Here is a 144179-nt window from a genome sequence, read left to right as displayed (position 1 = left end):
AGCAAAATAGAGAACCTACTAATAAATTTAATAAAAGACATGCAAGAAATTAAAGGAGACCTAAATAAATGCAGAGTTAGTCATGAGCCAGGTTCCTGGATAGAGAGATAGAATCTTTAAAAATATGCTTTAAGAGCATAAACTTGATGGTTGACAAGTTATTTATCTGACTTATCTGCAAAATGGAGGTAATAATAGCACTTACCTCACAGGGCTGTTATGAGTGTTACAAGACAATACATACAAGAGGGATTAGAACAATGCCTGCCATGTAGGAAAGTTGTCTGGCACCATGCAGTGATCTTGGAATCAGAAGCCACACACAGCAGGGCAAAAAAATCAAAGCCTGGTTCCCTGAACAATACTGCAGTGACCACGTCTCAGTTTTTATGTGAGAGTGAAATACACTTTTTTTTTTTTTTTTTAAAGACAGAGTCTTTCTCTGTTGCCCAGACTGGAGTGCAATGGTATGATCACTGCAGCCTCAAACTCCTTGGCTCAAGGGATCCTCCCACCCAAGCCTCCCAAGTAGCTGGGACTACATGCACGCATCATGCTGCCTGGCTAAATTTTGTATTTTCTCGTAGCGACCGAGTCTCTTTATGTTGCCTGGTCTTGAGCTCCTGGGCTCCAGTGATCTTCTTGCCTTGGCCTCACAAAATGCTGGGATTGTAGGCATGAGCCACCATGCCCGGTCCAAACGCTTTTTCTTTTTTTTGAGATGGAGTCTTGCTTTGTTGCCCAAGTTGGAGTGCAGTGGCACAATCTTGGACAGAGATTGCAACCTCCACCTCCCAGGTTCAAGCAATTCTCCCACCTCAGCCTCCCCAGTACCTGGGATTACAGGCGCCTGCCACCATGCCTGGCTAATTTTTGTATTTTTAGTAGAGACAGTGTTTCAACATGTTGGCCAGACTGGTCTCGAACTCCTGACCTCAAGTGATCTGCCTGCCTTGGCCTCCTAAAGTGCTGGAATTACAGGTGTGAGTCACCACACCTGGCCTCCAAATGCATTCTTTTTTTTTGAGACAGACTCTCACTGTGTCACTCAGGCTGGAGTGCAATGGTGTGGTATCAGCTCACTGCAACCTCCGCCTCCTGGGTTCAAGCTATTCTCCTGTCTCAGCCTCCTGAGTAGCTGGGACTATAGGTGTGTGCCACCACACCCGGCTAATTTTTGTATTTTTAGTAGAGATGGGGTTTCACTATGTTGGCCAGGCTGGTCTCAAACTCCTGACCTTGTGATCCTCATGCCTCAGACTCCCAAAGTGCTGGGATTACAGGCATGAGCCACTGTGCCTGGTCCCAAATGCATTCTTGAAGGTCATACTTCCTTTCTGTTGATGTTTCACACCTAGCTTAATCTCAGTGGAGGGTTTTGGAAGCCAAAGCTAGGAGATGCAATATTTCTGATTTTTGCTTGAATGGGAGAAAAAGGAGGGGAAGAAAAAGACAAAGGGGAAGGAAAAAAGAATATGAATTGATCCTTTAAAAAATTATCCTGCCACAGTGGTTCATTCCACCTCAAGCTTAGAGTTGGGAGGCCAGTTCCTGCCTCTAAATGAATTCAGCAGCCCCAGCTCTCACTTTGGTGTGTGGTCCTTCTCGACGAAGAGAGTCAAACTCTGTAAAATATTTTAAGAGATTTATTCTGAGCCAAATACGAATAACATGACCCATGACATAGCCCTCAAGAGGTCCTGAGAACATGTTCCCAACGTGGTTGGGCACAGCTTGGTTTTATACGTTTCAGGGAAGCATGAGACATCAATCAAATACTCAAGAAATACATTGGTTTTGTTCAGAAAGGTGGGACAACTCAAAGCTGGGGGCTTCCAGGCTATAGGTAAATTTAAACATTTTCTGGTTGACAATTGCTTGAGTTTGTTTAAAGACCTGGGATTGATAGAAAGGAATGTTCAGGTTAAGATATTGTGGAGACCAAGTTTTTTTGTGCAGAGGAAGCTCTCAGATAGCAGACTTCAAAGAGAGAGAGCAGGTTGTAAAATGTCTCTTTCTTTTTTTTCTGAGACAGAGTCTTGCTCTGTCACCCAGGCCAGAGTGCAGTGGTGCCATCTTGGCTCACTGAAACCTCCGCCTCCCAGGTTCAAGCGATTCTCCTGTCTCAGCCTCCTGAGTAGCTGGGATTACAGGCGCACACTGCCATGCCCGGGTAATTTTTTGTATTTTAGTAGAGATGGGCTTTCATCGTGTTGCCCAGGCTGGTCTCAAACTCCTGAGCTCAGGCAATCTGCCCGCCTCAGCCTCCCAAAGTGCTGAGATTACAGGTGGCACCCAGTCATAAAATGTTTCTTTGAATTGGACCTAAAAGGGTCCCTGGCTCTTAGTTGATTATCTCCTGGATCTGCGAAGGAAGAAAGGAAAACAAAGGGGAAAGAGGATTCTCTATAGAATGTGGATTTTTCCCACAAGAGACTTTGCAAGGCAATTTCAAGGTATGGCAAAGAAATATATTTTGGAGTTAAATATTTTCATTTTCTTCCTTGTCTCATAATGTTATGCCAGAGTCAGATTGGAAAGTAAGCCACGACATACAGGATTAAATAAAACCCAGCTGATGAGAACTTATGGTTTGTAGGGCATGACTCCCTAGACCCTTAGATAGGAATTTGGGCAAGATTAAAAAATCAGAGCTTAGGCCTCAGTCCCCGCGCTTGGCCAAAAAGCATTCCATAGAATGCATGTGCAGGCCAGCGAAACAGCAGCAGGTCCCACAGTGCTAGGAAGGCTCATTCCTAGCGTTGTCTGATTTGGCGATCTGGCAGGGACCCACGGTGCTATGAAGTCGTGTTCCTAGAGTTCTCTGATTTGATGGTAATAATTTTAAATATTAGTGATTTGGATCATGGTGGGAGGATATGGCCTAACCCGATGTAATAGCCAATTGTTTAAGGGGTGAGATGGAGTCAGGCTTGGGGTTTAGTCTAAAAAATTCTGGATCAGATCTATTTTCTGAGTGATCATGATCCGGGTCTTTAAATTTGCCTTTTCCTTCTGCGGTATCTGCCATAACATTTACAAGAAATGTCTAATGTTAATACAGTGACAAATATAAAGATAGTGAAGATTTGGACATTCAAGGTTATAGGTAGAATCAGAGGGCAGTAAACAATCGAATCAGCCAGAAGAAAACCCCTGTGCATCATCATATTCTTTGATCAGACTCACAGTGTGTTTACTGTCCTTATCAAGGGTTATTTGGACCTTGTGATAAATCTTACTTGAAAATTATGGGACCAAAATTAAATTACAATTTAATAAATTTAGTCTCTCTTCCGGCCCACTTATCTCCATAGGTATAGCATCCTGAAGAGGGTATAAATTAAATGCAAGAAATGCCTGGTCCTCAGTGTCTAAATTGTTAAAGACTTGTTAACAGTAGACAAATCTCTTTTTCCCACCACTTTATATTGCACCATATACTGGTATTTGGGAGAGAAAAGGTTTTGTCACAGGAGAAGTCATATAATTCCACAGTGTCAGTTTTTCCTCTGCAGGACTCCCTATGGCTGAGGGCTTTAAGAGTCAAAAGACTTATAGCCAATTAATTGTTCCAGGCCAGATAGGAATGAATGTGGACAGGCATTCATTACTTCCTAAAATTATTTTAAGTTAAAAAATCCCAGTACTTTGGGAGACCGAGGTGGGTGGATCATGAGGTCATGAGTTTGAGACCAGCCTGGCCAAGATGGTGAAACCCCATCTCTATTAAAAATACAAAAATTAGGCTGGGTGCGGTGGCTCACGCCTGTAATCCCAGCATTTTGGGAGGCTGAGGCAGGCAGATCACGAGGTCAGGAGATCAAGACCATCCTGGCTAACATGGTGAAACCCTGTCTCTACTAAAAATACAAAAAATTAGCTGGGCGTGGTGGTGGGCACCTGTAGTCCCAGCTATTCGGGAGGCTGAGGCAGGAGAATGGCGTGAACCTGGGTGAGCTTGCAGTGAGCCGAGATCGTGCCACTGCATTCCAGCCTGGGCGACAGAGCGAGACTCCGTCTCAAAAAAAAAAAAAAAAAAAAAAAAAGCCAGGCGCAGTAGCAGGCGCCTGTAATCCCAGCTACTCATGAGGACGAGGCAGGAGAATCACTTGAACCCAGGAGGCGGAGGTTGCAGTGAGCCAAGATTGCGCCATTGCACTCCAGCCTGGGTGACACAGCGAGACTCCATCCTCCCTCCCAAAGAGAGAGAAAAAAGCCAGCATTAAGCCAAAACGCAGTTACAAGACCAACTTATTTTTAACTTCTGTGTGTTGAGCTACTGTAAGCTTGGTTTATGTTACAGACGTATAGCAATTAGCAATACAAAACATAAGCACTGTTCTGAAAAATTATTAAAAATGTATATATGTGTATAGATATATTTATCTTCACAACTTATAATTGGGAGTATCATGCCCAGGAGGCTTTGTTACAAGGTATTTTACCCCATTAGTAAAGATATTTCTAAAATTTTATAGTAAGCAGAAAATTTTTGTGGTTGGGGTGTATGCAAAAGTGACACATAATAGTTTAGAAGGCAACTAAACTTGTTTTACCAGCTGTTTAGGAATTTTTTGTACCCCCTTCTTGATTTGGAAGTTTGATCTTCTCCTAATTTTATCCCTCAAACCTGGCTCTTGCAATCTTACGTGCCCACCTCTTTCCTCCGAGATAGTCCTGGGCCTAGAGGGAGGCAGCTTGTATAGTTTTTTTTTTTTTTTTTTGAGACAGAGTCTCACTCTGTCGCCCAGGCTGGAGTGCAGTGGCGTGATCTCGGCTCGCTGCAACCTCCACCTCCTGGGTTCAAACGATTCTCCTGCCTCAGCCTCTCGAGTAGCTGGAATTACACATGCATGCCACCACGCCTGGCTAATTTTTCGTATTTTTAGTAGAGACGGGGTTTCGCCATGTTAGCCAGGATGGTATCTATCTCCTCACCTTGTGATCCGCCCGCCTCAGCCTCCCAAAGTGCTGGGATTACAGGCGTGAGTCACCGTGCCTGGCTGTCTTCAGTTTTATAATACTAGAAAGGGGAACATCCCTTAGTTACATATAGCACCCACTTTCATAAGACATTTAGGTAAAAGGGGTTACAACTACCTTACATAAAGCTCGTTTAAACATCTTACATTTTATAATTCTATTAACCCGTATGTGTTTATGTTCTGGTCCCAGGAAGCCTTTTTTAATCTCCAGTCCATTTTACCTTTTCTGGTGAAAAGGGTTTGGTTTCCCAGCAGGGAGTCGCATCTGTAAGACCTATGAGGGACAGCAGATTTGATAAGGCAAACAGACCTATGATTCTGTGGGAGGGGCACCATGAAAAAAGGGCTTCCTTAACCTCCAAATTTACCATGACCTGGGTAACAGACATACTAAGTTGGAGGATATCCCAGTTATCATAAAGTTAGTCCAACAAAGCTTGCATAAGAAACATATTAGCTGCTTCATCTGCAGTACTTCACTTGGTATTTTATTAGGGAGAGTTAGGCAGTCCCCTTCTCAGGGCAAAACAGACTTTATAATGGCATTATCTGGCCCACTAGGCTGATTGCTTTTTCAGGAATAACTCCCTGTGCATTTGGATCACAGATACTCAGTGATTGTTCAGTAATGAGCTGTGGGTTCTGCATTAATCCAAACAAGCTCTTAAATTCTGCAGCATTTAAAATTAAGAATTCTGTGGCCTGGCGGGGTGGCTCACACCTGTAATCCCAGCACTTTGAGAGGCCGAGGCGGGCAGACCATGAGGTCAGGAGTTCCAAACCAGCCTGGCCAACATGGTGAAACCTCATCTCTACTAAAAATACAAAAATTAGCCGGGCATGGTGGCGCATGCCTGTAATCCCAGCTATTCCGGAGGCTGAGGCAGAAGAATTGCTTGAACCTGGGAGGCAGAGGTTGCAGTGAGCCAAGATCATGCCATTGCACTCTAGCCTGGGCGACAAGAGCAAGACTCCGTCTCGAAATAAATAACATAACATAAATAATTTTGTCCCTAAGTGGTTTTTGTTTTTGTTTTTGTTTTATTTACTTATTTATTTTTGAGACAGAGCCTTGCTCCGTTGCCCAGGCTGGAATGCAGTGGCTGGGTCTAGGCTCACTGCAAGCTCCGCCTCGCCGGGGTTCACGCCATTCTCCTGCCTCAGCCTCAGCCTCCCGTGTAGCTGGGACTACAGGCGCCCGCCACCACGCCCGGCTAATTTTTTGTATTTTTAGTAGAGAAGGGGTTTCACTGTTTTAGCCAGGGTGGTCTTGATCTCTTGACCTCGTGATCCGCCCACCTCAGCCTTCCAAAGTACTGGGATTACGGGTGTGAGCCACCGCGCCCGGTCCCTTAAAGTAGTTATTTTTACAATCCACTGTAGTAAAGATTTTTTTTTAAAGAAGCTGAGTGATACCAATCTACAAAATGGAACAATTCCTTTACATTACACCCTTTGGTTTTAAAGTTACTTGGTTTTGCCCTTTCCCCATATCGACTGTTTTCTTGGATAATCATAGGACTCAGAGTTTTGTTGCCTTGGCTTTTTAAAACGTTTATTTGAATTTATTTAGTTTATCTGCATAATTTCCTTCGTTAGAAATCAACTAAACAACTTTTTTTTCTTTTTTTTAAATCTAAGACGGAGTTTCCCTCTTGTTGCCCAGGATAGAGTGCAATGGCGCAATGTCGGCTCACTGCAACCTCCATCTCCCAGGATCAACTGGTTCTCCTGCCTCAGCCTCTCCAAGTAGCTGGAATTACAGGCATGCGCCACCACGCCTGGCTAATTTTTTGTATATTTAGCAGAGACAGGGTTTTGCTATGTTGGCTAGGCTGGTCTCAAATTCCTGACCTCAGGTGATCCGCCTGCCTTGGCTTCCCAAAGTACTGGGATTACAGATGTATAAAGCAACTCTTAAGTAGTTTTCTTAACCAAAAAGACACTTACTTTTTTTTTTTTTTTTTTTTTTTTTTGAGAATTGACATCTTTGTGTTTATAAAATGTTAACAAAAGCATATTTTATGCTCCATTCTTTTAACTTTTAGTAATCCAGATTTCCAGTAGGGAAACAAGTCTTAACATGACTTTAAGATGTTAAATTACTGGGGAGAGTTCTGAGATTAAGTTTATCAAATTTATTTTATCAATTATTACCAAGGTTATGTAAATTAAAAGGCATCTGAGCTAGCTTTTACCAATGTGATAAGCACTTAAATTTTTAAAATTACTTTATTAGAGCTCTTTCATGTAGCTGGGAAGTGAAATATCACTTCCACACGACACATAAAGATAGAGATAGGCACGCAGAATAAAAGGCATGTTCAAAAGATACTTTATTTGCCTGTTTTCAAAACAATTTTTCTCCCTTGCTTTAGGTAATTAGTAAAAGTTACAGGAGCCAACAAAAGGTGAAGAAGACAACCATCATTCAAGGCTTTTTCAAAAGTGAAAGAGTAGCACTTTTAAAATATCAATCTGAAGAATGTTAAAGAAACAGATTATAGACCCAGCGCGGTGGCTCCCAGCACTTTGGGAGTCAGGAGATCGAGACCATCCTGGCTAACATGGTAAAACCCCGTCTCTACTAAATATACAAAAAAATTAGCCGGGCGTGGTGGCGGGTGCCTGTAGTCCCCGCTACTCGGGAGGCTGAGGCAGGAGAATGGCGTAAACCCAGGAGGCGGAGCTTGCAGTGAGCCGAGATCCGGCCACTGCACTCCAGCCTAGGCGACAGAGTGAGACTCCATCTCAAAAAAAAAAAAAAAGAAAAAGAAAAAATAAAAACAGATTACAGAATTTAAAAATTTAAATACTTCTTGTATTAAAAATAAGTCAATATTTGTAATAAAAGCTTGTTTTAACCAGTTATTTAGTTTTGTGTTAGTGCATTTTTTAATATTAAAGACCTATTTCTAGAAAGATTATTATGGTTTCTTTTTAATTACATCCAACTGAATTATATAACCCCTTTAAAAAATTCATTTTACTAACCTTATTATGACTTACATAGTTCATTTACAACGTGTTTAGACTGTTTTGTCATATATAGCCCTCTTTCTTGTACAACCCCATCATTTTTATTTTAGGACAAAAATTTACCACGCAAGATTGTTTCTTATATAAAGTTACTTTCCTTTTTTTTTTTTAACCAAAAATACCTCTTTATATCTTTAACTTTCTTTATATCTCTTATTTGCTGATTCTTTTACCTTGTTTTACACATAACCCTTATATAAGCCTTGAATTAGACAAAGATATTTTGCCTTTAATAAATTCTTAAATTTATTTTAAGAATTCTTTAATTATTAATAAGTTATTTAATTCTTAAATTGGAATTGCCCAGATACTTAATATCAATTAATAACCTTAGATCCTAAATTATGACGAGTTTGTTCCATTACATTTTCCTGATTAATTTAGTAATTTAGCTAGATGATTTACAAAAAATTATGATAGCCAATATTTAAAGTTATTTTTCTATTAACCATTTTTATAGCTGTGAATTTCAGGTATTTACTTAAGTAATAAAACTTATGATTAGTTTTAAGGGTATTTGTAACAATATCTCAGTATTCAGCTGTTTTCATTTCAGTCAACAATCCTAAACATATACAAGCAAAGATCATTCTGTCTTGGGCTGAATTTTATAGTTTATAAACCTTATGGCAAATCTTATAGTATTCTGCAGGAATAAACATGAAACTACTTATCAATAAATGCAAACAAAATGCTAACAATTCTGAAGACATTGCTGATATTATTTTACCAATAATTTAAAAGCCGCCTTATTTAGTAAAGGTTTCACTTATGTCATGTGAACTTGCATTTGACTAGACTTCTTTTTTTGTGTGTCTGATTTAAGCACTTTTTGTTTGTTTGTTTGTTTTGAGACGGAGTCTTGCTCAGGTTGGAGTGCAATGGCGCGATCTCGGCTCACTGCATTAAGTGCTTTTTTAAAAAGCCAATTAATTAGAGCTCTTTATATATTTTTAGTAGTGAGAATATTGTGTACACACAAATATATAGATGTATTAGACATGCCAATAGAAGCACATCGTATAGACTCATAAAAACGTCCCTTTTTTCCCCGTTTTTAGAAATCTTACCCCAGGCAATTGTCAGCTAAGTAGCCTTAGATTTGCATATTAAGGGCAACTCAGGTGAAAACCAGATAGCAATATTTACATCATAAGGTACAAAGAGAAAGTCTGGAAAGTCTGGTGCTAGAGGGAAATTGAAACGGATTTAGACCGGGTGCGGTAGCTCAGGCCTGTAATCCCAACATTTTGGGAGGCCAAGGTGTGTGGATCACCTGAGGTCTGATGTTTGAGAGCAGCCTGGCCAATATGGTAAAACTCCATATCTTCTAAAATACAGAAATTAGCCGGGTGTGGTGGCAGGCACCTGTAATCCCGGCTACTAAGGAGGCTGAGGCACAAGAATCGCTTGAACCCAGGAGACAGAGGTTGCAGTGAGCCAAGATCACACAACTGCACACTCCAGCCTGGGCAACAGAGTGAGACTTGGTCTCAAAAAAATAAAAACAAAAAACACAACAGATTCAATTGTCAATTGAGCATAAAATTATGGAAGTCTATCATAAAGGTCTTTAAATATATACACACACATACACATACACAGTTTCCATAGCTATTACTTCAGTACTTTAGCCATGAGATAAATACAACTCAGCTTGCAAAAAACACTGTTAAATCCAAACAGTGGTTTTTATCTCAGTAGAAAAGTAATAGCAGATTAAAGCAGGAAGAAAAGAAAATAGAAGAGAACCTAAGCACTCTATAGTTTGCAGGTGGACCTTAGGACTCTTTTTCCTTAATGTAAATGTGCACAAAGACCATAGTACTTCCATTTTATATAAACTCTGGCAAGTAGTGGTGCCATAAAACCTACAGAGTGCCCAGAAGGGGGTCATTCTCCTTGTTTTCTCCTTATTCTTAGATATGTTTCCCGATTTTTGTTTTCCTTTTTTCTTAAAAGGAGGAACTGAGCAGTAGCCTAGGGTTTTTGTGTGGTGGATTGATGCATGCTGCTTGTGGGTAGGACTCCACAGTGTGTCACCACTGAGTCGTTTCCACCTTCTTACGGGTCTCGGTTTCTCTCTTCAGGAGTCTGTGACCTCTGAGAGGGCTCAAAATGCTGAGTCATCAGCCCTTATATGCGTTTCTGGATGCGCCATTTTAAAATTAATTTTTGGGGGGATTTCCCTGCAGGGTCACTGCATGTCACAGGGGATCAATCTCCCAGGCACTCCCATGAGGCCCCCAGTCACCCAGGGGTGTCTTGGCTGGGAGGAGCAAGTGCCCTTTCTCTTCGGAGCTGAAAAACTCAGTCTCTCATTTATCTATGAAAACAACAGTTCAGTTCCGCACAGAAATGCGCACAGGAAAACTGAATCAGGACAAATTTTAGGAGAAAAAGCAATAGAGAATTCCCTTGAGAGTGCATCTCCTAACTAGAATTAGGATCCTTAAACAACAACTTCCTAGGAGAAAACCAGCTCAGAATAAATCAAGAACCATCAACCAAAGGGAAGACTCCTGCCTGGGGCTCAGGAGGACTCACCAGTTCCACCGGAGGAGAAGCTTGAACTCAGGGGAGCGTCAGTGGACCTCTGCTGGTACCTCAGCTCCGGTTTCTGGCAAATCCTTTGGGGTCCTGAGTCTTCTCTGAGGCCCCATGTATTTAGACGCCAAAATATTGTCAACAAAAAGAGTCAAACTCTGTAAAATATTTTAAGAGATTTATTCTGAGCCAAATATGAGTGACCATGGCCCGTGACACAGCCCTCAGGAGGGCCTGAGTACATGTGCCCAAGGTGGTCAGGGCACAGCTTGGTTTTATATATTTCGGGGAGGCATGAGACATCAATCAAATACATTTAAGAAATATATTGGTTTTGTTCAGAAAGGTGGGACAACTCAAAGTTGGGGGCTTCCAGGCTATAGGTAAATTTAAACATTTTCTGATTGACAATTGGTTGAGTTTGTCTAAATACCTGGGATCAATAGAAAGGAATGTTCGGGAATATTGTGGAGATCAAGTTTTGTTGTGCAGAAGAAGTTCTCAGATAGCAGACTTCAGAGAGACAGCAGGTTGTAACATGTTTCTTATAAGACCTAAAAGGGTCCCTGGCTCTTAGTTGATTATCTCCTGGATATGAGAAGGAAGGAAGGAAAACAAAGGGGAAAGGGGATTCTCTATAGAATGTGGATTTTTCCCACAAGAGACTTTCCAGGACAATTTCAAGGTATGGCAAGGAAATGTATTTTGGGGTTAAGTATTTTGATTTTCTTTCTTGTCTCATAATGTTATGCCAGAGTCAGATTGGAAAGTAAGCCACGATATATAGGATTAAATAAAGCCCATTTAATGAGAATTTATGGTTTGTAGGGCATGACTCCCTAGACCCCTTAGATAGGAATTTGGGCAAGATAAAAAATCAGAGTGGCCGGGCATGGTGGCTCACACCTGTAATCCCAACACTTTGGGAGGCTGAGGCAGGTGGATCACTTGAGGTCAGGAATTCGAGACAAGCCTGACCAACATGGTGAAACCCCATTGTTTTGTTTAATTTAATTTAATTTAATTTAGGAGAGCTAAATAATTAAACATGAGGCCAAAGTACGTAAGAAAGTGGCAGTCTTTTATTGCAAATATGCACACACTCTCGGGCAAGGTTCTCTGGTCCTCAGGTGTGGGGGGCCAGGGAAGTCGCGCTGGCACTCTCGGGTGATGTTCACAAATGCGGGAGCCAAAGATGTCACGCTGGCTTCTGCCAGTGGCAGACTTTTATGCATTGGTACTGGAAGGGGGAGGGCAGTGGGCGGGATAAGGGTGTGATAGGGGCGTCTCCATAGGCGTGGCCGGGTAAGTTTCGATCTCTTCGGATTGACATCACCTGGCGCATGCTCGGTTGATCTGCATCTTCCCGGGGCAGGCTGCATTTTCCCGCGTGCAGGAAAGTTGGTGAGGAAGAACCCGGAAGCAACATGGATTATGCCTTCTTGTTCACCTTCCTCCATCTTGTCCCTTCTCCCTCACCCAAACACCCATCACTACTGAAAATACAGAAATTAGCCAGGTGTGGTGGCATGCGCCTATAATTCCCAGCTACTTGGGAGGCTGAAGCAGGAGAATCGCTTGGACCTGGGAGGCAGAGGTTGCAGTGAGCCGAGATCGCCCCACTGCACTCCAGCCTGGGTGACAAGAGTGAAACTCCGTCTCAAAAAAAAATTTAAAAAATCAGAGCTTAGTCCTCATCCTCTTGGCCCTTTCAGTTCTCCCTCTACCTCCCTGGTAGAGAACTGAGAACTCACCAGAACATCAAAACGCGCCTGAAAAAGCCTGAGAACAACTTAAGGATATAATTTTCTTCCCTGAGTACATGTGTTGGGTTTAAACTGCTGTGGAGAAAAACCTGACCAGATGTTGGAATATGGAAAGAGACACAAAGAGGGGCACAAGCAAAGAGTGACACTGGGGGAAACAACACAGTTGCCCACCTTTCCTTTCTTCCCTAGCCCACTGTCACTCCTGTGTTTCCAGGTCAGGATCAACCCCATGTTTACCCTGACTCAGTGCCCACTGCTCCTCCTCTTTCAACAGCTTCTCCTTCTCGAACTGGTAGAAATGAACCTCAGCCTTGAAAGAGTCTGTCACCTTGGTTCTTAGGGTTCTGTCTCACAATGCTATGTCCATGTGGCCACTGTGCTGGGCTGAGAACCAGCAACAGCAGAGCTGTGAGGTTGGAAGGGTTGTTACTTCCTTTTGCCCTCCAAATGCCATCTTCAGGAAATGGTTCTAGCTTGAACTTTTTTTTTTTTTCTGTTTCTGAAATGTATCACCTTTCCAGGATCTTAAGGGAAGGGGGATAACAATGTATCAGACTTTTAGCTAGATTTATTCATGTTATCCTCCCAACCATGCCCAAAAGAGGGTGTTGTTCTACACACTGTGAAATCATTAGTAGAAATATATTTGAGGTGTCCAGGAGGTAGTGAGAGAAGGAGGTGCCTCTGAAAGGTCATGTGATGGAAATGAAAGCTTCCCTGTGTCAGAGACCTGTGAACCAGAGCAACTCCATCTTAAACAGGAGCTAGGTAAAATGAGGCTGAAACCTACTGGGCTGCATTCCCAGACTGGTAAGGCATTCTAAGTTACAGGATGAGATAAAAGGTTGGCACAAAATACAGATCATAAAGGCCATGCTGATAAAACAGTTTGCAGTAAAGGAGCCAGTCAAAACCCACCAAAACCAAAATGACCATGAGAGTGACCTCTGGTGGTCCTCACTGCTACATTCCCAGCAGCACCGTGACAGTTTACAAGTGCCATGGCAGTGTCAGGAAGTTGTTACCCTACATGGTCTAAAAAGGGGAGGCATAAATAATCCACCCCTTGTTTAACTTATAATAAAAAAATAGCCAAAAAATGGGCAACCAGCAGCCCTTGGGGCTACTCTGTCTATAGAGCAGCCATTCTTTTATATTTCTTCACTTTCTTTTTTTTTTTTTTTTGAGACAGCGTCTCGCTCTGTCGCCAGGCTGGAGTGCAGTGGCACAATCTTGGCTCACTGCAACCTCTGCCTCCCGGGTTCAAGTGATTCTCCTGCCTCAGCCTCCCAAGTAGCTGCGACTACAGGCATTCACCACTATGCCTGGCTAAATTTTTTTGTACTTTTTTAGTAGAGACGGTGTTTCACCATGTTGGCCAGGATGGTCTCGATCTCTTGACCTTGTGATCCACCTGCCTTGGCCTCCCAAAGTGCTGGGATTACAGCCGTGAGCCACCACACCCAGCCTTTTTTTTTTTTTGAAATGAAGTCTCACTTTTTTACTGTGTCTATAGAATAGCCATTCTTTTATTTCTTTACTTTCTTCTTTTTTTATTGTTGTTGTTGAAATGAAGTCTCACTCTGTCACCCAAGCTGGAGTGCAGTGGTATGATCTCAGCTCACTGCAACTTCCGCCTCCTGGGTTCGAGCGATTCTCCTGTCTCAGCCCCCTGAGTAGCCGGGACTACAGGCATGCGACATTACACCTGGCTAATTTTTGTATTTTTAGTAGAGATGGAGTTTCACCACGTTGGCTAGGCTGGTCTGGAACTCCTGACCTCAAGTGATCCACCCGCCTCAGCCTCCCAAAGTGCCGGACTTATAGGTGTAAGCCACCACGCCCAGCTAAAAGCTAGTTTGTTGACTTTTTTTAAAGTCAAGATATTTCTTGCACATCTGAGTTTATAGAGTGACATTAACATGGGTTACTTATAAATAAATTAAAGCTCCGAGAAGTTAAATAACAAGTCCAAGACTACACAGCTAACAAGGAGCAGAGATGAAAATTGAATATACTTTTGCTTCTACCACCCAGGCTTTTCCCATTCTAACTTACTACCTCTTATGCATTATGAGAATAATCTTCTTCTCTGAAATTACTGCCAATTCACTATGAGCACCCGATAGAAATAAATAAATAAATAAATAAAATTACTGCCAAGTAAACCACTTACAGTTAACCACAACCATCATTTTGCCTTCTAAATACTTCTTAAAACTTTCAGTTCTTCATACTCAATGCCAACACCCTAAGCCAGTTATCATCATCTCTCACTCAAATATTTGTTATCGCTCTCTAGTCTCCTTGTATTAGTTCTTCTAAATCTTGTTCAAGGCTGAGCACAGTGGTTCAGTGCAATCCCAGCACTTTGGGAGGTTGAGGCTGGAGGATTGATTGAGCCCAGGAGTCAAGACCAGTCGGGGCAATATGGGGAGACCCTGTAACAACCACTCTTCTGAGTGATCTCAAAATGGAAATCTGATCACATTCCTGTTCTATCTAAAACTCCTTACTGACGTCATGATGTTTTAGGATTTAGTCCAAAATCCCTAACCTGGCTGTAAGTCTTTGTAAACATTTTTGCAGCTTCATCTTTTACAACTACCTTTGCAATTTGATCTCCAGTGGTCCTCCCGGGTGCTGTGCTTCAGCCACAGGGCCTCTGAACATGTGATTCTAAATGCCAAAAACATCAGATGTCAAGTCAAATCTCTTTTCTCAGTGAAACCTTTCCTGATTCCTCTAGATGAGGTCGGTTCTGTCAGTTTTTACTTTTATAACACTTAGTACTTTTTCTTCATAGCACTTAAAGCAGATTATACTTAATTATTTTTGTGGTTACTGGATTAAAATTCATCTTTCCTAATAGATTGTTAGCTTCATGAGGACAGGGATAATGTCTATTGAAAAAGCTGGCTTGTGGGCTGACACAAAATAGATGCTCAGTAAGTACCTGTTGAATGAATGAACAAACCTTAAGAAGATAAACATAAATGAAAGCAGGGGCTGAGATTATGATGGTCTATGGTTCTGGATTTACTTTTGTGAACCTCAGAAAATCTGAGATAGGTCTCAGTTAATTTAGAAAGTTTATTTTGCCAAGGTTGAGGATGTGCCTGTGACACAGCCGCAGGAGGTCCTGGCAACATGTGCCCGAGGTGGTTTGGGTGCAGCTTGGTTTTATACATTTTTGGGAGACATGAGTCATCAATCAAGTACATTTAAGAAATACATTGGTCTGCTCCAGAAAGGCGGGACAACTCAAAGTGGGGTGGGTGGGGGACTTCCAGGCTAAGGTAAATTTCAGCATTTTCTGGTTGACAATTAGTTGAGTTTGTCTAAAGACCTGGGATCAATAGAAAGAAATGTTTGGGTTACGATAAGAAGTTGTGGAGACAGATGAAGCTTTTAGCTAGCAGGCTTGAGAGAGAACAGGCTGTAAAATGCTTCTTATCAGACTGAAAGTCTGTGTTGATGTTAATGGCAGAGGTATAATGAGGCATGTCTGACCCCCACTTCCCTTCATGGCCTGAACCAGTCCATGTTACATTTTAACAGCCCTGGCTGAGGAGCAAGTTCGTTTAGATGGTTGGGAGGCCTTAGAATTTTATTTTTGGTTTATGCTTTGATGGCTTTTCTTACACAGAAATAATTGTGGAGAAAAAATAACAAGCCATTTCAATTATTGATTTAAAAACAAGTAGGTATGGATGCTTTAAAAACAAGTAGGTTTTGTTATACAGCTGAAGTACATTCATTCCTGTACAGGCAACATACTCCAGGGCAGCTCATGACTGGCTTCGTTTGGTTCACACTAACTTCCAAGAAAAGTGAATCACAGATAGGGAGACTGTCCAGATGAGCCATGGGAACAGGATGGACTGTAATTCACTTTGTCTTATTGTTGCCTCACACAATTAAATGCTACTTGGTATTGATTACAAAGGAATGGAATGTTTCCTTTTTGTTGTTATTATTGTTGTTTTTGTTTTTGAGACAGGGTCTCCCTTTGTCACCCAGATTGGAATGCAGTGGTGTAAACATGGCTCACTGCAGCCTTGAGCCCCTCCTGGGCCCAAGTGATCCTCCCACCCCTCCCACCTCAGTCTCCTGAGTAGCTGGGATTACAAGCACATGACACCACACCCAACTAATCTTTGTAGTTTTTTTTTTTTTTTTTTTTTTTGAGACAGAGTCTGGCTCTGTCACCCAGGCTGGAGTGCAGTGGCGCGATCTCGGCTCACTGCAAGCTCCGCCTCCCGGGTTTACGCCATTCTCCTGCCTCAGCCTCCCGAGTAGCTGGGACTACAGGCGCCCGCCACCTCGCCCGGCTAGTTTTTTGTATTTTTTAGTAGAGACGGGGTTTCACCATGTTAGCCAGGATGGTCTCGATCTCCTGACCTCGTAATCCGCCCGTCTCGGCCTCCCAAAGTGCTGGGATTACAGGCTTGAGCCACCGCGCCCGGCCTAATCTTTGTAGTTTTTGTGGAGATGGGGTTTCGCCATGTTGCCTGGACTGGTCTCTGTAAGAGTTTAAGAAAGAGGAAAGAAACACGAAAAGCGGCTCAATAGTTAAAGACAGGTTTATTTTGGAGAATAAACCTGAGAGGGGTTTCTGGTCGATTTCAGTCGGGAGCACTCTCTCTTACAGACTAAGAGTATTTAAGGGTTTTAAGGTGAGAGAGTTTATTACAGGCTTGGAATGTTTCTGTGTGGAGGAGAAGTTTATTGCAGGGTTGGAATGTCTCTGGTTGGAGGGGAGGTTACCTTGGGGGTGGCACGTCTCTGGTTGGGGAGGGGTTTATCTTAGGGTTGGAATGTTTCTGGTCAGAGATGTCATTTGTGGTTTATGCTCATGCTCATGCTGACATTAGCTATTAGGCTGATGCCCTTTGGATTTAGGCAGTTTTTGATGAAGGGGAACTTTAAAATGGCAGTGCTTGTCCAAGATGGCGATGCTCTTGCTGTGTCACTCTCGAACTCCTGGGCTCAAGTGATCCATCTGCCTCTGCCTCCCAAAGTGCTGGGACTGCAGGTGTAAGCAACCGCACCTAGCCTAGGAATGGAATGTTTCTATGGTTAATTTCATTGTCACCTGGAAACTGAAAGTCTCTCTTGATAGTAAAATTTTAAAAATTTCAGAATCAAGGTATAATCTCTTTAGGGCTTCACCAAGGTGTACCCAGGGAAGAAAAGAAGAGATACCTCTATTCGGATGCTTAAAGCAAAGATATGGGCTGTTTTTTCTCCTAATATTTGTCTTTGCAAGTTTCCTTTTGCTTTATGAAATAGATATTACAGGGGAAATCTATGTATCCTCTTTCTCTTCTCCACACAATTTTGTTATTAGTTGGGGATTTATTTCTACAGAAGAAAAATTGGAGCCAGGTGTGGTGGCTCACACTTGTAATCCCAGCACTTTGAGAGGCTGAGGCAGGGAGATCGCTTGAGCCCAGGAGTTTGAGACCAGCCTGAGCAACATGGTGAAACTCCGTCTCTACAAAAAATATGAAAATTAGCTGGATGTGGTGGCATGTGCCTATAGTCCCAGCTGCTAGCAAGGCTGAGGTGGGAGGATTGCTTGAGCCCAGGAGGTCAAGGCTTCGGTGAGCTGTGACTGGGTCACTGAACTCCAGCCTGGGCAACAGGGCAAGACCCTGTCTTAAAAAAAGAAAGAAAGGGCCGGGCGCGGTGGCTCAAGCCTGTAATCCCAGCACTTTGGGAGGCCGAGACGGGCGGATCACGAGGTCAGGAGATCGAGACCATCCTGGCTAACACCGTGAAACCCCGTCTCTACTAAAAATACAAAAAACTAGCTGGGCGAGGTGGCAGGCGCCTGTAGTCCCAGCTACTCCAGAGGCTGAGGCAGGAGAATGGCCTAAACCCGGGAGGCGGAGCTTGCAGTGAGCTGAGATCCGGCCACTGCACTCCAGCCTAGGCTACAGAGCAAGACTCCGTCTCAAAAAAAAAAAAAAAAAAAAAAGAAACAGTTTAAAAAAAAAAAGAAAGAAAGAAAGAAAAAGAAAAAAGTTGCCCTTATGATTAGCAACTTTAATCCTATTAATTTAGCAACTTTAGTCCCTATTAATTTAATAGGGACATTTTTGGTAAGGGTTTTTTTCAAGAATGTTCTTTTCAGTTTGCTTTCTGCTTTCTTTCCTTCCCCTCCCATCCTTATGACTTTATTAAGGACCTAGAGCCTGTGTTCGGGTCCGTATCTGGAACTTCAGGAGTCTACAGGAAGCACAGTTCCTGCCTTCAGGAAGCCCATAGTCTGATGAGGAAGATGGACATCAGTCTTGCAGTGGTGTTGGGATTTAGGGGATCTTTTCAGACTTGCTTTTCGAAAAGTTTTTCTCTTTCCTTTCCGATATCATGATGCCTACCCCGAACATGTCCTGTCCCCCTTCTGTTTTATGGCCTACTAGAAAGTCCAGAATTGCAGTAAATAAGAGGAAAAGAGGTCTAACTATGTGTTTTAAGGGTCTTGCTACATGTGAAGTGTTGGGTTTTAGTAATGGGTTTTAGTGTTGGGTCTTATAATAATCATGACTGTGAACTTTGTTGCAGACAGTCATACTGGCTAGAATCCTCTAGGTGAGCAGGAGTGTTATTATTATTTTTTTAATCTTATCTAAAAATGTGTAACATTTTATTCTCCAACGATGTCAAACAAATGGGTTATGGCAGGGGCAAAGTAACATATAACAAGGAATGCCTATATTTTCCCCTATTAAATATTTTGTACTTTGGCCACTTGCATGGCAGGGATATTGAAGGATTAAGTAAGATGATAAGAATAATGCCTGGGACATGGGGCATGACAGCTGTTATCAGAACTGATGCATTTTCTCAGCAACACCTGCTCTCACTGTGGGCCAGACCTGTGGCTACCTGAAGAATCCTCTGAGGCTGGGCGTGATGGCTCACGCCTGTAATCCCAATACTCTGGGAGGCTGAGGTGGGAGGATTGCTTGAGCCTAGGTTTTTGAGGTCAGTTTGGGCAACATAGTGAGATCCCAAATCTACCAAAAAAAAAAAAAAAAAAAAAAACAAAAACAAAATATAAATATAGCTGGGCATAGTGGCACATACCTGTGGTTCCAGCTACTTGGGAGGCTGAGGTAGGAGGATTGCTGGAGCCCAGGAATTTGAGGCTGCAGGGAGCTATGATTGTGCCACTGCCCTCCAACCTGGTCAAAAAAGCAAGACCCTGTCTCTAAATAAATAAATGGAATCCTTTGAGAGTAACTTGTTGCTTCCAGTTTTCATATTTTTATGGTTCCTGCTTTATTTCTGGGTTCGATTTCTGGGTTCATTTGTTTGTCTGTCTGTTTCTTTGTAGAGACCGGCTCTGGCTCTGTCCCCAGGCTGGAGTGCAGTGGCCATCAGAGCTTACTTCAGCCTCATACTCCTGGGCTCAAATGATCCTTCTGTCTCAGCCTCCTGAGTAGCTGGGACTACAGGCACGCAACACCATACTTGGCTAATTTTTAAAATATTTTGTAGGGACAGAGTCTCACTACGGTGCCCACGCTGGCAGATTTCTGGTTTTTATCCTTTGTATATATATGCTACACAAATTCAACTAATGTCATTGTGAAAAACATGGGAAGAAAAGTTTAGCACCTGATAATATCTCTATGCACTTGCCTTTTCTAGATATTTTATATAGATAGAATCATATAATATGCGGTCTTTGTGACTGGCTTCTTTCATTTAGCATAATGTTTTTATTTTTGTTTTTTTGAGATGGAGTCTCACTCTGTGGCCCAGGCTGGAGTGCAGTGGCATGATCTCGGCTCACTGCAAGCCCCGCCTCCCAGGTTCACGCCATTCTCCTGCCTCAGCCTCCGGAGTAGTTGGGACTATAGGCACCCACCACAACGCCCGGCTAATTTTTTTTGTATTTTTAGTAGAGACAGAGTTTCACCGTGTTAGCCAGGATGATCTCAATCTCCTGACCTCGTGATCTGCCCGCCTTGGCCTCCCAAAGTGCTGGGATTACAGGCCTGAGCCACCGCGCCCAGCGGAAGAATTTTTTTTAATTGGAGTCAATTCTTTCAAACCTTGCCACTGCTTTATCACGTTGATGGAATATTCTAAATCTTTTGTTGTCATTTCAGCAATATTCACAGCATCTTCACCAGGAGTACATTCCTGGTTTCTCAAAACACCACTTTCTTGGCTCATCCATAAGAAGCAACTGCACATCCATTCAAGTTTGATCATGAGATTACAGCAATTCAATCACATCTCCAGGCTCCATTTCTAATTCCAGTTCTCTTGCTATTTCCACCACGTCTGCAGTGACTTCCTCACTGAAATCTTGAGCCCTTCCAAGTCATCCATGAGGGTTGGAATCAACTCATTCCAAACTCCTGTGAATGTTGTCATTTTTACTTCCTCCCACAAATGTTCTTAATGGCATTCAGAATGGTGGATCCTTTCCAGAAGGTTTTCAATGTATTTTGCCCAGACCCATCACAGGAACCATCTACAGCAGCTATAGCTTTACAAAGTGTACTTCTTTTCTTTCTTTCCTTTTTTTTTTTTGAGAAGGAGTCTTGCTGTGTCACCCAGGCTGGAGTACAGTGGCACCATCTAGGCTAACTGTAACCTCCGCCTCCCAGGTTCATGCAATTCTCTTGCCTCAGCCTCCCAAGTAGCTGAGATTACAGGTGTGCACCACCATGCCAGGCTAATTTTTTTGTATTTTTAGTAGAAATGGGGTTGCGCCTTGTTGGCCAGGCTGGTTTCAAACTCTTGACCTCAGGTGATCCACCCGCCTTGGCCTTTCCCAAAGTGCGAGGATTGCAAGTGTGAGCCTCTGCGCCTGGCCAGTATTTGTTTTTCTTTTTCTTTTTTTCTTTTTTCTGGGACAGAATTTCACTCTTGTCACCCAGGCTGGAGTGCAATGGCACGATCTTGGCTCACTGCAACTTCCACCTCCTGGATTCAAGCGATTCTCCTGCATCAGCCTCCTGAGTAGCTGGGATTACAAGCGCCCACCACCATGCCCAGCTAATTTTTGTATTTTTGGTAGAGACAGGATTTCACCATGTTGGCCAGGTTGGTCTTGAACTCCTGACCTCAGGTAATCCACCTTCCTCGGCCTCCCAAAGTGCTGGGATTACAGGCATGAGCCACCGCGCCTGATCAGTATTTCTTTTTTTTCTTTTTTTTTTTTTTGAGATGGAGTCTGGCTCTGTCGCCCAGGCTGGAGTGCAGTGGCCGGATCTCAGCTCACTGCAAGCTCCACCTCCCAGGTTCACGCCATTCTCCTGCCTCAGCCTCCTGAGTAGCTGGGACTACAGGCGCCTGCCACCACGCCCGGCTAGTTTTTTGTATTTTTTTTTAGTAGAGACGGGGTTTCACCGTGTTAGCCGGGCTGGTCTCGATCTCCTGACCCCGTGATCCGCCCGTCTCGGCCTCCCAAAGTGCTGGGATTACAGGCTTGAGCCACCGTGCCCGGCCAGTATTTCTTAAATAATAACACTTGAAAGTCAAAATGGCTCCTTGATCCATGGGCTGCAGAATGGATGTTGGGTTCATGAACATAAGACAACATTAATCTCCTTGTACAGCTCCATCAAGCTCCTGAGTGACCAGGTGTGTTGTCAATAAGCAGTAATATTCTGAGCAGTGTGTTTCACCAGTAGACTTACAATAATCAGTAAACCATGTTGTAAACAGATATGCTGTGATTCAGGCTTTGTTGTTTCATTTATAGAACACAGGCAGAGTAGATTCAGCACAATTTCTAAGGACCTCAGATTTCTGAAATGGCAAATGAGCATTGGCTTCAACTTAAAGTCACCAGCTGCAATAACTCCTAACAAGAGAGCCAGCCCATCCTTAGAAGCTAGCCATTGACTTCTCTTTACCTATGAAAGTCCTAGATGACATCTTCTTCCATCTAAATTGTTTCATCTAAATTGGAAATCTGTTGTTCAATGTACCTTCATCAATTACCTTAAGTAGATCTTCTCGATAACTTGCTGGAGCTTCTCCATCAGCACTTGCTCCTTCACCTTGTACTTTTTTTGTTTAATTTTGTTTTGTTTTTTACCAGAAAGAATGAGCTTGAAACCTTGCAGTTTTATTTAACGGAGATGGCTTGTTTCCTCATGAACTAACCTCCTGCTGGCTTCTAACTTTTCTTCTGCAGCTTCCTCACCTCTCAACCTTCATAGAATTGAAGAGAGTTAGGGCCTTGATCTGGATTAGGCTTTGGATTAAGGGAACATTGTGACTGTTTTGATCTTCTATCCAAACCACTCAGTTTCTCCATATCACCGATAAGGCTGTTTTGCTTTCTAATCATTTGTGCATTCATTGAAGTAACATTTTAAATTCCTTTCGAGAACTTGTTTTGCCTCCTTTCTCTGCCATTGTGCTGTGTGATGTTGACTCCATTTCTTGCCATGTCTTCTCACAAGACTTTCAAAATCAAGCAATTTCTGGCCAAGAAACAAAAGCAAAACGATTCATCCTGCAGTGGATTTGAATGAAAATTGGTAATAAAATCAGGTACAACTCCAAGATGTTGGGAATAGGCCTCCAAAATCTGGCCATAAACTGGCCCCAAAACTGGCCATAAACAAAATCTCTGCAGCACTGTGACATGTTCGTGATGGCCATGACGCCCACACTGGAAGGTTGTGGGTTTACCGGAATGAGGGCAAGGAACACCTGGCCCACCTAGGGTGGAAAACTGCTTAAAGGTGTTCTTAAATCACAAACAATAAACAATGGCATGCGCGATCTGTGCCTTAAGGACATGCTCCTGCTGCAGATTACTAGCTAGACTCATCCCTTTACTTTGGCCCATCCCTTTGTTTCACATAAGGAATACTTTTAGTTAATCTATAATCTAGAGAAACAATGCTTATCACTGGTTTGCTGTCAATAAATATGTAAGTAAATCTCTGTTCAGGGCTCTCAGCTCTGAAGGCTGTGAGACCCCTGATTTCCCACTCCACACCTCTATATTTCTGTGTGTGTGTCTTTAATTCCTCTAGCACCGCTGGTTTAGGGTCTCCCTGACAAAGCTGGTCTCCACACAAGAGAAGACATTGGAGAAGAACCAAGCTGGGCCTATTAGCAATGTCACATGAGATGGCACACATGCTTATGCTGTATCAAGGTCACTATCATCTTACCATAGCAAGCTGAAAATGTCAACACTATCTGAACAGTTGGGCATGTTTTATTGGGAAAATGTTTTTTCTCTTTGTTTATATGCTCTGCATTAGTAAGCTGGCTCAATAATATATATGTGAGATCTTTTATTTGGTTAAAAAAAAGCACTTTTCCTTGCATTCATAACTTGGCTCTTTGATGCAAGAGGTCTAGTTTTGTCCTATCTTGGTCTTAGCATGCCTTCCTCATTAGGTTTATTTATTTCTTTTTTCTTTTCTTTTCTTTTCTTTTTTTTTTTTTTTAAACCGTGTTTCACTCTTTTCGCCCAGGCTGGAGTGCAATGGCATGATTTTGACTCACCACAACCTCCGCCTCCCAGGTTCAAGTGATTCTCCTGCCTCAGCCTCCCGAGTAGCTGGGATTATGGGCATGCACCACCAAACCCAGGTAATTTTGTATTTTTAGTAGAGGGGGGTTTCTCCGTGTTGGTCAGGCTGGTCTCAAACTCCTGACCTCAGGTGATCTGCCTGCCTCAGCCTTCCAAAGTGTGGGATTACAGGCGTGAGACACTGCACCCAGCCCAGGCTTAATTATTTCTACCTTTTATGTAAAGTAAGAAATGTGTGAATCTTGCTTTCACTTGAATACTTAGAGGCCATTGTAGGGTTATTTATTTCAATATTGTTGTGTCTCAGGGAATAGGAAGGTCCTAGGAGAGGGAGAGCAATAAGGGACGGGTCAGTTAGTGGAGCAGTCGTAACACATACAATGTTAATTAAGTTCACTGCCTCATATGGACACAGTTCCTAGTGCCTCAAAGCAATAACAATAGCAATATCAAAGATCATTGATCACAGATCAACATACCATTATAATAATTATGAAAACATTTAAAATATTTTTTTTTTTTTTTTTTTTGAGACAGAGTCTCGCTCTGTCACCCAGGCTGGAGTGCAGTGGCGCGATCTCAGCTCACTGCAAGCTCCGCCTCCCGGGTTCACGCCATTCTCCTGCCTCAGCCTCCCGAGTAGCTGGGACTACAGGCGCCCACAACCGCGCCCGGCTAATTTTTTGTATTTTTAGTAGAGACGGGGTTTCACCGTGGTCTCGATCTCCTGACCTTGTGATCTGCCCGCCTCGGCCTCCCAAAGTGCTGGGATTACAGGCGTGAGCCACCGCGCCCAGCTAACATTTAAAATATTATAAGAATTATCAAAATGTGACACAGTTATACATTGTGAGCTGTTGGAAAAATGGTGCCCATAGACTTGTTTGATGTAGGGTTGCCACAAACCTTCAATTTGTAAAAAACACAGTTATCTGTAAAGCACAATAAAGCAAAGTGCAATAAAACCAGGTATCCTTGTATCTTCTTTGGAGAAATGTCTACCTAGTCATTTGCCCATTAAAAAAACTAGACCGTTTATCTTTTTTTGTTGTTGAGTTATAAAATTCTTTATATATCTTGAATTCCAACCCTTTATCAAATATATTGTTTGCAAACGTTTTCTCACATATTGTGGAATTATCTTTTCCCTTTCTTTTTTTTTTTTTTTATTTTCATTTTTCTTTCTTCTTTTTTTTCTACACAAAATAGCCTTTTTTTTTTTTTTCTTTTTTTTCGAGATAAGATCTCACTCTGTGGCCCTGGCTGGAGTACAGTGGTGCAATCATAGCTCACTGCAGGTTTGAACTCTTGGGCTCAAGCGATTCTCCTATCTCAGCCTCCCAAAGCGCTGAGATTACAGGTATTAGCCACTATGCCAGCCTCTTTTCACTTTCTTCATGGTATCCTCCAAAGCACAAAAGTTTAACTTTTGTTACAATTTGTTTTATTTTGTTGCTTGAGCTTTTGGTGTCATATCTAAAAAACTATTGCCTAATCCAAGATCATAAAGATTAACTCCTAAGTTTTCTTCTGAGTTTTATAGTTGTTTTTGCACTCAGGTCTATGATCCGTTTTGAATTAACTTTTGTATATGGTGTGAGGCAGGAAACCCAACTTCATTCTTTTGCATATAGATATCCAGTTGTCCCCACACCATTGGTTGAAAAAATTATTCTTTCTTCCATTGAATTATCTTGGCACCCTTGCTAAAAATCCATTGACCATAAATGTAAGAATTTATTTTGTACTTATGTCTATTCCACTGATCTATATGTCTTTCCTTATGCAATACTACACTGTCTTGACTGCTGTAGCTTTTTTTAAAATAGAGACAGGGACTCACTATGTTGCCCAACTCCTGGGCTCAACTGATCCTCCTGCTTTGGCCTCCTAAAGTGCTGGAATGGTAGATATGGGCCACAGTGCCTAGCCTGATTGCTATGACTTTGTAGCAAATTTTGAAATTGGGACGTGTGAGTCCTCCAAATTTGTTCTGTTATTCAAGATTGTTTTGGCTGTTCTGAGTCCTTCACATTCCCATATGAATTTTAAGATCAGCTTATCAATTAATGCAAAAAAATCAGCTGAGATTTTGATAAAGATTGTATTGAATCTGTGGTATTGCCTCAACTTTTATTTTACTCTTTAAACTTTTATTACTTATTTTTATTTTTATTTATTTATTTATTTTTGAGACAGAGTCTTGCTCTGTCACCCAGGCTAGAGTGCAATGGTGCTATCTTGGCTCACTGAAAGCTCCGCCTCCCAGGTTCACGCCATTCTCCTGCCTCAGCCTCCCGAGTAGCTGGGACTACAGGTGCCCGCCACCATGCCTGGCTAATTTTTTGTATTATTTAGCAGAGATGGGGTTTCACCATGTTAGCCAGGGTGGTCTCAATCTCCTGACCTTGTAATCCGCCTGCCTCGGCCTCCCAAAGTTCTGGGATTACAGGCATGAGCCACCATGCCCGGCCTTACTTATTTTTATTTATTTTAATTTTTTATTTTTGAGAAACAGGCTCAGCACTCAGGCTGGAGTGCAGTGATAAGATCACTGCTCACTGTAGCCTTGACCTAAAGGGCTCAAGCAATCACCCCATCTCAGCCTCCCAAGTAGCTGAGACTACAGGTGCCTGCCATCATGCCCAGCTAATTTTTAAATTTTTTGTAGAGATAAGGTCTCACTATATCAACCTAGGCTCGTCTCGAACTCCTGGTCTCAAGCAATCTTCCTACTTTGGCATCCCAAAGTGTTGGAATTACAGGCCTGAGCCACTGCACCTGGCCTTTATTATTTTTTATACAAACACACATATATAAAATTGTAAGTAAAAAGAATCATATCATTCATGCAGTATTTATTTGGAAAACTTTCCCCCAGCTCTATCTGTTACAGATATTTAGATAGGCATGAGCAGGGTAGGAGAGGGCTCTCCCCCAACCCACTAGGAACATCAGGTAATGGTTCAACAATTATCACACTGCCTCTCTAAAAATGATAATTTAGCAGCCCACTCAGGGTGGCAGGGAGAGACAATCTCCTGATGATCCACAGCTATTAACATTAAAAGTGTTAAGTGGGCTGGGTGTGGTGGCTCACACCTGTAATCCCAGCACTTTGGGAGGCTGAGGCTGGCAGATCACCTGAGGTTGGGAGTTTGAGACCAGCCTGGTCAACGTCGTGAAACCCCAGCTCTACTAAAAGTACAAAAAAATTAGCCGGGTGTGGTGGCAGGTGCCTGTAATCCCAGCTACTCAGGAGGGTGAGGCAGAAGAATGACCTGAACCTGGAAGCAGAGGTTGCAGTGAGCCGAGATCGCACCATTGCACTCCAGCCTGGGCAACAAAAGCGAAACCGTCTCAAGAAAAAAAAAAAAAAAAAGTGTTAATTGAATGCAGATGTCAGGGGGAAGAAACTTCTTGGGCATGTGCACTAAGAGACGAAGTGGCAAAATATGACCTTCTGGGTACACTCCACCGGAAAAAGGGAAGAAAGTCTCACGTGGTCATAGGTACAGCTTCCTAAGCACACTGCATGTGCTCACTTCCCAAGGTTGAGAAGAGCTCTGTACATGTGGAAAGCCCACCCTAAGGGAAGAATCATGGGAAAGAGGTGAGCCTATAAAGTCCTAGGATCACGGTTAAACGGGGCACTTGGCTCTTTAAACTTCATGTGCCTTCCTGGGTCTGTTCCAAACACACCTTCCTTTCTTTCTTGTTCTAAAGCCTTTTAAAATAAACTTCCACTCTTGCTCTGAAACTTGCCTTGTCCCTTTTTCTGTTTTATGTCTCTCAGTCAAATTCTTTCTTCTGGGGAGGCAAGAACTGAAGTTGCTGGGGACCCGTACAGATGCGCTGCCAGTAACTTGGAGTAACTTGGATGGCATCCACCGGTAACATGTCCACAACATGAACACTTCACACACTCCCATCTTTACTTCTAGATAAGCTATATTAACTACCTAGTTAATATGCCCTTTCATATTCTTCTTTGTATACATGTGATCATAAAAATATATATTGTGTATATAGAAATACATATGTAGAATTATGTATACATATATAAACACACATAAACATATATACATATATATACACACATGCAGTTTTTAAAATGTATGTATCTGTGTATGCTATCCAAAATTGGATCATACACAGTTTTTTTACCTTACCTTTTTTTTTGAGACAAAGTCTCGCTCTGTAGCCCAGGCTGGAGTACAGTGGCACTATCTAGGCTCACTGCAACCTCCGCCTCCCGGGTTCAAGTTATTCTCCTCCCTCAGCCTCCCGAGTAGCTGGGGTTACAGGTGCCCACCACCACGCCTGGCTAATTTTTTTTGTATTTTTAATAAAGGTGGGGTTTCGCCATGTTGGCCAGGCTGGTCTTGAACTCCCGACCGCAGATGACCCACCCATTTCAGCCTCGCAAAGTACTGGGATTACAGGCGTGAGCCACCGCGCCCGGCTGTACCTTACCTTTCATTTTACAATCATGAAAATTCCTCAAGTCAACTGATAGAGTGCTAATTAATTAGTCTGAATGGCTGTAAAATATTTCATGGTGTGGATAAAATGCAACCTATACAGGCATTCTGTGTTGATACGAGTTCTTTTTTTTTTTTTTTTTTTTTTTGGTTTTTGGCTCCTATAAACAATCACCATCCTTTAGTAAAATTTCCTTATAAAGTTCTTTTTATATAGGTTCTAAGAAGTGGACTTTTGGGTTTGAAGGATGTATGTACTTTTAATTGTAGTAAATGTTGCTAAATTGTTTTTTCTTTTTTTTTTTTTTTTTTGAGACGGAGTCTCGCTCTGTCACCCAGGCTGGAGTGCGGTGGCACCATCCCAGCTCACTGCAAGCTCCGCCTCCCGGGTTTACGCCATTCTCCTGCCTCAGCCTCCTGAATAACTGGGACTACAGGCACCTGCCACCACGCCTGGCTAATTTTTTTTGTATTTTAGTAGAGTCGGGGTTTCACCGTGTTAGCCAGGATGGTCTCGATCTCCTGACCTTGTGATCCGCCCGTCTTGGCCTCCCAAAGTGCTGGGATTACAGGCGTGAGCCACCGCGCCCGGCCGATAAATTGCTTTTTCTTTTTTTTTTTTTTTTTTTTGAGACGGAGTCTTGCTCTGTCGCCCAGGCTGGGGTGCAGTGGCCGGATCTCAGCTCACTGCAAGCTCCGCCTCCCAGGTTTACGCCATTCTCCTACCTCAGCCTCCCGAGTAGCTGGGACTACAGGCGCCCGCCAACCCGCCCGGCTAGTTTTTTTGCATTTTTTAGTAGAGACGGGGTTTCACCGTGTTAGCGAGGATGGTCTCGATCTCCTGACCTTGTGATCCGCTCGTCTCGGCCTCCCAAAGTGCTGGGATTACAGGCTTGAGCCACCGCGCCCCGGCAAATTGCTTTTTCAAAAGATGCTATAACACTGCACATTTTCAAGAACAATGTGGAAATATCCTTTCCCCTACATACTTGCCAGCAATAGCTATTACAAATATTTTATATATGCATGTATATATAATGTATATATACATGCATATATATATATATATATATATATATATATATATAAGTTCACTGCAACCTCCACCTCCCGGGTTCAAGTGATTCTCCTGCCTCAGCCTCCCGAGTGGCTGGGAACACAGGTGCCTGCCACCATGCCCGACTAATTTTTTGTATTTTTAGTAGAGATGGGGTTTCACCATGTTAGCCAGGATGGTCTGGATCTCCTGACCTTGTGATCTGTCTCTACTAAAGAATACAAAAATTAGCTGGACGTGGTGGTGGGCGCCTGTCATCCCAGCTACTTGGGAGGCTGAGGCAGGAGAATCGCTTGAACCCGGGAGGTGGAGGTTGCAGTGAACCGAGATCCTGCCACTGCACTCCAGCCTGGGTGAGAGAGTGAGACTGTTTCCAAAAACAAACAAACAAACAAACAAACAAACAAACAAATGTGATTGGGATGTTGATGCTAAAAAGACTATATGTTATCTGTTATTATAGTATGTGACCCAAAAATGACAATTTTTTTGATCCCAGCTAGTTGCAGCTGATATTGATGTTTCAACATGACATATTTTTATACAGACAAAATATCAAACTATCATATTCGAATTTCCTTTTTTCCAAAAGGACTGAGTCATATACACAAAAGACATTCTCACTATATCCCACCCAATTCCCAAGTCTTGTTCCATTCTACATTATTTTCCTTTTGACCAGTTTCAGAAAGGTGCGCCCACTGCTGCCACTAGTAATAATAAATGAATAATAATGATGATACCTCCATAACCAACAGTAAGGTATCATCAATTGTGTCTCTGGATCAGAGGCCAGGGTAGCTTGGCAGCAGCTCAAGAAACTGCATACAAGATGGTGTTCAATGAGAAAAATGCACTCTGCAGAAATTAATGTAATAGTCGCATCTAGTTGGGATGGCAGAAAATTTGCTCATGAAGGCCATTTGTTCCACTATGATGGAGTCAGTCACATAAAATCATTTATTGTTGGCTCAAGCATGCTTTACAGGGCTGTAAAGTCAGTTCATGCTGGCCCAGGGAAAAGTCCACCTGTGGTGAATGAAAACCCTCATGGAAGTCATACTGCTCAAATTTTTGCTGTAGTTCATGCTGATGTAAATGTTGAGCAGGGAAATCCTTGAAGCTCCATGTGTATTTTCCAGTGATACTTGAGAGGCAGTGAAAAGAAACTTGCCAAACAGTGAAGCAATGAAAGCATAATCTCACGCAGGGAGGCTAAGACCATTGTCAGGTCCAGCAGAACCACAGACTGAACCTCAGTGGTGATTCTAGGGAGTTCTGCCTGTTTTGTATTTTATATACTCTTTGGCATTTGGCTTCTTTCACTAAACATCATGCTTACGAGTCATCCATATTGTTGTGTACAGCAATTGGTGTAAGTTCACTCCTAGTGTTGTGTGAATATTCCATAATTTACTTATCTCTCCTGATGTTGATGGTCATTTCCGTCACTGATAGTTTGGGGATATTATGCATATTGTTGCTAGGAACATTCTTATACATGCTATTTAGAAATATATGCGTGCAGGTGCATTTCTCCTGGTTATACATCCAGAAGTGCATTCACTGGTCCATAGGGGATGTGTCCATAATAAATAATACCAAATGATTTTCCAAAGTGAATTATGAGACTGGGTGCGGTGGCTCATACCTGTAATTCCAGCACTTTGGGAGGCCGAGGCAGGTGGCTCACCTGAGGTCAGGAGTTCAAGACTAGCCTAGTCAACTTCAAGACTAGCCTGGTCAACGTGATGAAACCCCATCTCTACTAAAAATACAACTAATTAGCCAGGTGTGGTGGCAGGTGGCTGTAATCCCAGCTACTCAGGAAGCTGAGACAGGAGAATTGCTTGAACCTGGGAGGTGGAGGTTGCAGTGAGCCGAGATCATGCCACTGCACTCCAGCCTGGGCAGAAAGAGTGAAACTCTGTCTCAAAAACAAAACAAACAAACAAAAAACCCAAAAGTGAATTATGAGAGTTCTAGTTGCTCCACATCCTCAGCAAAATTTAGTATTACTAGTTTTATTCTGGTCAGTGTTTTTTGTTTGTTTTTTGTTTCTTGAGACAGTTTCTTCTCTGTCATGGTGGCTGGAGTGCAGTGGTGTGAATACAGCTCACTGCTGCCTTGGCCTCCTGGGCTCAAGCAATCCTCCCACGTCAGCTTCTTGAGTAGCTGGGATCATAGGTGTGCACCACCATGCCCAGCTAATTTTAAAACTTTTTTGTAGAGAGGGTGTCTCTTCATGTTGGCCAGGCTGGTCTCAAAATCCTGGGCTTAAGTAATCTTGCTTCAGTGTCCCAAAGTGCTGAGATTACAGGTGTGAGCCACAGTGCCCAGCTGTGTCAGTGGTTTTACTGTATATTTCACTGATAACTAACAAAATTGAATATTATTTTATATGTTTATATATTTCTTATTTATTTGGATATCTTATGGGAAATTCAAGGCTTGGCCCATTTTTCTATTGAGTTTTCTGGCTTTTTAAAACAATTGATTTTAAGGAGTTGTTTATGTGTTCTAGATACAAGTAGCTTGTCAGATGTATATATTGAAAATATTTCTCCCACTCTTAATTTTTTCACTCTCTTAATGTGTCCTGATGAACAGAACTACTTACTTTTAATGTAGTCCAATTTATCAGATTTTCCTGATGTTTAATGCTTTTTATGCCGTTTAAAAAACTTTTTGCCGGCCGGGCGCGGTGGCTCAAGCCTGTAATCCCAGCACTTTGGGAGGCCGAGACGGGCGGATCACGAGGTCAGGAGATCGAGACCATCCTGGCTAACACCGTGAAACCCCGTCTCTACTAAAAAATACAAAAAACTAGCCGGGCGAGGTGGCGGGCGCCTGTAGTCCTAGCTACTCGGGAGGCTGAGGCAGGAGAATGGCGTAAACCCGGGGGGCGGAGCTTGCAGTGAGCTGAGATCCGGCCACTGCACTCTAGCCCGGGCGACAGAGCCAGACTCCGTCTCAAAAAAAAAAAAACACTTTTTGCCTATATTCAGCAAACAGCATTCTAATTTCTCAACTAAAAGATAGTTTTACCTTTCATATTTAGATCTATGATGTATCTTGAAATGATATTTATCATGTGATATTAAAAATATATATATGTATATATTCATAAATGTGCCCCTAATATTTATAGGTCCTGGGCCAAATGTAAAATGGAGATGCACTTCTTTTTCTTTTTCTTTTTTTTGAGATGGAGTCTCATTCTGTCGCCCAGGCTGGAGTGCAGTGGCACGATCTTGGCTCGCTGCAACCTCTGCCTCCCGGGTTCAAGCGATTCTCCTGCCTGAGCCTCCTGAGTAGCTGAGACTTTAGGCACATGCCACCACGCTGGGCTAATTTTTTGATTTTTCATAGAGATGGGGTTTTGCCATGTTGGTGAGGCTGGTCTCGAACTCCGGGTCTCAAGTGACCCACCTGCCTCGGCCTCCCCAAGTGCTGGGATTATAGGTATGAGCCACTACACCTGGCATGAGAGTTGTATTTCTTTTTTTTTTTGAGATGGAGTCTCACTCTGTCACCCAGGCTGGAATGCAGTGGGGTGCTCTCCGCTCACTGCAACCTCCACCACCCAGGTTCAAGCAATTCTCCTGCCTCAGCCTCCCAAGTAGCTGGGATTACAGGCGCCCATCACCACGCCCAGCTAATTTTGTATATTTTTAGTAGAGACAGAGTTTCACCATGTTGGCCAGGCTGGTCTCGAACTCCTGACCTCAGGTGGTCCACCCACCTGGGCCTCCCAAAGTGCTGGATTACAGGCGTGAGCCACCACACCCGGCCGAGAGTTGTATTTCAAATGACTAAATATTTACAAGATACAAATCAAACTGACAAACTGTGAAGTTAAATATATTCTATTCCCCTACTTTGACAGATCTAGCTTCACAATGTCAAAATTGAAAAATACATTCATACTCGTGTTTTTATGTTTGGAAAAATATCAAAGATTACAGAGTTTCTTTATTATTGGGCATGTCTGGGTGTTCTGTTGATGGACTGGTGTTTTTACAAGAGTGATAAACTCATTCGTAATTCAAAGTTATTATATATTTATTCCATAAAGTTATTTTTCTTAATTTTATTTTGTCTAAATCATTAATTTTGTTATCAAGATTTTGACATAATTTGTCTTCTATCAACAGTAAATATCTAAAGTATTAAAAACAAGATGTAGCTAAAGTCAAATGAACAAAATTTGAATATATTTTAATCAAAAGTTCCATATGCGTTATCCAAGTTATTCATCTTCTAACACATTCAATATCACCTATCAAAATTAAAATGCTAGGTTGAGCATGGAGGCTCACACCTGTAATCCCAGTGCTTCGGGAGGTCGAAGTGGGATGATTGCATGAGCCCAGGAGTTTGAGACCAGCCTGGCAACATGGCAATACCTTCATCTCTACAAAAAAAGAAAATTAACTTAGGCGTGGTGGTGCATGTCTGTGGTCCCAGCTACTCAAGAGGCTGAGGTGGAAAGATTGCTTGAGCCCAGGAGGTGAAGGCTGCAGTGAACTGTGTTTGAGCTACTGCACTCCAGCCTGGGAGACAGAGCAAGACCCTGTTTCTAAAAAAAGATAAGTCAATTGCCTTTTTCCTTCTTTCTGGCGTTCAAGATGTCGAAGCGAGGATAAAGTGAGTCCTCTGGTGCGAAATTCTAGATTTCCTCGGGTCTTCTGGTAGGATCCCTGCTCAACGGTGCTGAGAACACAGGAGCCAAAAATCCGTATATCATCTCCGGGAAGAGGATCAGGGACGGATGAACAGACTTCCCTGCCAGTGTGGGTGACATGGGGATGGCCACAGTCAAGAAAGACAAACCAGAGCTCAGAAAAAGGTACATCCAGCAGCGGTCATTTGAGACAGAGTCTCGCTCTGTCGCCCAGGCTGGAGTGCAGTGGCCGGATCTCAGCTCACTGCAAGCTCCGCCTCCCGGGTTCACGCCGCCATTCTCCTGCCTCAGCCTCCCGAGTAGCTGGGACTACAGGCGCCCGCCACCTCGCCCGGCTAGTTTTTTGTATTTTTTAGTAGAGACGGGGTTTCACCGTGTTAGCCAGGATGGTCTCGAACTCCTGACCTCGTGATCCGCCCGTCTCGGCCTCCCAAAGTGCTGGGATTACAGGCTTGAGCCACCGCGCCCGGCTAGCAGCGGTCATTTGACAATGAAAGTCATATGGAGAAAAGATGGAGTGTTTCTTTATTTTGAAGATAATGCAGGGGTCAAAATAATAAAGACGAGATGAAAGGTTCTGCCATTACAGGACCAGTAGCAAAGGAGTGTGCAGACTTGTGGCCCCGGATTGGGTTCAATATTGGCAGCATTGCATGATTATCTGTTATAGTTGTAAAAAAAAAATCTTAAAACCCATTAACAAGTATTTGTCCTCTGCCCCCTCAAAAATAAATAAACAAATAAATAAATAAATTTAATTAAAACATGAAGGCAGAGGTGTGTTTCTTGAGAAAAAATTAAAAAGCAAAAATAAATCTTATTTAATAGACTTTTCTTTTCTTCTTCTTTTTTTTTTTTTTTTTTTTTTTTTTTTTTGTGAGACGGAGTCTTGCTCTGTTGCCTAGGCTGGAGGGCAGTGGTGTGATCTCTGCTCACTGCAACCTCTGCCTCCTGGATTCAAGCAATTCTCCTGCCTCAGCCTCCCGAGTATCTGGGATTACAGGCACCCGCCATCATGCCCGGCTAATTTTTGTATTTTTGTAGAGACGGGGTTTCATCATGTTAGCCAGGCTGGTCTTGAACTCCTTACCTCAGGTGATCCACCAGCCTCGGTCTCCCAAAGTGCTAGGATTAAAGGAGTGAGCCACCACGCCCCACCAGATTTCTTTTTTCTTTCTTTCTTTGTTTTTTTTTTTTTTTTTTTTTTTTTTGAGACGAGGTTTTGCTCTTGTAGCCCAGGTTGGAGTGCAGTGGTGAGATCCTGGCTCATTGCAACCTCCGCCTCCCAGGTTCAAGCGATTCTCCTGTCTCAGCCTCCCGAGTAGCTGGAACTACAGGCGCGTGCCCACGAAACACTGTGCCCAGCCTAAACATAAAATATTAAAAATAAATTATTTAGGGACAGGCACAGTGGCTCACGCCTGTAATCCCAGCACTTTGGAAGGCCAAGGCAGGAGGATCACCTGAGGTCGGTATTTCGAGACCAGACTGGCCGACATGGTGAAACCCTGTCTTTACTAAAAATACAAAAAATTAGCCGGGCATGGTGGCGGGCGCCTGTAATCCCAGCCACTCGGGAGGCTGAGGTGGGAGAATCGCTTGAACCCAGAGGCGGAGGTTACAGTGAGCCAAGATGGCGCCATTGCACTCCAGCCTCAGTAACAAGAGTGAAACTTTATCTCAAAAAAAAAAAAGAAAAAAGAAAAGAAAAGAAATTATTTATTTATTTGTTTGTTATTATTATTATTATTTTTTGAGACAGAGTCTCACTCTGTCACCCAGGCTGGAGTGCAACAAAGTACTGGGATTATAGGCTTGAGCCACCACACCTGGCTGATGTTTTAAAAACGTAATGAAATATTATTTTTTAAATTTTTTGAGCAGTCTTGTTCTGTCACCTGGGTTGGAGTGCAGTGGCACAATCACAACTCACTGCAGCCTCAACCTCCTGGGCTCTAGTGAGCCTCCCACCTCAGCCTCCCAAGTAGCTGGGACTGCAGGCGTATGCCACCATGCGCAGCTAATGTTTTTAATTTTTGTGGAGATGGAGTCTTACTATGTTGCTGAGGTTGATCTCGAACATCTGGGCTCAAGTGATCTTCCTGCATTGGCCTTCCAAAGTGCTGGGATTACAAGTGTGAGCCACCAGGCCTGGTTACTTAATATTTTTGAGTGCACAGAAAACTTCATCTCCAAATGTGGCTCCCTGGTATAATGAATATTTTGAATTAAAGTCCTGTAGAGATCAACAGATGCTAGAAGAGACTTTTCCCCTATCTACATGAAGATCTGAAGGACCAACCAAGGAGAACAATTGTTCCCCACCCCACTGCTTCCTCTCCCTGCCACAGTCTCTCAATCCTCTATCCCTTCCAAAGGCAGGATGAAGTTGTTCTCTAAAATTCCTTTGTCTGACTAGAGTTCAGATCTGCCAAAGAAGAAAACAATGACCTCTGGTCCGTCCCTGATTTTTCATTAACTGAACTCTTATCACAGGAAGAAAGACTAAAGTCTCTCAACAAACCCAGACAGCCTTTTGTCACAAACCATTTTTTGCCCTGTGGACCCAACAGACTTTGTCCTAGGTCATTGTATGTTCTTCATGCCCATTGAGTGTTCCTAAAAATCATTTACTAGCCCCCTAAAATAGCCCACACTTTTCCATCTCCTCATTCCCTTCTAAAAATAAGGCTATACAAGGCTGGGCGAGGTGGCTCATGCCTGTAATCCCAGCACTTTGGGATGCCCAGGCGGGTAGATCACCTGAGGTCAGAAGTTTGAGAGCAGCCTGGCCAATATGGCAAAACCCCGTCTCTACTAAAAATACAAAAATTAGCCCAGTGTAGTGTCAGGCACCTGTAATCCCAGCTACTTGGGAGGCTGAGCCAGGGATAACTGTTTGAACCCAGGAGATGGAGGTTGCGGATATCACGCCACTGCCCTCCAGCCTGGGTGACACAGCCAGACGCGGTCTCAAAAAAAAAAAAAAAAAAAAAAAAGAAGAAGAAGAAGAAAAAAGCTATATAAGTATTTGGGCCCCATTGGGATACTGGGCAATCACTTTGTGATTCTCACCTGTACATACAATAATACATTTGTATGCCTTTACTCCAATTTCTGCTCTTTTTTTTTTTTTTTAAGAGCTGGTGAGAGGTGAAGACAGCTGGACTTCCTGGGTCTAGTGGGAACTTGGAGAACTTTTCTGTCTTACAAGAGGATTGTAAAACACACCAATCAGTGCTCTGTAGCTAGCAAGAGAGATTGTAAAATGCACCAATCAGAAAACACACCCATCAGTGCTCTGTATCTAGCAAGAGGATTGTAAAATGCACCAATCAGTGCGCTGTAAAACGCACCAATCAGCACTCTGTAAAACGCACCAATCAGCACTCTGTAAAATGCACCAATCAGCAGGATTCTAAAAGTAGCCAATCACGGGGAGGATTAAAAAAAGGGCACTCTGATAGGACAGAAATGGAACATGGGCAGGGCCAATAAGGGAACAAAACCTGGCCACTCCCCACCCCCAAGCCAGCAGTGGCAACCTGCTTGGGTCCCTTTCCATGCTGTGGAAGCTTTGTTCTTTCGCTCTTCGTAATAAGCCTGGCTATGGCTCACTCTTTGGGTCCCTGCCATTTTTAAGAGCTGTAATACTCATCATGAAGGTCCGTGGCTTCATTCTTTTTTTTTGTTTTTTGAGACGGAGTTTCACTTTTGTTGCCCAGACTGGAGTGCAATGGCACGATCTCGGCTCACCACAACTTCTGCCTCCTGGGTTCATGCAATTATCCTGCCTTACCTTCCCGAGTAGTTGAGATTACAGGCATGCAGCACCACACCTGGCTAATTTTTTATTTTTAGTAGAGACGGGGTTTCTCCATTTTGGTCAGGCTGCTCGAACTCCCCACCTCAGGTGATCTGCCTGCCTCGGCCTCCCCAAGTGTGGAGATTATAGGCATGAGCCCCCACGCCCAGCCTCTGGCTTCATTCTTGAAGTCAGCGAGACCACGAACCCACTGGAAGGAACCAACTCCGGACCCACTGGGGTCTGAAAAAATAAAAATAACAATAATAAAAAAAGAGATGGGATTTCACTTTGTTGCCCAAGCTGGTGTGCAGTGGTATCGTCATAGCTCACTGTAACCTCAAACTCCTGGGCTCTTCTGCTTCAGCCTCCTGAGTAGCTGGGACCAAGGCATGTGCCACCAAGCTGGGAATATTTTTAAAAATTTCTTGTAGAGACGAGGTCTCACTATGTTGCCCAAGCTGGCCTTGAACTCCTGGCCTGAAGGGATCCTCCCACCTCAGCCTCCCAAAGTGCCAGCATGATAGGTGTAAGCCACCACACCTGGCTTAATCTGTTTTTTGTGAGTTGATTTTTCAGCGAACTTTCTAAGGATGAAGAGGAAGTTTTCCCTTTGCCCTTATATTTTCATACAAATAAAATTATTCACAATTTGAACATTGTTAAAAGAAAAACTTCAGCTGAATTAAATTTAAAGGAGTTTAATTGAGCAATGAATGATTTGCGAATTGCACAGCCCCCAGAATCACAGCAGATTCAGAGACTCCAGGGATGCCTTGTGGTCAGAACAAATTTATAGACAAAAAAGGAAAGTGATGTACACAAATTGGAGGTGACGTACAGAAGCAGCTGAATTGGTTACAGCTTGGCATTTGCCTTATTTAAACATAGTTTGCACACTCAACAGCGATGAGTAGTTAAAGTACAGGTGCTGGGATTGGCCAAGACTCAGCTATATTGTTGCAGGTGCATACTGCTAAGTTAGGTTTTCAATCTTGTCTACCTATTAAGGTAGGTTATGGTGTGTCCATAAGGACTCAAATATAGAATTAGAGTCCTGGTCAAGCATGGTGGCTCACGCCTGTAATCCCAGCACTTTGGGAGGCCAAGGTGGGTAGATCACCTGAGGTCAGGAGTTAGAGACCAGCCTGGCCAACATGGTGAAACCTGTCTCTACTAAAAATACAAAAATTAGCCAGATGTGGTGGCAGGTGCCTATAATCCCAGCTACTCGGGAGGCTGGGGCAGGAAAATTGCTTGAACCGGGGAGTTGGAGGTTGTAGTGAGCTGAGATCGCACCAGTGCACTCCAGCCTGGGTGAGAAGAGCAAAACTCTGTCTCAAAAAAAAAGAAAAAAAGAAGTACAGAGTCCTTCTCAGGCCATGTTTACTTTGCTTTCACAATATAAAAATCAGTATCATATTTCACTGGTGTTATGTCTAAACTCACATATATAGAAATTGGTAATTTGAATTGCTTAATATTTCAAAAATATTGTAAACTGCCAGAAGCAATTGCTGCAACTACTTTACCAATTCTTCCTCCCTGATTTGAAACATGAAGGGAAGAAAACGGACACCCGGTACTGAGAAATACTTTATTATGCAAGAATATACTGCATTCCTGCTATTCGAAAGGAAGGACCTGAGAGGTAACTCGTCTTGTTTAGTACCCAGTTGCTGCTGCTCAATCCTCCCTGCACTTGGAAGTAGTGAGTCTCTGATTTTGCCAGTGACATAACCCACAATTTAACCCACGATACTCACCTCTCCAAAACTTAGCTGCTTTTGTATGTAGAAATGTTACAAAATAAATTTTAACACATTGAAAGCTAGTGTTTATCCATGTGGTCAAATTGACTTATTTTGTATAGACCTCAGAATAAAACTTGATCTCAGTCTCGAGGAACATCCTCTAAGGCCACAGACTATGTGCAAGTTGTGCCATGAGCAACCCTAGGGGTCACTATTCACAGGGTAGTACATTTGACATTTTTAAATGATAATTTTCCAGCAGATGGCAGTAAATTGTCTGGAAGAAAGGTAACCATTAAAAAGTTCTCACAAAGGTATTATATAGGCTACCAGCTATGTTGGATCATTCCTCTCCCCAGAGGTAATCTCTTATAAAAGTTTGAAGTTGTCCTTCTAGACCATATATTCACATAACATAAATATATGTACATAGAAAAATAGAAGTTTTATTATTTTAAAACTTTAGAGAGGCCAAGGCAGGAAGATCACGAGGCCAGGAGTTCGAGACCAGCAGGGCAATGTAGTGAGATGCCACCATCTCTACCAAAAAAAAAAAAAAAAAGAAACAAAATAAAATAATAGGTAAATATATAAATGAAAAAAAAAAGCTTTAAATATATAAACAGTAGTGGGGCAAAATAGGGTCTGGAGGCAGGGAACCTAAGGCCAATTCATGCTGACTTCCTAGAACTAAAAAGGAAAACCCCAACTTTCAACACCTAAGTATCAAAAGGACCAAAGGCAAACCCTTTGCAAACCACTCCTGCCCCCCACTTTCGGCCTGGCAGATGGAAAATGGAAAGTACCTCTGATTGGTTGCTTTGTGCAACCAATCAGATGTTTGCATAGGAGTGTAACTTTGTAATTTCACTTTAGCCTTTGATTGGTTGCTTTTTGCAACCAATCAGACTGATCGTTGGCCACTACTTTATTTGCATGAGGTATCCACCAAATGGCCTATGGAAAACCTCTGGAGGGTATTTGGACCCCAGAAGATCCCGCAATCAGGGCCCTTGAGTCACTGCTCCAGCTACTCCTACCCTGTGAAGTGTACTTTCATTTCCAATAAATCTCTGCTTTCGTTGCTTAATTCTTTTCTTGCTTTGCTGTGCATTTTGTCCAATTCTCTGTTCAAAATGCCAAGAACCTGACAATTTGCAGTAAAGACCCTGCACCCTTAACAAGTAGCACACTATATTTTCTATCTCGCCTTTCTCAGTATGCCTTAAAGATCTTTCAATGTAACCATATGTAACCCTGGAACTATACAATCTGGTTCAACTTTGTCAACAATAAATGTAACAAAATGATGAGTTGTTTTTCAGCTCCTAAGGACCCCCAGGTTGCAAGTCACCTAACCTGAGTATGGCCAGAAGAATCAAGCAGGCCCAGGTCCTGACCTCAGAACCAGCTGGAATGAAAAAGCCAACCACAGGCAGAATCTAAGTGCTTGGACCATGCAACAGAGACCAGATTAAAAAGCAAGGGTTGCCCTGTTTGGTTGGAGTACGGACTTTTCTAAAAGCCGAGGACCCAACATCACCTCATTGCATGATCTCATCAGACTACTGCTTCTTTGCATGAACCCAGTCAGGTCACACCTTATTTCATCTTCCTATATCCTCCATTGTTCCCCTTTGCCCATAAAACCTGCCCCAGACCCCAGCTTGAGAGAGAGATTTGAGAATTGACTCCTGTCTCCTTGCCAGTCAAGTTCTTTTCTCAAAAGTCAATGTCATATCGGCTTCTGTGTGTGTTGAACAGCTAGCCCTTGCTAATTTTAAAATCCGATGTATAATATTCCACACTATGAATATACTATGGATTATTTAAACATTTCCGTATTAGTGAACATTTAACTTGCTTCCAGTTTTTTGCTGTTACTAACTATGCTGCAGTGTCCACCCTTGTACCTATCGTCTCAGGCACATGTGTGAGGGTTTCTGTAGGAGAGATACTGAGGTAGTATTGCTGGGCCATAAGGCACATAGGAGTTTAGTTGTGATAGTGAGGTAGGAGGTGGGACTCAACTCTGGAGGAAGGGCTTGGATACCAGACCAAATTGAGGACTAGCTTAAACAGGGCCAGGGTGGAAGCAGCTTTCCATAAGATATGCCCACCAGTGTGCCGTGTCAGTTTACCATTGCCATGGCAACACTCAGAAGTTACCATCCCTTTCCACAGCAATGACTCAATGACCTGGAAGTTACCATGCTTTTCCTAGAAATTTCTGCACCAACTCCCCCTTAATTTGCATGTAATTAAAAGCGGGTGTAACTGTGACCGATGAACTACCTCTGAACTGCTATTCTGGGCACACTGCCTATGGGGTAGCCCTGCTCCACAACTGCAGTACCTCTGCTGCTGCTGTACACTGCTGCTTCAATAAAAGTTGCTGTTTAACACCACCAGCTCATCCTTCAATTCTTTCCTGGGTGAAGCCAAGAACCCTCCCAGGCTAAGCCCCAATTTTGGGGCTTGCCTGTCCTTTCAGTAGGACATTGCTAAATTGCTCTCTAAAACTGCTTTTCCAGGCTGGGCGCAGTGCCTCACATCTGTAATCCCAGCACTGCTGGAGGCTGAGGCAGGCAGATCACCTGAGGTCAAGTGTTCAAGACCAGCCTGGCCTACATGATGAATCCCTGTCTCTACTAAAAATACAAAAATTAACTGGGCGTGGTGGCCCATGCCTGTAATCCCAGCTACTTGGGCGGCTAAGGCAGGAGAATCGCTTGAACCTGCAAGGTGGAGGTTGCAGTGAGCTGAGATCACACCATTGCACTCCAGCCTGGGTGTCAGAGTGAGACTTTGTCTCAAAAATAAAATAATAATAAATAAATTTTAAAAATTGCTTTTCCAATTTATACTTTCATGAGCAAAGCATGAAACTATCTGTTGTCAATATGTGATATTCTCAATGCAAACCTTTTTTGACTTGGCTGGGTGTGGTGGCTCATGCCTGTAATGCCAGTGCTTTGGGAGGCTGAAGTGGAAAGATTGCTTGAAGCCAGGGGTTTGAGACCAGCCTGGGCAACATAGTGAGACTCTATGTCTATTAAAAAAAATAAAAAATAAAAGGTAAAACAAATTTTTTGGCCTGGAGTCAGTGGCTCACACTGTAATCTTGGCATTTTGAGGCTGAAGTGAGCAGACTGCTTGAGCCCAGGAGTTTGAGATTAGCCTGGGCAACATGGTAAAACCCCATCTCTATGAAAAATCCAAAAAATTAGCCAGGTGTGGTGGGTGCATCTGTAGTTCCAGCTACCCAGGAGACACATGGGAGAGTCACCTGAACCTGGGAGGCTGAGGTTGCAGTGAGCCATCATCACACCACTGCACTACAGCCTGGGCAACAGAGACAGAGTGAGACCCTGTCTCAAATTTTTTTTTTTTTTTTTTTTTTTTCACTAAACTGTTGAGAAATGGATTCTCCTTTTATGTTTATTAGTTATTGGTATTTTCTCTTTTGTGAGTTGTCTATTTATATTGAAGGGGTTAAGAATATGACACCTCTGGCTGGGTGTGGTGGCTCATGGCTGTAATTAATCCAAGCACTTTGGGAGGTCAAGGCTGGAGGATCATTTGAACTCAGGAGTTCAAGACCAGCCAGGGCAACACATGGCAAGACCTTATCTCTACAAAAAAAAAAAAAAAAAAAAAAAAAAGGCCGGGTGCGGTGGCTCACACCTTTAATCCCAGCACTTTGGGAGGCTGAGGCAGGACGATCACTTGAGATCAGGAGTTCAAGACTAGCCTGGCCAACATGGTGAAACCCTGTCTCTACTAAAAATACAAAAATTAGCCCAGCTACTCAGGAGGCTGAGGCAGGAGAATTGCTTGAACCTGGGAGGCAGAGGTTGCAGTGAGCTGAGATTGCGCCATTGCACTCCAGCCTGGGCAACAGATCAAGGTTCTGTCTCAAAACAAAACAAAACAAAATTATCCGGGCATGGTGGTTTGTGCCTGTAGTCCCAGCAACTTGGGAGGCTAAGGTGGGAGGATCACTTGAGCTGGGGAGGTCAAGGTTGCAGTGAGCCATAATTGTGCCACTGCACTCTAATATGAGTGACAGAGAAAAAGACCCTGTCTCAAAGAAAAAGAAAAAAAAAAGAAAGAAAAAAGAATGTGACCTTCATTCTGTTTCTTAAAAGCAGGAGATGAAATTCTCATGTGAAAGATGCAGTATTTTTTTGGGAGGCTGAGGTGGGAGGATCGTTTGAGTCCAGCCTGGGGAACACAGCAAGATCTTGTCTCTAAACAAACAAACAAACAAACAACCAAACAAACCCCCCCAAAATCCCCACAACATTCTTTTTTTTTTGTTTTTTGAGACAGAGTCTTCCTCTGTCGCCCAGGCTGGAGTGCAGTGGCGTGATCTTGGCTCACTGCAAGCTCTGCATCCTGGGTTCACACCATTCTCCTGCCTCAGCCTCTCAAGTATCTGAGTCTACAGGCACCCGCCACCACACTCGGCTAATTTGTTTGTATTTTTAGTAGAGACGGGGTTTCACCATGTTAGCCAGGATGGTCTTGATCTCCTGACCTCGTGATCCGCCCACTTCGGCCTCCCGAAGTGCTGGGACCACAGGCGTGAGCCACTGTGCCCGGCCACGCCCACAGCATTCTAATCAAGGATGGAAAGTTGAGACTGAGAAACTTCTGTACAGACCTTGTTAAAATAACTCTAAATGCTTCTGGGTCTTCATTTCCTTATGGGGGCTCCCACATCATTTAAAACTTGTATTAAATAAACTTGCATGCTTTTCTCCTGTTAATCTGTCTTATGTGAATGTAATGCTCCAGCCCAGGCTAAAAGAGGACAGAGGTGGAGTTTTGCTGCCCCTACAATACCTTCAGTGCTTGTCTCTTTGTGTATGTAGATATATATATTTATGTATATAAATAAAAATATTTATAAATATTTATTCACTATACTCTATTTTCTATATAAATATATAGAAAAATACATATCTTATAAATATATTTGTATATCTTATAAATATATACAAATATATTTATATATAGCATATATAGAGAACTATATATAGTATATATAAATATATATATAGTTGTGTGTGTGTGTGTGTGTGTGTGTGTGTATATATATATATTTTTTTTTTTGACAGGGTTTTACTCTGTTACCCAGGCTGGAGTGCAGTGGCATGATCACAGCTCACTGCAGCCTCTGCCTCCTGGGTTCAAGCAATCCTCTCAACTCAGCCTCCTGAGAAGCTAGGACCACAGGTGTGCACCACTGTGCTTGGCTATTTTTTTTTTTAATTTATTTTTTGCAGAGATAAGGTCTTACTATGTTGCTCAAGCTAGTCTTGCATTCCTGGGTTCAGGCCTCCAGCCTTGGCCTCCCAAAGTGCTGGGATTACAGGCATGAGCCACCACGCCTGGCCTGTTTATATACTGTTGAATGCACTCTACATAATATTTGAATGGTTCAAAAGGATATAGATTAAAAAGCAATCTTCCTCTCATGTTTGCCCCCACCTCATTATTTCTCCTCACCAAAGTTTATCCTTTCAGAGGAATTTCATACATATACATAGGTTGGTTGTTAGAAAAAATTGAGTCCTGTCTCTGTCCATTCACAGAAAATTGTATAAATGAGTATAAGCATACTTTCTTCTGCAAAAGTTGTCATAATGAGATTTGGATATTATGCGACTATTTATTTAGGAAAGATGAGATGTGCACTAAAACCAACAACATCAAAATCATGTTTATGAAGCTCTTTCCTACTCCGTTGCAGTCCTGGACTTAGTAATTTATATTAGTAATTTATATCTATTATTTCCTAATGATAACCCTGTTGGATAGGTACTATTTCACAGATGAGAAAACTGAGGCTTAGAGACATGAAGTAACTTGCCTAAAGAATTTGGGGATTAGAAGGAAGCTTTTCGGCGCTGGAGCCTGAGCCTTAACCACTGTACTCTGTTACCTCCACATGGTTATAGACTATAATGCACCCAATATCCAGAACTAGTACCACGTGTACAGGTACTAAAGGCTACATAGCACATGCAGAGCACTAAAGAAAACCAGACCCGCCCAAAACAAAAAACCCCAGCTCCTCCATGCAAGAAGATGGCTTCTCTACTGGTTTCTTGTTCTTTGATTGAGGGTTGGTGCCAATTATACCATACTGCCATTTATATCAAAGGCTTAGAAATTGGATGATTGGGAATGGGTTTATGTTTGATATGCTCAGTAATAGCTAAAGGTTTGTTTCATTTTTGTCAGTTTTAATCAACCAATTTATTTTTAGTTTATAATAATAAAATAAAATTCACCATTGAAACGAATGCTTTTAAAATGAAGCTTTTTTTTTTCTTTTCTTTTTCTTTCTTTTTTTTTTTTTTTTTTTTTTGGAGACGGAGTTGCACTCCGTCATCCAGGCTGGAATGCAGTGACTGATCTCAGCTCACTGCAACCTCTGCCTCGTGGGTTCAAGTGAGTCTCTTGCCTCAGCTGCCCCAGTAGCAGGGACTACAGGTGTGCACCACCACACCTGGCTAATTTTTGTATTTTTTAGTAAAGATGGGGTTTCACCATGTTGGCCAGGCTGGTCTTGAACTCCTGACCTCAAGTGATCTGCCCGCCTCAGCCTCCCAAAGTGCTGGGATTATGGGCATGAGCCACCGTGTCAGGCCTTAAAATGTAGCTTTTGATAATGCAAGAGCTTTTTTGTTTTCGTTTTCTCTTTCCCAGGAATGAAGTTACTTTGATAGAGCAGAATGAGCAAGATATCACTGCAGAGCATCCCTTGGTGGTTCTGGGGAATACTGGGCAAGGTGCCTACCTCTGCTTGGGTGTGTGCTCCTGTCAGTTATGTAAAGCCATATGAACATATAGCAAGTCACGTGGTGATAATTTCCATTATAGACACTTTAGCATTTACAGTAAGGATTGGTCTTCTTACTTGCAACTTCTGTAAGTGATAAAATGTGAGGATGTGAGATGCCCTTCGTACTTCAACTTTGAAACAAAAATTTCAACTACTCCTTTTTCAAATGTCTGAATTGTTTCCATTTGCAAATATTTTTCTGAGTAGATTGGAATCTTGTTAATATTGAGCAATCAAATAGAGGGGAAAAATGGGATGTTGACACTGATAGGAGATTCTAACGATCTTTCACAAATCCCTAATTTCAAATCTTGGTGTTCAGCGAAACAGCTTCCGATGGTCATTGATTTCTCTATAATTAGCAAATGCTACAAAATTGAATTCATCAAATAAATGTATAGTAATGGAATTGTGTTTTTCTTTGTTTTATAAATGGAGTTCATTTGAAAAAAGGGTTCGATTGCTAAAGGCGTTTGAAAAACCAGTAAATTGGATCGCTGTAGAGAGGCTACTGTAGGATTCTGAGAGTTGAGAGAGTCGAACACAGAAGGTGAGTTCCACCATGATCTGGCCAAGATGAAATGTATGGATCTTGGACCTGAGTAGATCAAAGGAAGGGATTGGGTCAAAGGAAGTGCCAAAGTTAGCACGTTTGGGGTGTTAACTAGGAGAAGAGTAGTCCACTAACAAGAATAAGGAGGTGGGTGGATGGATGAGAAGTTAAACCCCTTCGTCTTACAAACAGGTAAGGTCGCTCAAAACGTTTTTCTAGTCTTTTTTGGAGAGGCATGCATAGGTTAAATATTTTGAAAAACTGTATAAGATCGATATTTAAGAGTGGTTATGTTATTCACCATTAATCTATATTTCATTGTTTTGAAAAAACAATAATTATGATCACAATATCAGAAATCAAAATCCAAATTGTCATTTGTTTAAATTTTTTCTCATATCCCATTATTAGTTGTTTGATGAAAGATAAAAACCATCTTCCCTACATCGCAAATATTTCCTGTGGCAGTGTTTCCCAAGAAGGCAGAATCATTCATGTAAATGTAAAGTGTTTTTGAATACAATGTTATGTATATTATCAGTCAATTATAATTTCTTAACCTCAAGTCCAGGCAACTTCCATTTTCGCTCTGTGGATTTTGCAATTTTCCTAAGAGATGGTGGAAGGACGGGGGTGGAGGTGGCTTTCCTTACTGAGTGTAACTAAGTGCACTTAGCTTGGAGACAGGAGAGATTGGAGAAGAGGATCAAGTTATAATAACAGCTAAAATTTACTGAACACTTACTGTTTACCCGGCACAAGAGCTTTACCTGGGTTATTTCATTTAAACTCCACAACAGCCCTATGAAGCTGGTGTAGTAGTACATCTACCACAAATACAAGAAAGTAAAGTTTCCCAAATGCTCCCATTACAGCCCTAAATACAAAGAACTGAGAAGATATTCCATGAGACACAGAATAAAATATCTTTCCCCAGCATAAGGACATTATACCAAGAGAGGCAGAAATGGTTATAATTGTTTTTTTGTTTTTGTTTTTGAGATGGAGTCTCACTCTGTTGCCCAGGCTGGAGTGCAGTGGTATGATCTCGGCTCATTGAAAACTCCCCCCTCTATGTTCAAGCAATTCTCCTGCCTCAGCCTCCCAAGCAGCCGGGATTACAGGTATGTGCCACCACGCCTGGCTAATTTTTTGTATTTTTAGTAGAGATGGGTTTTCACCATGTTGGCCAGGTTGGTCTCAGAACTCCTGACCTCAGGCGATCTGTCCGCCTTGGCCTCCCAAAGTGCTGGGATTATAGGCGTGAGCCACCACGCCTGGCCTGGTCATAATTGTTTATGTGTTTTTGTGTGTGTGTGTGTGTGTGTGTGCCTCCAAGAGTAGTTCTTGTGCACAGAAAATATTGCTTTGATGCTATTTTTAGAATATTTGATTTGTTAAAGTTACAAGTTTAAGAGTATAATTATTCCTTAGTTTTTAAAGTTTTCCTAACTGTGTGGAAAAAGTTTTTCCTCTGCTCTCACTCCACAGTCAACATGGAAGGCTTCTGTGACCAAAGGTGTGGAGGTTTCTCCCCACACACCAAGCAACCAGTTAATTCTGCAGCCGTCACCAGCTGGGTGTTCTCTACTACAGTTCAATTCCTCTTTTTTTTTTTTTTTTGTTTTGAGATGGAGTCTCACTGTGGCCCAGGCTGGAGTGCAGTGGCGCAATCTTGGCTCATTGCCACCTCCACCTCCCGAGTAGCTGGGATTACAGGCGTGGGCCACCACACCCAACTAAGTTTTATATTTTTAGTAGAGATGGGGTTTCACCATGTTGGCCAAATTGATCTCGAACTACTGACCTCAAGTGATCCAACCTCCTCGGCCTCCCAAAGTGCTGGGATCACAGGCATGAGCCACAGCGCCCCGCCCCAGTTCAATTCTGACACCACCTACCTGGAGACAGTGTCAGATCCAACAGGTTGAGGGCTCAGTCCCACAAGATTGCCTCCTCCCACTTCTGATGACAATTGCAAGCTCCGCCCAGGCTGTTTTACCTGTGTTTCTGACTGATCGGCTATAAATTGGGGATCCCATGACCCCCTCCTTCAGTTCAAATAATTTACTAGAGTGGCTCGCAGAACTGTGGGAAACACATACATTTATCAGAAAGATGGTACGAAGGATACAGATGAAGTGATGCATAGAGCGAGGCATGGGGGAAGGGGCATGAAGCTTCCATGCCCCTCTCAGGTGGATCACCCTCCATACACCTGCACATGTTCAGCTATCCCGAAGCTCTCTGAACCCTGTCCTCTTGTGTGTTTATGGAGGCTTCATTTTGTAGGCACGATTGATTAAACCATTGCTCATTGGTGATCTACTCAATGTTAAGCTGTTCCCCACCCCACAGAAATTGGGGAATGGGGCTGGAAGTACCGATCCTCTAATCAGGGTGTGGTCTTTCCAGTGACCAGCCCCTTCCTGAAGCTACTTAGGGGCTGCCAGCCACCAGTCAACTCACTAGCATACAAAAAAAATCACTTTGGAGATTCTAAGGATTTTAAGAGTTTTATACTAGGAAATGAGGATGATGGCCAAATATATATTTTATAATATCACACTTAATCTTATTCCATTTATAACTCTAGCAAACTTTAACAACCAAAAAGGCATTTGATTAATGTTTGATCCCATTAACTTAATTACCTCTAAATATTTTAAACTTCATTCGTGAATTTAATATATTTGTTTCCCTTGTAAAGGTCTTTAATTGTGTGATTAACAAGTAACTCAGCATCTAATAAATTAAATTTATAAATGTGGTAAATCTTAAATTGTAGTGAGTGTTCCAATACTGTTTATTAAGTTAATAAGACCATCTTCAACTCATTCGTATCCAGCTATTAAATTACACATTTTAAAACTTAACGTACAAGGCAAATGGTTACTTCAGTAGGCCAAGTTCTCTTACACATTAACACGTACATAGAATTCCACATATGCCCAGATTCCTTAAAACAAAACATTAATATTACAGGCTTGAATCTTTTACACGTCTCATACTCAATTTTCAGTCTTCCGAGGGTTAAAATGCTCATCTATTAAGAATTTTGATGTTTGTTTTTAAAAGCAATGTTTATGGTGATCTTTTCAGTAGGCGGACTTCCTTCCTTCCTTCCTTCCTTCCTTCCTTCCTTCCTCCCTCCCTCCCTCCCTTTCTTTCTTTTTCTTTCTTTCTTTCTCTTTCTTCCTTTCTTTCCTCCTTTCTTCCTTCCTTCCTTCCTTTCTTTTTCTCTTTCTTTCTTTCTTTCTTCCTTTCTTTCTCTCTCCCTCCCCTCCCCTCCCCTCCCCTCCCCTCCCCTCCCCTCCCCTCCCCTCCCCTCCCCTCCCCTCTCCTCTCCTCTCCTTTCCTTTCCTTTCCTTTCCTTTCTCGGAGTCTCGCTCTGTCACCCAGGCTGGAGTGCAGTGGCGCCATCTGGGCTCACTGCAAGCTCCACCACCTGGGTTCACGCCATTCTCCTGCCTCAGCCTCCTGAGTAGCTGGGACTACAGGTGCCTGCCACCACTCCCGGCTAATTTTTTTTTGTATTCTTAGTAGAGACGGGGTTTCACCGTGTTAGCCGGGATGGTCTCGATCTCTTGACGTCGTGATCCGCCCGCCTCCGCCTCCCAAAGTGCCGGGATTACAGGCACGAGCCACCGCGTCCGGCCAGCAAGCTTTCTTAACCACTGTAGGGTCTCAGTTTTTACCCAACCTCACTGATGGTATAACAAAAATGCCACAACCTAAAAAAGGTGACCATCACTTAAGTTTCCTGGATTCAGGTTGCAATTTACCATTCTTAATAGGGTCATCATTCTAACAGATATTCAAATGACTGTCAGTAGACTCTCCAAGGGTTCGTTGCTGCTTTGTCTACAGCTGTAAAGTCATGCTCTTGACAATAAGTTCAGAAAGATTTTAATTTTACAGAATCTCTTAGGATCTTAGATACATGCTGCATTTTGTTTTCTACTCAATGTTTTTCTTTGTGGAGCATAGGGACAAGAATATAAAAAATACACTTTAATTTGATTTTCTTTCTTTTTTTTTGAGACAGAATCTCACTCTGTCGCCCAGGCTGAAGTGCAATGGCATGATCTCCGCTCACTGCAGCCTCCGCCTCCCGGATTCAAGCGATTCTCCTGCTTCAGCCTCCCGAGTAGCTGGGATTACAGGTGCGTGCCACCACGCCCAGCTCGGTTTTTCTATTTTTAGTAGAGATGGCGTTTCACCATGTTAGCCAGGATAGTCTCGATCTCCTGACCTTGTTATCCACCCGCCTTGGCCTCCCAGAGTGCTGGGATTACAGGCGTGAGCCACCGCACCGGCCTAATTTGATTTTCAAAAGTGATCATGGTTGCATTCACTTGTGTGTCATCACTTGGGTGCAATTTTAGGAAATTAAATACCAATGACTGAGGGTTCAGCAATACAGCTTCAAGATCCAAGATGTTAAGACACAACATTGCATATTTATACATTTTGTTAGGGAGGTAATGTAGGTGTGGTGAACAGATGCATTTTCAGGTGGGCCTGGAATGGTCCCTGGAGGATGATCAGCGACAAACTGTGTCTAATGGGAAAATTCATGCTTGGAAAATGAAATATTAGGCTACGTGTATTATTCTGTGTCATTCAGTCACTTATTAGCAGTTTAAGTGATGGCTGCGGTTTCCCATGCAAACAGGTGTGGGGACCCAGCCTCAGGTGCCATTTGGGAAATGCTTTCCTCAGTCAGGTCCCTTGGCAGATCTCATTAGCTTTCCCCCCAAATGTTTTATTAAGAGACATTTCTTTTTTTTTTTTTTTTTTTTTTTGAGACGGAGTCTCGCGCTGTCACCCAGGCTGGAGTGCAGTGGCCGGATCTCAGCTCACTGCAAGCTCCGCCATTAAGAGACATTTCAAACAGACAAAAATTGAAGTAATTTTATATAAACACCCATAAGCCCACCACCTAGATGCTACGAACATTCTGCCATTCTTGTTTATCACGTTATTTATCCGTTCCCCTCAACATCGGCAATCCTCCCCATAACTGTGGGGTGGGGATTAGGAAGCTTAAGGTGACTCAGGTGGCGAATTCCGAAGGGTGCTGCTGGATCACCTCCAGCCTCAGCTTCCCGGCTAATGGGGGCATTTCCTCCCTAACTCAATATCAGGAAGCAGGAGGCTAGCTCGACAGGGCGGGGGCGCACCTGGGCTGGGCTGCGCTGGGGCGGCGGAAGCACTAGGCGCGGCGGCCACAGGCGGACTGCTGGCGCCGAGCGCGGGCGCGGGGCCGCTACGTGCGCGGGGAGCGCGGGGCTGCGCTCGTGTGCGCTCCTGGGCGCTCGCCGCCGCTGCCGCCGCTGCCGCCGCCGCGCGCCTTTGAGTCAGCAAACTCCGCTGCCCGCGAGCCCGGCCCGGCCCTGGTCTGCTCTGCCCGGAGGAGCCGCCCGTAAGTGACAAGAGACCCGCTGACGGGCCTCCCCTACGCCGCCCTTGTGGGGACGGCGGCCCTTCTTTCCAGAGGCGCGGGCCCTTCCCGCTGCGCCCAGGTGCCCGCACCCTTGCGGGTTGGAAAGAGGTTTGGGTCCCTTGGGCTTGGAGTGGAGGCGCCGCCTCCTTTTCTGCCGAGGTGTGCCGGGTGCCAGGCAGGGAGAAATGATCAACTGGCTTGGCAGAGCGGGGAGATGGAGCGTGTGGATCCAGGGATTCCTGGCTAAAAAGACACCCCGGGGAGAGGGTGGGGCAGAGGTGGATTCTAGATTACGGAAGAAGTGCTGTGGCACCTTACACTAGGCTGGATAGAAGGGGGTGGGGAGGTTTTTTTTTTTTTTTTTTTTTTTTTTTAATTCATGAACGGGTAGTTTTGAGTTGAGGAATTGGGAGGGGTAGGCAGGTTTATTCGTGGGATTGTGGGATTGAGGGAGAAGGCCCGAGGGAAAACCCATATTATTGACTGATTATCAGATTTGGTGACCAGGAAAGCTACAGCCTGTTTTTCAGTTCCGATGCATCATACTTTTCTCAAATTACACGGATAATTGAGGGGGATCGTCATGAAATGGGGAGCAATATGTCCTGCTGAAAGGAAGGGCTTCTATCTCTGCAAGACACGTTAAAAATGATGGTATCAGAAAATTAGAACGGGGAGGAGGCTGGCACATGATCTCCATCAAACCTTTCATTTTACAGACAGGGAGGCTAAGGCCGAGGGAGTCCGAGTGTTGTGACCGGGATCATTCAGCCAGATGGGAGCAGAACCAGGCCTACAACCTGGCGGGCTTCTGACTTCCACCCCGGAGACGTCCACCTCTGGGGCCTGGGAACTGGTTTTGGATTGCATAAACTGCCCCTCCTCTCCCGGGAGGGGGCTGGGCTGGAGGCTGAGGCCTTCACTGGGAAGAAGCAGGGACTGCTTTGATAGTTGACTAGCTTCTGCAGGGGCTTCTTAGTGAGAGAATGGAGGTGAGGTCAGGGACTCCTGCCTTGCCTCTGCCATCACTTCGCAGTGATGCCTGTTCCTAAGGTAGGTACATAGCTGGACCTTCATTATTCTTAATATTATTTACTTTTTTTGCTTTTCTTTTGAGACAAGGTCTTACTCTGTCACCCAGGCTGGATTGCAGAGGTGCGATCTTGGCTGACTGCAAGCTCCGCCTCCCTGGTTTAAGTGATCCTCACACTTCAGCCTCCCGAGTAGCTGGGACCACGGGTCCACGAGTGCGGGCCACCACAACCCTGGCTAACTTCTGTATTTTTTTGTAGAGACAGGGTTTTGCCATGTTGCCCCAGGCAGGTCTGGAACTCCTGAGCTCAAGCAATCCACCTGCCTAGGATTACAGGGTTTTTTTATTACTGTTTTTTAAAGGAAGGGTAGACTTGAGATTGACTGATAGGGCAGTTTTTAATAAAAATACAAAAATAAAATACAAGTAGAAGAAACTGTGAAAAGATGTGAAATGTCAGTGATTAGCATGGACTCGACCGGTCGTCCTGTTTCTTCTGCCAGTCCATTTCATTTTCACTTTTGATTACCATTTAACTGGGGAGGACATCAGTGTTGACAGTGGGACTTGCTTAGTCTGACACTGTGCCCCACCAGGGAGTCTCCCCTACAGGCTGGTACACACTTCCTCTTATTTTACTAATGGGAAGTACCCCTGAGTTAGGTAACCTAAAATAATAGAAATAAGCACGTTCATTAAAAAAAAATAAATAAAAGTATGTTAATCAAAGAGTAACGTTAGTGTTTTACAGCAATTCTGCTTGGCTTTGGAGCAATGGATATCTTTTCTCAGCCCTGGGATCACTACTTTAAGTCTTCATTTTGCTCGTTAAGCTACTGGGGAAAATGACTTCTTTTTTCCATTTTTGGTGACAGGGCTGTGGTTTCACAACCACTTGGCGAAAGGCAGACAACTGGTTGAGAACAGGGTTCAGTCTATGCAGATTCTCATTTGCATGGCGGAGAAGGGCTTTTGGCCAAGCTCGTGGTTGACTCTGTGGGGAATCCACCAAATTTAGCATTGTTATCTCCAAACATCTTTCTCTTAGTAAACTGGTAGGTATGAATTAGCTCTTCTGTTCTCTAAGTCCTGTTCAAAGAGGAAGGTATACAGTATAGTGGTTAGAACTTGTGATTCCAGACCTATCTGAGTTGAAATCTTGGTATAATATTTTTCTGAGTATAGTTTTGTTGGCAGGGCACTTAACACTCTCTGAGTTGTCTATTATTCAGAATTAAAAAAGGGCGATGGTAATCTTTGCCTCCTAGAACTGTTAATACAACAGCTGACATTTATCGAGCACTTACTATATTCCAGGCATTGTCACATTATTGAGCACTTATGGGCCAGGCATTGTGGAAGAGTTTTTATGTGTCAGTCTCATTAAGCATCACAACAGACTTATGAAGCAGATTCTTTTATTGTCTTCAGTTTACGTCTGGGGAAACTAAGGCATCAAAGTATTTATGATTTCTCTAAACTCCTCAGCTTACAGTTTTAACTACCCAACAAATGTGTGTCAGATTTCTATTATAAGCTAATAGTTATCTAGGGCTTACTGTGTGGCAGGCCCTGTTACAAGTGTGCTAAGTACGTTAACAACCCTTGAGATAGGTATTGTTTTTCTCCCCTTCTTATTTCTTTTTACAGATGTGGAAACTGAGGCACAAAGCCCCAGGTCAAACAACTGGTAATGCTAGAGCCAAAATTTGAACTAGGAGCCTGGGTCTGGAATCAGTAGTAACTCTCAGCCACCCACCTGCGAATGTAAAGGGCTTAGCCAAGCTTCAATCAAGGGCAACTTCTGTTGATACTTACATATATTTTTCCCTAAGTAACTACTCCTTGCCCCCAGTTTCTGCAGAAGAGATGCTTTTAGTTCTATAAGTGATTCAACTTTACTCAAGGCTTTGTGGTTCTGTATGTATTTCTGTTGTAGTCTCTGTTATTTTTAAAAGCTTGTGCTAGGCCTCAGTGATTTTGCCCCTGGGGATAGGGAAATAGTCTTTATCGGATCTGTGAACCCCTTTCAAATATATTATTTCATTTTTGCTTTTTTTTTGATACTTTTGTAGAGATGGGGTTTTGCCATATTGCCCAGGCTGGTTTTGAACTCCTGAGCTCAAGCAATCCACCCACCTCAGCCTCCCAAAGTGCTGGGATTACAGGTGTGAGCTACTGCGGCCAGCCTGATTTCGTATTCATTTGTAAAAGTGCATTATTCCGGGGGAGAGAATCTGTAGCTTTCTTCAGATTCTTAGTGGTCACCCATGGTGGAAAGAAAGTCATTACTCACCATTGTATTCTAATAATCTCATTTTACAAATGAGGCTACCAAGGCTCAATGGAGAGGCAGAATAACTTAATCTGAACTACACAGCTAATTAGAGGTAAAAAGGGGACTCAAACTCAGGTCCCTGAACTTCCAGTCTCATATTCTTTCCATTAGAGCCTGATAGTTCCCTGTGGATTAAGGGGTGCCAGATCAATAAATTATGAATTGCCAGAGACCCCCAGCTCTCTCACCAGACTGTCCAATGCATGAGGCCAGCAAAGCTGCCTGGAAGTGCCTGTCAAAATACCACATCGTTCGGCAGGTGATCCTGTTAGCTGAGCCACTTTACTCTGATTTGGTATGGGAATCTACAACTTGAAGAGATGTGAGCCAGGAAAAGAAAAGCTGTTTGGGGAGAAGAGGAGGAATGTTGCAGACATGCATTGGTTGAGGCACAGGCAGCCTTTCAGACCTCTTGGTAGAATTGTTGTGTTGGAAAGTTTTTGCTAAGAGATGCAGAAATTCAAACAAAATTCCCTGGGCCGGGTGTGGTGGCACATGCCTGTAGTCCCAGCTACTCAAGAGGCTGAGGTGGGAGGATCGCTTGAGCCCAGGAGGTTGAGGCTGCAGTGAGCTGTGATTGCATCATTGTACTGCAGCCTGCACAACAGAATTAGGCTCTGTCTCATAAATAAATAAATAAATACAAATAAACCCCAAATTCCCTGAAGTCTGAGATTTCTGCATAGTATGTGGCTCACTGGGAAGTAAGCCATCTCCTGGCTGAAGGTTGATACTCCAATGACAAAAGAAGACTAAAAGAGTTGGGGTATGGTGGCTCACACCTGTAATCTCAGTGACTGAGGATGCTGAGGTGGGAGCATTGCTTGAGGTCAGGACTTCGAGACCAGCTTGGGTAAAAGCTGGGTGTGGTGGCACACACCTTTAGTCCTAGCTTCTTGAGAGGTTGAGGTAGGAGGATCACTTGGGCCTAGGAGCTGGAGGCTACAGTGAGCCATGATCTCACTACTATACTCCAGCCTGGGTGACAGAGTGAGACCCCAACTCTGAAAAGAAATAATAATAAGAAAAATAAGAAAAACCTAAGAAGTCATGAGACCTTTAATAGTTTAGGCCAGCCTTTTAACACGACGTAAATTTTACAAACTGATACTAATAAAGCTTACCTGGAAAATAGATTCATACAAGCAGGCAATACATTTTTGGAAAAGAATATTGAGGAGAGGCTTGTTCAGCCAGCTGTCAAAATATATCACCTGGAGGTAGGACGCCGTGGCTCACGTGTGTAATCTTAGTGCTTTGGGAGGCTGAAGTGGAGGGTTGCTTGAGGCCAAGAGTTCAAGACAAGCCTGGGCAACATAGACCCCATGTCTAAAACAATTTTTAAAAATATATATCATCTGGGACTAGGAATAGAAAGTTGACAAATGGTTCCATTGTAAAGATAGCAATTGAGGGTATGATAGAATGGACTGTTATTAAGTCTGTTCGGAAAATTGCCTCTCAGTTTGGAAAAGATTAGATCCCTGCCTCATACCATTCACAAAAGTAAATTCCATTTAAAGATTAAATGTCAAAACCAAAATTATAAATATTAAAATATATGTAAATATGGAAGATGGTTTTAAATAGCTTTTTGTTGTTGTTGTTTTGAGACAGAGTCTTGCTCTGTCGCCCAAGCTGGAGTGCAGTGGCACGATCTCAGCTCACTGCAACCTCTGCCTCCTGGGTTCAAGAAGTTTTCTGCATCAGTCTCCCGAGTAGCTGGGGTTATAGACACCCACCACCATGCCTGGCTAATTTTTTTACTTTTAGTAGATACAGGGTTTCACCATCTTGGCCAGGCTGGTCTTGAACTCCTGACCTCATGATCCACCCATCTCGGCCTCCCAAAGTACTGGGATTAAAGGCATGAGGCACCGCGGCTAGCCAGAAGATGATTTTTAGAAATAACTTTGGCGTAGGAAAGACCTCAAGTTTAATAAAACTCAGAAACCATAAAGGAAAATATTGATAGACCTAATTTCATGAAAGATTATACTTCATGTCTAGTAGTTTATTTGAACATGACCTTTGGCTACATTTCCTATCTTCACAGCTCAGGCACCCCAAATCTGTCCTTCCCCACTGCAGACTGGCAGGTGGGATTCCCCCCAGGTCACTCTCCTTCATTCTTTCCTCACATCTTTCTTCCTCTGCAGGAAAGAGATTTTTCAGGGCCTTCCATACCTGCCACTTTCTTTGTCTCTCCTTTGTTGTAAGTAATATTTTTAGATATACATGTAAAATTTCAAGAAATAATGGCTGTACCTCTGCCACCTCTCTGTCACCTCTTATTTCATAAAGCTGGCTCTAAACGTTGCTTTACATGCCTTAGTATATGTTTATAGAGATTATACATATTACAGATATATACGTAACACATTTTTTAAAAAGGAAGAATATGTTAGTACCATAAACAAAGTTAAAAGGCAGATGACAGGGCTGGGCGCGGTGGCTCACGCCTGTAATCCCAGCACTTTGGGAGGCCGAGGAGGGTGGATCACTTGAGGTCAGGAGTTCGAGACCAGCCTAGCTAACATGGTGAAACCTTATCTCTACTAAAAATGCAAAAATTAGCCAGGTGTGGTGAGTTACTGAGGCAGGAGAATCACTTGAACTTGGGAGGTGGAGGTTGCAGTGAGCCGAGATCGTGCCATTGCACTCCAGTTTGGGCAACAGAGTAAGACTCAGTCTCAAAAAAAAAAAGGCAGATGACAAAGGAGTAAAGCAAATAGTTGCAATATCTATAACAGGCATGAACTCTTAGAAATCAATAGGAAAAATAATCCAGTAGGAATATGGGCAAAGGCTATTAATAGGTAATTCACATATATATGTAAAAATGCTTAGTCTCATTAATAATCATACATGTGGATTAAAAACCATGAAACCATTTTTGCTTAGGTTTGTAATATCCAGTGTTGATGAAGGTGTGGGAAAATAGATTGTCACTAAGGCAGAGAGTGTAAATTGGTACCATCTCTTGGAATGGCATGTCAGCAGTGTTTATAACATTTTAAAGTTTGCATACTTTCTGATTAGTACTTCCACTTCTAGAACCTTATCCCTCTGAAATACTTGCCTACTTGAAAAAAGGAAGTTGCTCTGAATGAGCCAAAATGGAAAATGTTCATTATGCATTGTATTAGTCAGTTTGGGCTGCCATAACAAAATGCCATAGACTGGGTGGCTTAAACAACAGAATTTTATTTCTTAGGGTTTGGGAGGCTGGGAAATGCAGGCTGATTTGGTTCCTAGTGAGAGTTCTCTCCCTGGCTTGTAGACAGCCGCCTTCCTGCTGCGTCCTCACATGGTGGAAAAGGAGAGAAAGAGAACAAGCTCTTGGTGTCTGCTTGGTATCTCACCAGTCCCATTGCGAGGGCCCCACCCTTTTAACCTCATCTAAACCTAATCATCCCTCAGAGCCCCTGTTTCCAAATACCAGCACACTGGGGGCTAGGGCTTTACTATATGAATTTTGGCAGGACACAATTCAACCTGTACTCTATATTAAGTAATGAAAGCAAAGTATAAGAACAGTGGGAGAAATACAATCTCATTTTTTGAAAAAAATCTGGAAGGATGATATGCCCCTAATTGTAGACAGTCATTACCTATGGAGGGTGAGATTAGAAAGGGAAAGGGAATGGCATTATGGAGGATTTCAGCAGTATATTTCAATTTTTTTTTTTTTTTTTTTGAGATGGAGTCTCGCTCTGTTGCCCAGGCTGGAGTGCAGTAGTGTGATCTTGGCTCACTGCAACTTCTGCCTCCCGGGTTCAAGCGATTCTTCTGCCTCACCCTCCTGAGTAGCTGGGATTACAGGTGTGCGCCACCATGCCTGGCTAATTTTTGTATTTTTAGTAGAGACAGGGTTTCACCATGTTGGTCAGGCTGGTCTTAAACTCCTGACCTTGTGATCCATCTGCCTTGGCCTCCCAAAGTGCTGGGATTACAGGCGTGAGCCACCGCGCCTGGCCTCCAATTTTTTTTTTTTTTTCCAGCTCACTGCAACCTCGGCCTCCCGAGTTCAAGCAGTTCTTCTGCCTTAGCCTCCCCAGTACTGGGATTACAGGTGCACACTACCACACCCAGATCGTTTTTGTATTTTTAGTAGAGACAGGGTTTCATCGTATTGGCCAGGCTGGTCTCGAACTCCTGACCTCGTGATCTGGCCACCTTGGCCTCCCAAAGTGCTGGGATTACAGGTGTGAGCCACCGCGTATGGCCTATATTTCTATTTTTTAAACCCAAACTTTGAAATAATTTTAAACTTATAAAAAGTGCAGGCTGGGTGTAGTGGCTCACACCTGTAATCCCAGCCCTTTGGGAGGCTGAGGTGGGAGGATTGCTTGAGCCCAGGAATTTGAGATCAGCCTGGGCAACATAGTGAAACCCTGTCTCTATTTTCAAAAAAACTTTTAAAAAGAGCGGAAAAGCTGGGCATGGTGGCTCACGTCTGTAATTCCACCACTTTGGGAGGCCGAGGTGGGTGAATCTCCTGAGGTCAGGAGTTCAAGACCAGGCTGGCCAACATGGCGAAACCCTATCTTTACTAAAAATGCAAAAATTAGCCGGGCATGGTGGTGCATGCCTGTAATCCCAGCCACTGGGGAGGCTGAGGCAGGAGAATTGCTTAAACCCGGGAGGCGGAGGGTGCAGTGAGCAGAGATTATGCCACTGCACTCCAGCCTGGGCAACAGAGCGAGAGTCCGTTTCAAAAAAGTAAATAAATAAATACAAATAAAATAAAATAAAGTGCCAAAATAATAAACTTTTTTTTTTTTGGCTCAGGGGATTAGAGACTGTGTCTTGCTATGTTGCCCAGGCTGGTCTCAAACTCCTGGTCTCAAGTGATTCTCCTGCGTTGGCTCCCAAAGGGTTTAGGATTACAGGCATGAGCCACCACATCTAGCCCTAAATCTTTTATTTTTAAAGCTAATGAGTATGTTATGCTGACATAAAATAATACTTAAAACCTGGGGAAAATAATAACAAAATGATTTGAAGTATTAACAGGGCCCTCCTGCCTAGAGCCTCCCAGCTGAACTACCTGGGGGGGGGTGGTCTCTGCTAGAATGGAAGACCAGGTCCTCTGGATTTCCAGGTGAGTGTTCCCGGTTGCCTTCTCTGCTACTTATTTTAAAAGGTTTATCCCAGCCTCCATCTCTGAAGGCAGGAGTTGTATGCAGCAAGAGTATTGCTTAATTCAGAAGGGCGATTACCCCGGATTTCATGGTCTTTAAGTACTTCAAAAGAATTAGGCTGAGTGCTGTGTCTCTCACTGTAATCTCAGCACTTTGGGAGGCTAAGGTGGGCGAATCACTTGAGCTCAGGAATTCGAGACCAGCCTGGCCAACATGGTGAAACTCCGTCTCTACTAAAAATACAAAAATTAGCTGGGTGTGGTGGCGAGCACCTATAGTCCCAGCTACTCGGGAGGCTGCGATGGGAGAATCACTTGAGCCTGGGAGGCGGAGGTGGCAGTAAGCCGAGATTGGACCACTGCACTCCAGCCTGGGTGACAGAGTGATACTCTGTCTCAATAAACAAACAAACAAACAAACAAACAAAATTAGCAGTTTTGGTTGTGTTTCCTGAGTATAGCTTAAAAGTAGTTCTGTTACTTCATCATTGGTATTCATTGGTGTTTTCTCAGCATCACTATCCCTTCCCAAATTCCCCCAAAAACCACACACAGAGTGTATGTCTAACCAGGCTTTCTGCCATTAACAGGGCCAGATCTTATGTTACTCATTTGTATAGTTAAACGTGTATATTCTCTTGTGCTCAAGAAAGCTGGCTGGTAAGGCAGAATTTACGAGGAACTACACATGTCATGTCCTTGATGTTTTTCTTTTCCCCATGCGGTCTGAATCCCTTAGGAAGATTTCAGAATCCCCTGAAAGGGAAGTCTTGAGCCCCTTTTCAGATTCACGCTGGAAATGCCTAATAAATTCCTAATAGCTTCCAAGGTGCTGTGCATTAAGAAGCTTTGGATTCCTGGGGATGGGAGAACAAAAAAGAGGGTGAGGGGGAACAGAAGGGGCACCAAAGGCCAAAGACAGACTTCACCCAGGACAAGTCCTGTGTCCAAGAAGTGTGACAAGGCTTTCTGACATGCTTCCAGGAACATATTGTGTTTATTTGGCATGGCATATTTTAGGAAAGAGATGGAAACATCTATTCACTACTCCCATGTACCACACACTGTCCTGGGTACTTCAGTTTACGTTATGTTATTTAATCCTGTGATATAGCAGTTGCTACAGCCATTTTCGATGATTCAGAGATATTTCATGACTTGAACAAGTGGAGGAGACAGGATTTGAACCAACAGCTGTTCCCATACCCATTTTTTTTCAGTACTTTATTTTAAGAGTCCCACCACTGGGTTTGCTTTTAGAGCCAAGATGCACTCTCTCTGATTTAAAAGTTTTTTTATTAAGGGAAAAATTTAAAAGTCATACTGGGTATATCATTAGGCATAGGACTCTGAGGTTTCCGCTTCTGATCCTCACACATAATCCATGTAGATTATAAAAGGCTGTAACTTGGGGACTGGGTCATACATTTTTTCACTTATATCATAGACAACCAGGGTTTTGTGAAATACCTCAGAGCATTTTAACTTTGATATCAGTGGTGTGAGGTTATTTTCATCTCTTTTTTTTCCCCCAACCTCCTTTCCCATTTTCCATCTCAGGTGTGCATTTTCCTTCTTTGTACCTTTTTATGCTTCCTTGATTCTGCAAAGGCCCCTTTAGCATGTGGCCAGAGTTCTCTGGGTATCAGAGAAACAGAAAGACCCATCTCAAGCTGTGTGAGCCCAGAATCTTATACAACTCTCATCATTATAGGGCACTTGCCCTGATGTGACCTTGAGAGCCAACTCCTTTGCAGGCAGGAGATGGACGCTACCCAGCCTGGCACCAGCAGTGACAATGGGGGCCACCTCTGCAGCCCCAAGACAACCCCACCTCAGCACTGTGTTTCCATGCACGTGGGCTTCCTCTGTGTGCAGCAAGCCTCCTCTTTCACATTTTTGTACAGCTTCTCTCTTAAGCACAGTGCACCTCAACCTGGCCTACATATAGCCCAGGACCCTCGGGTAATGTCTTACTCGTCTTGTGTGTTGTGCGCTCTTATCCTTTGCTTTCACTAGTGTGGCTGCTTTCTGCTGGGTGCACCCTCGATTTCTGTTCCTCCCTGCTCCCTGGTTCCTGTGACCACTTTTGCTGCCTACCCACAAAGGCTGGGCTTGGAGTCCTGACCCCGGTTTTGCCATCTCTAGACAAAATATATTTCTGGCCTGGTAGGGTGGCTCACGCCTGTAATCCTATCACTTTGGGAGGCCGAGGTGAGTGGATCACTTGAGGCCAGGAGTTTGAGACCAGCAGGGCCAACACAGCAGGAGGGAGACAGAGGCTGCAGTGAGCCGAAATCACACTGCACTCCAGCCTGGGCACAGGGTGAGACTCCGTCTCAAAAAAAAAAAAAAAAAAAAAAAAATCTGTTTCTGATAGTCTCAGAAATGAGAGAGAGAGAGAGAGGACCCTAAAGGAAGGGAGATCAGAGGTAACACATGGATTGAGAATCCTCCTCAGCTAAAATCAGCTACTGAGAATTAGAATGCATTAGCTTCGACTCTGTTGGTGGCAGATCCCCTAAAGTCTTCGAAATTCTTTGATTTCGTGATCAAAGAAAGTCGTGATTCTTTCAAGATTTACAATATTCTTGCAAATTCATCCCTTTGTACTTCAGCTGTTGCTGGTTTTAAAGAAGAGAAACTTTCCTATGTTAGCGTTGGGAGTTGGGGGCTTAATGTAAGGATACTACAGACAACTCAAAGGCACCTTGCTTGGAACTGGAAAGTCAAAAACTGAAGTTGCACTTCACTCCTCTCGCAAGGGCCCAAGGCCTCTAACTCTGTCTCCCTGTTTGTCTGGCTGGGGCTTCTCTACTTGCACATGGTTCAGTGTGGCCTGCCTGACCCTGCCTGCATGTGGCTTCCCATCCAAAGGCTGCTGCCCTCTGATGCAGTCTCTCAGGCTCCTCCGACCCTCTTAGTACATTTTTGCCTTCATCATGCCGAACTCCTCACCTTTCCTCTACTCATCTAGCCACTCTGCTCCATTCCCTTGCTTGTTCCTCTGCTTTCTCTGATTCCTCCAATTGACAACTCCTTGGGGCCTGTTCTGAGCCCTCTTCTTTTCTCTATGTTTCCTCCCTAGATCTGTGGTTTTCCAACATTTTTGTGCATAGGAATTATCTGGGAAACTTGTTAAGGCAGATTTCTGGGTCTCAGTATTCCAATTCAGTAGTTCTAGGATGAGACCTAGGAACTTGTATCTTATTCCTGGGTGATCCAGAGGCTGTGACACACTCAGGACAAGCTGGTTTCATTCTATGACTTTAAGTGTCATTGATAAATTACCAGTTCCCTGGTGTGGATATCTAGCTCTCTTGAGAGCTCCAGGTTTAGATATTTAACATTGAATTTGACTGTGGCTTCTTGGGTTTGTCACAGACATCTCAAATTAACTTGCCCAATACTTGATCCTCTCCCCAGTTTTGTAAGGGCCTAACACTTACATAGTTTGGGGTCCTTTGTAAGAAAAGGAACACAGAATTGAGAATACAAAACGAGATGTGGGAACATGGTGGTGCACTGTGCAGATTAGGGCTTGGGAACTTGGCTTCTGTAGCCTTTGGTCATTCCTCCTCTGCTCTCCTACTCGCCCCAACACCGCCTCCTCCAGCCTTCCCCATCTGAATAAAGGCCTTTGCCTTCCATTTGTTAGTTTAGACCAGAAACCTAGGAGCCGTTTGTCATCTTCAGCCCAATTCCGAGCCCTCTGAAGGTCTTGCTTGATTCTCCAATTCAGTACCCCTTTGCCCCAAATCTCAGGATACCATTGTTACTTTTCTATTAGCTTCTGATTGAGTCTTTCTGGTTCTACTTTGCTCCCCTCCAGTCCAATTTCCCAGAGGCAGACAGCGCAGTCTTTTAAAGTACATCAGAACATGTCACTCCAGTCCTGCCATGTGTCCATAGAAATGGCTGAGCCTGGTGGCAGGGCCGGGGTGTGGGCAGATGAGAGAGGGTCAGGTGGGATCACACCACACAAGCTTGACCATCCCGGAACCTTGAAAGATGTGGGGGTGTGTCTGGGGAGGTATACAAGAATTATCAGCTATACTTGTTTGTTTCAGTCCCACTTTACCACATTTCATTGGAAGAACCTGAGCTGTGTAAGGCCTGTGAACACAAATGGGGATGGGTACTCCCTAATTCTTTGCTTTTCAGCGCATTCCTGTGGCGTTTGATGCTAAATAGTGCAATCAAAGTATGTTTAATTACTTTTGGGGAAGAATCACATATTCTCTTTTAACCCCAGTGTCATCTTTTAGCGCTGAATTCCTGTTCCTTAGAGAGCTGATTAAGCTTGGTGAGAACCCACAAGTCCATGGCCCAGGGAAATCCAAAGCCCTGCCCACGTTTTCTGTGAATTCCTGGGGAGGTGGTTAAGGGAGGCCTCCTGTGCTTTCTTTTTTACCTTGGTGTTAACCCCGACACAAACTCAGCCCCTTCCCTCATGGATGGAGAAATCCACCACCACTACCAAGTGTTTTGTTAGTTGAGTGGACTTTACTGGGTTAGTGGAGAAGTCACCCTGTGGGGCTCCTGACCTTGCATAGTTTCCTGGGTCCCTCTTTCCTCCTCTCATCCCTACCCCTCACTCCATCCCCCGCACTTGTCCATGAGCTCTAGTCTTCTTCCTCTGTAAGTATGGACACTCCCTAGTTCCTCTCTTCAACTTACAAACCCAAGTCAAAGTACAGGGCAGAACAAAGGGCTTTATATGTAGGGAACCAGCACTGCTTAGAGGTTATAAATACAAACACACCCAAAAGAGTTTTCTATCACACTGTAATTATCTTCCCCTTTCTCACTGATGTAGCAGCTCTTACTGTAGAGTGGCATCTGGAAGAGCTGGGGAGAAGATGTGCTCTTCCTGCCACCCCCGAAGGTCACTGTCGGGATTAGGGGGCAGCCAGTGTCACTGTAGCTCTGGGTTCTGGACTCTCACAGCAAACAACTTGGAGTCTCTTCATCAATTTGTCTGCAGATGATCAGACCCTGAGAAACTGAGCTCTTTCTGTCTAAACACACAGGAAACTTCCTATGCTGGGAAATCAGCTTAAAGATTTACAACCAGGCGCAGACCGGATGCTGCGATTTGCTAGTCACCTCGCTTTGCTAGTGGTTGGGAAACTTTGAAAAACGGTGGCGTCTATTTTGAGGACTTTGCCATACTGAGTCTGTAGACAGACACATGTCAAATGCCCTTGGATTGCAGTCATTATTGCCAGCAGGTAAGAGTTTAAGAATAATAACTTTGGCATTTCACCCACTTCTATTATTTTTAAAATTATTTATTTATTTTAGACAGTCTCTCTCTGTCGCCCAGGCTAGAGTGCGGTGGCGCAATTGTGAGTCACTGCAACCTCTGCCTCCCAGGGTTAAACGATTCTCATGCCTCAGCCTCCCGAGTAGTTGGGACTACAGGCATAAGCCACCACACCTGGCTAATTTTTTTGTATTTTTTTTTTTGTAGAGACAGGGTTTCGCCAGGTTGGCCAGGCTGGTCTCGAACTCCTGGGCTGAAGCGATCCACCCACCTTGGCCTCCCAAAGTGCTGGGATTTTAGATGTGACCCACTGCACCCAGCCACATTTCACCCACTTTTTTTTTTTTTTTTGAGTCGGAGTCTCACTCTGTTGCCCAGACTGGAGTGCAGTGGCGCGATGTCAGCTCACTGCAAGCTCTGCCTCCCGGGTTCATGCCATTCTCCTGACTCAGCTTCCTGAGTAGCCGGGACTACAGGCGCCCGCCACCACACCCGGCTAAGTTTTGTATTTTTTTTTTTAGTAGAGACGGGGTTTCACCATGTTAGCCATAATGGTCTCGATCTCCTGACCTCATGATCCGCCCGCCTCAGCCTCCCAAAGTGCTAGGTTTATAGGCGTGAGCCACCGCGCCTGGCCTCACCAACTTTTTAAAAGGACTTTCTTGTATTACTTATCTTAGGCTTCTTAGATCAAGGCCAGGCATTGGACATCCATGAGTAAATGATCCAACTCTTGCAGGGAGTGGCCACAGTGTGACTGAGTTTCAGAGCATTTAGATTTAAAATATTCTGCTCCCTAAATATTATTATCCCATCTGACAAAAAAGATGCCTGAAGAGAATTTTTTCTTTGAGACAGGGTCTTGTTTTGTCACTCAGGCTGGAGTGTAGTGATAAGATCATGGCTCACTGCAGCTTCCTGAGCTCAGGTGATCCTCCTACCTCAGCCTCCTGAGTGACTGAGACTACAGGCACGCACCACCACCCCTGGCTAATGTTTTTGTATTTTTGTAGAGATGGGTTTCGTCATGTTGTTGCCCAGGTCTCGAACTCCTGGGCTCAAGCGATCCACCAACCTCAGCTTCCTGAAGCACTGGGATTACAGGCATGAGCCACTGTGCCCAGACAGAAAATTTTTGTAAAGGAACAAATGCTCTGTGATCATGAGGAAGGCACCTCAGCATTTTTCATGTTGTGGGTCCTGGGAAAGTCTGAGAATGAACAGTGACTGCAGCTGGCAGAGTCGGAGCCAGGCACAGGCCTCCATGCTTGCTCATTTGATCTTTACAGTAGATTTATCTCCTCTTACAGATGAGAACACTGAAGCACAGAGATGAAGTAATTTGGCAAAGGGCAGAATGTGAATTCACAACCAGGTGGTCTGGAGTCAAATGTCTCACGCTTAATTTTATCACTCACTGTGCCCCTCCTGCTCACTTTAGGGGGGCATTCCCCCCTAAACTGCTCCTCAGCAGTGGGTCTTCATGACAGAGGCACCGTGAAGGAAAGAGGGTTATTTCCAGTGTGTTGCAATGCTTTTCCTTTAGAAAAGAGAATTTCTCTCTCTGTTTAAAAGCAGAACATTAAACGTTGGATTTTGTTCTCTCATCTGCATCCCTGTGTCCTTTCCTTATCTCAGCCGCAAGCTGCTCTCCAGCTGCCTAAAGACTGTCTGTCCCATCTGGATGTCCCCAACACCCTAACATGTTCTAGTTGAACTCAGTTTCTTTCTTACCTCTCAGAACAGCTCCCCTTTTCCAACTTCCCCATTCTGAGAACACCAGTCTTCTTCCAGTCACCCGGCCTGTGAGTCATCCTTGACTCCCTTTTCTCCATCATGCCCTGTGTCCAAGTTTTTTCTTGTTGTTCATTCATTTATTTGTATTTTTTGAGACAGGATCTCACTCTGTCCCCCAGACTGGAGTGCAGCGGTGTGATCTCGGCTCACTGCAACCTCTGCCTCCCAGGCTCAAGCCATCTTCCAACCTCAGCCTCCTGAGTAGCTGGGACTATGGGTGCGTGCCATGAAACCCAGCTAATTTTTGCATTTTTTTTTGTTTTTGTTCCAGAGATGGGGTTTTGCCATGTTACCCAGGCTGGCATTCTTTTTTTTTTTTTTTTTTTAATAGTCTTTCTTTTTTTAGAGCAGTTTTAGGTTCACAGCAAAAATGAAAGTATAGAGCTTCCCTGCTCCCCATAACCCACCTCTCCCATTATCAACATCAGCACCGCGGGGGTACATTGGTGAACAGTTGATGAACCTGCATTGATACATTGTCGTCACCCAAAGTGGACGTCTGTAGTTTACCTTAGGGTTCATTCTTGCTGGTGTATGTTCTATGGGTTTTGACAAATGTGCAATGCCATGTATCTGCCATTGTAGTATCACGTCGACTTACTTCACTGCCCAGAAAACCTTGGCTCTGCTTCTTGTTGTTTTTCAGCGTGCTTCTCCATTTTTCCTGCCCGCCTGAGTCCATGAGCTCTTCCTCTGGCTGGCGCATTCCATCAGTCTCCTGATGAAGCTCTTGGCTTGTAGTTTCTTTCCCTGGCAATCCTTCCAACACCCATCCCAGATGAATCACTGCCATCATGTCAAGCTTCCACTTCCTCCATCCCTGCCTTCCAACAGGATAGAAGTCCAAATTCCTCCTCTTGTTCTTCAGGGACTTCCCAATCCTAAAATGCTTACCACAGCCTGTGATATTGTGATATATATGTTGGTTTTGCCCACAGTTCCTGGCCCGTAAATCCCATAGCCCTTGTTACAGTTTTTGGGTGTTTTAGGCCTCAGAAAACAGGACCTTTTGCTGACCTTCTCCTATTCTCCCTTCAACCTGCTCCTTTTTGTCTCCAAGGCTAATCTTCCCCTGTGTTTCCATAAAGAAATTAGCAGACTTACCTTGTGTGATTGTAGATCATAAGACCCTCTTTTCAGGAGGAATCCTGCCCTTTACTCTGGGGGAAGCAGTATTGCACCAAGAGGCCTAGAACAATCTGAACAGACAGGCCTTTCTGGGTTCCCCACTCAGTCTGTTAGTATAGGGTCACGCCCTTTTTGTCCAGTCACATTTCTGCATGGCTGCCCATGCTTCAGTCATGCCTGTTCAATGAAGTCTCTGTAAAAGGCCCAAGAGGACAGGGTTTGGAGGGCTTCTGGAAGGCTGAACACGTGGAGGTTCCTTCGGGGTGGTGCACCCAGGGAGGCATAGGAGCTCCATACTCCTTCGCCATACCTTGTCCTGTGTGTCTCCATCTGTATCCTTTGTACTATCCTTTATAATAAACCAGTAATGAGTTTTGTGAGCCACTCTAGCAAATTAAACCCAAGGAGGAGGTCTTGAGATCCCCCGTTTATAGCCAGTGAGTCAGAAGCACAAGCGAAACAGCCTGGGGTTTGAAATTGGCACGTTAAGTGGAGGCAGTCATTTGGGTCTGAGCCTCAACCTCTGGGATCTGATAATGTCCCCAGGTAGGTAGGGTCAGAATTGAACTGGGTTGGAGGACACCCAGCTGGTGTCTACCGCAGAATCGATTGCTTGCTTGTTGGTGGGAAGAAGTCCCCACACACTTGGTCACAGAAATCTTCTATATTGATTGATTGTCTTTGAGTAAGGGAGTTAAAAAAAAATGCTTTGAGTCTGAGTTTCTCAGACAGCTCTTCAGACGAACCTCCTTGTGATATTCTGCCAGCACAGCCCTCCATGGGAGACTGGGCCCCTCACTTCTCCCAGACGCATTACTGCCTCTTAATCACCGCAGGCTGGTTCTGTTTTCTCTGCTTGTCCTAATGCGAGCATCAAGACCTAGTCAAGCCCTGTCTTCTCCATGAAGCCTCCCCCTCCATTCTTCCCGTTAGCCCTGCTACCAGTGCAGTTTCTTCTGGCACATCACAGTGAGCATTGCGTTAGAAGTAGCCTGTTTCATATCTGAGTCTTGACATCTTTAGGTATTAGAACTCAAGGAGTGTTACTTAATCATCCAAAAACAAAAAGAAATCCCTCACCAGGACCAAACCTGGAACTCCCACCCAGTCGGCTCTCAGTGATTATATATTGGACTGACTTGCCACTGTGCTCTGCTTAGCCTTAGGTGGCCCTTCATAGCTAGGGACCCTAACCAGTTCCGCCGAGTGAATGCACTGCACTTTTCTCAGTATTACCTCTTTTCGGAAGATAAGTATTACATCTTTTCAGGTATCCTGCTGTTGGCTTCTCCCAGGTTCATGTATGGGAAGAAATCTACCCCCAACCCTCATCCCTAAAGCATTTGAGCTGTTAATAACTCAGTTGATGGTTGGTATTTTTGACTCACTGCTGGCTTTTCGTCATTTATTTCTAAGGGGATGTTTGGATACCCTGTTGGATGTAGGGGTACCTTGTGGTGAGGGTGAGGGCTCCTCTGAGTCTGGCTACCTGGACCCAGATCCTGGCTTGTTCACTTGATCAGCTGCACAGCCTTAGGTGCCTTTTCCTTATTTGCAAAATTGGAGTAATGATGATACCTGGCTTCTGGGGCCCTTACCAGGATTAGATGAGGTAATTCATGTTGCAAGCTTTGCATGGTGTCTGGGACATAGTAAACAATTTTTTTTGGTCTTACTGCTATTTTGCATTTTTAATGGCATAATTTTAACATTATTCCCCAGTGTCATCCTCCGCAGTCCAGTGGAGTTAGTTTAGGAGGAAAGACAGAAAACAGAGGCCATTTCAGTCTGTGTTGTTGCTGGCTAAACGCTTTCTTTCCTCACAAGATGAATGATTAACCATGAGTGGGCTCACAAGTGGGCTGGCGGGAGAGGCGAGGCTGTTGTTCTTGTACCCATTTTCCCTTCCCAGGTGGTTGGGCTGCTTAGAAACTTGATGGAGATGCAGAAGTGGAGAAAGTCAGCTGGAACTCGTTCAAATTTAATTTACTGCATATTTTCTGGGCACTGACAATATGCCAGGCACTGTGCTAAGTGCTAAAGTTATAAAGCATAAATAATTTGGACAAGGTCCCTGCCCTCAAGGGACTTTACAGAGGACATAGAATCCTCAAGAAAGTAGATTAATAGATAAATAATAAATTAATATGGACTGTGACAAAGTCCGAGGAGAAAATGAAAGGATAGAGTTCCTGGGGCAGTCTGCGTTAATGGGTGGTCAGGGAACCCTCTTTGGGGAGGTGGTCTTTAAACCAAGATCTGAAGCTGGGAAGGAGCCACCTTGGTGAGTTGGGGGTGAGGAGGTGGAAAGGGGAGAATGTGGAGAGAACAGCAGCATGAGGGGCCTGAGGGAGGAAGCCGAGAAACTATTTTTTTTTTTTTTTGAGACGGAGTCTTGCTCTGTCTCAAAGAGATCTTGGCTCTGCAAGCTCTGCTTCCCAGGTTCATGCCATTCTGCTGCCCTAGCCTCCCGAGTAGTTGGGACTACAGGTGCCTGCCACCATGCCTGGCTAATTTTTTTTTGTATTTTTAGTAGAGACGGGGTTTCACCGTGTTAGCCAGGATGGTCTCGATCTCCGGACCTCCTGATCCGCCCACCTTGGCCTCCCAAAGTGCTGGGATTACAGGCGTGAGCCACCGCGCCCCGCCAAGCCGAGGAACTGTTAATAGTCTGGTCACTGTGAAAAGATACCTGGAGTGTGCAGAAGAGCTTGGCTGAGGGGGTGACCAGGGAACCGAAGAGGCAAGGCTTATAGGGATTGTGTAAGTGCATACCCCGTTATCTGGAACAGTGGTTTAACATTTTTAAATTAAATTATTTTTATTTTTATTTTTGAGACAGGGTCTCGTTCTGTCGCCCAGACTGGAATGCAGTCGCACGATCTCGGCTCAGTACAACCTCCGACTCTCGGGTTCAAGGATTCTCATGCCTCAGCCTCCCAAGTAGCTGGGACTACGCCCGGCTAATCTTTATATTTTTAGTGGAGACGGGGTTTCACTATATTGCCCAGGCTGGTCTGGAACCCCTGGGCTCAAGCGATTCTCCTACCTCGGCCTCTAAAAGTGCTGGGATTACAGGTGTGAGCCACTGCACCTGGCCAGTGGCTTAAAATGTTTTTCTGTCATTGACATACTTGAGAAGGCGTAAGATACTCTTCTAGTGTGGGGCTGTTGCACTGGGAGGAGGGGATTGTCAAGGTGTGTGGGGTTGAAAAGAGGCCATGGTGATTTGGACATACCTTGCCTTCCATCTCTTCAAATTGAGAAACACAGCTAGCTCTTCAAAACCCACTCAGAATCCTTGGGCATCTGGGAACATTTACATCTCTTACTTTTCAATTAAATTTTGAAGGGTTATAGAGGCACACTATAGGAACATGGAATTCTGTCAATTGTTGAGAACATTGGCTCCGACCTCTGAGGCTGAGTCACTGTTTAATTGGATTACTGTGTGGCCCACTTAAATAAATACTGTTTTTGAATAGAAAAGTTATTTTATTTTGAAATTGTATGAACAAGACTTTGGAGACATCCTTTAAGATTTTCACGCACATGTATGTTGCCCTTTTGCTGAGAGAGGCAGTGTCGAGGGGATAAGAGAACAGCTGGCATTGCATTTGTGTCTGCACCAGGCTCTGTGGCTTTGGGCAGTGATTTAACTTCTCTGGTAAATGGGACAAATGGTAAATAGGACAAATGAGTCTTGCACTGCCTGCCTCATCAGCTGTCATGGAACAGTGCTCTATAAATTACACAATATCAGAAGACAAAAGTTACTTCAAAAAAATTAAATTTAGTTTCTGTACATTATGTCCCATAACACATTATGGCCATAAATTACACAATATCGGAAGACAAAAGTTACTTCAGAAAAATTAAATTTAGTTTCTGTACATTATGGCCCATAGCACGTTACAGCCAGGATGTAATTCATGACCATGGAACAGAACTTTTCACTGTTCACAGATGACTGGTATCGGGAGAACTCGCTCCTGATGGTTAATGTGGGTTCTTTTCTATTTCCTAGGTGTCTCGACTGGTTTGAGAAATAAATGGAAAGAGTACAAGAGAGAGAATTTTTTTTTTTTTTTTTTGAGACGGAGTCTCGCTCCGTCGCCCAGGCTGGAGTGCAGTGGCGTGATCTCGGCTCACTGCAAGCTCCGCCTCCCGGGTTCACGCCATTCTCCTGCCTCAGCCTCTCCCAAGTAGCTGGGACTACAGGCGCCCACCACCTCGCCCAGCTAGTTTTTTTGTATTTTTTAGTAGAGACGGGGTTTCACCAGGTTAGCCAGGATGGTCTCGATCTCCTGACCTCGTGATCCACCCGTCTCGGCCTCCCAAAGTGCTGGGATTACAGGCTTGAGCCACCGCGCCCGGCCAAGAGAGAGAAATTTAAAGCTGGGTGTCCGGGAGAGACATCACAAGGCAGGATCCGTGATGTTGTCCGAGCAGTAAAACCAGCAAGTTTTATTAGCAATTTTCAAAAGGGGAGGGAGTGCACGAATAAGGTGTGGGTCATAGAGATCACATACTTCACAAGGTAATAAAATACCACAAAGCAAGTGGAGGCAAGGCGAGATCACAGGACCACAGGATGGGGCGAAATTAAAATTGCTAATGAAGTTTCGGCTTGCATTGTCATTGATAACATCTTACCAGGAAACGGGGTTTGAGAGCAGACAACCTGTCTGACCAAAATTTATTAGGCGGGAATTTCCCTCATCCTAATAAGCCTGGGGGTGCTACAGGGGACCAGACGTTCATAGGCCTGCCCTCAGGGGCGCATTCTCTTTATCAGGGATGTTCATTGCTGAGAAAAAGAATTCAGCGATATTTCTCCTATTTGCATTTGAAAGAAGAGAAATATGGCTCTGTTCCCTCCGGCTCACTGGCGGCCGGTTCAAAGTTACCTCCCTTGTTCCCTGAACATCGCTGTTATCCTGTTCTTTTTTCAAGATGTCCAGATTTCATACTCTTCAAACACACATGCTCTACAAACAATTTGTGCAGTTGACACAATCATCACAGGGTCCTGAGGCGACATTCATCCTCCTCAGTTTAAGAAGAAGATGACGGGATTAAGAGATTAAAGTAAAGACAGGCATAGGAAAACACAAGGGTATTGATTGGGGAAATGATAAGTATCCATGAAATATTCACAATTTATGTTCAGAGATTACAGTAAAGATAGGCATAAGAAATTATAAAAGTATTAATTCGGGGAACTAATAAATGTCCATGAAATCTTCACAATTTATGTTCTTCTGCCACGGCTTCAGCCCGTCCCTCCGTTCAGGGTCCCTGACTTCCCACAACAACTGGTCTCTAGAAAAATCTAAAGGATAGTATTTTTATAACTTTGGAGTAGGAGTGGTCTTCCTAAGGATGGTGCAAAGCCTAGAAGCCATAAGGAAAACCTTCATAAAATTCATTATCTGATAAAAAGTATTGGCATAGCAACCACTATAAGCAAAACAGATTACAGACCAGAAAAATATATTTGAACTTTATGTTATATATTAAGGATTAACTTTCCTAATACAAAAAGAACTCCTATGAACCAATAAGGAAAAGAACAGGAACTCTGTAAGAAAATAATTGAAAGACATAAACAATTTGTATAAAAGAAAATAGTGGCACCAGACGCTGTGGCTCAAGCCTGTAATCCCAGCACTTTGGGAGGCTGAGGCTGGTGGATCACAAGGTCAGGTGTTCGAGACCAGCCTGGCCAACATGGTGAAACCCTGTCTCTCCTAAAAATACAAAAATTAGCCGGGCATGGTGGCGCTTGCCTATAATCCCAGCTACTCAAGAGGCTGAGGCAGGAGAATCGCTTGAACCCAGGAAGCGGAGGTTGCAGTGAGCCGAGATCGTGCCACTGCACTCCAGCCTGGGCGACAGAGTGAGAGTCCGTCTCAAAAAAAAAAAAAAAAAAAAAAAAAAGACACATGGAAAATCCTTGCTCTTATGCATGATTGAAAAAAATACTAATTAAATCACACTGAAATTAACCATTTTTTGCCTATCTAGGATTGACAAAGATAAAACATTTTGCAGACGGATCATGTTAGGGAAGATACAGGAAAACAACCCACTCACTTGTAAATACGTTGCTTTGCCAATATCTTAATGATTCAGATGATCTTGCTTGATCCAACAATTCCACTTACAGAAATTTATCCTTAGCTGTACTCATGCAGGTAGATATTCACTGTGTACTGTTCATAATAGCATGAGAATGTCTTATCCGTGGGTGCTGTTGAAATGAAGTGTATTGCATTCATGTCGTGGAATAGTACACAGCCACAAAAAGAGAACGAAGCTAACTAAAAACCATTTAGCAGATACCTGTCCCCCGCCTTTTAAAAAAAGAACACTTTATTGTGATTAGAATACTCACCAGGAGACCTACCCTCTTAACAAACTTTCCAGTGTATAATACAGTATTGTTGGCCATAGGTACAATGTTGTACAGCAGATCTTTAGAGCTGCTTAATTTATGTAGTGGACTCCTGATCTCGTTAGAACCTGTAAACTGAAGTCTTTCTTCCCAAGGCTACTGCTTCACTTCACCTGATACACCTTTCTTGGCTGAGTTTGCTTAACTGAGCTTTTTGTGATTGTTTTGCCAGCATGGGGAGGACCTACTATATTTGGGACTCTATGGAAAGAATATTCAGAGGAATTATATGCCTTTAAAGGCTGCCTGTTAACAAAGGGTTAAATAATTTAGGCATTAGATGAATTGGGGGCCCTGCCAAACAAGTGTGGCTGAAGTCTGTCCTTTCCTGAACATTCATATAACAAAACCCCACCTCCTGTTTGTCCCCACATTCTCTCTCCTCTTAAGGATCATTGTTCTCTTGTGGCATTAAAAAAAAAAAAAAAAAAAAGTGAAATTGAGCCGTCATCAGACAGGTAATGAAATCCTGAGTGATGAAGAACCTGAATTTCTTTTCTTTTCTTTTTTTTTTCTGAGACAGAGTCTCACTGTGTTGCCAGGCTGGAGTGCAGTGGAGGCGCGATCTCAGCTCACTGCAGCCTCTGCCTCCTGGGTTCAAGCGATTCTCCTGTCTCAGCCTCCCGAGTAGCTGGGGAGGCTACAGGCACATGCCACCACCCCACCTAATTTTTGCATTTTTAGTAGAGATGGGGTTTCCCCGTGTTGGCCAGGCTGGTCTTGAACTCCTGACCTCAGGTGATCCTCCCACTTCGGTCTCCTTTCAAAGTGCCGGGATTACAGGTGTGAGCCGCCACGCCTGGCCCAAGAACCTGAATTTTTGACAGGTAACAAATACCATTTTCTTTTTTAAAAAGTTATTCCTTTTTAATTTTGTTAGACTGAAATGGCTTGTCTGTCAATGTATTTTCAATGGGTAGTTCATTCTTGTAAAGGACATAATGAGTCTACTGTTCAATTTTTTTTTTTTTTTTGAGATGGAGTCTTACTCTGTCACCCAGGCTGGAGTGCAGTGGTGTTATCTCAGCTCACTGCAACCTCTGCTTTCATTCAAACGATTCTCCTGCCTCAGCCTCCCGAGTAGCTGGGATTATAGGAATGTGCCACCATGCCTAGCTTAATTTTTTGTATTTTTAGTAGACGGGGTTTTACCATGTTAGCCAGGCTGGCAATATTTTTATATTATGACTAAGTATAATGTGGGTCCTGTGTGGCTTGTTTAAAATACATTGCTCTGAAACCCTTGGGCTTTTAGTTGTTATATTGACTTGTGAATTTGCTGAGATTTAGCAACTATTTCCGTAGTATATGCAGTTCCCTTTTTTTCTAGTGGCTTTCAGTTTCATAGGTGAGTGTCAAGAACATAGCCTGTGAACTGCATGGGATTCTGCCTAAAGTATTTTAAGAAAAAAGAACAGGCCGGGCGTGGTGGCTCATGCCTGTAATCCCAGCACTTTGGGAGACTGAGGCGGGCCGATCACTTGAGGTCAGAGTTTGAGACCAGCCTGGCCAACAGGTGAAAGAAACCCTGTCTCTACTGAAAATACAAAAATTAGCCGTGTGTAGTGGCACATGCCAGTAGTCCCAGCTACTCGGGAAATTGAGGCATGAGAATCACTTGAACCCGGAAGGCAGAGGTTGCAGTGAACTGAGATTGCACCACTGCACTTCAGCCTGAGTGACCAAATGAGAGTCTGTCTCAAAAAAAAAAAAAAAAGAAGATAACCAAGGAAGGGACTAGAAAGCAGATTACAATAGCAGGAAAAAGAATAAAAATAGAAGCCATCTGTAGTGAAAATAGTCCACCAAAAAGAATTAGAAAAGCAATTTAAACAAAATGTATTAATTGGATTGGTCAGGAGTAAATAATGAATTTGTATGTTTGGGTGCACAGAAAACCCTGTAGATGTGATCATAGGAATATTTGTTTAAAAGAGTTGAACCTAGGAACAAAGGCATTTTTCTAGATAACTATAATGCCATTATCATACCCTAGAAATTTAACTTTATACAGTACATTATCTAGTAAACAGGGTCACATTAATGTATCCCCATTTGTCCCAAAAGTGTTACAGCTTTTTAAAAAAATCACAAAATATGGCCGAGTGTGGTGGCTTACGCCTGTAATCCCAGCTACTTGGGAGGCTGAGGCAGGAGAATGATGTGAACCTGGGAGGCGGAAGTTGCAGTGAGCTAAGGTTGCGCCACTGCACTTCCAGCCTGGGTGACAGCGAGACTCCATCTCAAAAAAAAAAAAAAAATTACAAAATACTTGATAATGTTTTAAAACTGCAAAATAGTTAATATAATACAAAATCAAGTGAATTTATATTTTCTATTAGAAAAGCAGTTTTAAAGGGGGTGCTTTCTTTTATGTAAATAAAATTGAAGCTGACAAATTTGAGATTTTTATATTTTTATCAAATTTATATTTAGAAGGTGTCTTTTGCAACTTATTTGCTTAAATTATACGTGGAGTTGGCCAGGTGCGATGGCTCACACCTGTAATCCCAGCACTTTGGGAGGCTGAGGCAGGCGGATCACGAGGTCAGGAGATCGAGACCATCCTGGCTAACACCCCGTCTCTACTAAACAAAATACAAAAATTAGCCGGGTGTGGTGGCGGGCACCTGTAGTCCCAGCTACTTGGGAGGCTGAGGCAGGAGAATGGCGTGAACCTGGGAGGTGGAGCTTGCAGTGAGCTGAGATTGCGCCACTGCACTCTAGCCTGGGAGACAGAGTGAGACTCCATCTCAAAAAAAAAAAAAAAAAAAAAAAAAAAAAAAAGAAATTATACCTAGAGTGAAAAAAAAGAGATCTCATTTCAGTGCAGCAGATGACAGTTTTGGATTCTTGGTCTAGCTTAATTAGTAAATTGGCTTAGAATCACATGATTTCAGATCTGAAAGCAACCCAGGATTTTCCAGAAACCCAGGGTTATGGATGGGAACAATGAATCATTGGTGTGATTACATTATCCTTTAACCGTAATGGGTTTGCCTTGCATTAAGTGACCAGAGGGAAAGAAAGCACCTGTTCCTTAACTCTTGTGGCATTTCAACAGTCATCTTCCCTGGGCTTGTGCCAGTGGGGAAAACAAATGACAAACCGTAGTTCTGTTTGTTGGTTTTAAGCCTAGTAATAATAATTAATGGCAGCAATTACTATGTGCTTGTTATGAGCCAGGCTTTAGGCCAGGTGTTTTATACATATTAACTTCTTTGTACCTTGTAATAATTACCTAGAATTAGGTTCTGTTGTTGATCACTGTTTTATAGATGAGGATACCGAGGTGTACAGAGGCTAAGCAGGTGGACCAGGGTCACTTAGCCGGATTTGAGCCCAGGGTGGATGAACACTGGGCAGCCTGTGCTTCATCAGTGCAGTGCCCTAAGCTGCTGAGTATTTCTGGGCACTTTTTTCCTCCATTTATTCATGCTGTCTGTGCGAATGTGTATGGAAAACCCATTTTGTGCCTGATACTACTAAGATTGAGGCCAGAGATGCTAAATAAACAAGAATAGTGAGGAGCCATGCAATTTGTAATTTACGGTTTGGTGGGGCACAGACATTAATTCAGTATTTACCCGAATAAGGGTAATGATATTTTTATTCTCAGAATAATCTTTTATTGTTATGATCAGAGTTACAGAGGAAGATGATGGTACAAGGGAAGCTACCTAGGGAGAGCTGACCTTGTCGGAGGGAGTGAGGGCAAGTGCCCTGGGTAGTGAGGTTGTAACCAAGTTCTGAAAAGTGAGTAGTGTTAACTAGTGACAGATGGATTTGAATTCTAGCATTGCCCTTGAGCACGTTGGTCACTTTGTGGTGATAACCTTGAACAGGTTACTTTACCTCTCTAAGCCTTAGTATCTTCATCTGTAAAATGGGTGATTGTGAGAATTAAGAACATACAACATACGCAGCACAAGGCCGACACGTAGTCATCAGTAGTTTCAGTTTTTATTACCGTTTGTATTTTCTGTTCATTTTACTGAGAACTTAGAAGAGACAGTTATTTAAGTCTCTTACTCTGTAGCAAGGGCCACTAAATACCTGGGAATAATTAACTTGGAAAATGGAAGCCTGAATGAATATATATTTAATAGTGATCTTCTTTTTTTTTTTTATTTTTATTTTTTTAGACAGAGTCTTGCTCTGTTGCCCCAGCTGGAGTGCAGTGGCACGATCTCGGCTCACTGGAACCTCTGTCTCCAGGGTTCAAGCGATTCTCCTGCCTCAGCCTCCTGCATAGCTTTGAGATTAAAGGTGCACACCACCACGCCCAGCTAATTTTTGTATTTTTAGTAGAGACAGGGTTTCACCATGTTGGCCAGGCTGGTCTCAAACTCTTGACCTTGTGATCTGCCTGCCTCGGCCTCTCAAAGTGCTGGGATTACAGGCGTGAGCCACCACGCCCGGCTTTCATGGTGATCTTCTAATAGGCCAAATGTCCTCAGTGTCTAGGATATGGGAAAGGCCTTTATGGGACTGTTGGTTTGAAGACACATTCAGAGTGGAGCTTATTTGAAAGCAGTTGGAGTATGTCCGGAATATACTAGAATTTTAAGACGCAAGTGTTAGATCACATCTCCTACATTTCTGATGGTGGTCAATCTTGAATAGCCAGGCTAATGCATATTTCCTGTGCCAATGGCCATAGACTACTTGCCCAGTGATTTTTTTTTTTTGCCACAGTGTTTGCAGGTATATATGGTTATTTCTTATAGCTAAGTGTGCAGGGATCCTTGTGCATCCTTTGAGAAAGGCGAGTCTTGCTTTTGTCTCTCTGGTCTGTGAAGATGTACGTGTATATGCAGATATCCAGTCCAGCTTTTTTATTGGAATAATACCGTTTTTTTGCACCTTCTGTTGTTCTTATATTTTGAAGAAAAAAGTACCACAATTCAGCTAGTGGTCGTACTTATTTATTATTGTTGTTGTTGTTGTTATTATTATTATTTGAGAGAGGGTTTCACTCTGTTGCCCAGGTTGGAGTGCAATGGTGAGAACATGGCGCACTGAGATCATGGCGCACTGCAGTCTCTGCCTCCTGGGCTTAAGCAGTCTTCCCATCTCAGTGTCCCAGGTAGCTGGGACTACAGGTGCCTGCCAAAAAAATGCGTGGCTAATTTTTTTGTTTTTTGTAGATACGGGGTTTTGCCATGTTGCCCAGGCTGGTTTTGAACTTCAGAGCTCAAGTGATCTGTTCGCTTTGGCCTCCCAAAGTGCTGGGATTACAGGCATGAGCCACTGTGCCCAACCCATACTTAATTTTTCTTGTACACTTGCTCAGTGGTTTAAGTACATTATCTGATTTAATCATTCTAGTAGCCCTATGAAAGAGGCACTTTTTCTCCACGTGAGATCCCTTTATCTCCACGAGAAAATTGAAGCTGTCTCAGAGAGGTTAAGTAACTTGTTCAAGGTCACACACCCATGAGTGGCACAGTTGGGGATTTGAACCCAGATGTGAATGACTCCAAACGTGAACTCTAAACACTTTGATACTGCCTTTCTCTGTTTTTTTTTTTTTTTGAGACGGAGTCTCGCTCTATTGCCCAGGCTGGAGTGCAGTGGCCGGATCTCAGCTCACTGCAAGCTCCTCCTCCCAGGTTTACGCCATTCTCCTGCCTCAGCCTCCCGAGTAGCTGGGACTACAGGCGCCCGCCACCTCGCCTGGCTAGTTTTTTGTATTTTTTTAGTAGAGACGGGGTTTCACCGTGTTCGCCAGGATGGTCTCGATCTCCTGACCTCGTGATCCGCCCGTCTCGGCCTCCCAAAGTGCTGGGATTACAGGCTTGAGCCACTGCGCCCAGCGATATTGCCTTTCAAGCTAGTTATTGAAGATGATCAAACCCCTGTGTCAGTGGAGGAAGGGGAGTCTGTGTCAAGAGATTTATTATACTTCTGTGGTCGTAAGAGTGGCTTATAAACGATGTCATGTCTGAAAAGCATTGGGAAGCTTGTTGAATTTAGATTAGATTTATTCACTGAATCAGTAGATGTAGATATTTTAGTAGTGTCTTTCTAGGCTATTATCTCCTCTTTGAGGAACTCTGGTATATAACAACTGAAAATTAAATATGCTTATGAAATGTTAGGAGTTTATGTTTAAAATAGCATTTTTATTTCTTCCTCATTCATGCCATTTGTCTTCCTCAGCTTCTATGTTAACAGCTTTGCCATTTTCAGGTCAACTACTGTTTGTTGCCTTAAATCTATCTGGGAGCTGCTTCAAATCCATTTGGAAGCAAGGGGAGGATACATTATAAATAAATGATATGTTCAGAGATGGGTGGAGTTGGAAAGAAGTATCAGTGAGACCGAAGGCCAGTAAAGCTTTTGTCTGTCAGCATCTGATATCACCACAAACATATTGGGCTGGGCTTAGCTTGCTTCTAGACCATCTGGACTTATCTTCAGCTGAGCTAAACCTAGGAAAAAAGAAAAAAAAAAAAAAAAAAAAAACATTTGGATTTGCTCTGCAGTTCTTATTTTTTTTTTTTTTTTTTTTTTTTTTTTTTTTTTTTTTTTTGAGACGGAGTCTCGCTCTGTCACCCAGGCTGGAGTGCAGTGGCCGGATCTCAGCTCACTGCAAGCTCCGCCTCCCGGGTTCACGCCATTCTCCTGCCTCAGCCTCCCGAGTAGCTGGGACTACAGGCGCCCGCCACCTCGCCCGGCTAGTTTTTTGTATTTTTAAGTAGAGACGGGGTTTCACCGTGTTAACCAGGATGGTCTCGATCTCCTGACCTCGTGATCCGCCCGTCTCGGCCTCCCAAAGTGCTGGGATTACAGGCTTGAGCCACCGCGCCCGGCCTGCAGTTCTTATTTTGTTTTTCTTCTAATGCAAACCCTGCTTCAAAAATTAAGTGTTGATTTTGACTGATGATAACTAAACAAAAATACAACCTGATATGCTAGCTAATGCGGGGGGAAATGAAAAAAGCCTCAGAGAGAAGGAGTCAAGTGTTCACTTCTCCAGGACGTTTCCTTCTCTAGTATTGGTTTTTCCTAATTCAGCAAAAGAGGAAGAAAGGAGTGTGGGGCTCTTCTTTATTTTATATATCTATATGTATATGTTACTTGTATTTATATATTTGTTTATATTTTTAATTAATTAATTAATTTTGAGACAGAGTCTTGCTCTGTTGCCCAGGCTGGAGTGCAATGGCGCAGTCTTGGCTCACTGCAACCTCTACCTCCCGGGTTCAAGTGATTCTCCTGCCTTAGCCTCTCGAGTAGCTGGGATTACAGGTGCTGGCCAGCACAACCGACTAGTTTTCGTATTTTTAATAGAAACAGGGTTTCACCTTGTTGGCAGGCTGGTCCCGAACTCTTGACCTCAAGTGATCTGCCCGCCTTGCCCTCCCAAAGTGTTGAGATTACAGGTGTGAGCCACTGCTCCCGGCCTATATTTTTAAATCACAAAAATAATATATACAAAAAAGTTGTTAATCCTGGAATGTACAAAGTGAAAAAAATGAAAGCTCCCCTCCCCCATCCCACTTCTGTTTACCTTGGCATATATTTTCTGGAGTCGTCTTCTTTTTTTTAATTTATTTTATTTTATTTTTTGAGATGGAGTCTCACTTTGTTGCCCGGGCTGGATGCAGTGGTACGATCTTGGCTCACTGCAACCTCTGCTTCCCAGGTCCAAGTGATTCTCCTGCCTCAGCCTCCCGAGTAGCTGGGACTACAGGCACCTGCCACCATGCCTAGCTAATTTTTGTATTTTTACTAGAGACAGGGGTTTCACCACATTGGCCAGGCTGGTCTTGAACTCCTGACCTTGTGATCCGCCTGCCTTGGCCCCCCAAAGTGTTGGGATTACAGGCGTGAGCCACTGCGCCCAGCCTGGAATCATCTTCTATGCATACAAGTGTGTATACACATATGTACACACTTAATGGAATCGTACTGCATATTGTTCAGCCATTTGCTGTTTCCTGTTTGTGCATCATGGACATCTCTCTATCTCAGCATTTACAGATTCACCTCTTGCCTTTGAACTACAAGGTATTCCATGACTACATCCTACTTTATTTAATCATTTCCTTACTAATGGACATTTGGGTTATCTCACCTCTTCCAGTTATAAACATGGCTCAGTGAGCAGCTGACACATGTGGCTTTGCCTCTGGGTGCTGATCTTTCTGAAGGATACCTGCCTGGAGGTAGGGATGCTGAACCAAAGGTTATGTGAACTCTGGACTTGTCAGTAGCCCTGTGTTCGGATCAGGGTGAAAGTGTGAACACTGGCCTGTTTCAGATGGAGTCATTTCTTCTTGTGGCCATTTTCTGTTTCCACAAGGCAGGCAGAGTAGCATGGAGCTCACAGCCCCATGTGTAGGCAGAGTTATTTGATGGGGATGACAATTTCTGCCTATTTCATCCTTTTGAAATGTATAAAGGTAAAAGCTTTTTCTCTTGAATCTTGCTTCATTCCACATGTACTCACAGATAACTCTAATATGTTAAGTCTGCTCCTGGAATAAAGGCAGTCTTGGTTTTCCTTCCCACTCCCCAAGTTCATTCGTTTTCCTTCTGGATATTTTGTTCGTCTTTGGAGTTTGATTTACTGACAGGATCACAAGATTAGCTTTCTTTGAAGAAGACTCCTGCTGGCTTTGTTTAATTTGGTCAGTGTTGAGCCCTTCCCACTGAGCTCCTTCCTGGCCTGCCTGCCTTGGCCATGTGTTCCTTTCCAGGTTAGGTGCACTGCAGACCCTGGATGTAATGACTTGAGCACTGACAGCTTCCCAAGGTTTTGTTCAGGCAGGAAATGAATCACGTACCAGGAGGGAGTGAATGAACCCCTGCTGACTGCTGGACACCCTCCTTACTTCATTATCTTCTCCATCAGGGACTGAGCAAATCATTAAATTTTTTCACTTTACCACTTTTTTTTTTTCCTTAAGAGTTGGGGTCTTGCTGTGTTGCCCAGGCTGGCCTCAAGATATCCTCCTGAGTCTCAGCCTTCTGAGTAGCTGGAACTACAGGCACATGCCACTGTGCCTGGCTCCCAAATGGTTTTAACATTGGGCTGTGATACATATTAGGCCACAGCTTACCTTTGTCAGCTGCATTGCTCATGCCACTCTCCCATGCCTTTATTCCCCAAGTCCTTACTACCCTTCTTCCCACCATGGCAGACATCACTAATTGATCATGTTATTTTGAACATGATCCAGTGAGCCAGACAAGCCCTTGGGATCTTTCTTGATACCCCAGGCAGCCCGTCCTACCAGGTTGGAGTTGGTACAACTAAGGGCCTGGGAAAACCCTTCCAGGGTTCATACTTGAGAGGGTTTTTGGGGAATGCTGAGTGGTACCCAGATTTGTGGAATTCTTGGATTACTAAAATGTAAAAAAGAATGTTGGGAGTCTTGCACATGATTGCTAGGTTTTTGCTCTTTATATAAAAGGCATTGACACCTCCCCAAACCTGTCAGATCTACTCTCTGCCATTTTATAAAAGAAGAAATATTTTGTCACCCTCCCAAAATAAGAAAGACATAATCTCAGGATAAAGGGAAGTCCTTTAAATTGAGAGATTCTAGCTACATAAAAAGTCCAGTGCATCGTCTTTCTTTTTCCCAATTTGTTATTAAACAATTGGTTATAGACCTGAGTACCATTTAGGAACCCATATCGTAAGTTTCAGACTGCCAGAGGTTTTTTCTTTATATCTTTACAAAGCCAAAATTTAATTCCTTGAATCCAGGTGATACTGCTTATTGGTGTTGATGATGTGTACTCAGATGAACATTTTATTTTATTATTTCCACTTAATAGTACAAAATGGTCATTTTGCAGAATAAACAAAAAAGGTTTTGTATTCTTGGAGGATGGAATAAAGATCTGTTGTCTTAGTGACTCTGTTGTCCAGCATTGGCTCATTCATTCTGCAGTTATTCATTGCCCACCTGTGATTATGTGCCGAGCACTGGGGCGCCGCAGTGAAAAGCAAATGTCTGTACCCTCTTGGAGCTCACAGTACAGGAAAAATAATTGAAAACAGATACATAGTATAGATTCAGGTTGTGTTAAGTGCTGTTGAGAAGATAAAATAGCAGACTGGGCATGGTGGCTCATGACTGTAATCTCAGCACTTTGGGAGTTCAAGGCAGAAGGATCACTTAGGCCCAGGAGTTCAAGACTAGCCTGGGCAACATAGTGAGATCTTGTCTCCACAAAAAATAACAAAAATTAGCCAAGTGTGGTGGTGTGAGCCTGTAGTCCCAGCTACTTGGGAGGCTGAGGTGGGAGGATCACTTGAGCCTGGGAGGTGGAGGTTGCAGTGAGCCAGGATCACGCCACTGCACTCCAGCCTGGGTGAGAGAGTGAGATCCTGTCTCAAAACAAAATAAAAATAAAAAAATAGTGTAAATTGGAAGGAGATTGAATTAGGGGAAAAACGAGTTATGGTTTTGTAGCAAAGGTGACTTTGGAAACATGAGCTGAGGATACAGCCAGAAAAAAGTCTAGGGAAAAAGTATTCCAAGAAGAGGGCATAGTAGATGTGAAGGCCCTGTCATGAGATGCGCTTGGCGTGTGTGAGGGACAGAGAGAAGCTGTGGCAGCAGAACATAGACGAGAGGAGGAGAGTGGATGGAGGTGCCCAGGAGGCGGCAGGAGTGGTGGGGGAAGCAGGGCCTTGTTAGTCATGGCAGGGGATTTACTGTTTATTTCTTTTGCAGTGGGAAGCCATTGGAGGGCTTTATGTAGGAAGGGGTTTTGATCTGATTTTTACATTGAGAAGATCACTCTAAGTGCATGGTGAATGGATTGTGTGGGGCAAGACTGCAGAGTCACTAGGAGACTGTCTTAGCAGTCTGGCTGATGGATGGTGGTCACCAGGAGTAGGGTTTCAGCAATAAAGTTGGCGATGAGATTTAGGATACATTTGGAAGTAGTGCCAACAGGACATGTATCTTCAGATAGCACCTACCATGGTGCGTGAAGCCAATGAGTGCTCCATAAATACGGGCTGAATGAGGGAATCCAGTTGGTCTAGAATGTAACAGAGGACTGCCCTGTTCATGAAAGGAATTTGTAAAATTTCCTCCTAATAGAAATCATTTTTTTGTCACACCCTCACTTAGGTTGAAATTTCTCTTGAAGTTTATATACTGGTCCTGTAGGTACCTCACAAATACACTTTCTTTAAAATTCCCCAAGTCCTTACTACCCTCCTTCCCACCATGGCAGACCTGAATGCTCAACAATACAGGTAAGGTAACATCCGCTCCGTCGAATAAGATAACCCCTTATCCAGAAACATGGATATTTTTGTTGTAATGAGATTGAAGAAGAGAAAATGTAGGCTTGTGAAAACACTTATGATTATATCAATAAAAAATATGTGTGTGAGAAAAACACTGTAGGGAAGTAAACCAAAATTGTGATAATGATTGTTTATTGTGGTGGTTTATGGTTAAGGTGACCAGGAATAATTTATTATGCAAATAACGACACGTTGTTTGTTTCTGAGGCGGGGTCTTACACTGTCACCCGGGCTGGAATGCAATGATGTGATCATGGCTCACTGTAGCCTCAATCCTTCTGTCTCACATGATCGTCCCACCTCAGCCTCCCAAGTAACTGGGACTACAGGTGCACATACCACACCTGGATAATTTTAAAATTGTTTTTGTAGAGATGAGGCCTCACTATGTTGCCCAGGCTGGTCTTGAACTCCAGGCCTCAAGTGATCCTCCTGCTTCGGCCTCCCAACATCTTGGGATTACAGGTGTGAGCCACCATGCCTGGCCTCAATCATAGCACTTCTGAGCACAGTTCAAATGACTGAGTGGGGAATTAAGGTACTATGAATAATTATACATACTGTGATGGCAAGAGAAAACCAAGACTGTCCTGAGCAACCTGGCCATATGGTCACCCTAGTTATGGGCAATATTTTACTTCGCTGTTTTTCAAACTTCCTGAATTATATTATTTAAACATTAATTTAAATTTAAAAATACATAAAAAGAATGATCTTGCTTTAGAATATTTGCTTTCAGAGGTCACAGAACATTTCTTTGGCTCTTTCACCAAGCACTTAAATGTCTCTTGCCTTTTGAAGTGGTAGGGATACCGTGGAGACATAGTGTCAGAGAATGGGTGGTCTCTGAGGACGGGGATAATCCAGCTAGGAGGCTTTGAAGCTGTGATCATCCCCCTCTGCCTTCCATCATTCTCATGAAAGAAGGGCCTAGCTTAGCACTTACAGACTCCAAGATGACTTTTTTCTGTAACTAATAAGATTAGGATCCTAGTAGGTTCAGAATGACCTAAGGGTTTGCTTAGATCACTTGACAGGCCTGTTCTCCTTTGCTTTTCCCAAAGCAGTGTTACAGTTAAAGGTTAGTTTGTGGGATCTGGCTTTGAATTTTTTTCTACTGAAGTTTGCCAAATATAATTTTTTTTTGTTTTTTTGAGATAGAGTCTCGCTCTGTCCCCCAGGCAGGAGTGCAGTGGCACGATCTTGGCCCACCACAATCTCCACCTCCCAGGTTCAAGCAATTCTCCTGCCTCAGCCTACTGAGTAGCTGGGACTACAGGTGCACACTATCATGCGCAGCTGATTTTTTTGTATTTTTGGTAGAGATGGGGTTTCACCATGTTGGCCAGGCTGGTCTTGAACTCCTGACTTCAAGTGATTCGCCCGCCTCGGCCTCCCAAAGTGCTGGGATTATAGGCGTGAGCCATAGCACCCAGCCATCAAATATAAATTTATATGTGATGGATTTGTGTGTAGCTTCATGGTAATGGGGCATACAAGTAACAGTTTTATTGGCTCACATTTGAAGTATATGAAACAAAATTAGAGATTTTTTTTTTTTTTAGATGGAGTCTAGCTGTATTGCCCAGGCTGGAGTGCAATGGTGCGATCTCAGCTCACTGCAACTTCTGCTTCCTGGGTTCCAGCGATTCTCCTGCCTCAGCCTCCCAAGTAGCTGGTACTACAGGTGTGCACCATCACACCTGGCTAATTTTTGTATTTTTAGTAGAGACAGGGTTTTGCCATGTTGGCCAGGCTGGTCTCGAACTCCTGACCTCAGGTGATCCACCCGCCTTGGTCCCCCAAAGTGATGGGATTACAGGCATGAGTCACCATGCCTGGGCAAAATTAGAGATTTTAAAAATATGTTATGAGTAGTCTTTTACAACTAAAACTGTATTAAAAGTAAATACTAAGGGGTTAGGGTGCTGATATTTATCTCTATGGACTGTGGGGGAGGTTATGCCATTTAGTTAATGATAAGACATTGAGCAAATTAGTTCTTCTCTTGCTTTTTTAGTTTTTCTACGTTCAAAATGGAGAGAACTAAATACCTTGGCTAAGAAAACAGTGAACACTTCCTTGTAACTGTTCACTACCTTGTGAAAGACAGAGGCACTTTAAATCTCAAATAAGTCAATCACGTGATCCTGGAATAGGTGCAGGAATTCTCATGTCTGAGTCCATCATTTCTCTGGAGCCTCATTTTCCTCTACCCTCCCCATCCCAGTCCAGTGAATCACCTCCTGATCCCACACATTGCTTGCACCTTCTGCCTCCCTACATGGGTCATATTGTACTCTGTACCTGGAACCCATGCCTCCCATATTACCTCCTTCATTAATGCAATGAAAAGGTTTAATGTTGGCCAACTGGGACACCAAAGCAAGGCTGCCTGGGTTCAAGTCCGAATTCTGTCACTTAATAGCTATATGACCTTTGACACATTACCTGTTAACTTTTCCATTTCTCTGTTTGCTTAACTGTGAAATGGGGATAATATTAGTACCTATCATTTTTGTTTTTGTTTTTTAAATTTCATTTTATTTGTGTATATTTTTTGAAAGAGATGAGGTCTCGCTGTGTTACCCAGGCTGGCCTTGAACTCCTCGGTTTAAGTGATCCTCCTGCCTCAGCCTCTCAAAGTTCTGGGATTATAGGCGTGAGCTACTGTGCCCAGATGAACTGACTATTTTTATAAGGATATATGTAAAGTGCTTAGAACAGCGATTATCCTTTATAAGCACTTTCTGTGTGTTATCTTTTTTTTTTTTTAATTTAATTTAATTTTTTTTTTTTTTTTTTTTTTTTTTTTGAGATGGAGTCTCCCTCTGTCACCCAGGCTGGAGTGCAGAGGTGTGATCTCAGCTCACTGCAACCTCTGCCTTCTGGGTTCAAGCAGTTCTTGTGCCTCATCCTCCAGAGTAGCTGGGATTACAGGTATGCGCCACCATCCCTGACTAATTTTTGTATTTTTAGTAGAGATGGGGTTTTGCCATGTTGGCTAGGCTAGTCTCGAACTCCTTACCTCAGGTGATCCACCTGCCTTGACCTCCCAAAGTGCTGAGATTACGGGTGTGAATCACTGCGCCAGGCTCCTGTTAATTATCTTTTGAAGTACGACCCTTCCAGTAAGCAAATGTCCACTAGCCAACACAGGATTTGTGGCCTACTGACCGAGGTTTGAGTCTGGACCCTGCTACTTTGTGTTAGATGACGTGGGACAGTTATTCTATTTCTTTGAATGTTAGTGTCTTCATCTGGAGTGCAAGAAGTACACTGTTTATGAAGTGCCTGGTTTAGTACTTGACAACTGGTAGATGCTCAGCAAATGTGAGTTTCCTCGGTTTGCATCTGCCTCCCTTTGTAACACCATGTTTGTTGCCTGATGCTTGTACCTGCTTGGTTGCATCTCCTCCATTAGGCTGAATATGTTTTAATTTTCTTTGTCTCTGCACATAAAAATTTGTTTTTTGGTTTATTCATTGATTTCATCACTCATTTCTTCATTTTATTCATTTATGCATTCTTTTTTTTTTTTTTTTTTTTCCGGAGACGGAGTCTCACTGTATCCCCCAGGCTGGAGTGCAGTGGTGCAATCTTGGCTCACTGCAAGCTCTGCCTCCCAAGTTCACACCATTCTCCTGCCTCAGCCTCCCGATTAGCTAGGACTGCAGGCGTCTGCCACCATGCCCGGCCAATTTTTTGTATTTTTAGTAGAGACGGGGTTTCACCGTGTTAGCCAGGATGGTCTTGATCTCCTGACCTTGTGATCCGCCCACTTTGGCCTCCCACAGTGCTGGGATTGCAGGCATGAGCCACCACACCTGGCCACATTCTTTTTCTTGTTTATTCAAAAATCATTTAGGTGAGCCACTTGCTAAGTATGTTGGGCCCTACCAACGGAATGTACCCTTCTTCCAGCTAGAGTCAAGAGTAGAACTGATGAGAGCTTGAACTAGGCCAGTGACACTGGAGGTTGAGAGACAGGAATGGACTTAGGAGGTGTTCAGAGAGAGGACTATAAGGGCTGGCTGACCAGTTGGGTTTGGAAAGGAATCAATGACAGTTTCCAAGATTCTTGCTTGAGCTACCATGTGGATGCTGACATCATTAATGAAAATGGGCAACACAGAATATAGTAGAATTGTCTAGGGTGTAGAAGGGCAGGGAGAAGGTATCATGTGGCCACCAGCCTGGTTTGGACACAGTAAGTTTGAGTTATGTGCAGAATGTCTGCGTGAAGAGACCACTAGGAGGTGGCTAGTCCACCCTCACAGGCAGTTCTGATTCTGGACACTTTTACACATGATATGGGAGTGGAAGTAGCCAAAGCAGAGAATGAGTGTAGAGTGGAAGGGAAGAGGGCTGCCAGTGGCCCATTGGGGAAGTGCCCTGATTAAAGTGGAAGGCGACAGGGAGTCTGTGGCTTCTGCTGAGAAGCCACATGTGACGCCTCACCACTGAAACTGCCCATGTGCCCCACCAAGAATATGCCACTGTCTGTGCACGTCACGGCCAGCCCTTGGGTAGGCAGTACACAAATGAGGAGAATGCCTTGTTTCCCATCATGGGCCTCGTTGCAGGCCTCAGGCTGCATGGAATGTCTGTCTTCTTCTCCTGCAACACGTCTCACAAATAATTCTTCTTGAATACATGCTATGGTTCCTCCCTCCTTGTAGCTGCCCATCTTCATTTTTCTTTCCTCCACTGGATAAGCATAAGTGAGGAAACACGCCAATACCTCCTTCCCCTTGTACACACGTCCACTGCTGCTTCTCTGTCTGGACCTCCATCACCTCTGGCCTGCACCATTAGTCATCTCCAAACAGATCTCCCTGCTTCTACTTTGGCCCCCCTACAGTCTATTCCACACCCAGCAGCCAGAGGGATCCTGTTAAAACATAAGTCAGGTTAGGTCACGCACCTGCTGAAAGTGCCCCAGTGGCTTCCAGATTCCTCACTGTGGTCCACAGGCCTGGCGTGACCAGGCCCACGTCTCTTTCTCTGAGATCCTCTCCCTCATCCCTCACACTCCAGCACACTAGCTTCCTTCTGTTCTCCAGATATGCCAGGCTCTTTTGGCCTTGGCTTTGGCACATGCTGCCCACTCTTCCTGCAGTGTTCCTTCCCCAGACAGTTTTGTCCCTGGTTTCCTTTCTTCTGTCAGGTTTCAGCTCAAAAGTCGCCTCCTCTGAGAAGCCTTCCCTGACCACCCACATATGAAGTAGTCCTCACCAAGTCCTGGTAGTCACTCTCAAAAACATCACCCAGTTTTGTTTTTCTCATTAAGCTTGCTCATTATCTTGTTCTTTTATTTGCTTACATGTTTACTTCGTATTCTCTCACTATTATGTAAGTGAAGACTGGTACTCAACAAATACTAGTTGAGTGAATTTGCCAGGGCTGTCGTCAGCACTGAGGTCAGAGGAGCCTGAGCTTGTTTGTTGGGGAAGGAAGAAGGGCCTAGTGAATAGGAAGAGGTTGGAGTTAAGTGTTGGGATAATTGATGGACCAAGGCCTTGGAAGAGGTAGGGGAAAAGATCCTGAAGATGGGGGAGTTTGGTGCTTTGAGACTAAGGGAAAGTGGGTGAATATATGGGTGGATTACGAGGAGGCAGAGGACCAAGATAAAGAACTACACCTGCTGGTCTTACTGTTTTGATGAAGTGGAAGGTACGGTTGTCAGCTGACTGAGGGAATAGAGAGTAGGGGGTAGGCAGAGGTGAGAGGCTGGAGGGCAGAGTAAAGGTCTGAAGCTGCTGGGATGAGTCTGCTGGGATCTTATCTCCTGAACCCTGGATTCCCACTCAACAAGTGTTAGTTTGCTTAGTTTGCATCCTCCTCCCTTTGTAATGTGGTGTTTGTTGCCCGATACCTTGTACCTGCTTGAGGTGCCTGCTTGAGGAACAAGGCATCAGGCAATAAACGCAGTATTACAAAGGGAGGAGGATGCAAACTGTAACCTGGTCATGGAGCCAGTCACAGAAGTGGTGGGATTTTTCTTCAGTGGTGGGTGACACAGGAGAGAAAATGGGGGAGACAAATGTTAGGTTGATCCAGGTTCAGGGCCCTGAGATACAAGTGGCTGGTGTGGCAGTGGGACAGCGAGCTGAGGGTGCAGAGGGAGGGAATGTGACACAGTGGAAGGACAGGAGGTCCAGAGGGAGATGGGAAGGGTGGGTGAGGGTTCTAGTGGTTTCATTCAGGTGGAATAGCCGCTTGGGTGAGAATGAGGAAGTGAGATCAGGAAGGGCAGGCCCTGGTGGTCAGAGGGAACTTCTAGCTTTACATTTCATGGCCGGGGCTGTGGCCACATGGGGGTTGATAAACAGAGGGTTAGGTAACAGGAAAGAAGGAGGTAGGCTAAGGAAAGAGCCCAGAATGTTAGGGCTTTACTCATGATCAAGGCTCTCCTTGTGGGAGGTCAGGAAAAAGTGGGGAAGTCAGTGTGGAGGGGTCAGCAAAGCCGCAGGCATGAGGAGCAGGAAGCTGGAGAGACGCAGGTCTTGCTAGGAAATGAGGAGGAGGAGGTTGGTTTCATCTCTAGGTTCTAGGTACTTCTTGGTAGGTTATTGTCTGGAGATAACAGTGACCAGGACAATTTGGTTTTCTCCTGGTCCTGGGATAGAGGGGAGCACATGAGGATTGAGCAGCCGGTACTTGGGAGAGTTATCAGGGAGGGGCAGGTGGAGAAGCCAGGGTGAAGTTAAGATGAAGTTGCTGAAATGGGTTTGAATTGGGGCATTTGCAGCCCTGACTTGAGTTCCTGAGGCATAGTGGAAGGAAGGGTTAGAAGAGGAGAGGGCGAGCTGGGCCAGGCACAGTGGCTCACGCCTGTAATCCCAGCACTTTGGGAGGCCAAGGCGGTCGGATCATGAGGTCAGGATATAGAGAGCATCGTGGCTAATAAAGAGACCATTGTGGCTAACACAGTGAAACCCCGTCTCTACTAAAAATACAAAAAATTAGCCGGGCGTGGTGGCGGGCGTCTGTAGTCCCAGCTACTCGGGAGGCTGAGACAGGAGAGAATAGCGTGAACCCGGGAGGCGGAGCTTGCAGTGAGCTGAGATTGAGACACTGCCCTCCAGCCTGGGTGACAGAGCTCTCCCCCACCTCCCCTCCCCGCCAAAAAAAAAAAAAAAAGGAAGAGGAGAGGGTGGAGGAAGGACAGAGTCAGATCCTGGTAGAGATGAGAGAACTCCAGAGGATGGATGTTGTTGGAGGCCCTTCAGCTTGGGCAGACATTGTGGCTTAGAGTAGGAGGGTGTTTTGGACATGAGGGTTGTGAATGAAATGGGTTAGGTCAGGCATAGTGGCATGCAGCTGTAGTCTCAGCTACTTGGGAGGCTGAGGCAGGAGAATCGCTTGAGCCCTGGAGTTCGAGACCAGGCTGGGCAACATAGCAAGACCTTTCTCTAAAAAACGGAACTAAGCTGAGCGTGGCGGCTCACATCTATAATCCCAATACTTTGGTAGGCCAAGGCAGGAGGATCCCTTGAGCCCTGAAATTCAAGACCAGCCTGGACAACAGAGCAAAACCTCGTCTCTACAAAAAAACTTAAAAATTATCTGGTCGTGGTAGTATGCACTTGTAGTCCCAGCTACTTGGAAGGCTGAGGTGGGAGGATTGCTTGAGCCTGGGAGGTTGAGGCTGCAGTGAGCTGTGATCACACCACTGCACTGAAGCCTGTGTGGCAGAGTGAGACCTGTCTCCAATTAAAAAAGAGAACTAAAAAAAAAAAAAAAAAAAGATTTATTAGCATAAAGAAATGGGTTAGGCTTTGGGTTTCAGGTAGCATGTTTACAAAACAGCTTTATTGATATATGATCCACATACAGTACATTTACCCTTTTAAAATGTGCATACAGGCTGGGCGCAGTGGCTCACTCCTGTAATCTCAGCACTTCACGAGGCCAAGGCAGATGCATCACTTGAGCCCAGGAGTTCCAGACCAGTGTGGGCAACATGGTGAAACCCTGTCTCTACAAAAAATACAAAAATTAGCTAGGCATGGTGGCCCATGCCTGTAGTACCCCCAACTTGAGGGACTGTGGTAGGAGGATCACTTGGGCCTGGGAGGTTGAGGCTGCTGTGAGCTGTGTTCGTGACACAGCACTCCAGCCTGGGTGACAAAGCTAGACCGTGTCTCAAAAAAATAAATAAAATAAAATAAAATAAAATATAAATAAAATGCATATAACTCAGTGGTTTTCGGTATATTCACAGATATGTGCACCTATCACCACAGTCACTTTTAGAGTATTTTCATGACCTCAGAAAGCAACAACTCTGTACCCTTTGGCTGTCTCTCCCCTACCCACTAAGTTCTTCCTCCAGTCCCAGTCCTAGTCCCAACTGCAAGCAACCAGTAGTCTATGTTCCATCTCTGTACAAGTTTCTGTTCTGGACTTTCATGTGAATGGAGTCATATGATATGTGGGCTGTTGTGACTGGCTTCTTTCACTTATTGTAATGTTTTCAGGGTTTATCCAAGTTGTAACATGTATCAGAACTTCATTCCCTTATATTGTTGACTAGTAACTCCATTGAGTAGATATACCACATTTAGTTTGCCTGTTGATAAGCATTTGGATTGTTACTACTTTTTCGCTGTCATTAATTAAGATGCTATGAATAGTCACGTACAAGTTTTTATTTCTCTTGGATATATACCTCGGAGTAGAATTGCCAAGTCATAAGGTGACTACATGTTTAATTGTTTGAGAAACTGCCAGACTTTTCCCAAAGGCCTGCACAATTTTTTATTTCCCCCAGTGGTGTATGAAGGTTCTGATTTCTTTACCTTCTTGCCAGCATTTTTTATTATTTGACTTTTTAATTCTAACCAGACTAGTAGGAGTAGAGTGGTATCTTACCATGGTTTAGATTTGAATTTCTCCTGTGACTAATTATATCAAGCATCTTTTCATTTGCTTCTTCACCATTGGTATATCTTCCTTGGAGAAATTGTTCAGGATCCTTTGCTTGTTATTGAGTGGGGTAATTTGTGTTTTTATTATTAAGTCGTAAGAGTTCTTTATATAGTTTAGACACAGTCCCTTAGATATATGATATGCAAATATTTTCTCATTCTGTGGGTTGTCTCTGATGGTGGCATTTGAAGCACAGAAGTTTTAAATTTTTATGAAGTCTAATTTACCTATTTTTTTGTTGTTGCTCATGCTTTCGGTGCCATATCAAAGAATCCTTTGCCAAATCCAAGGCCATGGAGACTAACTGCTGTGTTTTCTTCTATAGTTTTTTGCTCTTACGAAATGGTATTTGATCCATTTTCAGTTAATTTTTGTATGTGGTATAAAGTAGGAGCTCAACTTCATTTTTTTGCCTGTGGCTATCTACTTGTCCCAGCACCATTTGTTGAAAGGATGATTCTTTCCCCATTGAGTGGTTTTGGTGCCCTTATTGGGGAAATCAGTTGACTACCCATAGGTTTATTTCTGGACTGTCAATTCTGTTCCTTTGATCTGTTTGTTTATACTTATGCCAGTACCACAATGCCTTGAGTGCCGTTGCTTTGTAGTAAGTTTTGAAATTGGGAAGTGGGAGCCCTCCTACTTTATTCTTCTTTTTCAGGATTGTTTTGGCTATTTGAAGTCTCTTGCAATTCCTGTGAGTTTTAAAATAGCTGGTCAGTTTGTACAGAGAAGTCATCTGGGATTCTGATAGTGATCGTGCTTGAATCCATAGATCACTTTGGGCAGTACTGCCATTTTAAGATGTTAAATTGTATTCCAGTTCATGAACATGGTATGTTTATTTTAATCTCTTAATTTTTTCCAACAATGTTTTGTGGTTTTCAGAGTATATATTTTGTACTTCTTTTGTTAAATGTAATTCTAGGTATTTTATTCTTTTGATGCTATATTTAGGTAGTACTTTGATGGGAAGTTGTGATAGTACTTCTTACTCTTATCAGGTGAAGGGGTAGAGTGAGTAGAATTGAAAAAACATTTTGTTGGCAGGAAAGAGGGCAGGGCATTTTCTGCTGTTATTCAGGAGGTTGTGTTCTCAGGTTTTTCACAATCCTGGGGCAAGGCATCGAGGAATATATCAGCTTTCAAAGAACTCCATGCACCCAGCTACCAATGATTTCCCCCTTTCCCCATCCTAATCCAAACCCTGTGTGGTGGTAAGGGATGACTGATGAGTGAGTAGCTGAAGACAGCTCTTGGTTAATAGAAAGGCAATCTGATTGGACTAATTAACACTAATATTTGAATCACTAATACCACTCCCCCAGCTTCTGAGATTTATCTGATGTTCCAAAAGATCTTGGTAAAAGTGGGAAGTGGGAAAAATGCTTTTGGATTTGGCTTGGGAGGTCAAGACAGTTTTTTGGTTTTTGTCTTTTTAAACTTGCTATATCGTAGTTATATGTATTTTTGAGGTACATGTAGCATTTTGATACATCTGTACAACGTGTAATGATCAGATCAGAGTAACTGGGATATCCATCACCTCAAACATTTAAGGGCAGTTTTTGAAGAGAGAGGATGTCACAGTATGAGTTAGGAAGCACCTATGCCAGTGGTCATTTCCCTTCTCTCATGTCATTTTTCACAGCTTCTTTCCTTTTATTCTGTTTAGTAACTGGGATACTTCTTAGTGTGAGTACAAAGGGAGGTGGAGTCAGGGCTAACATGCATATGCAGGTATGTTCTCAGTGTCTCTGTCTCAGGTAGCACTTTTCCAAAATGACATTCAAATAATTGTGAGGTTAAACTTCAGTTTTTTTTTTTTTGTTTGTTTCTTGGATTTTAAACCCTAAATTTGGCCTACTATCAAGTTCATGACCATAAGTGGAATTTCTATGTCATAGAGATTAGCAAGTTAGTGGTTTCTTTGATTTATGTCCTATGAATCAGTATTTTTTTAGATTGCTAATAAACTTTAAAAAAAGATGTGTTGTCATATCCTCTTTTTTTTCTTTTGTGATGAATGGTGGAAAAACTTAAATGCAATTTTATTTGTGTTTCTAACTTTAACTGAGTATCAGAGTTCTGCTGTTTTTCCATCTTGGTTTGCCTTTTCTAGTTCTAATCTGGGACTGAGGGAGACAGTTTGGGCCTGGTTTGCAGATGGTTCTGCTCGCTCTATGGGCCCTCCCCGAAAGGGTACGCCTGCCTGCCTTCAGCCCAGCTTTCATGTTTTGGTGCAGCTCTAATTTCTTTTTATTTTTGTTTGAGTTCCTTTGATTGCCCAAACTGGGGTCACCTTCAAGCCACCTTGAGTAAAGGGGTGCTTATGCTAAGGACACTGTGCATAGGGAACCTCAGAGATGCTGGACACTGAAGCCACTGGGAAAGTGGCCCCAGGCAGCCCTGCAGATTTGAGCAACAGAAGCTGGCTCCTGTGATTCAGCTTGCCTGGTGGCCAATTTCTGTGGCCTTTAGTATCTTTTATCTACATCATGGCTCATATTTACTTGTGTTATACGAGTATAACACAAGAACCTCTGGTCCCTCAGAACCCCAGCTGTGATGTCATTATCTCTCCAGTTTCCCTTTCATCACTTTCCAGGCTCCATTCTTAAAGAACCACCAAATGTAGTAATATTTCCTAGTTCAAGTACCAGGAGGGAGCCATTGCCCAGCGCTTTCGTCTTTTTGTGCCAGGCTGTGCCCTAGGCACCCTCTAACCTGTTGACTGGCTTCTTTCGAGTCCGACATCCATTCCATCCCTGATCCTCCCTACTGTGTCTGGGGAGGGTCATGAGAGCTGGCTGCCCGTAGATCTGCCCTAGGAGCAGGACCTTGGTAGGCTCTTCCCAGCAAATCTGGGAGGGCCCTGGCACCACCACAGATGTGTCCAGTGCAGAGCCAAGGGCATAGGTAATATTGAGAGCAGATATGGGAAAACTTGGCACATAACATTGAATTTAAAATAACCTCACAGATGGAATATTCTTAAGAGATGAAAGTAAGGAGTCAGTGATTTTTTTATTTGAATAGAAAAATAGCTGAACATGTGGGAGGAAATGAAACAGTGAAATTAACTTGATTGCTGTTTGTTTTTTGTGGGGAGGGAATAATAAAAGTAACAGAGCACGTTAGGTTTTACTTTCTTTTGAAAAACCTGTTTTGTTCTTAAACTTTAAAAGTAACAAATGCACTGTAATCTTTTGGGGAAATACAGAAAAAAAAAAAGGAAGTAAAAGTCAGTCATAATCCTACCACCCAGAAATGACCACTGTTAATTTTTAACTTTGTTGTGTATAAGCTCCAGTTCTTAAATAAATAAGAAAAATATATATGTACTTTAAAAAATAACTTAATATTACTGTTTGAGGCCGGGCATAGTGGCTCATGCCTTTAATCCCAACACTTTGAGAGGCTGAAGTGGGTGGATGACTTGAGGTCAAGAGTTCAAGACCAGCCTGGCCAATATGGTGAAACTCCGTCTCTACTAAAAATACAAAAAAAATTAGCCAGGCTTGGTGTGCACGCCTGTAGTCCCAACTACTGGGGAGGCTGAGGCAGGAAAATCCCTTGAACCTAGGAGGTGGAGGTTGCAGTGAGCTGAGATTGTGCCATAGCACTCCAGCCTGGGCGACAGAGCGAGACTGTCTCAAAAAATAACAACAAAAAATCAACAATACTGTTTGAACAGCCCCGATCATTTAATATTCTTTTATAACAATTTATAATGGCTATGATGTAGTCTGTTATGCAGATGGAACATAATTCATTTTTTTTTGACTCTGCTTATGGATGTTTAGGGTTCCATTTTCTTTGATTGTTTCTTAAAAAAACTACATTTTGAACATTCTTTCCTGTACAAATATTTTGCACATGTAGCACTGATTTTTTTTAGGTTGAGTTCCCAGAGGTCAAATTATTGAGTTAAAGAATATAAACAATTTATATTGTTGCTTTTGAAATATATGACCAAATTATCTTTCAGAAATATTGAAATAGCTCACATGCCTACCAACAGTAGTTAGTTCCCATTTCTCATGATCCTTGCCAGCAGTGGATATGATTAAATAAATTTCTAATTTTAAAGAAAAAAATACTGTACTTGTTTTTATTTGCACTTCTGTTAATAGCAAGATTAAACATTTAAGTAGATTATTGACCTTCTTTCAAAAACTTTATTTTTAATTGTGGTAAGAAACACATGAAATTTGCAGTCTTACCCATTTTTATTATTTTTTCACATGTACTAGTGTATAGATCTTACCAGTTTTTAAATGTACACTTCAGTAGCGTTAAGCGTATTCACATTGTTGTACCACAGATCTCTACATCTTTTTCATTCACAAACTGAAACTCTGTATCAGTACACAAGAATGTTCTATTTCCCCCTTAAATGCTCCATTTCCCCTTTCCTCTAGCCCTTGGCAACCACCATTCTACTTTCTGTCTCTATGAATTTAATTTCCTTGAAAACCTCATGTAACTGAAATAATAAAGGATTTGTCTTTTTATGATTGGATTATTTCATTTAGCATAATGTCCTTAAGGTTCATCCTCCTTTGTAGCATGTGGCAGAATTTCCTTCCTTTTTAAGGTTGAATGGGACCCATTGTATGGAGAGACCACGTTTTGCTCATCCATTACATTTCATTGATGGACACTTAGGTTACTTCCACCTCTTGGCTATTGTGAATAATACTGCTGTGGATGTGGACCCACAAATAGCTCTTTGAGAGCCTGCTTTCCGTTCTTTTGGATGGATATCTGGAAGTGGGATTCCTGGATCATGTGGTAGTTTTCTGTTTGTAATTTTTTGAGGAACGGCTATACTGTTTTCCGTAGCAGCTGCACCATTTTACATTGCTGCCAACAGAAGCGTTCTGATTTCTCCACATCCTCATCAGTGCTTTTTTGTTTTTTTTTTTGTTTTTTGTTTCTTGGATGTATCCTAACGTAGCTATCCTAATGGGTGTGAGTTGATTTCTCATTGTGGATTAGTGATGTTGAGCATGTTTTCATATGTTTATTGGCCATTTGCATGTCATCTTTGGAGAAATGTCTATCAATTTCTTTGTACTTTTTTTCTTTTTTTTTGGTGAGACAGAGTCTCACTCTGTCACCCAGGCTGGAGTGCAGTGGCATGATCTTGGCTCACTGCAACCTCTGCCTCCCTGGCCCAAGCAGCTCTCCCACACCAGCCTCCCGAGTGGCCGGGACTTCAGGCACGTGTTACCATGTCTGGCTAATTTTTGTGTATTTTGTAGAGGTGGAATTGTAACCTCCCAATGAGTTCACCTTGCCTGCTGCCTAGACAGCCAATTTATCAAGACGGGAATTGCAATGGCAAAAGAGTAATTTACACAGACCCCGCTGTGTGGGAGACCAGAGTTGTTGTTGTTTTATTTCTTTTCTTTTCTTTTTTTTTTTTTTTGAGACTGAGTCTCGCTCTGTTGTCCAGGCTGGAGTGCAGTGGTGCAATCTCTGTTCATGCCATTCTCCTGCCTCAGCCTCTCGAGTAGCTGGGACTACAGGCACCCACCACCACACCTGGCTAATTTTTTGTGTTTTTAGTAGAGACGGGGTTTCACCATATTAGCCAGGATGGTCTCGATCTCTGACCTTGTGATCTGCCAGCCTCGGCCTCCCAAAGTGCTGGGATTACAGGCGTGAGCCACCGCTCCCAGCTGGATCAGAGTTTTTAAAGACAATTTGGTAGGTAGGAGCTTAGGAAGTAGGGAGTGCTGATTGGTCAGGTCGGAGATGGAATCATAGCAGGGTCAAAATGAGGTTTTCTTGCTGTCTTCTGTGCCTGGGTGGGATGGCAGAACTGGTTGAGCCAGATTACTACTCTGGGTGGTATCAGCTGATCCTTCGAGTGCAGTTGCAGGGACTGCTAAATATCTAAAGCACAGATCTTAGGTTTTACAATAACTGTGTTATCCCCAGGAGCAATTTGGGAAGGTTCAGACCCTTGGAGCCAGAGACTACATGACCCCTAAATTGTAATTTCTAATCTTGTAGCTAGTTTGTTAGTCCTGCCAAGGCAGACTGGAACCCAGGCAAGAAAGGGGTCTTTTCGGGAAAGGGCTGTTATCAATTTTATTTCAGAGTCAAACCATGAATTGATTTCCTTCCCAGAGTTAGTTCAGCTTTATGCCCAGGAATGAACAAGGACATCTTAAGGATTATAAGCAAGATGGAGTCAGTTAGGTCTGATTTCTTTCACTGCCATAATTTCCTCAGTTATAATTTCGCAGAGTCGGTTTCAGGATTTCGCCATGCTGCCCAGATTGGTCTCAAACTTTGAGCTCAAGTGATCCTCCCACCTCAGCATCCCAAAGTGCTGGGATTACAGGCATGTGCCCGGTCTTGCATATTTTTTAAATCAGATTTTTTATTTGTACAAATTTATGGGGTTCAAGTGCAATTTTGTTACATGCCAGGTTGCACAGTGGTGAAGTCAGGCATTTAGGGTACAGGTAGTTTTCATTGTTGTTGTTGAGCTTGATCTTTTTTTTTTTTTTTTTTTTTAATAAACAGTTGGTTCTGAGACTTTGATCCTGTCAAAAGAAGAAGTTACAAAAAATTTTGTTTAAAAATTAAATTGGCTTTTATTAGTGATTCATGAATCAGGGAGCACCTGATCTAAAGATTTAGAAAAAGTCTTTGCCATTTTTATTTTAAATCATGATATGAACCATACTTGTTATTTCTTATTTCATCATTTGAAAAAATATGTGATCCTTTCTCTTCACCTAGATAGTCCACAAACTTTTGGTCAGTAGTTTACTTATCAGTGAGATCTCCCATAGGCATATAGACCAAGCCTACTATTGCAAATGTTTTGGCCTGTTGACCTCAGAAAGGTATTATTAAGATATAGTATGTAAGTATTGAAGGCACAGTAGTGGCTTGCTCTGTAGTGGGGGTCTGCAAACTACTGCCACCAGTTTTTGTAGATAAAGTTTAACTGGAACCCAACCATGTTCATTCAGTTAGGCATCTGTGAGTGCCTTTTCACTATGCACTGCAGACTTGAGTCAGAGGTGCAGAGACCCTGTGGCTTTCAAAGCCTCAAATATTTACCGTCTGACCCTCTACACAAAAAGATTGCCGAGTGGTGCTTTATAGAATTTTATCTTTGCTTCATAGACATTTTGCATTTTATAGAAAAAATATTCTAGGGTAGAAAATAGAAGAAGCTTTCTCCTCGAGTTTTTGGTTTGGGCAGATCTGTGTACCGTGCTCTCAGGGCAGTGGGGTTGTGAAGAGACACACAAGTCTCTTAGATGAGTCTTCAGAACTGCCATGTTTCCCAGGAAGGGGATAACCCATGTGTCTGCTGCTTGTGTGTATCCAGCTGTAATGTTGCCAGCAGGTTTGAGAAATCATTCCTGTTGTTTGATATGGTTGTGAGATTTTATCTTTTTTCATTTATTTTAGAGACAGAGTCTCACTGTGTTATCTAGGCTGGAGTGTAGTGGTGCAAATAGCTCACTGCAGCCTAACCTAGGCTGAAGGGATCCTCCCACCTTAGCCTCCTGAGTCATTAGGACTACAGGTGTGCACCACTATCCCTGGCTGATTTTTTGTTTTTAAATGAAAAGTTCAAATAATGTGGAAACCAAGCCACACCCAGCTTGATAGTGAGATTTAATAATTCTTGGAATGGGCAGGGTGCGGTGACTCATACCTGTTTTCGAGCACTTTGGGAGGCTGAGGCAAGAGGATGGCTTGAGGCCAGGAGTTTGAGACCAGCCTGGGCAACATAGGGATATCCTGTCTCTACAAAAATGTAAAAAATTAGGCAACGTGGCTTGTTCCTGTAGTCTCAGCTGCTAGGGAGGCTGAGGTGGGAGGATCACTTGAGCCTAGGAATCTGAGGCAATAGTGAGCTGTAATTGTGCCACTGCACACCAGCCTGAGTGACAGTGAGACCCGGTTTCTAAAAAAATGAAATAAAATAAAAATAATAATTCTTACAATGAAGGTAAGAGAGAAGGAGAATGGGTGGCCATCTAGGTGTGATGGGGGTTCTTCATTGGTGGAGGAGAGAGAGAATACTCTGGAGACAGCCTATCACCGGGAGGCAGATATCCAGACTTGGCATAACAGTATTTCAGTGAGACAAGAATTTTCTATGTGCATTTTTTTTTTGTTTTTTGAGATGGAGTCTCGCTCTGTTGACCAGGTCGGAATGCAGTGGCGCGATCTTGGCTTGCTGCAACCTTGGCTTCCCGGGTTCAAGCAGTTCTCCTGTCTCAGCCTCCCGAGTAGCTGTGTATGCCACCATGTCCGGCTAATTTTTGTATTCTCAGTAGAAACAGGGTTTCACCATATTGGTCAGGCTGGTCTTGAACTCCTGACCTCAAATGATCCACCTACTTCAGCCTCCCAAAGTGCTGGGAATACAGGCGTGAGCCACCACACCCAGCCCTCTATGTGCATTATTATGACAGACGCATAAGCTAGTCCGGGGAGTTTGGAAATCTATCTATACAAATCTAAAAATTTCCAACTCACCTAAAGGGCATAGTTTTGTCAGGGAGCAATTTCTTTCTTTTCTTTCTTCCTCCCTCCCTCCCTCCCTTCCTTCTTTCCTTTTGATGCAGTCTCGCTCTTGTTGCCAAGGCTGGAGTGCAATGGCACGATCTCGGCTCACTGCAATCTCCATCTCCGAAGTTCAAGTGATTCTCCTGCCTCAGCCTCCCGAGTAGCTGGGATTACAGGCATGCGCCACCACACCTGGCTGATTTTTGTATTTTTAGTAGAGACGGGGTTTCACCATGTTTGCCGGGCTGGTCTCAAACTCCTGACTTCAGGTGATCTGGCCACCTCAGCCTCCCAAAGTGTTGGGATTACAGGAGTAAGCCACTGCGCCTGGCCTCAGGGAGCAATTTTTGATTGGCAGCTTTAGTTTGCTAAATTATAGACAGTTGCCCTTTTATCTCAAACCATACAATTGTGCTATCATTGAATTTCCTTCTCCCCACCAGTAAATGCCATGGCAAGGTCTAGTACCAAATGATACTTTCTCTTGTGTTATAAAGGTAGCATCTTTTAATACATGTGAATTTGCTATTTATTTTACATGAAATAAAAATAATTTATGTCAAAATTATTATTTATTCTGAGAGCATTATGCTATTTACTGTATTTAAAATAATTATTACTTTAAAAACTTTAATGTGTTACTAGAAAAATTCAGACAATATGGAAGTGTATAGAGGTTAGAAAATGAAATGATCTCCCCCTGCCCACCACCATTTTCACTGTACAGATTTACAGTATTAGAGGTTGACCATGATAGTTCACTGTGATGTTTTGGAACAACTTGTTGAAACTGGTTAAAACTGCTTTCAACTTTCTCAAGTTTCCTGTTTTCTTTTTTATTTTATTTTACTTTTATATTTTGAGACAGGGTCTCACTGTCACCTAGGCTGGAGTGCAGTGGCATGATCATGGCTCACCACAGCCTTGACCTCCTGGGCTCAAGCAGCCCTCCCACCTCAGCCTCCCAAGTAGCTGGGACCACAGGCGCATGCTACCATGCCCAGCTAAGTTTTGTATTTTTTGTACAGACAGCATTTTGCCAGGTTATCCAGGCTGGTCTTGAACTCTTGGGCTCAAGTGATCTGCCCACCTCATCCTCCCAAAGTGCTGAGATTACAGGTGTGAGCCACTGGGGCCAGTTTCCTACTTCATAGTTGGACTTGGTCTATAGCATCTTAAAGTGGCCAATTTTCAGACTCCTATTAGATAGAAGTGCAAAGTTCTGCCTGGCTGGGAAAAGCTTAAGCCCTTTGGGGAAAATTAAGACCCCAACTTTGAACCATTTGTTCACATTACAGAGTCTTGGAGGCAGCTTGTGGCATTGGAAGGCCACCCTAGGGAAGCAGACTGGCTTTGGTTGCAGTGAAACTTGAGCTTTCACACTCTTTCATAGTGTGACCTTGGGCACCTTAACCCCTCTGACCTTCCGCTTTCTTACTTGGGAAGTGGGGATATTCAAATCCTCACAGGACAGTTGTGGAGTTTAATTACACAAGGAAACACAGCTATACCCTGTTGGAGAAATTCAGTCAAATAGGAGAGACAGAGGGTATCTAAACATCATGATGCAAGCGAGGTTAATGGCACCAGGGGACTGCACAGCACGCGGTTGTGTAACGGGGCAGAGAGCCTGGGAAGTGATTTCCTTGCAGAATCCTGGCAGAGGAGCGGGAGTTTGCTGGTGGCTGGAAAGGGTGAAAGTATGAGGGCAGAGGTTCAGCTGTGTGGAGCATGCGATGTGTGCGGGAATCATGGACAGATCCTGAGATGGTGGAACTCACCAGCTAACTTGGCTCTGGTGCAGGAATCCCATGATAACCGGACTTGAACCACTCCTCCTCCTGGCCTCCTCCCCTTGGCACGACCCAGGCCTTCTGTGTAGAGGGCCTTTTTTCTTTTGCTTTCCTGGCTATCTCACACCATCCTTTAGGCCTCAGCGGAAGTGCCATTTTCTCAGTAAACCCTCTCCACTCCCACTTAGTCCCTCCATTCTTTAAAATTTTGTTTTAAGTTGTAAAAAACACACGACCTAAAATGTATCATCTGGTCCGTTTTTAGGTGTACAGTTCAGTGGCGTGAAGGATGCTCACATTGTTGTGCAGTTGATCTCCTGAACTCTTTTCATCTTGCACAACTGAAGCTCTGTACTCACTCAGCTGCCCCCCACCCCCTCTCCCTCCCATACTTGGCAGCCACCCTTCTACTTTCTGTCTCTGAATTTTTTTTTTTTTTTTGAGATGGGGTCTGTCACTCAAGCTGGAGTACAGTAGCACAATCTCAGCTAACTGCAACTTTTGCCTCCCAGGCTCAAGTGATCCTTCTACCTCAGCCTCCTGAGGAGCTGGGACCACAGGCGTGCCACCATACCCGGATAAGTTTTTATTTGTGGTAGAGATGGGGTTTTGCCCTGTTGGCCGGGCTGGTGGTCTTGAACTCCTGACCTCAGGTAGGCGATCTGCTTGCCTTGGCCGACCAAAGTGCTGGGATTACAGGTGTGAGCCACCGCACCCGGCCTTTGCCTCTGAATGTGACTGCCCTTGGTACTTCATACAAGTGGAATCATACGGTGTCTGTCTTTATGTGACTGACTTATTTCATTTGGCCTATGTCCTCCAGGTTTAGCCCTGTTGTGTGTTTTTCCATTCCTATCACACGGCGTCCTTTCCTGTCATTTCCACGTTATAATTAGGAAGTCGCCTCAAAAGCTCCAAGCCTGCTGTGTACTCTACCGTGTGTCCCGCTTCCACCCCAGCTCATGGCACGTAGCGGGAGCTCCACGAAGAGTGACCGAACAGAATCTCCAGTTCCAACCCCAGTCTGTCTTTCCAACCTAATCTCCACCAGTCCCCTCTTGACTAGCTTCTTACAGCTGCGGCAATAAATTACCACAAACTTGATATTTGGAACCTCTTACAATTTGGGATGCTGGAAGTCCAAAATCCAGGTGGCAGCAGAGCCGTGCTCCCCTGCAGAGGCCCTAGGGGAGAATCCTGCCTTGCTTCTTGCAGCCCCAGGGGCTCTGTGGCTGGGGGCTGCATCCCTCTCCCTCCTCCGTCTTTGTCTTCGCATGTTCTTCTGTGTGTGTGTCTCCTCTCTTTGTCTTATATGGGCACTTGCCATCAGATTTAGGGTTCACTCCAGTCATCCAGGATGATCTTACCTTGAGATTCTTAACTTAATTATATCTGCAAAGACCCTTTTTTCAAATAAAGTCACATTCACAGGTTCTGTGGATCGGGACATGGACATATCTTTATGGCAGCCACGATTCCACGCGACTGCACCCTCTGAGAACCCTGTCCCCCAGCTGATCTGGCCTGGTCACAATCTCTGGACCATAGGGCACGCTTTTCACCAGGCTCTGTGGGTGGTGGTGTTGCTCCCTTGGAGGTCCTGCTTTTCTTCCTTGAACACTGAGATCCCCTGCTCTCTCCTTCCCTCTCATGTGTCCTCTGACTGCTCTAGGGGAAAGGGACGTTCTTGGAAAGCTTCCTGCTGCTGCCTGGGTGTGGCTCACTCTCCCCTTCCAGAGGCTCTGTGGGGTCTTTCGTCTGTACCTCCACAGGGCCCTGGAGGCAGAGCTTGTGTTCTTGCTTCCCTGTGTTCCCTATGGTGCCAGAAACATGAGTATAGAGACTCTGGGAATACGTGTGGGGGATAATATGGACCCGGAAGGTGGGTTCAGACACATACTAATATTATCAAAGTGAAGACAAATAGTAGACCTGCAGTCATAGTCGCCCTCAGTTGTAAGAATACGTATGTGTGGATATAGGCAGGGGATTTAAATTTGCCTTTTGTTTTTGGCAGGGAGCAGGTGTTAAATCTAATGAGCTTACATACCAAGTGGGTTTAAAGAACAATTGACAACCCCAGAGACATGCAGGGCCTGGTGTCAAAGGACAGGCTGGCTGCACTGCTCAGAAGCTCAGAGTCAAGGTCCTGACTTTCCCCCGCTGAGGGCCATGCCATCTCTCCTGTGACCTCTGGAATAATTTAAATGTCACAGGAAGGGTCTGGTCCCAGAAGGTTTGAGCTTCCAGTAAAAGCGTCAGGGCTGCCTCTGGTGGTGGATCTCTCTGGGCGTCTTTTCCAGCCAGCATCCCCCTGCGCATGGCTTCTGCTCCCTAGCATCTCTAGCTTCCTTCCTGATTTGCTAAGGCTCCAGCCTCCGCCTGACTGGCTGGCCTTGCAGTTTGAAGGTCTGTCGTCATCCAGCTGCCTTGGACTTGTTGGGGTCCAGACTCCTCATCCCTGGTGTGGACTGATGTGCACCTTGGTCCTGCCAACAGGAGAGGGCAGCGTGGGAGGAGCAGAGGCTCACGTGTCAGGGACTGTGGGGTGGGGGGCTCTGTCAGGGGATTTTGGTGGGAGGCCATGAGCGGCGGATCCACTCCAGTTTGGAGGTTGCAAATCACCCATTGTGGATATCTTATTTTTCAGATTGATCGTGTCCTGTGCTGAAGATGTTTCCGGAACAACAGAAAGAGGTATGTCATCACAAATCCAAAAATAAATAACCCACATGTTTTGACTCACACGGGTTAGTTCTTCATTCGCGAACCATAAACCCATGGGTTGCTAGAGGAGGTTTCATGAAATAACAAAGGCCCACCCTCCTGTACCTGTTCCTCCACTCCCACCACTGGTCCCTGCATGGCCTTCATTTTGGGTTCCAGTGACTCAGCTGTGGAGCACATTCCCACCCACAGCTCGTGACTCAGAATTCGCCCAGGCTCTGCCTCCCACCCCTTGCTTGGAGCCGTCTCCATCCAGTCTGCCTTCCTGCTTTTCTACTCCATTGACTCATCCCTGAATTCTCCTCCCTTCAGGTAGCAGCCCAGGGGAATTTCTGCCATTAGTTTCAGGTTTGCCCCACTTGTTGCCTGGGCTTGGTTTCATACAATACAGGCAAGACTGGCCCTTCTGCCTGCAGCCTGGCTTCCCAGGCCTCCATGCTAGCCCCCTGAGCCTCTCCCTGACTGGGAGGAGGGTAGGACAGCCATCATGCCAGCCCCAGCTGAGTGTCCCTCCTTTGGCAGTACCTGTTGCCCTGTCTGCTGTGGTGCAGTGCACATTATCACTTGGTGAGGCTGATGAAGTGGAGAAGCAGCACAGGGGCCTGTCTAGGGAGTGTGCACACATTTGCACACGAGTCACACATTCACACAGTAACATGGTCCTAGCTCACCGTGCCCAAGTTGAAAGCACAAAACAATTTATTTCAGAGAATCTTTCCAGAAAGTCCTTTGCTAGCTCTCACATCTTTAATTTCAGCCTTATCTTTGGCTTCAGGTTCTTCTCAGCAGTCCAGCCTGCTTGTATCCCTTAACTCTAGGCTGGGCTTCCCCGTTTTCAAAGGCAGTGTTTTGGTTTGTTTTTTAACTTTTAAAAATTGGGCTAGACGGGCATGGTGGCCTGTGCCTGTGGTCCTACGTACTCAGGAGGCTGAGGTGGGAGGATCCCTTGAGCCTGGGAGCCAGAGGTTGCAGTGAGCCAAGATCACGCCTCCGCACTTCAGCCCTGGCGACAGAGCAAGACCCTGTCTCAAACCAAAAACCAAAAACCAAAATAATTGTCTGTGGTGACTCACGCCTGTAATCCCAGCACTTTGGGAGGCCAACGTGGTTGGATTCCTTGAGGTCAGGAGTTTGAGAGCAGCCTGTCCAACATGGGGAAACCCCATCTCTACTAAAAATACCAAACTTAGCTGGGCGTAGTGGCACGCGTCTGTAGTTCCAGCTACTTGGGAGGCTGAGGCACAAGAATCTCTTGAACCTGGGAGGTGGAGGTTGCAATGAGCTGAGATCATGCCACTGCACTCCAGCCTGGGTGACAAAGCAAGACTCTGTCTCAGAAAAAAACACACAAAAAACGAAAAAAGACTGGGCTATAATATGTACAGTAAAATGCATAAAGTGTCCCAATCTTATGTATGTAGCTCAATGGATTTTTGTTTTTTTGTTTTAATAGAGACAGGGTCTCTCCTTGTTGCCTAGATTGGTCTCGAACTTCTGGCTTTAAGTGATCCTCCTGCCTCAGCCTCCTAAAGAGCTGGGATTACAGGCATGAGCCACTGAGCATGACCTAAATGGATTTTTATATACCTGTGTAACTACCACTCAGATCAAAGTATAGATGTTTCTGGCTCCCCAGAAGGTACCCCGTGCCCCTTTCCAGTCAGTCCCCCTCACTTCCACCCCTAGAGGGACCTTACACAATACCTATACCAGGCATGCTTTTTTCCATCTCATTTTAAGTGATACTGAGACCAAGCTGCTTGCTCCGGGAAATACCCGCCCATGAAGTTAATGAAACTGCAAGGTTAAGGGCATAGTTGCCTCAGGATTGCCCTCGCCTCCAACACCAGTTGCAAGTTTGGGGCTTTCGTGAACCACCTTCAAGTTTAATAATTCACAAGAAAAACTCACAGAACTCAAGAGCTGTTAACCTCACAGATGCTGCTTGTTATAGAGAAAGAACACAAACGAGAACCAGCCAAAGCAAGAGCTGGACGCACGGGCAGTCAGGTGGGGTCCAAGGGCAGAGCTTCTGGTCATCCTCCTGAAGGAGTCACGGGCGGAGTTATCCTCCCAGCACCCATGTGTGACAGTGTGCAGAGTCACTTGGTGTAGCTAGAATGATCGCCTGGCTTCAAATCCATTGCTCTTAGAACAAAGTCAAAACCACCTGCATGTGGTGTCTAGCACTCTACAGGATCCAAACCTTTCTCCAGACTTCTTTCCTGTGCCCCACCTGCCACTCCAGTGCACTTCTTCTTCCTTATTTCAGAGCTTATTTTAGAGCCTTGAATGTTCCATGCACTCTGACCCCCATGGACTTTTACAGATGTTTTTTTCCACTGCCTGGAATGATCTTTTCCCCTAGCCTTCATACTGTGTTGACTGGCTGACTTCTCCTTATCCTTCAGGCATCAGCTTAGAAGTCAAGAAGAAACTTTCTAAACCTTTAACTGTAAAAGATATTTTCATCTAATCACCTCCCAGCAGTATCCTGTAGTCAATGCCAGTTAGGAATAGAGAAGGTTTAGGTCAAGCCTTTCAGTACCTAGTGTCTGGTTGTTTAGTGGAAAGTAATTCAGGTTCCACCTAATCGAATATGTAAGGACCAAATGCAGTATGACTGATTGTTTTGGAATCTAGACCAAGGGTACACTGAGTATGGAAGCACTTTCCTCTCAGCACCCACTGCAAACATTACTAATTAATATGAGGTTGGCACGTGAATTGAGATTTATTTACCATTCTTGTAACAAGATTCATACAGCCTGGGAGTGACATCTTGGTTCTATCTAAGTGGTAGTACTCACCTTAAATTTTAGTTTTGTTTTTTTCTTTTACACATTTTGGGGGTGAGGAATCAAATGTAGTCTCTCTTGTTAAAACAGCTTTATGACTGTAATAAATCTAGAAAGAGGAGAAAAGGGAGTGAGAATCTCCCTTGTTAGTTAAACATGTTCCATTTGCACAGTGGTTTGAATTCCCAGGAGAGCAGTATCCGAGCTGATGGATCTTCTCCATAAAAAGGCCTTGGCATTGGGCCATTGTGAAATTAAAATGAATTCAGATTCATTCATGCATGCAACTTTAATTTACAATTAAAATATTATGGTTACATATTTTAATAAGAATAATTAGATGGACCCAACTGAATCAACTCTTCTGTTTAATGAGACAGAACCCAGACTCCAAATGGAAAGGCAGGTGGCTGTGACAGGAAACGCATTTCAGACAGTGTCTTTTGTGGAGCTAGGCATTTTTGTTCTTTTTATATTCGAATGTCCAGAGTGAGCTGTTTGATTTTTCTGTACTACTCAGGATGCTTGCCTCAGCCTTGCTGAACTCATCTTGTCGGGTGTATGAGTGAGCATTTGATCCAGCTGCACACAGTCCCTTTCATGGAGTCAGACATTCTTGCCCAAGCACCTGCTCCCTCCTCCATAAGGGCACTGGGCTCTTTCCTTGGCACAGGGCTCAGTTGGTGTAACTAGACTGTTCCTCCCTGTGTGATGTGACCTGAAGTGTGGGCTGAAACAACCCTTTTGAATGTATGTGTGCATGCATGCATATCTCCCCTGCTTTCCTGGATCATGATGGCTGCATTCGACTTTTAGAGATTTATCCCTTTAGGATAAGTGCTTTTCCCCTTCCCAAATGCACATACTTCATACTAGGTATAACAGCAGCTTCTGGACAACTACCAGTTATTGACATTTTAGCGATGATACATCCATCAGTTCTTTGGCAGGGGATATCCTGAGTAGGGCAGGCCGAAGTGGGCCCTGGAGAGTTGCACAAACCATGAGGACTCAACCACTGAGGGAGGAGATGGGGCACTATGGGGAGAGCCAGCAGGGAGGGATGTGTTGCCATTTTGGATGAGCAGCCCCTAAGGTTAATATTAATATGTCCAAGATACGCTTATGCTGACCCATGGTCATATTCTGGACTTGCTCTAGGAAAGCATGTTTTTGATATTGGGAAACTGACTGGAAACTGACTGGGCTGGAACTGATGATATCATTAACAAATAAATAATATTATCTAGGATCCTGTGATTCTGGGTACTTTGATGGGAAGCAACAAGACAGAACATTTTCCCACTCCCCAACACCTAAATTTGTTGTTCCTCTCTCCCTCGTTTCTTCTTTCTCCCTTTTTTCCCCTCCAATGCCCCACCTCCATTTTTCTCAGTCTCTATTATACTCAGTTACTAGGTGTTCCTATTTGAAAAAATAGTTAGGTTTCTATAAGAGGCAATTTACAGTCTTCTGTAAGCAAAGACAGGCAGCTGGGAATATTGTCTTCACACATACACACCAGGTTTCCGAGAAGGCTGCTATCATTCTGAGCACTACATTTGTGTTATAGTTACTGTGAGGACTCTGGTATTTTTTTCTGAGCCTGTCCCAGAGAAAGATCTTCCTTCCTTTTTTTTTTTTTTTTTCTTAACTCTTCTTCCAGATTTTAAAATAATTGTTCACTGCAGAACATTTTTGGAAAAGTATACAGGAAAAAATAAAACTTTGAGCTATTTCTTTCTAGTCTTTTTCTATACATATGTATATGTCATTTTTAGAAAATTGAGATCATACAGAATTTATAGTTTAATATCTCACTCTTCCAGCTTAGTGTTCTAACACATTTCAAGAAATACTTCACCAGCTGTTTAAATTAGAAGTGTCTTAGAAAAGGAAAGAATTAGTAAACATAAATTCATCTTCACATTTGTTAAGAAATGAAAAAAGAGTAACTTTACAGTGAAGAAATGGGACAAACACTTCCTCAGCCAGGTGATCACTGTTAACACTCACAGTGATGTTATGTTGATAGCATGTACCCTGGAAATGATAAAAATGGCATTTTACCTTTTGAAATAGGTAGCTTTCCTTCTGAAAACCTGTAACACCAATCTAATAATGAGACAAACATGAGACAAATCCCAATTAGAGACATTCTGCAAAATACCTACCAGGGCTTCTCAAATTGTCAAGGTCATGAAAAATAAGGAACGCCTGAGAAACTGTCACAGCCAAGAGGAGCCCAGGGAAACACAATGACTAAATATAATGTATCTCAGGTGGGATCTTGGAACAGATAAATGACATTAGGTGAAAATTAAATCAATCTTTTTTTTTTTTTTGAGAACGAGTCTTGCCCTGTCGCCCAGTCTAGAGTGCAGTGGCGCAATCTGGGCTCCCTGCAAGCTCCGCCTCCCAGGTTCATGCCATTCTCCTGCCTCAGCCTCCTGAGTAGCTGGGACTACAGGCGCCTGCCACCATGCCCGGCTAATTTTTTGTATTTTTAGTAGAGACGGGGTTTCACTGTGTTAGCCAGAATGGTCATGATCTCCTGACCTCGTGAGTGATCTGCCTGCCTCAACCTCCCAAAGTGCTGGGATTACAGGCGTGAGCCACCGTGCCCAACCAGCAATCTTAATGAAGTATGGACTTCAGTTAATAATAACATGTCAGTGTTGATTAATGAATTGTTACAAATGCAGCATGCTGATATAAAATGTTAATAATAGGGGAAGCTGGGTGTAGGATGTATAGGACCACTCTGTACTATTTTCATAATTTCTCTATATCTAAAACTGTTTAAAATAAAAGGTTTATATTAAAACAAGTATCATTGACATATATATGCTCGCATAAAAAGATTTCTGAAAGACTGTACAGTGAACAAACCAATAAACAAAATAGTATTTATAAATGTAGGTTACGCTCCCGTTTGTGTTAAAAAATTGCACAAAGCTTGGTGTGTTGGTGCATGCATGTAATTCCAGCAACTTGGCCAAGGCGGGAAGATCACTTGAGCCCAGGAGTTCGAGGCTGCAGTGAGCGATCGTGAATAGCCACTGCATTCCACCCTGTGCAACGGAGTGAGACCTCGCCTCTTAAATCCCCGAAACAAAAAAATACTCACGGTAGAGATGATAATATAATGAACCCCCATGTATGTACCTACCAACCAGCTTCAACAGTTTACTAACTCATTATTAACTCATAACCAAGCTGTATCCCCACCCCACCTATTTCCTCCTGCTACCACAGTCAATTATTTGGAAACAAATTCTAGGTATTATATAATTTCATCTGTAAATATTTCAGTAGGCATTTCTAACAAATGACCTTTTTAAAAAATGAACCATATTATCACATGTTAAATAATTAAACAATTCCTTCATATCATCAAATATTCAATGTGCAAATTACCTTGATTATTTTGAAAAAAATTATATACTTGGTTATTCTAATTCTCTATTTAATTAGGATTCAGATAAGGACCACACATTACATTTGGTTGATACATTGTTTAAAGTCTTTAATTCTCTTTTTTCCCCCTTTTGCAATTTATCTGTGGAAGAAATTGCATCTTTTGCCTTGTAAAGATTTTCACATTCTCGATTTTGCTGATTGCATCCTTGTGGATGCCAATTATTTCTTACCGCAGAAGAGGAGGTTTTTTGTTTTTTGTTTTTTTTCCTGCACTTTTCCTAATGTGTTACAGGATATGAAAAGGTAACTCTCACTGATTTGGGATACTGCTTGTGTAAAGAAACTTGAAACATTGTGAACTATTATAAGTCCTGTAAAAGGCAGGTCTAGCTAAATCTCTCCACAGTTGTTTATCCTGAAGTAATAAAAGCTTTTCAAAAAGTCATCATTCAGTACCACCAGAGGATGGTATTTAAACATACTCCATGCTGTAGAGTGGCAAGTAATATCCCTTGTCCTATGTCTCTTAAGTTATTTGTTACAGCTGTTGTTAGGAAATAAAGGAAGGTTACTTGATATATTCCTTCTGCCTTTCTATTTTGTTATTTGTAAAGAATATAGTATAAGAAATGTGCTAGATTTTAGTTGTGAGATTGTTATATAGGGGTCCTGAATAGCACTCCGGTGATTAACACACTGGTAAATTCTTTTTTTTTTTTTTTTTTTTTTGAGTCAGAGTCTTGCTCTGTCGGCCAGGCTGGAGTGCCGTGGCACGATCTTGGCTTGCTGCAACCTCCGCCTCCCAGACTCAAGCAATTCTCCTGCCTCAGTCTCCCAAGTAGTTGGGATTACAGGTGTGTGCCACCACACTTGGCTAATTTTTGTATTTTTAGTAGAGACGGTGTTTCACCATGTTGGCCAGGCTGGTCTCAAACTCCTGACCTCAGGCAATCCACCTGCCGTGGCCTCCCAAAGTGCTGGGATTACAGGCATGAGCCATCACACCCAGCCCACCCTGGTAAATTCTATAACCATTAGTTCTATGGAAAAGTACCTAGCGCATTGTTGGTATACAATGTATTTTAAGTGAATGAATGAATAGTTTAAATACATGAACATGTAAAACATTACTTTGAAATAGGAAAAAAAATGTCCTAAGAAGGAAGAACAAACTGAGACAAGTTTGCATTTTTATGGTAGAAAATTCTCATCAAAGCTATGAAAAATTAATATTCACTTAACGCCTAGATGTTCTGCTTTATTAGCTTTCGTCTTGTGTGATCTTTCTGTAATCTAAGTAAATTTTTTTTTTTTTTTTTTGAGACGGAGTCTCACTCTGTCGCCCAGGCTGGACTGCAGTGGCCAGATCTCAGCTCACTGCAAGCTCCGCCTCCCAGGTTTACGCCATTCTCCTGCCTCAGCCTCCCGAGTAGCTGGGACTACAGGCGCCCACCACCTCGCCCGGCTAGTTTTTTTTTTTTTTGTATTTTTTAGTAGAGACGGGGTTTCACCATGTTAGCCAGGATGGTCTCGATCTCCTGACCTTGTTATCTGCCCGTCTCAGCCTCCCAAAGTGCTGGGATTACAGGCTTGAGCCACCGCGCCCAGCCTCTAAGTAAATATTTTTACAGTTAACACCTACTCATCTTTACTGTGCTACAAAGATTCAAACTAAGCTATGATGGAAAATTTTAAAAAACACACCTATCACAATGGCTAAAATAAAAAATAGTGGTAATCCCCCTAGAAACTGTAATAGGTATGTATGATATATCATTGTGGGGTTAATTATATTTCCCTAGTGGTTAATGATGTTGAACATCTTTCCTCGTGCTTGTTTGCCATCTGAATGCCCTATTTGGGTGAAATGCCTCTTCATGTCTTTTGCCTGTTTTCTAATTAAATTCTATTTTGTAAATATTGAGTTTTTAGAGTGAGTGAATGAGTGTTTTGAGACAGGGTCTCGCTTGCTGAGGCTGGAGTGCAGTGGCGCAATCTCAGCTCACTGCAACCTCCCACCCATCTGCCAGGGTCAAGCAATCCTCCCACCTCAGCTTCCTGAGTAACTGGGACTACAGGTGTGAGCCAGTACACTCAGCTAATTTTTAAATAATTTTTAAATGTTTCATAGAGATGGGGTTTCACCATGTCGCCCAGGCTGGTCTTGAAACTCCTGAGCTCAGGTGATCCTCCCACCTTGGCCTCCCAAAGTGCTGGGATTACAGGAGAGAGCCACCTCGCCTGTCTGAGAGTTTTTTTTTTTTTTTTTTTTTTTAATGTATTCTAGATGCAAGTCCTTTATGGGATGTGTAATTTGCAAATATTTCTTCAGTCTGTAATTTGCTCTTTTAACGTTTTTCACAGTGTCTTTTGCAGAACAAAGATTTTTAGCTTGGTGAAGCCTAACTGATCACTTTTTCCTTATGTGAATTGCCCTTTTGAGATCAAGTCTAAGAACTCTTCTCCTGGTCCTAGGCTGCAAGATTTTTTTTTTTTTTTTTTTTAGATGGATTCTCGCTCTGTTGCCCAGGCTGGAGTGCAGTGGCGTGATTTCGGCTCACTGCAAGCTCCGCCTCCCAGGTCCACGCCATTCTCCTGCCTCAGCCTCCAGAGTAGCTGGGACTACACGCCTGGCTAATTTTTTGTATTTTTTAGTAGAGATGGGGTATCACTGTGTTAGCCAGGATGGTCTCGATCTCCTGACCTCATGATCCGCCCGCCTCGGCCTCCCAAAGTGCTGGGATTACAGGCATCAGCCACTGTGCCCGGCCTGATGTTTTTTTTTTTTCTAAAAGTTTTCTCTGATGTTTTATGTTTGACATTTACATCTGTGGTTTGGTTAGTGTTGATTTTTGTATGAGGTGCAAGCTTTAGGTTGAGGTTCATCTCTTGGCCTATGGATGTCCAGTTGTTCCATAACCATTTCTTGAGAGGCTTTTCCTTCTCCTTTGAATTGTTTTTGCACCTTTGTCAAAAATCAGGTGGGCATATTTGTGTAGGTCTCTCTCTGGGTTTTCTGTTCTCTTTCATTGATCTACTGTGTCTGTCCCTCTAGGACTCCATTGTCTTGCTACTGTAGCCTTAACATTGGGAAGAAGGCTTCCTCCCACTTTATTCTTTTTCAAAAAACTCTTGGCTATTCTAAGACATTTCCCTTTCCATATAAATTTTAGAATAAGCCCATTTATGTCTTCAAAAAAAATCTTGCTGATATTTTTTATAGGAATTGTGTTAAACCTACAGATCAATTTTGGGCAAATTTATCTCTTAATTATGTTGGGTCTTCCAATTTGTGAACATAGTATGTCTCTGCTTTGATGCCTTTCAATAGCATCTTATGATTTTCAGCATAGAGGACCTCTGCCTTTTAAAAGATCTTACTTGTAAATCAGTTGGTTAATTCTGAAACATTTAATATGCACTTAGTACGTGCTAGTACCATGCTTGGTGCTAGAAATACAAAAATGAAATACAAAGCTTTGAGAAGCCAGAAGGACAGAGTTTGAGAAGAGCATGTTGTCTGAACTGGTATTTTAGCTAATAAAAGTAGAAAAAACTTCCCCCTCCAAAACAATACAATTACAGTGAAATTGGAAATTGCCTAATATTTATTATTACTAAAAGAATCACTAGATAGAACATGTTTTAGAGTACAGTCTTTGGAAGAAGGCAGATGTGAGTTTGCGACTTAGCTCAGACTGGTCATTTGACTTTGGGCCAGTTGCTTAAGCTTTAGAAGCCTCATTTAAAATATCTGTAGAGTAGGATGAGAATATACTGAGCTCTGAGGGTTGTTGTAAAGATTGAAGAAAACATTTGTGAAACAGTACAAAGCACGGCACATGTCGAGTGCCCTGGTACAATACAATACAGTTATTGTTATTATTAGTTTCATCTCACATAAGGGCTAAGGAAAAAAAAAGACAGGGTAGAAGTGGATAATGGTCAAACCTGGGGTGTGGGGATGGGGGAAAAACAGGGAAATTGAAATCAAAGGGTGATTATTATAGGATAACACAGGAATTAGATCTTCAAAGAGTCTAGGAGTCTTTCTTTAGAAGTCTGTTTTCACATGGAGAACAGTAGGGACAGTTAGTCTAAATTTTTAATTCCACTCTGCCTGGCTTTTTCCTACTACATATAGTCGTTAGGCCCAAGAAGTCATTAAAGTGTTTAATAAGGTTATTAAATTGACTAACTGCAGCTGCTGAAGCAATTTTCCTAGGAAATCCATATGATTCTAGGTAAGGGGCTGTGGAACTGTCCTCTGTGGCTGACAGCCTGTCAACATTCCTTTGAAGGATGGCGGGCAATGTCATGAGGGATGCGTCTAATTAAGAGATTAGAGGTGAACCTTGGCTTCCTGGGTGTGCTATTTGTAGCTGAGAGTATGGGGAAACTTCACTAATTCCTACTAATTGCAGAGTGGGGGAGGAGGAGACCCATGTGAATTATAGAATATTTTAAAATAAATGTACTTTTATTACTTTCGAGTACATATTTTAGCTCCAACTAGGCTAACAAATTGTTGCCTGGTACAAGTCTTAGGGGACTAAGTTACTGAAGCTATCAGAAGGATTTTCAATTATTTCTATGTAAATAGGTGCTTCTGGGTTCTTTAGGGTGCTAGAAAACAGTTTGTTCTACCAGATCTTAAACATTGCTCTTGTATCCCTATGCTGTTAATTGGCACATCCTTAGAGGAAGGGCTTTGTTAAATAAAATAAACTTTAGACCAGCTGCTAAATAACTTACCATTAATTCATGGAGCCCAAGAATCCAAGTAGATGAGGTTTTAATTTCAAGTGAAGTTTGATTTTCCTTTCCTGAAGGCAGTTTGTTTATTCCTGCAGGCATTTATTTATTCATTAAATGATACTAATGGAATGCATTGGATGTATCAGGCATTCAAGTCTTACAAGACAGCCTAAGCTGCCCTACAGGAGCTTAGCATCTGCTAGAGGAGGCCTACAGGTAATTACAATACAGCACAGTAGGACATGGTGAGTAGGGACTACGCCCAAGGCAATCCCAGAGACGTTAGGGGCTCAGAGGAGGGTCAAATAAGTCAGACTGGGTGAATCCGAGAAGGGTTGCCAGAAAAAGTGGGGACCAAGTTGCATTTGAAGAATGAATTGGAGTTGGCAAAAAACAGTAGAAGAAAAGAGAAGATTAAAAAAAAAGAGAGAGAGAAGATAAAAAAAAAAAGAGAAGATTAAAAACAAACAAACAAACAAACAAACAAACAAAAAAAAAAACGGGCAGTAGGGTGGCCTAGCAGTCCAGGCAGAGAGAACAGCTTGGTCGAAGGCTGAAAGTGTGAAGTGGCGTGTTGCTTAGGGGGACCTATGCTTAGCCTTTGAAAATAAGCAGAGTGAAAATCATGAAAGGCTGTATTGTGCTAGTTTAGGAGTTTGAACTTGAAGGTTATGGGGCAGCCTTTGAAGGATTTTCAGCAGGAAAGCAACATCATCAGATATGTGTTTTGGAGCCCTTCTTGTCTTCATGTGGGGAATGCACTGGATATGGGCCCAGATATAAATTAGCAGTTCTTGCATTAATGTTGGGCTAGAGGTCCTTAAACCAAGGCAGTAGCAGAGGGAATAGTTGTGAGTGGTTCCAAGGAGAATGACTCTGAAGGACTTGGTCTGTGTGGATTTGGGGAATGAGTCAAACAGAGGGGTCTGGGAGAACTGGATTTCTAGCTGGGGTTGGTGGGAGATGCTCTTCACTGAGAAGGGGAGCAGGATGATGTGGGAAGGGTATGGGCACGGCGTGCTCAAGGGACTTTTAGGTGGATCAGGCTAGAGGCTGGATCCATGGGAGAGGTGCCTGGACTGGGATGGAGCTTTGGATGGGGACCATCAGCCCATGCGAGGAGGTTGAATGTGTTTGGATGAGGTCACCCTAGAATTGCAATAGTGTGCAAAGAACAACGGCCTGGGATGGCATTCAGGCACAGAAACATTTCAGGGAGCGGAGAAGAAGAAGTTTGCCATCCACAAGAGAATAGTGATATTTAGCACTCCAAGTTAAGTATTTTCAGGATTGAAAAAATATGTGGAGTCTTAGTGCTGCAATGAATTTTGAGTGTGCATTTAAAATTTTAAGAGACACACACACATACACAGTGACAAGAGATGGAGGTGAAAAGCATAGACCAAGAGCAAAGTATCTGGATTTTTGCTTCTGTTTCCATCCCTGGGCAGAATCTGCTTTATCACACTGTGATTAGGGAATATTATGGATACTTTGGTTTAAAAATGGTCTTTTAGTCCCTCTTGTAATTTAGAATATGCTTTTAAGAAATGATGGTTGTCTCTTAATGCACATGAAAAAAAAATAAAGAAATAGAGAAGAAGAAATAATGGCCAGGGCACAGTGGCTCATACCTGTAATCCCAGCACTTTGGGAGGCTGAGGCAGGAGTGTTGCTTGAGCCTAGGAGTTTGGAATCAGCCTTGGCAACATAACGAGACCCTGTCTCTACAAAAAATTAAAAAATTAGCTGGGCATAGTGGCACCCGCCTATAGTCCAGCTACTGGGGGTGAGATTGGCTAAGGTAGGAGGATCATTTTAGCCCTGGAGCTTGAGGCTGCAGTGAGCCAAGATCGTACCACTGCACTCCAGTCTGGGTGACAGAGTGAGACCCTATCTCAAAAATCAGAAAAAAGAAAAGAAATAATGGCCAAAGAGCATCACTATAGGGTTATCTTGTTCCTTTTTTTTTTTTTGAGACGGAGTCTTGCTCTGTCGCCAGGCTGGAGTGCAGTGACGCAATCTCGATTCACTGCAACCTCTGCATCCTGGGTTCAAGTGATTCTCCTGCCTCAGCCTCATGAGTAGCTGGGACTACAGGCACGCGCCACCACACCCAGCTAATTTTAGTAGTTTTAGTAGAGATAAGGTTTCACCATGTTGGCCAGGATAGTCTCAATCTCTTGACCTTGTGATCCGCCCGCCTTGGCCTCCCAAAGTGCTGGGATTACAGGCGCGAGCCACTGCACCCGGCCTATTGTTTTAAATTTTACCCCAAGTTTTCTATTCTTATTATCTTTATAAAAGAACAAAATTATCTACTGTACATGACTTTTAATATCCCTAATTTCTATGTATAACACAAAGATTATGAAGATGAAATGATTTAATGTAGGGGAAATGTATTTTAAAAATAGAAAAGTATTATGTAAAATAAGGTGTTCCTCTTTCTGTTAATAAGTTGTTATTGCTTATTCTCATGTGGCTGGGATGTATGCACAAAGTCAACTTCAACCCTCTTTGCTTACTTTTCCCATGACCTTTGGTATCCTTTCTTTTTCTTCTTTTGAGACAGGGTCTTGCTCTTTTGCCCAGACTGGGGTGCAGGGGCACAATCAAGGCTCACTGCAGCCTTGACCTCCTAGGCTCAAGTGATCCACCCTCCTCAGCCTTCTGAGTAGCTGGGACCACAGGCGTGCACCAGCGCGCCTGACTAATTTTGTATTTTTTGTAGAGATGGGGTTTCGCCATGTTGCCCAGGCTGGTCTCAAACTCCTGGGCTCAAGAGATCCTTCCAAAGTGCTGGGATTACAGGTGTGAGCTGCCATGCTTGGCCTGGTGCCCTTTCTTATTTGTGTCCTAATAAGCAACTTACCCAGAAGGGCCCATTGTTTCAGTTTGGAGAGATGAAGAAAGTAAGAAATGATCACTTTTTAAATTTGAAAAAAACCTGGACCAATTTTTTATGATTAAAAATTAAAAGTCAGTTTTACAGTATACTTTGTCTTCAGATAACCAGTAAAACTATCCAGAAGTGCTCCCACCTCAGTTTTGCATTATTTAAAAAATTCCGTTATGTGGCAAAAGTGTTTTCTGGATTTGCTCGTGGTGCCTGATTCATTAACTTTACTTCTTGTTTTTTAAAATATTACAAGTACCACATTGGTTAAAGCTCATTTCAGTTTTGTTTTAGTGCAGTCATTTGCTCAGTTCTTTCCAGTCCTACTTGCACTTCTGAAGGATAATTCTTTGTTTATGATGCCATTACAGGAATTTGTAAGTGTCTGGGTTCGAGATCCTAGGATTCAGAAGGAGGACTTCTGGCATTCTTACATTGACTATGAGATATGTATTCATGTAAGTATGAAGTCAGTAGAAATAGTAATTTTGAGGGACTTTTATGGGATACATTTTATGGGATAAAGTTGACACTTGTAAAAGTTTTTCTGATTCAAAAAACTGAATTTGAATGATTACAATTAATGCTTTTATCTTACATGAACTAGTAAGATGGTTCCTAAAGTTGAAAAATTACTTATTTGAATCCCTTATTGTTCCTTTGTTAATATTAATATTTTAATGTTTATTGCCTTCACATACGAAGATGCGCATGCATCTAAAATGCACGGGTAAAGAGTACTTATAGCTCATTAATGGCACTTCTTATGATCTGCTATAGCATATTTCTGAATCATATGATGCCTGATAACCTTCAAGTTTGAGAGGATATAGAGTTCTTTGGAAAAAGAGATGTGTGGTGTTTTATATATAGAATCAGAAGGTGGGAAATGGATATGTGCAATTATTGTGATTAATTTGTCTAGAATCTGAGTAATTAATGTAACTAGAAATGACGTGCCTTGCGTGGATCCTACTGTGTTACAATCTCTTGAACAATGTTGTGTGGTGTGTGGCCTTCTGTGACCATCTTAAATAAGGGTACGTAAACTTTTTCTGTAAAGGTAGTAAATATCTTCAGTTTGTGGGCCATACAGTTTCTATCGAGACTACTTATTTCTGCTGTTGCAGGTGAAAAGCAGCCACAGACAGTGCATAAATGAATGAGCATAATTGTATTCCAATAAAACTTTATGTGCAAAGACAGGTCTCAGACTAGATTTGGCCCTCAGGCTATAGTTTATTGGCCCCAGTTTTGAGGACAATACTTTTTGCCTCTAAATCAGATGCATATCAGATGCAAACTAAATTAGTTCAATTGGGGAGCATAGAAGCTGACCCAGATTGTATCCGTGACTTCATAGCACAAGTGAAGTAAAATGTAACCATTATTTAATCTTCCCATTATAAATAGCTAACTTGGTATATTGGACACCCAAACACCAGCCATAGAACTTTTCTTTTTTTAAATTCTCCTTTCTTCCCTTTTTTCTCTGAAGTTTCCCCAACTTCAAAAAATAAAAGAAAAACCCAGAATTGCTTTTTTGATTGTGTTGTAAAGCCATTCCAGGATACGCCATGGATTTTGATTCTGTTTTGGTTTTATTCATAAGCTCACACTGGAGTTGCATTCTGTGTGGAAAATTATGACTATATAAGAATAAGCATTTGAAGTAAAATGAAATATTTTTAGTTGCCTTCTAACTTTCTTCAAAAAAATTGTGCGTCCTTATCACGCACTTCATGATAGGCATGAAATTTAATTATTCCCAGGAGTGAATGGAAGTATAGATTTTTCTCTGCTCTATAAATAGCCTGATGTAAATTCAGAAATCTCCATCTGGAGCCAGAAATGATGGGTTCCACAAATAGTATTTGATGGTGTCCTGGCACTTCTCTGAAACGCTAATAAATTGACAATGGCTAAGCCTTGGCTTGGTGGACAGCAAAAACAAGCAAATAGATTTAGAGGAACTTAATCAGTTAGTGATCTCAGTATCCTCTAATCTTGAAGAGACTTCCACCTGTCATACAATTAAATGTGGATGGCAGAGCCAGGGAGTGCTGGTTGGCTTCTCTTAGTTGTTAACCCATAGAGCTTTGAGGTAGAGAAGCTGGTCTTACAACTTGTTTAAATTAACCTCAAGGAAGATGATGTCACGCAACTTTGGGATCTTAACGTTTACTTGGAATTTTAAACTAGTAGACCCTAGAGCTGGGTAGCCATCGTAAATACTCCTCTGAACCTGCCCTGCAAATGAAGGACTTATGGGTGGACCTCAGTCTGGTGTAGGTACCAGGTGGATTTTTAGATATTGATAGCCCTGGTGGTTGTGAGCAGAGAAATTAAAGGGAGTTTAAATGGACCCAGCCTGTGTCTGAGATGTCAGGAATCCCTGTAGTGGTCAGGGATTCTTTAGGGAGAGGGTACTGGGAAGATACCTGCTCAAGCCTCGTTAGGGCACTAGTTCTGGTATAACATGGTCTGCAAACCTAGTCCCCAAAGAGCACATTAGAGTGAGGCCCTGGTGTGCTCTAAGTCCACCCACAGAATGTTATTTGCCACAAACTCCTTCCAGCGGGTTTTGCTGCCATATCGTTAAAGATAACGGGATTTAGACCAGTGGCTGCCTTGGGGGTGAGCCTCTTAACCTGTCTACATTCTGAAGTTTTCTGAACTTTACAAAGTGTAAGAATACCAGGAACCATGTCATATATTTCATGAGAACAGTTTAAGAGCTAATGCACATAATTACTTAGATTTCCCAAGGAAAACAATCGCTGGGCATATGAAGTGGTAGAATAATAATTTTTGAAATAGTACTCATCTTGGGGGTAAAAAATTGTTTCTCATTTAGATTAGAAAATCGGATTTTGAAATACAAAGAATAGAGATACTCATATTTTCAAAAACCAGGAGAAACAAATATTTTGCTAGGTTTTACTCAAAGGAGAATATTTACTCTCGTCTTACATTTACCCAAAGGAGAAGCATTGTGGCTGAGCTTAGCATAGGGACGCCATCGGTGGCTTTTTCCAAGTCTGCCTTAGGGTATCTGGAAGGAAAACAACACTTAGTAACTAATGGTAATATTAATAGACAACATTGGCCAAGTGCTTATTATCAATCCTCACAACCACCCTATGAATTAGATATGTACTAGTTCATCCCATTTTAGCACTCAGGAAACTGAAGTTTGAGTGACTTGCCCTGTAGCAGAACCAGGACTGGAAATCCGGTCGGCCCTGTCCTCCATGCCAGATGCTTATCCCCCACGCACTACAGCCGTTCTCTGGCTTGGATGGACATACTCTGTCTCACATACAGTAGAGAAGGGAAGGCTGTTCTCTAGTTTAAAAGTGATTTCAGGATTCCTGGTGATTTGTGTGATCTGCAGGGTGGCCATGTCAAGGAGATGAAGATTTCTGCAATGTCTCATAAAGGGTCGTGAGGAGGTGTCTCTAAGCCCCAGAGGCTCCTCCAGCTTACGTGGATGGTGGTAAAATGCAACGGATGAACCGGAGCTCCTACCTGTCATTTATATGTTAGGATTTATTTTTTATTATTTATTCTTGAAAGCAGTGCTCATAGGTGAGTAGGAGGCTCCTTCAGGATGCAGGCAGTGGCCAGGTCATACCTCGCCCTGGGGCAACACTGCTTATTTCCATCATCCCGGCTGTCTTCAGGACTGTTATCTTCCTGGGTTATATGCAAGATTTCAGAGTACTGGCATAAATATAAATATATGTTTCGTGGTTTAAATCCTATTTAGAATGAATATTGGGATCATATTGTGAATTATAGATACAAGAAATGCATTTTTTTTTTTCCTCAGGTGAGACTCATTTTTCTACTTTTTCTGTACAGACTAATAGCATGTGTTTTACAATGAAAACATCCTGTGTACGAAGAAGATATAGAGAATTCGTGTGGCTGAGGCAAAGACTCCAAAGTAATGCGTTGCTGGTGTAAGTGATTTAGAGTATATTGAGGAGACTTTGTCATTATATTGAATATTTGAAATTGATGTTCATTAAGATTTATAAGATATGAAGGATTTTTATAGGCTTTTGCCTTGATTACAATATTTATGTTTAGTTTTTTAGCTACTGCATCTGAATTTAAAATTTATCCCTTAAATTTTACCAACTTTGATAGGTATAGGCCATGAAAGGCCTCAGAAATGTTTAAAGACGGGTTTTTCTTTAAGCTGACTTCCGCATATCCTTATTATATAACTATATAATGTGTAATCATAATTATAGAATAATTGTGTGATAATAATCATCATACATAATTTGCCTTCACTTTGAGGGATTTCTGTAACAGAAGCACCTTGAATTAATCATCTAAAAACATTTTTTTTTCTTTCTCCTAAGACAACTTCCAGAACTTCCATCTAAAAACCTATTTTTCAACATGAACAATCGCCAGCATGTGGATCAGCGTCGCCAGGGTCTGGAAGATTTCCTCAGAAAGTGAGTGTCCAGACACTTCTGTGGCCAGACAAGGGGTGTGAGCAAGCGCTTTGCAAGAGCTGCATGGTGGCGCGGGGAAGAATGTTCCTGTTTCTGAAATGCGAATAATCTGCACTAGAGCGAAACCCACTGGTCCATTTCCTATATTAGAGCACCATCTTGTGGCTCACATCATCTGGTACATATTTGGGACCAGGTCTTCCAGGAAGAAAACAATGAACGAATTCAATTAGATAACAAATACATGGTCCTTTAAGCTGTCAGGCAGATCCAAATTACATGGGAGTTTAGCTGACAAAAGTAAAAATTTGCCAGGAAACAAATATGCCTACTTATCAAAAGGTGCTTCTTAAAAACTGCCTTTGTTTACAATGCTTAGAATTTACAGACCAAAATCAGTTCAGTAATGGGCTGCTAATATCCTTCTGGGTTCCTCTAATGGTTTAATGCTGATCTTTGAAGGGAATGTTTATAAAGGAGTATTTGGTGGCGTGTGAACAGTCTCAGTGAGTTATTAACTCTGGATTACTCTGTGATGGTGGGCATTGCAGTTAAAGCTGCCTGAGTTCACACTACCAGTGATTCCCCCCCCGCCCCTCCCCGGCTACTCTTTGGAATGCTGGAATACCCAGAATGCTAGAGGCCATATAGCACACTGATTTACACCCAGACTCCGAGGCCAGGCTAGCTGGTTTCAGACCCTCACTCTGCCACTTACTAGCTGCGGGCTTGGGCAGATCATTTACCTTCTCTGCCTGTGTCTTCCCGTCTATAAAATGGGGTAATCACAGTACCTACCTCATAGGGTTGTTGAGAAGATAGATGAGTTAGGTGTCTGGCATGCAGTGTGTGCTGTCTTCATGTTGGCTGTTAGTATCTTAATGTACTTAGACATGAGACAGCTTGCGCTTTCCTAATTTCCAATTTTGTAGATAAGGAAATAGGCTGAGTCATGTGACTGCTAGTTAGTGACAGGACCCAATCTCCTGAACTGTTTCTTTTTCTAGTAGTTTCAGGATCTGAAGTCATCTCCTTTGGGGTTCACTAAATAGGACCTTAGAGCTAGCCTGAAATAATATATTGCCTCCTCCCCATTTGGCTCTCTCATAAAGGGTTTGGATATTAAGTATGCACATTAATATTAATATTTATTTCTATTAGATTGACTTAGTGCCTTTCCTTTGAAGGTGTCCTAGAGACATACAGAAAGATCCAAGATTATAAATTGAGGGAGAGTGGGCAAATGAAGAGAAGCCAGAGGATTAAACATGGCAAGAGACCAGAAGAACAGATTAGCAGAGCCAAGTCCTCCAAAAACATTTCATTGTATTTTTGGGGGATATCACAGGCATGGCAGAACAGAGACCTGGCCAAGTTTTTCCTGCCCTTTCCCCTAGAGGAGGCCTCTGATTTTAATTGTTGTCTCTATGAGGCCAAGGTGGCTGATGGCCTCTCCCTTGAGATGTGGTCCCCGCCACACAATTCTACAGAGTTGCCTGTCACTCTAGTGTAGATGTTGTCCTGGGGGAGCTGTGGCAGCTTGTCTTCTATAGGGAAGTCTTATTTCAGGTCAGAAGACAGCACATGCCTCTAAATTATATAGCTAGTTAAGTGCAGGGTATATGTTTTTGACGAGGAATTACTTCGTTGTTTTGAACACAACCTTTCTATCCACAGTTGATCTACCCAAATTAATGACCTTGTGAGTGTCATTCAGCCATAGTGGGGTTATGCTTGTGCCAGGTTATTTTTGCATAGTGCATGGTTTGACTGTTTGCTGGTTGTATTTGATGCAGATGTCATAGTAGAAAGTGTCCTGGTTCAGGAACTCAAGGAGCTGAGTTCTAGGTCTCCCATAATCATGATTCCTGGTTTTTTTTGTAGCTGTATATGAGCCTTGGAGCAGTCACTTCATTCCTTTTAAGCCTTTGTTTGCTATAGAGTGGGGTAATATTACCCACCCATAGCCAACCTCACTGAGTGGTTGTGTCCTACAGATGAAAAGGACTTGAAAAAACCTCCAAAAACCATGCAGCGATCCTTCATTCAACAGAGGTTTATTAAGTGAATGCTTAATCCTGTGTGCTGCGGACATAGGACTGCACAGAATGAACAAGTCCTTGTCCTCCTGACACCTCCATTCTAGTGGGGAGCACTGTGTACATACAGGGCTACGGCTAGATTCATTAACGCTGAATCTGGATTGGCATCCGACTGGGTTGTCAAATCATGGAGTTGGCAGGGGGTTCTCTTGTGATACCATTTGTTCCACTGTGGTATGTGAACATTTGCCTACAAGTTAATATTTCACTTTAAAAATGAAAGCTGGTGCTTCTACACAGCCTAAACCTGAAGGAAGTGAGGAGTCAAATACCACAGGGCTGGCTTCAGGCCTGACCTGAGCTCTGCGGCCCCTGCTGACCCTCCCCAGCCTCCCTTCTGTGTCCTTCAGATCTGTGCTTGCCTGGGTTGTGTAAGGCAGCACCCTCGACGTCTTTGCCCCTGGTGCGCTCTACCCTCACCCAACCCAGGTCCACTTTAGGAAACTAGATATGATATATACCTCGGCACTGTGTCTTGGCCCCAGTCTGACATCCTCTGAACCCGCATTGGTTACCTGTTAAGTAGGGCCAGCCATCAATAGCCTGTACCTTGTTCGTAGAGGAATTTTAGAAACCACAGCATTAAAACATGGAAACATGCTTGTATTGTAGGTTTTTAGCATGTATTTTTAAAGCCTGGTTTTCATGTAAGTTTTGAAGTTATGAACCAGAAGCACTAAATATGTTCAAACCTTTTGAAACCACAATGTCTTTGTATATGTGTATATATACCTATTTTTCTTTAAGGTCATTTGTGAAATGATACATATTTAATAAGAAAGTACTGATCTTTGTAGAGGAATTAGAAAATTGTTTCTTTGACTAGGTGCCAAATAAGAATAATTTCTACCATTTATTGAACACTTTCTATGTGTTTGGCATTTTACATGTTTTAGTCTCAGTATTTACAAAAATCTTAGGAGTTGGATATTATCTCAGTTTTATAGATAAAGAAATTATAGGAAAGGTGGATGTACTATATGAATCTCAGGACCTGGCAAATTTAAAATTAGCAGTACTTTTAAATGCTGGCTAAATTTGGTATGATAATGAGATTTTTCAAATATACTCATTTTTTTTCAGTCTTAACTATAATCTCCCTTTTGTATTCTTGCCCCTGAGTAATTATAAACGTAAAGTAACTTCTAATAGTTACAAAAAGTAAGTTATAGGCTAAAAAATATAAACTCAGTAAGTCTCCAACTATGGAAAATGGAATTCCTACTAATTTTTAGGTTTGAATGGGATTTTCAGTTTAGGTTTGAACAGATTTATTCATGAGTGGGAGCTGCTTTCCTTCTTTACTGAATTCATCCCATTAATACAACTACATTTACCCTACAGTTTAGACTTTCGTGTCATGGTTTTGTATTTCTTCAAATATTAAGGAATATTAAAGTTTTTTTACAAAAGGCTAGTGTTGAACCATGACAGCTAGTTTTACACACACACGATTTTTATGTCTTTGTATTCAATAGAGGGCACCACAGCACAGATCATGAATGTCTTCAATGAAGATTTGTAGGTTTTATTTTTTCTTATAGTAAGAGCTAAACAGGCTGAGTTAATTTTTTTTCCTACATCAAACTGCTAATCTTCCATGTACTATACAGATGTGTATATATATCATTGTATTGGGTTCAGTAGACCCAGGACATCCTTAGTTAGGATGAAATGATTTTGCATAGCTATATATTGTTCTTAGCTAAACCATCATATAAATACATCTAATAAAATCATGTTGAGGAAAACTGTGCTTTTCAACTGTGTCCAATTTAGGGAAAAAAACAGATTTTGCTTTGTTTAGTCTAAAATTGTTATGGGGAAAGGAATAAATTCTGATTTGCACTATAAATATCTTTTTAGAAATTATTTTAAAATCCTAGAGGCTATTTTTCATTCCTTTTATAAAGATTTGAAAATCATATACTTTTTAAATGGAGGTTTCTACAAATGACATTTTATTGACTGTTTTACAAAGTACTCTTTATATTAGGTTTGAAATTGATTTTCTGCTATTAGGTTTGTTTGTGGAAAATATGGCACAAACATGACTAAGGAAAAAATAAGATTTAATATTATGATGGTGGCAGTCACAGCCCTCTCTGATAGTAAGCCAGATAGTACTCAGAATAAATTAATTATGCTCACCTAACCAGATGGGAAAACACTCTCAAAAATTTTCATTTTAAATTTCAGAATGAACTATCTGACTATAAAATAAAAAGCATATAAATACATTTAAAAATTATTTTTGCTTATTTAAAACTCATACTCATGGAGTATGGTGGCATGAATTTAGCCAGAGAAACAGAGGAGATTCCAAAGACCAAAACGGTCTAGCCGACTGACTGGTTTGAACTCTAGGCCTGGGGAAGTGTTCAGATGTCCCCTCCTCAGCCACATCTTTCTCCCTCTTTGGAATTGTGAGCTGGGTGAGCCTGGCTCCTTCTCTTTTCATCTATGTGTCCTCCAGATGGCAGTATTGAGCAGAAAAAGAAAACACTGGGAAATAATGAGTCTAATGTACAGTAAAATTGGAAATTGAATTATAGCTCAAGAAAAAGGACAGTAGCCTTGAGGTCCCGATCAACCTGGACTCTGATCACTTTTGTTTGCTGTACCCATGTGTTAAGTTACTAGCAAGTTAATAACAACACGTGAGCGGTTCAAGGCTCAGTAGAATTGCTTCAGACATGAAATAAAGCTAAAATGAATTTGTGTCCAGTATCATTGGCATTAGTGCTCATTACTTTTGTGGTGTGATGCCTCAAACCATCTAAAATCAATTTTAAAGATTACCCATTATTTTATAAAGAAAATAAAACACATTTCTAACAGAAACAAAGCTGTGAGTACAATCCCATGAACAGTTCCTTGTACTGACGGCAGGCAGGAAACCGCGACAGAGGCCACAGGAAACAGTCTGCTCACTTCGCAGACTTCACGATCCAAGTTCATATTAATGGATTGTTGTCTAGAACTCTTCTCTTAATCTGAAGTATTTAAAACCAGAATGGTAAACATTTGTAAATGTAGAAAATAAATCTCAAAGAGTACAGAGGGATTTACTACTTAGCTACTTGTACTTGGTGAATTAATCATTATCATGTGACATGGTCATCTTCTGGGAGGACCCAGGAGTGAGGACACAGGGAAAAGGAAGCATTTAGCTGTTTTGCTTGAGGTTTTGCCTTTTAAAAAGCACAAAGGTTTTACTTTTCCTTCTAATAGACCAGTAAAGAATATTTTCTCAAACTGTAAACCTGCTGAAGCAAAGGGGACAGCTAGATTTTGGTTTTAATACTGTGCATTTTTAGGCATTTTTGCCTTTGTTGAGAAATAATTTATTTTGTAGAAAAGGACTTACTATAATGGCCTTGGATTTTCACTAAACTGATATTAATGGCCAAAAGAGATTTACTTTCCTTATTACTTGTTTAAACAAGCAGAATATAAGGTAAGGTTCATTTGGTCTGAAATACATGATCTATTTTTCACAGATCGTTATACTGGAAATATCTTATGTTGAACAAAACTCTACTTGGTTTTAGTGTTTTAGTTTTGTCCCCTATATCCGGTCTTAGTGTCTCCTCTTACATAACTATTGAACTATTATTCGTAGAGACTAAATTATCATATGTCAACATCTTTGCTAAAAGATAAATCAGTTTTTATTTAAATATAAAGGTATACTTTGATTTGATTTCATATTCTAAGATGTGCATTTCAGAGAAAACACATTCACTGATATGAATTTGAGCATCTATAGATTTTGCTACAGGATAGTTTTTAATCTTCCATGTAGTCCTGATGCCCTGGTTGAAATCTGTTCTGTCTTTGTAAACTTTGATCTTGAATGTGGGAAGAGCAGTATGTACTCATCACAACCTTATCATATTTTAATTTTATATATGGTAAAGTTGGCTGGGATCAATTTTATTTGGTTGCTCATTTTGACAACATACAGATTTCAGTGCTCCTAAAGATTTTGGAGAAATTTATAGTTAACCTTAAGTATTAAAAAAAAGCCATCTCTCTCATGAGCTGTTGTAAACATGCACTTAAGTATATAACTATACTTGTAAAGTTTTAAAATGTAAAATATGCTGAGAATTGTATCGACTTCTTCATACAATTTTTAATAGTAGTTGAAAGTTTTGATGTTTCATGACAGCCTATCTCATAAAGATCACTGAGTTGACATGCTGTTGGCAGTAAATTTTTTAAAGTAGAATAAATTTCTATGACTATTTAAGCAAAATATTTCCATAATTAATCCACATGGTAATAACAGATGGGTAAATTGAAGAAATGTCCTTGAAGTTTTTCTTTTAACAGATGTTCTTAACTATTAGCTTCATGTTTTTACCCACCTAAATTTCCAAATAATTGAATAAAAGTTAACATATGCTTTCCTCCCCTTAATGGGCAGAGCCCATAATTGATACAAAGTTTACCACAGGAGAGAAATTACCTTCAGTGGTACATTTTCTAATGTTTTTCTTTCTTCTACCCTATCACTGACCATCCTGTTCACCAATTATTTTTCCTTTTTTTCTATTTTAATACAGAGTCCTACAGAATGCACTTTTGCTTTCAGATAGCAGCCTTCACCTCTTCTTACAGAGCCATCTGAATTCAGAAGACATTGAGGCGTGTGTTTCTGGGCAGACTAAGTATTCTGTGGAAGAAGCAATTCACAAGTTTGCCTTGATGAACAGACGTTTCCCTGAAGAAGATGAAGAAGGAAAAAAAGAAAATGATATAGATTATGATTCAGAAAGGTATTTCCTTGCATTTTGATTTAATGTATATGTATTTATGTAACACATAGTGCACATATGCATGTGTATAGATATATATACACACTTCACTTTTTTGTTGATGTAATACTAAGATAATGAAAAAATTAATTGACTGAGATTTTATTGAGCTGTGACAGCTCATCATAGTAGTCTTCACACACACCTCCACACTGAATTAATGAATGCAGTAGAAATTCAATTATTTGCATTCTGATTATGTGACTTTCATTTAGTCAGACTTGAATTATTCGCGTTTAAATTATCTAGCTAAAAAAATATCCAACTGCACTCCAAATGGCTAATTAAAAGTCCAAATTTCCTGTCTCTCTTTGTGACTGGAGATAATTAAAGTTCTCCTCTGTTACTCAGGCTTTGAGTGTGTTGTGAAAACCAATTTCCTCTTTTTATTATTTTCCCCCTCTCTTCTTTTCCAGTTCATCCTCTGGGCTTGGACACAGTAGTGATGACAGCAGTTCACATGGATGTAAAGTAAATACAGCTCCGCAGGAATCCTGAAAAATAATTCTAATGTTACTATCTTAGGAATAGCAAATTATGTCCAGTCATAGAGAAGAAAGCTTCGTAATAATACATTCTTACCTAAAGCTCACTGTCATGATGTTAGGTATTTAAATTCTTAAAGCTGTTGGTTGTTTATTAGTGGTATTTTTATGTTGTCTTATTTTAGGTAGGCTTCTGTGTAAAGCTAAAAATCCTGTGAATGCAATACTATCCTTTGCAGGCAGGCATTTTTGGTAAACAAGATCTTGCCCTCAAATGAAATGACTTACATGCTTTAAAAAACCTAGTTGGTTTTATTGAATTTAAAAAGATAGGCAACTAAGTAGCATTTAAAATCAAGATAGAGCATTCCTTCTTGTATCAGTGGGGCAGTGTTACCGTAAACAGTAAACACGGTGTATATGTTGTTAACCCCTATGAAGAGTAACATTGTAGACCAGACTGCCTCTCTCAGACTTGTGGCTGATATTTTGTGGATACCTCCTGTGCACTGGCAAAACACTATACGCTTTTGGGTGTTCGACTGAAATATTTTAAGAGTATTTAACCTTTCCAGTATTCTGTTTCACGCTTAGATGGAAATGTATCTTATGAATAGAGACATATTAAAATAATGTTTACATCTTAGAAAAAACATAGATAGTGCTAGTAATATTACTTATAATTCCAGTATATAGATTCAGAAATACATTTTCATTGTCCAAAATCAGCTTCAACAAATGGTTTCTGGAGACAAATCATTTTTTTCATTATCATTGCATAATTAGAACTACAGGTTAATGATTTATTTTTTGACTAAATGTGCAATTTCTTATCACTAGATAACTTTCAGTATCAGTGGTGGTTACTTACTACTTAAATCAGAGGAAGGATTTTATAAAAATAATAAATTTAATTTTACCAATAAATATTCCCATAATTTAGAAAAGGATGTCAACTTGCTAATTTCAGAAATAATTATTCATTTTTTAAAAACCCCTTCTTTTAAAGCATCTACTTGAAGATTGGTATAATTTTCATAAAATGTCTTTTTTTTTAGTGTCCCAAAGATATCTTGGATAAACTATTTTGAACTTCAGATTTCAGATGAGGCAACATTTTCTTGAGATAATTAGCCAAATTTCTTCCATGTTGAATGGCACAAAGTATTTCTGTGAAACTAACAGGAAGATATTTTCAGATAACTAGGATAACTTGTTGCTTTGTCACCCAGCCTAATTGAAGAGTGGCAGAAGCTACTACAAAAAGCAACCTTTTCATTTTCACTAGGAGTTTAAAAGCTATTGTATTATTAAAAAGTCTTTACAATGCTTGTTTCAAAGAACCAACAGAAAAAAAAGCTAACAAAACTAAGAACTAACATTTAAAAAATTAAATTTAGAATGATTTCTTTAATTTGTCCTTTTTTTCTTTGGTCTAAAACATTATTAAATTTTTGTAAATATTTTGATTTAATGTGTCTTAGATCCTCATTATTTTAATACAGGAAAAGAAAAAGATTTAGTAATTTCTTTTTTTTTAAATTATACTTTATGTTCTAGGATACATGTGCACAAGATTTAGTAATTTCTTACCATGCTAATATGTAAAGTTTATGCCATCCAGGCATTTAAGAGCGATCCTCATCCCTTCAGCAATATGTATTTGAGTTCACACTATTTCTGTTTTACAGCAGTTTTGAAAAACACATACTATGCCACCAATTGTCATATTATTTTTAGATGATGTAACATAACCATCAAAATTAATATTAATGCCTAATATTTAGTATGTAAATGTCATGAGATCATTTTTACATTAAACGGGAAAAAAAATCAACTTTGCCAGATCACTTATTTTATACAAGAGACTATATTCTGCCTTAGACCAAAACTCAGTGTTTTTTATTTTTTATGAGGAAATTTGGTAAAACATGGTTTAATATTAACTATAGTTGTAAATATTTGAGGCATTTAGCCTTGGTTCAGTTGTTTCAGTGTCCACACTCTGGCTTCTTAAAACTGATTTCTTGCAGCCGAGATATTTAGATGAACTTCAGTTTCCGGTGGTTTTCTTGCTTTGTCTCTTATTTTTCCCTGGCATATTTTTTATAAAGCTTTCTTTAGGGAAAAGAAAATAATTACTGATGTAACTAACATGAATAGATGTTTATTTAACACTATTTTTAATATGACTTAAATATAAATAATTCTAATCCTGGATTCTTTATGGTTACAATACAGCAAAACTGCATTTTCCCTGGCTAATTCTGAAAGGGTAAACTATTCACCTATAAAGCCAACTTACGTGTTTTGTTGTAGAACTAGATTTATATATAACCCAAAGGTGTCAACAGTGAACGTCAACAACCTGTTACTGAGGCTTCTTATAAAGTCTCACTTAGAAGAAAGTTACTTAATTCTAGTTAAGATTTCAAGTTTTAAAAATTACTAGGGACAAGTATTTATTCTTAAGCAGATACTATTCCTTAAGATGTTAAGTATCTTGCCAGTTTTTCAAACCTAGTCCACATTTCATTGAATAATTAAATACAAACAAGTGATATGCAGTATAAAGTAAAAGAACAAAATTTCTTTTATGACAATTAAGAAGTTAAACAAATTCATTTAGCCTGGCTACAATCACCGTTATATCCAACAGTAAACTAGATGCTGTTTTGAATTTGGTTTGTATTTTTTGGATGCCTTAAGGATTCATTATTATTGAGCTACTGTGGTACAAAAAAGGTTTTCAGTATTTGAGCTATAAAAGACGACCCCTTTTCATTGGAAGCCTCAACATTTTAAAACAAAAATAACAAAGCTTATTGTTTCTAAATAGTCTTCCTCTTAATATTTAAATTATTTAGCTGGTATCCTATGAATACAAAGCAACATCTTTTCAATGAAGGAAACAATTTATTTCAGTACAATTTTGTGTTTCTGTTTGGAATACAGACCTTTTCTTAGTTTATTATATATAAACACATTGTCAAATACAAAATACTGTCGGAAATTAGTTACTGCAATTTGACATTCAAAGCATAGAACTTTCTTTGCAAATAAAGGTCATAAGAAATTAATAATTTTAAGAGTGGAGTTCAAAAATTTCAGAAGGATGTAAATAAGCAACATTCTTTAACATTTGCTATATATACAAAGGACTTTGGTTCTATTCTTTGCCATATGCATCTTACAAACGAGTCACCATTGTCCCTTTTTAGCAGACACAATTGCGCTTCACTCTTAACTGTCTTAACTGGAAACTTTTCTAGATCATGAGCAGTGCATTGGACACTTAATTTATTTTAGCTGCGCAAACTCTGGTAGTTAATGACCCTTTCTCTTTCTCCAAAATTCCAAAGACTTATTTTCAAAAGATATAGAGGAAAAGAGAGAAAAAAACCCCAAAACATTAAGCTACAATTTCCTGCTGAATTTAAACTCTGGTCTAAAGACACTATGCAAATGGCTTATGCTAAAGAGGAAAATACCCTTTCTCCCCCGACGAGAAGTGTAGATTCATCCAAAACCCCACACCGCTTGTCTTTGCTGCTAGAGGCACAGCACGGGCATAACTTGTGGTTGTGTTTTTGCTAGTTTCTTACCTCTGGGCCTTCTTTATAGCTTTGCCCCCCACCCCACTGGCGATGGCGCTCCCGCGGCTGCACCCTCGGCCGCCTGTTGGCTGCGGCGCCTCCGCGGCCCGCGCGCATCCCCCGCGCTGCGTCCCACACACGCGCGCTCCCGCCACCTCCCGCCCGGGCCACTCCGCCGGCGGCGGCGACTGGCGGCAGGTAGCTAGCCAGCCGGCCTCGGTCCGGTAACCCATGGCAACCGCCCTGGTAACCCATGGCAACTGCGCGGCGGAAAGAAAAAAAAAGAACCCTGGTGGAGGGGGGGCGGCGGGCGGTGAATGGGAACAACGACCGCAAAGAGACAGCGATTTACCGCGCGGGCCTGCGGCTCCCGACCGCACCTGCTGCAGACTGGCCCGCGAGGCCCCTTCCCGCGCTACCGTGATGACTCTGGCTTCTGGGGAAAAGAGCAATAAGCAGAAAGCGCTCGTGCAGAGGGGCTCCGGGCGGTGCGCTTGGTGTGGGAGGCTGCCTTGAACGCCGATGACCCTCCGGGCCTCCGCATGTCCCGGCTTCCAGGGCCCCGCCAGGCTGGAGAGTGAGCGTGGAGCAGGCCCTGCCGCCCGGGGACTGGGTGAGGGGCGGCCGCGCCGTGTCCGGGGCTGGACCCCAGGCTTTGTTCTGCAGACGCTGGAGCCCGGCTGGAGGAGGGGCGACACCGTGCTGCTCCGGCCCCGTGGGGCCCAGCTCCCGAGGGTCCCCGCGAGCGGACGCGGTGGCGCCGGGCAAACTCTACGCGCCCTAAATTTTGTCATCTGCACACGCATCGCACACATTAGTTAACCCCTTTCTCTTCTAGGTCCCCAAGAGCCTAACCTGCCCGGCGGGCGCGCGGCTGCGTTAACCTGCCCCCTCCCGTCTGGAGAGGGAGGGGACAGTCGCGCCTGGTGGTAAGACTGGGCTACTGGGGAAGGAGTGCGTGTCTCCAGGTTCAGAAACGCGCCTGGGTCAGGGTGCTCTGTGTGTGTGTGTGGGGGGGGGGGCGTGGGGGGGGGTGACACAAGTTTTCAACCTGCTTTAGGCTGAGGCCCTGTAAGCGGGACTGTGTTCTAGTCCCCGGAAAAAGCGCGCGGCCTTTGACACATCAGGTGCCAGGCCGCCGGAGGACAGAAGGGGGCGCTGCCGGGCCAGTGCGGAGGCTGCAGCCGCCCTCTGCAGAATGCACCCTTGGTTGGGTCTGGCGAGCTGCCCGCGTAGTAGAGTAGTGTTAGGGCTCCCAAGTAGAAAGAACCTGCTCCCTACGTAGGTGTCGGTTGTTCTTAAGAGCATCATTTGGTCGCTGGTGTATTCGCAGAACCCCTAGCCCACAATAAGGTGGTTCAGGAAACGCAACCAGAACCGGTTCCATTCCGTACCCAGCAACTACGTGCATACAAGTCCACAGAGGCATGTAGTGGGGTGGAGGGACCACGCTAGGAATCTGGAGGTCACACATCCAGGTCAAGTTTTAACTAGCTGTGATTCCAGGTACATTGTGATGTTATAAAAAGGAAAAGATTTGGCCGGGCGCGGTGGCTCAAGCCTGTAATCCCAGCACTTTGGGAGGCCGAGACGGGCGGATCACGAGGTCAGGAGATCGAGACCATCCTGGCTAACACGGTGAAACCCGTATCTACTAAAATGCAAAAAAAATTAGCCGGGCGAGGTGGCGGGCGCCTGTACTCCCAGCTACTCGGGAGGCTGAGGCAGGAGAATGGCGTGAACCCGGGAGGCGGGGCTTGCAGTGAGCTGAGATCCGGCCACTGCACTCCAGCCTGGGCAACAGAGCCAGACTCCGCCTCAAAAAAAAAAAAAAAAAAAAAAAAAAAAGGAAAAGATTTGGCCTGGATGATTATGAGGTCCTCAATTAGACCACTCTCTGTAGGTGTGTTACAGTGACAAATCCAAATAGCAAAGCCATCTGGAATATCTTTTTTTTTTTTTTTTTTTTTTTGGAGGCAAAGGCCTATGCAAATATAATATGCACACGCTTCTGAAAGGTGACTAGATCGACAGTGTTTAAGATATCCAATATTTTTACTGGTAGACAAGGGAAGCTAGCTATGTAGAAAATCCTATTTTAATCCTTTCATAAAGATAAGAATCTTAGATCTTAGGGAAACTTGGCTTCTTTTCACAAATATGCACATTCTGGGTTCCACTGCGTATAGAGGACCCGGTACTGGGAGCATGTGCTATTAGAGGTAAAACACAGGTGCTGACCTGCCCTGGGATCCGTGCAGTACAATCCCAGCTCTCTGCATAGCAGTGTACTGGGAGCCCTGTGCTTTCGTTTAATTTTTTTTTTTAAACAAAAGCAATTACAGAAAAGTGCAAATTTAATGTGTGACATTTAACATTTTGCCGTGGCAGGCAGCCTCCACTTAAATGGGGCCTTTCTGCAGAACAACAGGAGCCAAAAGGCCTTGTGTCATGGAGTAATGTAAGACACAATCTGGGCTGCAAACGCACAATGAATCGGGAAGGATTTATGTAATTAATTGACCAGTCTTAACCTGTTATCGTGATGTAAGGAATTTGGAACTCATTAATTTGGGCTCTGACAGATTTCATATTAGAGCTGGCAAATATGGATTGAGCCTCTTATTCTTGTAGCAGCTGGAATTTCCATGACAGTGAGGCTTAGTGAAGAAGACCTATTGCCGGAGTCAAACTGCCTCTTGCTAATCAGTAGCCCTGCTCTGTATTAAAGGGATAATGAAAGAAAAAAAAAAAGGAAAAAGCATGTTACCTAGGTGGGGGAGTGGAAGGGACTTGTGTTCATTCTGCTAGTATGTGGGTTGAGCTCAAGCATTTGTAGCTGAACCAAACATTAATTGCAATCATAGAGTTAGGTGATTTCTCAATACCTTGAGAGAAGAGAAGGTAGAATGGTGTCAGGGTCAGGTTTGATATTATCCAAGTTAAAGAGGGATTAAAAGACAGAGCCTCTGAATGTCATCTGTGTGCACATAGAGACTGTATGAAGAAGGAGATAGAAGTCTTACGAGGGGCAAATGGGAGTTTTTTTGGTAATGTCATATTCACAAATGAGCAGTTCAGAGCCCTGAAGGACAGACTGCCTTTCTCAGGAGCCACTTCCTGACTCCTGGTGGGAGCGCCCTAGTGGACCCCTTGAAACCCAGAACTCACATAATGAGCATTTAGTTGATAATTTAATCAGTGTCCTCTTCAAATTTTATGATGTTTACTGAATCACCCATTTGGAAATGTCCAGTTTCTTCTTTGAGATTGTAAATAAACTCAGTAAAAGTTTAACTTTCATTTTTTCCATCCTTGACAATCAGAAAATTGCTAGGTTCAAAAAAGGTCCCAGACATTAAACAAAATGGTTTTTTTTTCCTTCACAATAGTCTTCCCTTACTGCTGTACTATGTGATAAGGTTAATATAACAACTGCCATAAGGATCATTAATACAGGGAGATAAGCAAAGTTGCATGCTGGAAACATTTGCAGGGTATCATTTGCCTTTTCTGCTGATAAAGAAGCCTTCAGTAACAAATACAGATCACAGGCACTGAATATTTAACTTTTGAGACAGAAATTCCAATTGATCTTTCCTAATATGTTATTATTCATAAATACTTTTTAAAGTTGGGTACTGACTGCTCTCAAAATATGATTTTAAAAAATTTGTATGTTACCTACCTTTTAAAGTTTACAATCAAACAATTTACTTTTTAATATGACAAATATTTATAACTTGCAAAAACAAAGATTTCCATGCCCCTCTCTTCATTCTTATTTTTCTTTTTTGAAAATTGTCTTAATTTCAACCAAATTCCAAAGTAAAGAATTTCCCTTTTAGTTAGTGATAATGGGATTTGATCTATCAATGAAGTGCGCAGTATAAGGATTTGTTTTTTATTATCTTGTTAACAAGTGATTTCTTTAGTTTTGGCTCCATTTAAATGAATGCATAAAGATAAATGCTAGAAATTTGCATCACTATATTAATGTTATCCTTCACACTGAGAGCAAAAAGGGAGCCAGTATTTGTTATTGGTAGTAGTATTTCAATGAGAAGGCAATGAGGATAAACAATTGATACCAGCAAGACTTGGCTAACTAGTATAAACCATGACAAGGGCGATTAATAGTGTATATAAACACACTTCAAGTTTGTATACATGATCTCAGCTCTCACCTAGCGATTTCTTAGTATTTTTTTAAAGGGTGATTTGTAAGTTGGCAGTTACAAGGCTATCAACTCATGTGCTGTGTGTACTGTTTATATATTAGAGGTATGGAATAGACATACTGAAGTGTGATTTACCGGAGAGAGTGTTGATTTGGAAGGATGTCTGGTGAATCAGGTTGTGGCTCTGTGGCTGGCACGTACCCAAAGGCAGTTCCCAACCTCTCTGGACCTCAATTTCCTCCTCAGTACAATAAAAAGACTGGATACAGAACTTTCTAAAGGTGTTCCCTATAGCGCTAGTTCTGAAGAATGCTAATAAGTTTAAAAAAAAAAAAGCAGGATGGAGGTTTCCATGGCCAGTTACGTTTTGGACACGTTGGGCTAAATAAAGTTTAATATTAATTTTTCTGCAGGACTTCTCAGTGACTTTCATATGGTAATATTCACTGTGACGCCAGGGCAGTGGCTCACACCTGTAATCCTAGCACTCTGGGAGGCCGAAGCAGGTGGATCGCTGGAGGCTAGGAGTTTGAGACCAGCCTGGGTAAGGTGGCAAAAACCGATCTCTACAAAGAAAAAAAAAAAAAAATTAGCCGGGTATGGTGGCACATGCTTATGGTCCCAGCTACTTGGAGGGCTGAGGTGGGAGGATCGCCAGAGCCTGGGAGGTCAAGGCTGCAGTGAGCCGTGATCATGGCACTGCACTCCCACCTGGGAAACAGAGCAAGACCCTCAAGAAAAAAAAAATTCACTGTGAATCTTTAAGTGTGTGTGTGTGTATGCGTCTGTGTGTAGGGGTACCGTGCACAGTTTTCCTAAACTGATTCGAAAACAAGGGTGAACAGTGATCCCTTGAATCTATAGTACTTTGGATTCCTTCTGAAAATGATTAAGGGGCACTTGCATTCACCCTAGGTGTTCTTGAAGCCAGGGTGCAAGGAACATGTGGATATCACTAAATGAGAACGATTCCCCTTCAGAGAAGAGGTTCTACAGAGAGGCAGGGAGTATGGTACTAAGTTTGTTTGTTTATTTATTTTTGAGACAGGGTCTTGCTCTGTTGCCCAGGCTGGAGTGTGGTGGCACAATCGTGGTTCACTGCAGCCTCCACCTCCCAGTCTCAAGCCATCCTCCCACCTCAGCCTCCCGAGTAGCTGGGACTGCAGGTGTACACCACCATGCCTGGCTAATTTTTAAAATATTTTTGGTAGAAACAGGGTTTTGCCATGTTGCCAAGGCTGGTCTCAAACTCCTGAGCTCAGGCGATCATGCTGGGATTACAGGCGTGAGCCACCTTGCCTGGCCTCTCAAACTTAAAAGCCTCTGTTTCTCTCTCTCTTCTCACCCCACCAGATGCTCCTTGACTTATGACAGTATGTCATACTATCATGTAATAGTAAACCTATGGTAAATTGAAAATATTATAAATCAAAATGCATTCGATATATCTAACCTACTGAACATCCTAGCTTAGCTTACCTTAAACATATTCAGAACATTTACTTTAGCCTACAGTTGGGCAAGAACATCTAACCCAAAGTCTATTTTATAATCTAGTGTTGAATACCTCATGTAATTTATTGAATATGATATCGAAAGTGAGAAAGAGCATGGTTGTATGTGAACTTG

The 144179-nt window shown here is 42.7% G+C and overlaps 1 protein-coding gene and 1 pseudogene across 5 annotated transcripts; both read left to right on the top strand.

Annotated features, from left to right (window-relative positions):
* The first annotated feature begins 34041 nt into the window (after window positions 1-34041).
* Window positions 34042-34764, top strand: LOC100424545 (large ribosomal subunit protein uL14-like; annotated as a pseudogene).
* Window positions 34765-52429: 17665 nt separating this feature from the next.
* Window positions 52430-136297, top strand: SNX10 (sorting nexin 10). Of its 5 annotated transcripts, none has more exons than XM_077994795.1 (8): window positions 52439-52506; window positions 108928-108974; window positions 120079-120199; window positions 123254-123340; window positions 126750-126850; window positions 127262-127360; window positions 134037-134249; window positions 134705-136242. In XM_077994795.1, the coding sequence occupies exons 3-8, from the start codon at window positions 120098-120100 to the stop codon at window positions 134784-134786; spliced, it is 684 nt and encodes a 227-aa protein (XP_077850921.1). In that variant the 5' UTR covers window positions 52439-52506; window positions 108928-108974; window positions 120079-120097; the 3' UTR covers window positions 134787-136242.
* Window positions 136298-144179: the final 7882 nt, after the last annotated feature.

This window comes from Macaca mulatta, chromosome 3 (genome assembly GCF_049350105.2).
Source record: "Macaca mulatta isolate MMU2019108-1 chromosome 3, T2T-MMU8v2.0, whole genome shotgun sequence".
Classification (NCBI taxonomy): Eukaryota; Metazoa; Chordata; class Mammalia; order Primates; family Cercopithecidae; genus Macaca; species Macaca mulatta.
This window is presented reverse-complemented; position numbering and strand designations above follow the sequence as displayed.

Excerpts from the sequence above, each read along its gene's own strand:
- SNX10 (XM_077994795.1), top strand. The coding sequence starts at position 120,098 with ATGATACTAATGGAATGCATTGGATGTATCAGGCATTCAAGTCTTACA. Across the intron at positions 123,341-126,749 it reads ACTATGAGATATGTATTCAT|ACTAATAGCATGTGTTTTAC; the intron begins GTAAGTATGAAG and ends TTTTCTGTACAG. Across the intron at positions 127,361-134,036 it reads CTGGAAGATTTCCTCAGAAA|AGTCCTACAGAATGCACTTT; the intron begins GTGAGTGTCCAG and ends ATTTTAATACAG.